Source organism: Hyperolius riggenbachi, chromosome 10 (assembly GCF_040937935.1).
Source record: "Hyperolius riggenbachi isolate aHypRig1 chromosome 10, aHypRig1.pri, whole genome shotgun sequence".
In the NCBI taxonomy this organism is placed as follows: domain Eukaryota; kingdom Metazoa; phylum Chordata; class Amphibia; order Anura; family Hyperoliidae; genus Hyperolius; species Hyperolius riggenbachi.
The window spans coordinates 196,368,529-196,490,424 of record NC_090655.1 but is presented as its reverse complement, the minus strand read 5'-3'; the positions used below and the strand labels follow the sequence as shown (position 1 = coordinate 196,490,424).

Below are 121,896 nucleotides of genomic sequence, written 5' to 3'. Positions count from 1 at the left end.
GCCTACATAAGAATCCATCATCTCTAAGCCGGTGTTTACATAATGACCCTGTGGACCATAATGAGCTGGAAAACTGCACGAAAACAAAGGCTTTGTCAGGGGTCAGTACATGGGTGCAAAAGTGCATCATCATTCACACACAAATCAAACAATAAAGTCTTATGGCCTCACCGCTAGATAACCTGTCTATATATCCACGAGGCTATGACACTTAATTGTTTTATTTGTTGAATGATGATGCACAAAATTGTATAGCACAAAGTACTTTTGCACCTATGTACTTACCCCCGACGAAGCCCCTATTTGTTATGAGGTTAAATGTGTTGGGTCATGTTGGGGTGATGTTGTAGCACATGTAAACATTATGCCTGTCTAGGTTACAAGGTCCAATCTTAGTATAAGAAAAAATAAATTATACTGGCTAATATCATCCCTAGACCTTGTTCCCAGTATACTATTTACCGTAAGCAAATATTTAAACAGGCCAATCAAGTTTAACTACGATTGATATATATTGAAAGGTACGTTTTACTCTCCTTGTTGGACAGCATAGTAGAGGTGTGACATGCAGACCAGGGGTAGTGTGTCAGTGCTGGAGAGGGGAAGAGCAGGGCCGGCGCTACCATAGAGGCAAAGGAGGCAGCTGCCCCAGGGCCCCAGAGCTTGTAGGGGCCCCCAGTGGCTACAAGAGGAAAAAAAATTTCAAATCGGCCTTATATAGTTTTTGAGAAAATCGATTTTAAAGTTTTGAAGGAAGAAAGTATACTTTTAAATGCGGTAAATGTAACTTTCAGTAGCAAACCTAACGGTAGTGTAATTTTACATGCATCAAACGAAAGCGCAATAAATTTCCTGACTGGGTTTCCAGGGGGTCCATACGCAGCTGCAGCGCTTTGGCCAGGCATCGCTATACAGCCGCAATATGGCTGTATGAAGATCCCTGGCATTTTTTCCTATTTTCCCAAAAAAAAATTTATGTTTAGAGTGTGGGAATTAAAAAAAAAATTATGTGGGGTCCCCCCTCCTGAAACTTTTTAACCCCTTGTCCCCCATGCAGGCTGGGATAGCCAGAATGTGGAGCTCCGACCGATGGGGACTTCACACCCTGACTATACCAGCTGCAAAAAAGGTCCCCTAATGCCGATTTTTGTTCCGGGGTATATGTTGGGGGGCCCCCCAGGTTTATTTTGCCCTGGGGCCCCATTGTTGCTTAAACCGGCCCTGGGGAAGAGTACTCCGGAGGGAAGAGAAGCAGGACACTTGGCACCCCATCTTCCGACAGAGTTACAGGGGATCCTATTACTCTCCTGATTGCAAACAAACTAAGTAAAGTTGCCTTAATTATTTTACATTTCCAAAGGTAAAAATGAATCATTGCAAAAATATAGCAATCCTTATCTAACATATGCATAGCTGCTTAACTTTACAGTAAAAAAAAAAGAAAGGTGCTGCTATCCCTGCCAGGGCATAGCTTTCAATCAGCCACGCCGCGCTGCTGTTCTGTCACTGCAACTTGCTTGTTCTGCTATCACAGTGACAGCAGAGCTTCCACATCATGGTCAGAATTTCATTGGTTCCTGACCTCATGATTCCTGTGAGCCAATCACAGTAACCAGGTTTAAACAGGGATAAGACGGCCCTGATCCTTAAAGGGGCACCGTGGCGAAAAATTGTAAAATGTAAAATATGTGCAAACATAAACAAATAAGAAGTAAGTTTTTCCAGAGTAAAATGAGACATAAAATTACTTTTCTCCTATATTGCTGTCACTTACAGTAGGTAGTAGAAATCTGACAGAAGCGACAGGTTTTGGACTAGTCCATCTCCATGGGGGGGGGGGGGGGTATTCTCAGGGATTTATTTATTTTCAAAAGCACTAGTGAATGGCAGTTGCTCTGTCCATTTGCCAAAAAACTGTGTAGTGAGCAGGGAAGCTGGCTAGCGTCATTGTTTAAATCCTTTCTAGGGAAAATCTTTATAAATAATGAAAACCTTGCTGAGAATCCCCTATGAAGAAATGGACTAGTCCAAAACCTGTCGCTTCTGTCAGATTTCTACTACCTACTATAAGTGACAGCAACATAGGATAAAGGTAATTTATGGCTCATTTTACTCTGGAAAAAAACATACTTCTTATTTGTCTATGTTTGCACATGTTTTAAATTTTACAGTTTTTTTTGCCATAGTGCCTCTTTAAGGGGCAAGAATCCTCTGGTTAAACAAAGCATAACCTTTTATGTCAAACCGAAAACATTTCCACAAGCTGATTTAAATTCATTACAAAGGAAAACACACAAAATAACTGCCTACCTAAGAATCCAGCCTCTCCAAGCTGGTGTTTACTAGATGGCCATTTGGCAGCAACTACAGCATTGAGTCTAGATAATGATCAGCTTTTCATATCTGAACATTCCAGTATTTCCCCCTTCCCTTTACAAAACTGCTCAAGTGCTTTCAGTTTGTGTGGAGATTGTAAGTGAACTAGAGCCACAAATTCTCCAATTTCTTAAGCTATGTACACACGTCAAATTCCTGTCGCCTGCTGGAACATCTGTTGCCAGTTCAGGATTGAATTCTGTACAGAGGCGGCATGCATCTGTTACTTTGGGATGGGAGGAGCTACAATGCACAGTGCAGGATGGTGTGACTTCCGGTGGGGGGGGGGCGAGTGGGAAAATAATGCGTTTAAGCATTGGGAGTGACTAAAGATCTGGCACGCCGCACTTCTAGGCAACATCACAGGGAGTCTCCCATACACATGCTAGATTCTCACTCAAGGCGGTCTTTACAGGTCACCCCGACCAAATTTAACCCAATGTGTGTATGTAGCTTACCCGGAATCTGACTTGGCAATTGCTGAATACAGACAATACAACAGTCAGAGAGACAGTACAGTGATGGTTATGTAACATGTAAAGCAGTCATTGTACAGATGCACAGCTCTGTCGTGTAGGCTTCATATGTCTTCATCTCTGGCATGTTCTACATCCTTAATAGCAGTTTATTTTACTACAGCTCAGATTCCTTATACGTTATTACATTGTGATACTGGCCTACATAGTGCTTTCCCCTCCTACAATACAATAGCGGCAAACTAAGTGATTGTTTTGAACCGCGTATCCATTTTTTGACAGTGTTTCAGAAAATTCAATAGCATCCAATCAAATTCAGCTTTTTCACCTGTAGCACTGCTTCGGCAAAAAGGGGGTGCTGATTGGTTGTTAATGACAATGTAGACTATTTACCATATGTCTGTGTTGCTATTCATTTAGGTTCTTCTAGAAAACAAATGCTGGTATTAAACTGCAAAGGCCTTGATTGTTATTCAAAAATACATAGAGGAATATGATCGGCTAATGTGGGCAACATGGATTTTTCCTCTGTTAAAAGTGTGTTTGATAATATTTTTCCTTTCACATATGCTGATAAGTGAGGCCAGCCTGCATCATTATTCCTCCTCTACCACTTGTTCGTAGCATCCCTCTTCCCTCCTGTGGTTCCTCCTTAGACGGGCTGGCTGCTCCTGTTCATTATCTTCCAGGTCATTGTCAGCTGCCTCATTCTCATCTCTCTCACTCCCTTCCTCAGATCCGGATTCATCCGAGTTTTCCTCTTCCAAGTAGCGGTATCCCTTAACCTTGTGGCGAGGGGCAGGGATCTTGGGGACACGGAATGGCACTTTACTGCTAATCTTCCGTTCCATCCACAGATAGGAGAGGACAGATATCAAAGCTGAGGCCAACATAATTCCCAGTTTTGCCTGTGATGAAAGAAATGTTTTATTTTACGTGTCCTGTAAAGGGCTAAAGTGATTCTGTTGTTTTGGGGAACACAGTATGTCAGAGTTAAAGAGGGAAAAGAACAAGATTTGTGGAGAGTAATAGGCGGAGCAAAGACCTATCCGGCACATCACTGGCAAACAGTCCCACCAGAGCGGGTTGAATCAATGGGCACAGGGGGCAAGGGTAGCCTGACGGTCATAGTCTCGGAAGGGCACACAACGGCTGTCGGGATACCCTTTACTCAGACTCCCACAAGTGGGTAGGACTTTGCATGTTTACTAATGATGTAACTTGTCTTTTTACTTATGGATGACTACAATAAAGAAAGCTGAGTACTGTCGTGCCGGATATGTCTGCATTCTCCCTATTGCCCTGCACAAATCTTGCCACCTAAATCCCGACCACGCAGTACTGGCCTGTAATCCAGAGTGGTAAATATACAGTCATCGGTTCACCCTCCATCTTGGAGTGCCGTTTCTGTCACCTTCTTTTCATAGATGGAAAGGAACAAGAAGGAAGTCTGCATTTTACATTGGGGTGGCCCTGGGTCAAATTACAGATAGTTTTCCTGCTGAAATGTGTATGGGCAGGCAACAGATCTCGCTCTGATTAGATTCGGTCATAGAGAGAGCTGTCTCATGGTCGATCTGCCCATACATCACCCAGCTCACTGACAGCCCCAGTGATTCTCATTAGTCCGCAGAGAGCTCCAGTCTGCAATAATTAAAACTCTAACTCACTAGGGGCCACTGGGCCTGATGCACTAACCAGCGGTAATATTGCTGTGCACAGACAGCACGCGGCAATATTACTGTTATTACTGGCAGCGTGTACAGTGATTATGCTTGTAGCATTACTGGAATAACATGAACATTGTTACAGTAACGAGCATTACTAAAGTTTATGTGTTACTTTAGCAACGCTTCCGCTACACGAGGCTGCTCTGAGCAGCTGGAGGAAGCTTCCTCTTTGGTCGGTCGCATCCCCAGTTCCCCTGTAGACGCGAGTCAGCATGTTCGCATCCCCGGCTCCCCTGTAGATGTGGGTCAGCGTGTTGTTTCTGGCAGTCTCCCTAGGAGGACGCACACAGCTCAGAGCTGCCTTTACAGGTTAAGGAGGCGGGTCTGAAGTGTGTCAGCTGATTCCTGCGGTCAGGTGACACTTGCTGCAGGGATGTTGCTGATTGGTCTAATTTTCCTGGGGGCTTGGTCTGTGCTCTATTCCTGCTATATAGACCCTGGGCATTCAGTTACTCGCTGTCCGTTATAGCAATCAGGTCACTGAGCACTGGACCTTGCTCTGCTTCTGAGTCTAGTTAAAGTTCTGCTGAGATAGATATATATGCAGTGTTCACGATATATATCTATCCTTAGTTAGTATTGTATATTGTATTATTGTGATTGTTTTTCTGTGTATGACCCGGCAAGCCCTCCACTTTGATTAAAGTCTCATACCTCTGTACTACAGTCATCTGATCCTTGATATTGACCTCGGCTAGCCTAACGACCTTGTCTCTATCTCATCCTTAAACTGTACCTCAGCCATCTGACCTATGTGTATGACTTCGGCCTGTTTAACGTTTTCGCACCCGTCTCAGTCCACTGTACTTTAACCATCGGATTACCAGTGTATGATTCTAGCCTGTATTTGACCTTGCTCCGTCTTAGTCCCTTTGTACCGCATATCTCTGACTTCACGTGTATGACCTCAGCTGACGATCTGACCTAGATATCGTATTATCTGTGTACACTTTATACCAGCGTTACATACACACTGCCGGTAGTAGCAGTTACGGTAATATTGCCGTACGCGGTCTGTGCACAGCAATATCACCACACTTTTGTGCATCAAGCCCATAGAATTATAACATTACTTTAGTTAAAGGGACTCCGAGCAGTGCAGAAACTATGGAAAGATGCATATCATTTTAAAGCTCTCTTTCTCCTCTTTCCAATGATATATAAACCGCCACCCTACGCCTTTTAGTTTTCGCCATTTTCGCGTTTGAAATTGCCGCAGCCGCGACTTCGATCGCGAACATAGAGAAAACTAAAAGGCGTAGGGTGACGATTTATATATCATTGGAAAGAGGAGAAAGAGAGATTTAAAATGATATCCATCTTTCCATAGTTACATTGTATTACACAGGGCGACTTTTTCTCAAAGTCAGCAGCTCCATTCAGCAGAAAAAGTCGCCCTGTGTAATACAATGTAACTGTGGAAAGATGGATATCATTTTAAATCTCTCTTTCTGACGACACCTAAATCGTCGTCCTGCGCCTTTTAGTTTTCTCTATTTTCACGATCGAAATCGCGGCCACGGCAATTTCAATCGCGAAAACAGCGAAAACTAAAATGCGTAGGGCGGCGGTTTATATATCATTGGAAAGAGGAGAAAGAGAGCTTTAAAATGATATGCATCTTTCCATAGTTTCTGCACTGCTCAGAGCCCCTTTAACAACATATACCAATATCATATACAATGTATTATGAATCAATAATCCATATAAAAATAAACACGCAGGACATGGACATGATTATAAACCTTGTAGACTGATTAAACAAAAACAACTGTAACAATTATGGTAACCTAGATTCCTCAGATAATATAGAAAGGAATCCATGATCGGGCACCATTCCTGATTCATTGATTCCTGGGCTAATGATCCGTGGCCAGGAGTGCGCGTGCACGCGCGCGATTGGCCGCGGGAGCGCACATGGCCTTCTGGATGTAGCCTCTACACCCAGAAGGCTTAAATGGTTATTTTTGGACAATTGGACACAGGTATTTTATAGGCTTACAGCAAAGACCCAGAGCAATCCTCTCAACGACCGCCTAACGCAGGATGGCGGCCGCAGAGTGGCTTCCTTGGTCCTCGTTCACCCACTGGCGCGTGAACTTGCGATGCATAAGATTTGGTGGTAGCTCGTATGAGCGCCCGTAAATAAACAGAGCTGGGCTTGGTGATCTTGAATAGAATAAAACACTTCAGCGCTGTATCATATACGTCCACCACCGGAAACACCAGGAAAAACAAATGCGCTTACCGGACACCGGACTTAATTACAGGGTCTGAAATAAAGCCTTATGAGGTCAGCAGCAGGTGTCTTCACAACTGGCCTCCTCTCCAGGTATAACAGTATCAAATATGGTATTTCACCGTTTTTGGGCATGTAGAAATAACAAACAATCCACATCTAAGCGTATCTATTGCGACTTTAATAAAGATCCATAAAACCAACATGTAAAACTTTTAAAAGGTCACTTACATCTGGGCCCTTATTACAGGGACCCACGATGAACAACAGCAATGAAAATCATAGGACGCCGTCCAGCCACACGTCCGCCTCACCCGACCGGTTTCACTACCAAAGTTTCATCAGGGGCTAAAGCTTTAGCCCCTGATGAAACTTTGGTAGTGAAACCGGTCGGGATTGTTTTTTGTTATTTCTACATGCCCAAAAACTGTGAAATACCATATTTGATACTGTTATACCTGGAGAGGAGGCCAGTTGTGAAGACACCTGCTGCTGACCTCATAAGGCTTTATTTCAGACCCTGTAATTAAGGTCTGAATTGTCCGGTAAACGCATTTGTTTTTCCTGGTGTTTCCGGTGGTGGATGTATATGACACAGCGCTGAAGTGTTTTATTCTATTCAAGATTTAGATGCTTTACAGAAGTGTTGGACTTTGGCTGCTTTGCTTATATACCATGTTTTAATTCAATTTATGTTTTTGTGGTTGCGCTGATATACATATGGGCTTGGTGATCTGCCTGCCAGCTGCAATCGCAGCTGGCAGGCTGTTAAAAATAAAAAAAAAACAACAACAGTATTTTGATTTGTACAGCGCTGAAATCTAGTGCAGCAATGTACAGGGGACAGCTCTTTCACTTAGCTGTCCCCAGGAGAGGCTCACAATCTTATTCCTCTCATAGGCTGATGCCTATGAGAGGTGATGCTAGTGGTGGATCAAGGGGAGAGGGAGGGAAAATAAAAAAATACATATTTATTAAAAAAAACAACTATAAAATTGATTAAAATAAGACATTGCAGCAGCAATCAGATCCCACCAACAGAAAGCTCTGTTAATGAAGAAAAGTAGGGTAAGATTCATTTGGGTGGTAAGTTGAATGGCTGAGCAATAAACCGTTAAAGCTGTGCAGTGCTGAATTGTAAAAAACTGCCTGGTCACTAGAGGGGTGTAAGTCTGGGGTCCTCAAGAGGTTAATTATATACAGGTATATGGAATTTTTGACTGAAGCCTGTTTCACGTTGGCAGCCAGTGTTTTCATCGCAGTGCGATTGATTGATCACATCGCACCACACCGCTAAAAACAAGCTTTGTGGATACCTGCGGTAATGCGTGTTAATGTAATTCATTTCGGCAAAACATACTTTAATTGAGGCTCTCTACCGCTCACTTCCTTTGGCTGAAATACGTACTGCAAGCAAGTGTCTTGAAAAATGTTGCTACTTCACATGCGCACCACTAACGCCAAACAGTTTACCATTGACTCACATGACTTCTGGGCAACATGCATTACATCAGATGCTGGCCCATAATGTGCTGTTGCCCTAGCGCTAAATTGGATACTTCTGCCACATCGCATCACATCCAGTATGAAATGTTCCATAGACTTTCATTGCTTTAGCGTCACCCTGCGGTAAAAATGCCGCAAGGCAATGAAATCGCACCAGTATGAAAGGGGCCTGAAGCTCCATATTAAAACCTTTGGCAACATTTTTTTCTTTCTGAGAAAATGCTCTTACCATCATTGGAAGCCCCGCCCACAAGTACACAACGAATATAGCGAGTGCTTGCAACCAGTGGTAAAGCGTAAACACAAAGTCCTGACGTTCCTTGTCTTCATAGAACATTCCTATTATAACTAGAGAAAATATATCATACAGTGTCAATGCAAAATTAAGAACATAAACATAAAAAAACATACTTATACAAAGAGCTATACTCAGGAACAAATAGTGCATGTAATCATATATATATATAGAACCAAAGTAAAAATATCCTATCTGTACAAACAGGTTTACAATACTAGTTTAAAAGCAAAAAAGATAATTACTTGACTCAAAAATGCAGTGCTCTGTTTAGTCATGTGGGATTGCTCAGATAACAGTTGGAGAATAGTGGTCACAATAAAGGGAGCTAAGCTGTGGGAGGTCAAACTTAAGCCATCAATATGAATGAAGCAGCTGGTGTTTCGTATATACTCATCTATAAGTCGAGAAATGTAGGACTGACTCAAAATATAAAAGTAGGAGGGTCACCTTATACTTGAGTAATCCTAAATTTCACAACATATAGCCAGGAATTGTGGGGGAGCCTCTTTCTCTCCCCTTACCCAGTGCTAATGCAGGCAGCTTTCCACAAAGCCCCCATCTAATGCAGCATCAGCGCTGAAGCGGAAGCCGTAACGTGATTTATTACACAGCGTGACATCCTCTCTTGTTCCTCTGCTCGTTCTGGTCTGTTTGTTTACAGTACTACAGCTAAGGCTTCGATGTCACATGAAGTCACATGACATCAGAGCCGCAGCGGTGCTGGGGAGAGAGGGAGTGAGGGGGGGGGGCCTTTCCATGGTGGTGGGAGGGAGGGGGGCATTTCAGCAAGCTGCGTGCTGTAGCACTGTGGGGGACGGGGAGACAGATGCTGGCTGCTGCAGCTCCTACATCCAGTGTAAAAGAGGGGACACACAGCTAGGGGACACAGGGGCCACACAGCCAGGGGGACATGGGCCACATAGCTAGAGAGGCCACAAAGCCAGGGGGACACTGGGGCCACAAAGCTAGAGGGGCCACACAGCCTGGCGGACACAGGGGCCACACAAAGGGGTCACAGTGACCACACTGAAACATCCTGGTGACAACTTAGTCCTCAAGTGCAGTCTTTAACTTTCCTGGGTAGACTTATACTTGAGTAAATAAACAATTCCAGCTTAAGAGGGTCAAATATTGGGGTCGACTTACACACGAGGTTGACTTGTATCCGAGTATATACGTTATTCAAACGCCCAGAAAAAAATGCCAAAAATGTATCAAATGTCAGGTAGCAGCAGCTAAAGCAAATACAATGATGTGATGATTATACTAATAATAATAATAATAATAATGTGTGGAACTGATGTCCCTCTTGAGAAGTTAAAGTGAAGTCTCCTATGAAGTCGAAGCAGAACAAATAGGCGCCGGCAAATTTGGGCACACCATGCACCACCATAGGCCGCAATGTGAATTACAGCTATAGCAGTGCTCAGAAGCGAATTTGGGTGCCCGGCAAAAGACGGACCCAACTCACTTAAAAACAGTGTAATTCATCTGCCAGCAATAGTTGGCAGCCGAATTACGTCTTTTCCCAGTGTCCATGGAGGCCTGGAGGGGGAATAATAATTAACGCCACCTGGACTTTTGTAGCAGCAGGGTGAGCTGTTTATCGGCTTCATCCTGCGCCCAAATTTGCCGGCACCATTTTTACATGTATGCTGTAAAGATGTAGTGAGAGGCTAATTGGTTCTTAGGACCTGGTCTAGCTGTCGTGAGCACAGTGTGTGCCTTAATAAAGGCTGAGTAGCCCTTTGAAAACAGTGTGAATCAGTTGCGGCTTAGTCTAAGTATGCCGCCATTTATTTCTTCACATGCAAATTATCTTTATAGACCTGGGTGTGTACCATCTGTAAGGGTAAAGATCTGGGGCTGGAGCTCCGGATCTATGCTGGGATGCCCTGGATGTTGGGTGCCTACCCCCCCCCCCCCCCCCCCCCATCATCCCCCATGGCAAAGTCACACATCAATTACCTGCTATGGTCGCTTGGTCTCTGGAGACATGTTCTGTTCTAGTTACCTTATATACTCGCGTTTAAGCCTAATTTTTCAGCACCAAAAAATGTGCTGAAAAGTAACCCCCCTTGGCTTATACGCGAGTCAGTGGAGCAGAATGGCTGGTGGAACAGGTTGTGTTACTGGCAGAGGAGCGTAAGGGTTGTGCACCACTGATCCTCCTCTTGCCAACTGGATCCGTGTCCCCCTCATCCCCTGCAACATAGTGTGCAGAGTGCACTGCACAAGACTACTTGTGTCCCCTGGTTTGTGGAGCGGAGCATTCCAGCAATGTGTCAGCGGTGCAATGCTTGGGGATTCTTCCTGTGTGGCAATTGCTGTTTCTCATGTCTATGATGCCATATAGTGGCATCTTGAGACACAGCTGTATCATCCTTAGGGCAAATCTGGCTATGGGGAGGGGGGCTGACTTGTACTAGGGGCACATCTGGCTACTGTGAAGGGGGCTATACTGGGGAGGAGGCCAGTTTTACTGGTCTCTGGGGGTACAGTGGGTACCTCGGCTTATATGCGGGTCAGCTTATATACCAGTATATACGGTATGTTTAGGGGACACTTCCTATTTATGTGATATGTTGCCTAATTATGTATTTTTTTTTTTTTTTTGGTAGACATTATATTCTGTATTAAAGTAGAGGGAACTTCAGTTAGCATTTCGCTGGGCGGGGCTCCTTACAACTCAGCTTAGTTACCCCCTATTAAGAAAGGGATTCTTCTCAGTAAGATGTGGAATAAATATCTTACAACAGGAAGTAGTTAAGGCAATTTCTATACTTGCATTTAAAATCATTTTGGATGCCTTCCTTACTGTAAAGGGTACCTACTGTTAGGATTGCTAGGAACCTCGATCCAGTCAGGGATTGATGGGGACTGAGGAACAAACAAGAGGTTGAACTTGGTGGACTCATCTTTTTTTTCAACCAAGAAACTTTTGTAACTACATGAAACCGTGTAACTATCACTGGAGCAAACAAGGCAGAGCCAGTACAAAAAAATAAATGACCATCGTCACTTGCAGTTTCCCATAATATCTGACTTATAGCCTACTGTAGTGTGTATACCACTGATATCCATCCCTGCCATACATGAAACCCCAACCATATTACTTACTGCTGAGACCAGTCTTGTTGAGTGCACTGCCGAGACCCCACAGTGCTGCCACCAAATATAACAGAGGACTCTGTGATTGCACCCTGGGATGTGGACTCCAGAAAAACAGAGCAATCAGGATGCTGGCATGCACCAAAGCACCTCCTGCCAGGGGGATTTGTCTTGGAACACGAAGGAAGCTCAGTGCAAGGCTGGAGAAAACAGAGGCTGATAATCCATAAGCTGTAATCAAATATGGAAGCTTCTCCAAACCAAGTGAGCACACTCCATAGCACTAAAAGGAAATAAATCAAAGTGCAGGGTGACAAGGAAAAAGAAAACACACATACATTATTAAGTAAAAGAAAAGTTTGCATTCTTAAAACAGGTAGGTATTTGCGATTATTTAGGTTGGAGTGCACACAGGGCCGGATTTAGGCCAAGGCCGTCTAGGCCATGGCCTAGGGCACCACAGCAGGAAGGGAACCAAAGCAGCAGGCTAAACTGGTGCAGCATTTGCAAGCTTGCAAATGCTGCAATACAGGGAGATCAGGCGAGTGCCTAACCACGGAACTCTGCTGCTAGATGCCTGTGCAGCAGCCACTTTGCTCTCTGTGCACATTTGCATTGTGGCCAGCGGCTATGGACTTGAGCAGCATTGGAGATGGAAAGGAAGAGGAAGCTTCTGCAGTGGAGACGAGGTGTGAAGGCGACCTGGCTATGTATAATGAAAGGGGGGGGGAGGAGGGATTAAGGGAGTCATCTGGCTACCTATCCTGGAGGATAAGGGGGAGGAGTCATCTGGCTACATATACTAGAGGGAAGGGGGAGGGGCCATCTGGCTACCTATACTGGAGGGAAAGAAGGGAGGAGTCATCTGGCTACCTATACTGGGGGGTCATCAGGCTACCTTTACTAGAGGGAAGGGGTACTGAAGGGGAGCGGCTGGTGGCAGTGGCCTAGGGTGGTAAAGAGTACAAATCCGGCCCTGAGTGAACATATGATGTCTCCCATGATGCTGAAGATGTTGCTGAATATGCAAATCATCTTTGCTGTCCCTGTAAGCTAACCACACCTCCAGAACCGCAGGAATGCAATTGATAATTGTACAGCCACAATAATCCAAAATGCATACAGACTGTTTCGGATTGCTTGATCCTCAGTAGTGCATGGCATGAATTAATGTGGCTCTATGGTAAGTAAGTAAGTGTCATAATGCAGAACACATTTTATGAGCAGGCCCTGGAAAATCAATATATTGGGGCTCCAATGATACCAAAATATGAGGAATAAGATTGTATTTAATATTTCCACATTAAGGTCATGTACTATTTTTGTCTGTCCTTTTAGAATTGAAATTTTGCAAAATCTGATTTTGCACTAAAGCCTGCTTGACACTTTCTCCTTAAAATATACCTGTGATAAAAAAAAAAAAAGTGCCCGGGGGTTCGGGGGGGTACTTACCTTGGGAGGGGGAAGCCTCTGGATCCTAGAGGCTTCCATCTGGATCCAGAGCTGGCTCCCCCAAACACAGAGCAGCAATAATATTTACAATGGACGCTGCACACATGCGCAGTAGCGTCTCTCTGCTCAGGCTCTGGCGGAAATAGCTGAGCCCGATCAGATCCGCTCTACTGCACAGGCGCATATGGCTTATGCCTGCACAGTAGAGTGGACTCGATCAGGCTCGGCTACTTCTTCTGGAGCCCAAGTGGAAAAACACTACTGCACATGTGCACACAAATACTGTAGATCCTCAGGGGGGTCCCGGTGCTAAATTCCCTCTGCTGAGGAAGAAGGAAATAGCCTCTTTAGGATCCAGAGACTTCCCCCTCCTGAGGTAAGAGCCTCCCAGGGGCTTTTTTTTTGTTACAGATTTTCTTTAAAAGCAACCTTACTTTATATCTTTTTTTGCAAACTGTTTGTACCCAGAAATCTATAGTTATGGATGGCAATGCCTGGTTTGCAATATTAGGAGCTCTGGGCGACTCCAAGGTGTGCAGAGTTCAGAGGAAGAACACAGGCATGGGCAAAGGTCATGAAAGCAGACACTGCAGCAATGAACAGGCAAAGGGGGCAACCAGGAAAAAGCAGAACAGGTCGCAAATTGTAGACAGTCCAGAAGCAGGCCAAGGTCAAAACAATAATTAACCAAGTTCAGAGGCTGAACTCAGTAGGCTGGAAGAGGAGATAGGACTTGGGTCTCAGGTGCAGGACAAGGTACAAAATATGGATGTAGCAACTGCGATTTTAAGTTCAGGATTCAGTACATGGAATAGAGGTCTTTAGCTATCAGGCACCAGAACACCACCAGTTCATTTTAGGTAACCAGAAAGATAAATACATCCATTAATTTACAAGCCACAGGATAAATGTGCATGTAGACAGAAGGAGAGAGACACAGACATGCATGCAAGTAATAGAAGACAACCATGAATAGACACAGAACAGAATAAGGTGAAAGGGAAACTGCTGAGGGAGGGATGTAGTACTAAACCAAGGTCAAAAGCTGTGTCTCACATTCAAAGGCCCATATGCAATTATTTTTTTCTCCTGAGTTTTCTCCTATGATATCATTTTTCCTAGTCGCTTTAAAATAACTTTTGAGCACTTTGCTATTTAAAAAAAAGAAACAAAGTATCAAAAAGTAGTTTAATCACTTTGCATCCAGACCTTGATTCCCACTTATGGACCAGAGTAGTTTTGACAGTTTAGCTATGTCCTTATTTAATCAGAAATAACTTTAACCCTACTTAGAGACAAACTAGGCTTTCATTGTATGCCATTTTTTCCATCAAATAATTTTGTTTTCTATGAATTTTAATGGAAAAACAAGGAAAAAACATTATTTCTCAGTTTTACCAATTCCATTTTAAAAATAAAAAGTGCTACTGTAGATAAAAAAACACGCATTTTGTTATTATGTTCCTGTCACAATTTATGGTGAAGATATTGGATTCTGAAATAATGCTACAGAGTGTATTTTTTCACTATGAGCTGAGAAAATAAAAGTATATTTAATGGTAAAAATCAGTCTCATTAGTTCAGGAAACATATATTCCCTTTCACCAATTAGTGCTGCATCAGAGAGTGCCAGAAATGCGCACAGAAGCAAGCCCAATCCTGCACAGCACTGCTTCTGCTACAAGACGTATATCTACTGACTCGTGGCTTAGATGAAGTCAAAGAGGACGTAGATATACTGTAGTGGTTAAAAAGTACTAAAAAAATTATTTTGAGTATTTTCTTGTTTTGTGGTGGTCTAAAAGGCATCGTATTGACAAGATATGAAAATGATCACCCATGAGAAAAAAAATCTGTTTTCTGACTTTTCTGACTACATCCACGTTAAAGGAGAATTCCACCCAGCTTTCTCTATGTACATTTCACAGCACTGTCACTCTTATGTTCCTGTCACAATTTATGGTGAAGATATTGGATTCTGAAATAATGCTACAGAGTGTATTTTTTCACTATGAGCTGAGAAAATAAAAGTATATTTAATGGTAAAAATCAGTCTCATTAGTTCAGGAAACATATATTCCCTTTCACCAATTAGTGCTGCATCAGAGAGTGCCAGAAATGCGCACAGAAGCAAGCCCAATCCTGCACAGCACTGCTTCTGCTACAAGACGTATATCTACTGACTCGTGGCTTAGATGAAGTCACAGAGGAAGTCGATATACTGTAGTGGTTAAAAAGTACTAAAAAAATTATTTTGAGTATTTTCTTGCTTTGTGGTGGTCTAAAAGGCATTGTATTGACAAGATATGAAAATGATCACCCATGAGAAAAAAAATCTGTTTTCTGACTTTTCTGACTACATCCACGTTAACCAGCCGGGCGGTATGGACGAGCTCAGCTCGTCCATCACCGCCGGAGGCTGCCGCTCAGGCCCTGCTGGGCCGATTTTCATCAAATAAAGAGCAGCACACGCAGCCGGCACTTTGCCAGCCTCGTGTGCTGCCTGATCGCCGCCGCTCTGCGGCGATCCGCCGCGAGCAGCGGCGAAAGAGGGTCCCCCCAGCCGCCTGAGCCCAGCGTAGCCGGAACAAAAAGTTCCGGCCAGCGCTAAGGGCTGGATCGGAGGCGGCTGACGTCTATGACGTCACTCCACTCGTCGCTATGGCGACGATGTAAGCAAAACAAGGAAGGCCGCTCATTGCGGCCTTCCTTGTTTATTCTGGGCGCCGGAGGCGATCGGAAGAACGCCTCCGGAGCGCCCTCTAGTGGGCTTTCATGCAGCCAACTTTCAGTTGGCTGCATGAAATAGTTTTTTTTTTAATTTAAACAAAACCCTCCCGCAGCCGCCCTGGCAATCTTAATAGAACGCCAGGGTGGTTAAAGGAGAATTCCACCCAGCTTTCTCTATGTACATTTCACAGCACTGTCACTCTTGCTTTTTCCATCTCTCTCTCTCTCTGACCCTTATGCAATTAACTTTTTCTACAAGTTTTCTACTAAGTGATGTTTTCAAACTTGTTAATTAAATGCCTTTTAATCCACCGGCAAGCAAAAAAAAATAAATACACAAAATAATTTTGATAGTACTTTTTCACCTACTTTTTGGTACGTTTTTCCATTGCAAAATGCTGAAAAGTTATTCTAAATCGAAGATGAAAAACTATCATTCTGGAGAAAACACAAGAGAAAAGGGCCCCTCTATTATATCTCACTTTCTCTTTACACCTACTTTCTGTACCACCTAGGCCTCTTCATTCCCCCAGTCCTATCTCTTCCTACTATAACTAAGAAAGAACTGTTAATAACTAATTACACTAAAACTTTTGGTGGATGGTTGTGCAAATTTTAATAATCATACTCTATTATTCCTTTCACATTTTGGAATATTTTCCACTCACAGCATTAATTAAATTATTTAGACAATTGAATACATTGTTCACCACTTTTACTTGAGGTAATACTAGACTTAAATAAAAGCTAGCTACTCTACAGCACCTCAAAGCAGAGGATGGTTTAACCATTTTTGACTTATTTTGATACCACCTACCTAGTCAATTGAAATACCTCTAAAAATGGATTTCCATAGGCCATATGCAAGATGAAGGACAACAAAGAAGAAATAAATTACAGAACAAAGAAATCACAGAGGAAAGAAAGAAGGTTTTTTTTCTTTTGCATTGATAAAGATCTTTTATTTTTTACTCTAGGTAGGAAGCAAAAATCCCTATATTTATTTAAAAGAGGGGCATCTGAAATATCCTTAGTAAATGAAGCTCCCAGATGCTGACTTAAGCTGGGGGCAGAAGGGAGATGGGGACTTTTTACCTGCTGTGAGCAGTAGAAAGATTCTCACCCATTTGTCTTCACATTTGATAGGAAAGTTGGCTTCCTAGAAGCATGAAAGGGATCACTGAATAGGGAAAATAACTTGCTGGGTGATTAAATCATCTAAGTGTGTTTTTTCCCAACTGGTTGGGTGCTCCTCTAAATACAGTTGAATTAAGTGATGGTCTTTTGGCAAATTTTATAGCTAACCAGCGCTTATCACTGGCAAGTTAAATAATTGCATAGGGCTGTAATGAATAGCGGAGATGCCGCCGCGTGGGCAAGCGGCATGGCGGCTATCTCCGCGTCTCAGCCGGCGGCTTCTGCCGCGCGGCAACATGCTGCTGGTTCGCCTGGTCCTTCTAGTTCACACAGATTGAGAGCTACGCGTGCGCACGCGCCAGGCGACAGGACCTTTATGCTAGCAGAAGGGGAGTCAGCTGATCATGCCGATCAGCTGACCCCAGCTAGGTTCCGGATTGGCTGAGAGACTGGGGCGGCGCTGTGGAGCGCTCTGGGTATATATAGGACTTGCCTGTCAGTTGTAAGTTGTCTCCTGTTGCGAAAACTTACGTGTGAGCACTCAGACCCCAGTCAGATCTCACAGTGTGTTAGAACCAGCCGGAGCTGGGAATTCACACTTAGTCAGATTCCGGTGATAGCCTTTATAGTATTATTGTATTGTTACATTGCTACTGATCATCTGTTAGACTAGTTCCCAGGTGTTGAGACCAAGGACCTCACACCTAAGACTAGGATATTGTTACATTGTTACTGATCATCTGTTAAACTAGTTCCCAGGTGTTGAGACCAAGGACCTCACACCTAAGACTAGGAGATTGCTACATTGCTATTGATATATGTTAGACTAGTTCCCAGGTGTCGAGACCAAGGACCTCACACCTAAGACTAGGATTGATATATTCTGTTACCTGTTATGATCTCTGGCTTTCCTGACCACTCTCCTGCTTACTGATTCGGTACCTCCGCCTATCTGATTACCTGTTGCCGACATTGCCTGTACTCGGATACTGAATCAGTCTTTCTGTCTCTGTACCTTATCTGTCCGTGTGTTGCCGACTTCGCTTGTCTGACCTTTCTGGCTGTCACCCAACCCTTGGGTGATCAGCCTTACTGCACTATCTGTGACACTTGCTCGTCAGGTGTTCACCAGCTGCAAGCACAGGCTGAGGGCCACCTGCTCCTCAGAAGACCATCTTGCAGCTCAGCCAGTGGTCTCTATACCTTAGGAGTCCACTGGCTGCAGTACAGTCTGATTCCCTGCTCCACAGGAAGTCTCTGGCTGCAGTCCGATCATATCTCTCATTCTATCAGTTATCTCTCCAGCAGTCCAGTCAGTGGTCCCTGCTCCTCAGGGGTCCACTGGCTGCAGTACCATCTGATTCCCTGCTTCTCAGGGAATCCTCGGCTGCAGTTCAATCATAATCACTCACTTCACCAAATATCCCCTTTGCAGCCAGTCAGTGGTTCATACTCCTCAGGTGTCCACTGGCTGCAATACAATCTGAATTCCCTGCCCCTCAGGTAATTCTTGGCTGCAGTACAATCTGTATTTCCTGCTCTTCAGGAGATCATCTGGCAAGCCCAGACAGTGGGACTCTGCCCCTTCAGGGAATTGTTGGCTGCAGTAGTGTCTGTGTCTCCTGCCTCACGGGAGATAACATCTCTGATTACTGTTGCACCAAACACTATATCACATTGGGTGTCCTGTGTCTAGCTATACTAGCATTATTGGTGATCCTGCAGATCACACATAATCGGGTATAGCATCTGTATTATTGGTGATACTGCAGATCACCAATAATCAGAAAAAATCTGTGTTGCTGACACCAATCGTTACAAGGGCCCTATGTCAGATCTTCCTAACTTGGAGCATCATCTACTGTATGAACAATCTCATATGCCATATACTGTAATTCTCAACTGAGGAGATCAACTTTTTATATTACATTCAATTATGTGCAGGGCATGTTAATTGAACAGATTTGGTTTAGTGAAGAGGTTCAAACATACATTTATGCATATAAATATTTTTGAACAGTTGTTTTGAGCAAATACCACCTACCAGTGTAAACCCTGTGCAGGCAAATAGCACTTCAAATCCACTGTACACAAAGTAAGGGGCCAAGCAACGTAAGCGGTAATCCCGGAGATGTTTAAAGGGTAGTTGGAAGATGTTCCCCCATCCTATACTGCGAAGGTCAATCTCTTCAGTTGGACGATATGCTGAGCCACAGAGGACCAGGAACTGAAAGACAAATAGAAAATAATTCTATGTGAGGAAAAAGGGTTTCAGCACTCCAGGATTTCTTGTGCAGGAGACTGGACTATCCTTATGATCCCTTGGCTTTCTGTTGTGCTGTGTAGTGTACACAGGGGGCATACTGGCACTGCTATTCAAAATGTATTAGAAATTGTAGTCAGGGCTGGCACTACCATAGAGGCAAAGGAGGCAATTGCCCCAGGGCCCCAGAGCATGTAGGGGCCCCCAGTGGCTACAAGAGGAAAAACATTTTTTTCAAAAAGACCTTATAGTTTTTGAGAAAATCGATTTTAAAAATTTCAAAGGAAAAAAAAATACACATTTAAAAACCCGCCGACTTTAATGATTAATAGCAAATCCACCTTAAATGCTAGAAACCCCGAATTTGCAGGATATGTTAAGGAGATCATTGGGAATAAGAAGAATTTTTTTTTTCAAAAACACCTTATAGTTTTTGAGAAAATCAATTTTAAAGTTTTGAAGGAAAAAAGGTTACTTTTAAATGCGGTAAATGACACCTTTAGTAGCAAACCTAACAGTAGTGTAATTTTACATGTATCAAAAGAAAGAGCAATACATTTTCTGACGGGGTTTCCAGGCGGTGGAAACTCCTCCGCAGCCGGAGTGCTTTGGCCAGGGATCGCTATACAGCTGCAATATGGCTGTATGAAGATCCCTGGCATTTTTTCAAATTTTCACAATTTTTTTTTGGGGGGGGGGGGGGGGGAGGGGGAGAAAGTGTGGGAATTAAAAAAAAATTATGTGGGGTCCCCCCTCCCGAAACTTTTTAACCCCTTGTCCCCTATGCAGGCTGGGATAGCCAAAATGTGGAGCTCCGACTGATTGGGGCTTCACACCCTGACTATACCAGCTGCAAAAAGGTCCCTTAATGCAGATTTTTGTTCCGGGGTATCTGTTGGGGGGCCCCCCAGGTTTATTTTGCCCTGGGGCCCCATTGTTGCTGAAACCGGCCCTGATTGTAGTAATCAGAGTAAGCTACATGCGGCTATGTGGGCACCAGGTCAAAGGATCCCCACAAAGGTCTGTCACACTACAAACACATCACCCGGCACTTCAAAGGATACCAGGTAAATTAAGAGCGCACGCTACATTGACACAACCACGCATAGCTGACGAGCGTGTTACATTTTAGTGAATCTGCCTCATTGACTCGCTTTTCCTATTGGTATGAACTGAAAATCTTCCTTTTTGAAATTTAAGCAGCAATCAGAACCAAACAGTTATTCTAATCTTACCCAATCTTCCCAGAACTTAAACTTAGAATTTTGGCTGATGTTATACTCAAAAAGTAATTAAGAACGGTCAAGCAAATCTCTCAAATTATGAGCTCACCAGCAGCATAGACAGGAGTGCTGCCCCCATGAGGACACTCTCTACATAGATAAGACTGATGCTGGGTGGCAGGGATTTCAGTACAGTGGTATTGAACCCTTTTGGGAGGACTCCACTATCCATTGAGGCACCTATAGGATCAAAAAGAGTTTGACATGTTATACAAATATAAGTCAAATGAAAAGTAACATACAATCGTACATGCTTACATGTTCTTTGGCTGGGACATTTTAACGGACAAGCCAAAATACATGGATAATTCATGCTGACACGGGTACCTTATCATTAAATATCTTATTTACCTCTTGAGGACTGCAGGGCTGGTACCTTCTATGATTTACAAAATAATACAAAATTTTTTTACAGAGATGCCCAGTCTGCATCCCACTGCTCCTGAGTCCTACACTATGCTTTGTGATAACCTGTGTTGTGTAACTCCAATATAGTCCTCCTCAACAGCTACTTATTGCTGTGCAGGCTTAACAGAAAGGGTGACCAGAAAATGCAGCTAAAAAAGCAAGGTTTCCTTTTAAATGTGTTTTAGGCATGTACAGCCTCTGAGACACTGGATATGATTTATACATTATATAGCTATTTAAGTGTATATACTATTTTCTAATTAGTTTCCTTTAAAGATACACCACAATGACATATAGAAAAATGTAGGAATTTATTCAGGATTTCAATTTGATGTTTATTTTTCTGGTTTCAGTATCAGAAACCATTCCAGTATTCATATATTGTTGTATAATGGTATGTACCACTGTCCTCTAAGTGATATTTAGCCTAGGCTATTTAGTTATGCATCCTTCTGCCCCAGAGCACTCTGAGAGGGCAGGTGTTGTTTCTGCTCACTTCCGAACAAACACAATAAATAAACAGTGGAAACAGCAGTGGCGCTCCTTGCCAACAGTACAGATGTCGCCACCAGGGAAAAATGTGAGAATGTAAATGAGGGAGAGGAAATATAGTTTATAATGGACAAACATTGACTAAATCATTTATAATTGATCATTAAGGTACATTCAGCAAATCACTCCTTTTTAAGTATGCAATTACTTATTTGCAATTTTCCAAACTGACCAAGGATATACAGTATATTTTTGGGAGGCCTAACATAACTAATTAGAGAATGTATACTTACCGCATTTCTTCACTTCAGAAAGCGTGTGGTTATATGGAGAGAGGAACTTGCTGAGGAAGAAGTACACAGGAAACTGAGATAGGATAAAACTCAGCTGTGGGGAAAAAGAACAGCATTAAGGCAGAGTAGAGTAAACAGTATGTTTTATACAAAAATAAGCAGAGTTTTTAAGCCGTCAAGACCCGAAAATCAGTAAAGTTCAATGGCAGGTGCAGTGATGTCTGCAAGTGGTGTCCTCTCTCCTTTTCACACTTCCCCTGCATCCGACTCCCCCCAGCCCCCTCCCCCCTCTGTGTCTTCTCATTCTGATGGGGAAATAGATGAGGAAGCCCTTCCAGCAGCATTTCCATAGGGTGAATACTGGCAATACATGGAATAACCAGCTGGAGTGGCCACACACACAGGGTGCCCTGTTTATTTCCCCATCAGAGTGAGAGAACACGGATAGTGGAAGTCGGGACTGAGGGGCAGCGTGGAGAGATGAGAGGACATCGGGGAGGGTTGAGGAGCCTGGGGACTTGCAGACACCACCGCAGCCACTGCTGAACCTTACTGATTTTCTGGACTTGCAATTATCACCGTAGCTGCTGTTGAACATTACTAATTTTTGGGACTTGGCTGGCCAGCTCTCAAATCATGTTCTGGCCGGCCACAGTCTGACATGTACAAATTTTTCTCGTATGGGCTGCACTTGACGCCCACTTGGGGTCCTGCCTGGCCAGATTCCCAAGAGGCCAACTTCAGAATCTGGCCGTAACATACCGGTATACATTGGCAAGTCCAAAACCTATACTCAAAATGTTAAAATGCATTTAGAAAAAAATAATTCTTAGCAAAATGTACCACCCAAAGAAAGCCTAATTGGTGGCGGGAAAAACAAGATATAGATCAATTCGTTGTGATAAGTAGTGATAAAGTTATTGGCGAATGAATGTGAGGTTGCTCGGATGCATAAGGTGAAACAACACTGAAGGCTGAAGTGGTTATAGGACCGCTATTGTAAAATGTAAAATAAGTTAAATGCACTATACATTTTTTTTTCTATGTTGCTGTTACTTTCAGTAGGAATTCAAAAGCTGATAGATCTGACATATTTTGGACTATGTAGTCCATTTTCTTATAGGGGATTCTCAGTATTACTTTTATTCTTTACAACAGCACTCCCTGGAAAAGATCATTAATTTGCCCACTATTTTGGAAGTTGGACTGAGCAACAGTGGTTCAAATGGACCAGTTATGGTCAGGCATTCCCTGAGTCTGACCATCTTTGATGGATGTACAATCCACTGGGCAGGCTGTGTACTGTAGTGATACTGGAGGAGTCTGCAGAGCGAGTTCTGCCCCCAACCTCTCTAACCCTCCCCAAGTGCTGTGCACTGTAGTGATGCTGGAGAAGTCTGCAGAGCCCCGCCCCTAGCCTCTCCACCCCTCCCCAAGTGCTGTGTACTGTAGTGATGCTGGAGAAGTCTGCAGAGCCCCGCCCCCAGCCTCTCCACCCCTCCCCAAGTGCTTGTTACTGTAGTGATGCTGGAGGAGTCTGCAGAGCCAGTTATGCCCCCAGCCTCTCTACCCCTCCCCAAGTGCTGAGTACTGTAGTGATAGTGGAGGAGTCTGCAGAGCCAGTTCTGCTGCATCAGAGATGGACAGAGTGAGTGTAATAAGCTGAGGCTGGGAGCACACTCATCTGTCAGTTTTCTTTATGCATTTTCAGCACACCATGTGTGTCCGTATGTATAAAAAAACATACACGTTTTATCACAGAAGCTAATGTAATTGATAGAGAAAATGTGTGCAGTGCTTCACTGATGTCTGTTTTTATCTGCATGGGGAAAACACATTCACGTGTGCACTAGCCAATTGAATAACATTGGTTCTCAGTTTACCTGTGCAGAAAGCGAGGGGGAGTTTCACAGGGGGGCCCAGTGATTTCTAGTTATGCCCCTGCTCAACCTCATAGGGTTCCATTGTTCTAGCACTTTGCTAATTGCCAGCGATCAGCAAGCTAGTGGGTCCTGACCCTAAGGCCCCTTTTACATTGGCACGCTGCGTTGGCCTATTTGGCAGCAGGCCAACGCTACGCCAGTGCAAGTCTATGGGGCATTTCATACTTCATACAGTGCGGTGCGTTCTGCCAGAAGTGTCTAATACACCGCTAGAGCAACAACGCATTGCTAGGCAACATGTGCAGCAAACCGGAAGTCATGTAAGTCTAAGGTGGCATTCGCGTTGCGGGGTGCATGCGCGGAGGCGTATTTTTTTTCAATACACTTCTGCGCAATTTGAATTCTGGTCACAGGAAGTGATCGCTAAAGAGCCTCACTTCCTGTTTGGCCTGCAGTCAGAAAGTAACCTGAGAGGTCAAGCAGGGCTAGAACGATCAGGGCATGACTGGGCGGGCCCTGGGACGGACTGACCAGGCACATTCAGCTACCAGGTGTGAATAAAAGGTGGAGTGCCTGAGGGGTATCTTCCCCCAAGCAATATAAGGCATGGCAGGAAAATGTTCTCTCTCTTTGCCTGAATAGGATACAGCTAACTCTCTCTTCTAGGATACAGGACACTCTCGCAGGCATGGTAAGTGTGACCAGTGACCTTTCAAAAATTAATGCAACGGAGCCATGATGGCCCATCTTATTTAGAATTCTTAATATTCAAAACAAAACTGATCACTGTGCTCACGGTAATGTCTTAGTACACTATAAATGTATTATACGCTACAAAAATGACCGTCGCATCAACGGGCACAATTACAACAACCCCTCTATGTAAAATTACTTTACGCATATGAAGTATTTACCAACTCAGGGTCATTTAAACGTTACACAAAGGGCCGGTATAGTTGGTTATATGCATCGAACCATATATCTGTAAGAAATCCAAACTTACGTCCATCCACACCAGGCAGAGCGCTAGCTGCAGGTCGGGGGGTTAGGGCCACATCAGGTTACAAAGTTGGAATTTGATTCTTTTTTATATGCACCCAAACCCTCCGGAGCACTAGCCGCAGGGGGAAGGGAAAAAAGCGATGACACGGTTTAAAAAAAAATAAAAATCGGGAGATGGGAGTCATGCAGGTTTCAGTCATGTGTCTGCCCACACCCCTGGTGCCCATTATACATACATATACCCACACTTGGCAGAGCGGTAGCTGCAGGTAGAGGAGTACGAAGATGGAAATCTGAGCCGCGCTCTGTTTGAGGGCGGGCATTCGTACTTGTAGCGGCAAGCACGAATGCTGGTGGCGGGTCCCTGACTATGCCAGCCTGGACGAAATCGAAATGAGAAGTACACACCATGCTTGGTGAATGGAATAAGGCATTTTATGCTAGGAGTGCATAGTGCTGGTTATGATATATGGGTGCCGTGGAGGAACGTAATGGCACAATGGTTTCTGGGTCATTAAACTAGATGGCTTAAGGGTGGGTCATTGACTGGTTAATGGCACCATTCTCGTCACTGGCGAGGTTTCAGTGGCATAAAGTTTAATGGGCGTCACTGGCGAGGTTCAGTGGCACAAGGTTTTAGCGCAAGCCGGTGGTTGGTACGGTGACATTCACGAAGAGGAAAGGCATTGTCAGGGGACCTGTCAGAGCGCGGTTACACAAGTTATTCTTAATGTTTAATGCATGTTAATTTAATTTTGTTCTAGATTGTATTATTCTGTATTAAAGCTGTGGCCTTTAAACTCTAATTGGGTGTCACAGCTTTATTTCAGGTAAATGGTAAGGTCCGCCCCGTATGGGCCCTGCCTGGTCACAGAGATTACCACGCACTGCCGCAGCAATCTTCATCTGCTCTTTTGGCATTGCGGTGTGGTCAGCCTATCGCACCACACCGCTACTACCCCAGGTTGGCAGAGTGAAGCCGGCCTAAGGCTTTGTATTACACAGCATTCAAAGCATTTACTTCATTTTCATTACTCCTTTATCCTTGTTTTCAATCTCTGACTATCCTATATCACTTTGAATGGAGCAAGGATATTCCTGATAAAGTCAGAAGACAAAAACCCTTTATGCTGTATATACATTTTGCTGTGCTAAATATTTCTGAAAGTGGTATTGTCATCCACTGTATTTTTCCACTAAAATACTAAACACAGTAAAAAATGAATATGAATCACTATGAGACTGCTTTGATGTCTTTTGAATGCATATTTGCACATCACTGAAGCTTACTGATATTAATGTGGGCTGCAGGACAACTTATCTAATGTACTCTTAAGAAAAGCAATTAATTAGCAAATAGAGGACATAAAGTTGCTTTCCCCCCCCCCCCCCCCCCCCCACACACACACACACACACACACACACACACTGCCGGATACTTTTCTGCCTTGTTTATACAGTGTATAGACAGACAGCTCTGAGTTTTATCCCACTTTAAAGAGACACTGAAGCGAAAAAAATAATGATCATTGATTTGTGTGTGTTGTACAACTAAGAAATAAAACATTAGGAGCAGAGACATAAGTAGGATGTTGTTTCCAGTACACAAAGAGCTAAGAAATTCCAGTTGTTATGTATGCAAAAAAGCCATTGAGCTCCACGACTTTCAAAGTCGCAGAGAGCTCTGTGTTTTGAAGCTTATTTACTCAAGTGTAAGTAATTGTATCTTCTTTTTCTCTGCTGAGTAGGAGTTCAAAAGTTCACTGCTGCTCTGCAAAATCATTTAGAATGCTGAGTAGTGTATAAACTGCAAATATCAGAGAATGATGCAATGTTATAAAAAAAAAAAAAAAAGACCTATTTAACTGAAAATAAAAATATAAGAATATTTTCTTTTCTACTAATGTTGTAGTAATTATCCGTACTACACATACAATTCATAAGATCATTTTTTTTTTTTTTTTTACTTCAGTGTCTCTTTAAGAAGAAATTTTTGTTTACAGAGCCTCCAGGTAGCACAGAACAATCTTATTTGGAACTCACATGAAAGATGGCGTAAAAGATGGTTTGAAATATGATGATGTATTTATGGCTGGCTCCTCGCGGTAGCCGTTGTCGTTCTCTGACGTTCTCCTCTTTATAGTTCACAAATTCACAATACTTTTGAGCCATCCTGTAATCACAATGTTTATTGTTAAATGATTCTGCTTTGAACATACCAGATGGAGGAATTTTCACATTAGCAGCTTTTTAATATTTGATGCTAAGCTCCAGAGGAAAATAAATGTCAGTTTTAGGCATTGTGGTAAGGGATTATAACCTCTTTTGAATTTTATTGCTGCTCTGTGTCCCATCTTTTTATCACTTCCTGTCTAAACAGGAAGAGGGGAAATCTCTCTCTGGGGTTGGAAAGAAAGCAACAAATAATTTTTATACGGAATCTTGACTAGCACCATTTCCTTTTCCCTGGACTACCAGTTTTATATCAAAAGTTTTAGTGACAAGAAGTGAGAAAAGTCCTCTCTATTGAGGAAACTTTCTACGATCAGTATATACAGTGGCTTGCAAAAGTATTCGGCCCCCCTGAAATTTTTTCCCATTTTGTCACATTACTGCCACAAACATGAATCAATTTTATTGGAATTACACGTGACAGACCAATACAAAGTGGTGTACACGTGAGAAGTGGAACAAAAATTATACATGATTCCAAACATTTTTTACCAATAAAAACTGCAAAGTGGGGTGTGCGTAATTATTCAGCCCCCTGAGTCAATACTTTGTAGAACCACCTTTTGCTGCAATTACAGCTGCCAGTCTTTTACGGTATGTCTCTACCAGCTTTGCACATCTAGAGACTGAAATCCTTGCCCATTCTTCTTTGCAAAACAGCTCCAGCTCAGTCAGATTAGCTAGACAGCGTTTGTGAACAGCAGTTTTCAGATCTTGCCACAGATTCTCGATTGGATTTAGATCTGGACTTTGACTGGGCCATTCTAACACATGGATATGTTTTGTTTTAGACCATTCCATTGTTGCCCTGGCTTTATGTTTAGGGTCGTGGTCCTGCTGGAAAGTGAACCTACGCCCCAGTCTCAAGTCTTTTGCAGACTCCAAGAGGTTTTCTTCCAAGATTGCACTGTATTTGGCTCCATCCATCTTCCCATCAACTCTGACCAGCTTCTCTGTCCCTGCTGAAGAGAAGCACCCCAGAACATGATGCTGCCACCACCATATTTGACAGTGGTAGAAAATTCACACCTCCACACCCGTGTGTCAGTCCAGGGCTCCTGGAACTGAATGCCGGTGCTGGTCTCTCACAGGTACACCACTCCTGTGTAGAGCAATGGCAGAGAAACACAAACAGAGACCGCACTCAGAAGGCTAGTTCAATCACTGTATTGAAAAATCAGAGCAACAGAGGCACACAACATTTCGGGCGTAGCCCTTCCTCAGGTGTGATATTTGACAGTGGGGATGGTGTGTTCAGAGTGATGTGCAGTGTTAGTTTTCCGCCACACATAGTGTTTTGCATTTTGGCCAAAAAGTTAAATTTTGGTCTCATCTGACCAGAGCACCTTCTTCGACATGTCTACTGTGTCCCCCACATGGCTTGTGACAAACTGCAAACGGGACTTCTTATGCTTTTCTGTTAACAATGGCTTTCTTCTTGCTACTCTTCCATAAAGGCCAACTTTGTGCAGTGCAATAGTTGTCCTATTGACAGATTCCCCCACCTGAGCTGCAGATCTCTGCAGCTCGTCCAGAGTCACCATGGGCCTCTTGATTGCATTTCTGATCAGCGTTTTCCTTGTTCGGCCTGTGAGCTTAGGTGGACAGCCTTGTCTTGGTAGGTTTACAGTTGTGCCATACTCCTTCCATTTCTGAATGATCGCTTGAACAGTGCTCCGTGGGATGTCCAAGGCTTTGGAAATCTTTTTGTAGCCTAAACCTGCTTTAAAATTTTCAATAACTTTATCCCTGACCTGTCTGGTGTGTTCTTTTGACTTCATGGTGTTGTTGCTCCCAATATTCTTTTAGACAACCTCTGAGGCCATCACAGAGCAGCTGTATTTGTACTGACATCAGATTACACACAGGTGCACTCTATTTAGTCATTAGCACTCATCAGGCAATGTCTATGGGCAACTGACTGCACTCAGACCAAAGGGGGCTGAATAATTACGCACACCCCCCTTTGCAGTTATTGATTTGTAAAAAATGTTTGGAATCATGTATGATTTTCGTTCCACTTCTCACATGTACAACACTTTGTATTAGTCTATCACGTGGAATTCCAATAAAATTGATTCATGTTTGTGGCAGTAATAACAAAATGTAGAAAACGTCAAGGGGGCCGAATACTTTTGCAAGCCAATGTATATACATATATACATATATACATATATATATATATACATATATATATATATATATACATATATATATATATATATATATATATATATATATATATATATATATATATATACACATATATATACACATATATATACATATATATATATATATATATATATATATATATATATATATATATATATATACATATATACACATATACAGTGGTTTGCAAAAGTATTCGGCCCCCCCTTGAAGTTTTCCACATTTTGTCATATCACTGTCTGCCACAAACATGAATCAAATTTATTGGAATTCCACGTGAAAGACCAATAGAAAGTAGTGTACATGTGAGAAGCGGAAAGAAAATCATACATGATTCTAAATATTAAAAAAAAAAAAAAAAAACTGCAAAGTGCGGTGTGCATAATTATTCAGCCCCCTGAGTCAATACTTTGTAGAATCACCTTTTGCTGCAATTACAGCTGCCAGTCTTTTAGGGTATGTCTATACCAGCTTTGCACATCTAGAGACTGAAATCCTTGCCTATTCTTCTTTGCAAAACAGTTCCAGCTCAGTCAGATTAGATGGACAGCATTTGTGAACAGCAGTTTTCAGATCTTGCCACAGATTCTCGATTGGATTTAGATCTGGACTTTGACTGGGCCATTCTAACACATGGATATGTTTTGTTTTAAACCATTCCATTATTGCCCTGGCTTTATGTTTAGAGTCATTGTCCTGCTGGAAGGTGAACCTACGCCCCAGTCTCAAGTGTTTTGCAGACTCCAAGAGGTTTTCTTCCAAGTTTGCCCTGTATTTGGCTCCATCCATCTTCCCATCAACTCTGACCAGCTTCTCTGTCCCTACTGAAGAGATGCACCCCTTGAGCATGATGCTGCCACCACCATATTTGACAGTGGGGATGGTGTGTTCAGAGTGATGTGCAGTGTTAGTTTTCTGCCACACCTAGCGTTTTGCATTTTGGCCAAAAAGTTCCATTTTGGTCTCATCTGATCAGAGCACCTTCTTCCACGTTTGTTGTGTCCCCCACATGGCTTGTGGCAAACTGCAAACAGGACTTCTTATGCTTTTCTGTTAACAATGGCTTTCTTTTTGCCACTCTTCCGTAAAGGCCAACTTTGTGCAGTGCACGACAAATAGTTGTCCTATTGACAGATTCCACCACCTGAGCTGTAGATCTCTGCAGCTCGTCCAGAGTCACCATGGGCCTCTTGACTGCATTTCTGATCAGCGCTCTCCTTGTTCGGCCTGTGAGTTTAGGTGGACGGCCTTGTCTTGGTAGGTTTACACTTGTGCCATACTCCTTCCATTTCTGAATTTCCATTTCTAGGCTACTAAAAATACATACTTTTACTTGCAAAAACAATCACCTCCATGCAGAGCCAGATCATCCACAAGGCAAACCTAGGCAGTTGCCTAGGGCCCGGAGAGAGTCTAGGGACCTAGGGTCTAGGGTTTATGCTAGCCCCCACCAAATCTTACTAAAAAGCCATGAGGGAGGAGAGCGGGTGCTCAAGTAAGACTCAAGAGGAAGGGTCTGAGGTCACCCATCCCAGCCATCCTGCTAGCAAACGTTCGCTCCCTCCCGAACAAGCTAGACGAGCTACTACTACTACTTGGCAGCAAACCCTCCCTCGAAGGCAACTCACCAGTACTCTGCTTCACAGAGACATGGCTAAATGACAACATTCCGGACAACTCCCTCAACCTACCAGGCTTCAACCTTTTCCGTGCAGACCGTGACCACTCTCTCTCAGGGAAAAGAAAGGGTGGAGGAATCTGCTTTTACATCAACGCCACCTGGTGCTCCAACACATCCATCCTGCACAAATGCTGCTCCCCAGATGTTGAGTTCCTACTCATCAACTGCAGGCCTCTGTACTCGCCCAGGAAATTCACCTCCTATGTCCTTGCAGGCGTCTATATCCCCCCGGATGCGGACATCAAGAAAGCCCTAGGTACACTCAGCGACTCCATATCCCTGTGGGAAACATCCCTTCCGGACTCCCTCTTCATTATCCTAGGTGATTTCAACAGTGCAAACCTTTGCCAGGAGCTCCCCCGATATAAGCAACACATTACCTGCGCCACCAGGAATACCTACCCTGGAACATTGCTACACGGTTCTCAAGGATGCGTACAAGGCCACTCGCCGGGCTGCCCTAGGTAACTCTGGCCACTGCCTAATTCACTTGATCCCCACCTACAGAAGGCTCCTCGAAACCTCCAAGCCAACTGTCAGGACTGTTAAGAAGTGGACAGAGGAGGCTAAGGGTCAACTACAAGCCTGCTTTGACAGCACAGACTGGTCAGCCCTGGAGGCTCCCTGCCTAGACGAATGGACGGAGAACGTCACCTCCTACAATCAGCTTTTGCGAGGAGTCATGCATCCCGACGACGACCATCAGAGTTTTCCCAAACAACAAACCCTGGTTTAACGGCAGGCTACGCCGACTTCGGAGGATCAAAGAGGAGGCACACAAATCCGGAAACCCAGGGGAGTTCAGGGAGGCCAGGAACACCTTGAATCGCGAGCTGAAGGCGGCCAAGAGAGACTACTCAAACAAACTGAGACTGAATCTTCAGTCTAAAAACTCGCGGGAGGTGTGGAGAGGTCTCAGGGCAGCCACTAACTTCAAGCCACCTCGCCAGCACACACTTCCAAGCATCGCACTAGCCGAGGAGCTCAACAAGTTCTATTGCAGGTTTGAGCATCAACCCACCCACACCGTGGACCCAGCACTCACTCCTCCATCCGGGGATATTCTTCCCACCTTATCTCCCCATGCTGTCATCCCCCTCATGGCACCGGTAATAGTACGGGAGGCTGATGTATTATGGCACCTCCAGAAGCTCAACACCAGGAAGGCTTCTGGCCCGGACGGCATATCCCCATCCTGCCTGAAAACCTGTGCAAGCCAGCTAGCCCCAATCCTCACCGCCATCTTCAGCAAATCCCTATCGATGGGCAAAGTTCCTTCCTGCTTCAAACAAGCCGACATCATCCCAGTCCCCAAGAAGCTAGGAGTCACAGACCTAAACAATTACAGACCTGTTGCCCTAACCCCAGTCATTATGAAGACCTTCGAAAGACTGGTTCTCTCACATCTGAAGGGCCACACCGCCACCATGATGGATCCCCTGCAGTTTGCATACAGGGCCAATCGGTCGGTGGAGGATGCCATAAATATCAGTCTTGCGCTCATCACAGAACATCTAGATAATCCCAACACCTACGCCAGGATCCTGCTTCTAGACTTCAGCTCCGCATTCAACACCATATGCCCATACATTCTGCATGACAACCTGGCACGACTAGGTGTTGACCCCACGCTGTGTACCTGGATCAGGGATTTCCTCACCAACAGGTCGCAGCTAGTGAGGATGGGCGGATGCTCCTCCAGCGTAAGAATCACCAACACAGGTGCCCTGCAAGGGTGTGTGCTGTCCCCAATTCTCTTTTCCCTGTACACAAACAGCTGTACTTCATCCGCCGACTCTGTCAGGGTCATTAAGTTTGCGGATGACACCACCAACCTGGGGCTCATTGGTGAGGACGGGGAGCATGAATATCGCATGGAGGTTGAGCGGATCCACAGGTGGTGCAAGGATTACAATCTCGTACTAAATACAGCAAAAACTGTGGAACTGATTTTTGACTTCAGAAGGAGCGCTCCGTCTCCTAGTCCGGTCTACATCGATGGTACTGAGGTCTCAAGGTTCGGTTTCTGGGTACCACCATCACTGACAACTTGAAGTGGGATGAAAATACCACCGTAACGCAAAAGAAAGCCCAGCAAAGGCTGTTCTTCCTCAGGCAGCTGAGAAGTTTGGAATGCCGCGGGAGCTAATGACTAGTTTCTACTCTGCCACCATTGAGTCGGTCCTCTGCTCCTCTATCATTGTCTGGTACTCTGGGGAAAATGCAAAGGACAGACGAAAACTACAGAGGGTAATCAGTACTGCTGAGAGGATCATTGGGTCACCCCTGCCCCCCCCCCCCCCCTGGACCTCCTCCACTCATCTAGAATGAGGTCCAGGGCCAACAGAATTACTCAGGACCCTTCCCACCCTGGCTGCTGCTTCTTCGACAACCTCCTGCTAGGCCGCCGCTATAGGACCATTCTCACCAAAACCGCCAGGCACAGAAATGCCTTCTTCCCTCAGGCGGTCCTCCTACTCAACTCAAGCTCTCTCCCAAAAGACACTGTCTAATCTTCCATAGCTGCCCAGCGGATGAAAACATGCCTATAGGCGGGCCCCTGCCAGTTTATTTTACAGAATGTGTATGTCTATTTTACAGCAGCTCGTCTATCTGCACTATGAACCGAGTTGTAGTTAAATTGTTGTTATTGCTGTTTTTGTATCTAGTATCTATACCATGTTATTGTTATCATATTGGCACTACATTCCAGTTAAATGTGGTCGTTGTTGTTTCTTAGCTACTATCTGTACCTGTTGATGCTACTAATTTGCACTACCATGCACTTTGCCAATTGCCATGTGTCCAAAAATAATTCCAGGTGCGGCATCTGTCGTACTTGGCGAATAAAGCTGATTCTGATTCTGATGTCACCATCAGCGGTGGGCAAAATATGCTATCTTGACTAGGGCCCCACTTCACCTTACTCCATTTCTGCCTCCGTGGGAGTTATACAAACGTTAGGAATTTAGAAAACTTTATTTATTCCCCGCCTACTCCTGTAAATGCAGAGACAGGACTCTTTCAGTGAGTGCCCTAGTTTAGGCTAAATGAAGGGGTCTGCCTTTACTATTATCACAACCATTCAACTAAGTATAAACTGAGAAAGGCACCTACAATATGATAATGATAAAAAAAATTAACACAATTGGGAAAAAAGCCACTTACCTTGCCAAGAAAGACCACATACCATGAATGAACAAAAATGAAACATAAATAAAGAAGCAAAGTTACACATCCACAAAACACATTGTTTAAATTGTTTTGAATAAACTCTTTGGCAACAGTTTTGGGCAGCGGCGTCGCTAGGGCCTTTGATCCGGGGCACCGGCCTGGAACCTGTTGCCATGGTGCCCCGGATCGATTGAGTGGCAGGAGAGGGCACTGGGCGGAGCAGTTAAAAACTCACCTTCCTTCAGATCGACGCAGGCACAGCTTCCATGTGCTTCCGACTTCCTCCCCCCTGCGTCCTTCGCCTTGGTTACAGCGCACCCTGTGATGACATGACACAGGGGGCGCTGTTACCAATGCGAGGGACGTCTAAGGAGGAAGTCGGAAGCACATGGAAGCTGTGCCTGCGTCCTTCTGAAGGAAGGTGAGTTTGTATCTGCCCGCTCCCCCCCCCCCCCGCCCAGTGCCCCCTCCTACACTAGGGGAAGCTGCCTATATAATCTATACTGGGGACAGCTGCCTATCTAATCTATACTGGGGAGAGCTGCCTATCTAAACTATACTGGAGGAAGCTGCCTATCTAATCTATACTGGAGGAAGCTGCCTATCTAATCTACACTGGGGGAAGCTGCCTATCTAATTTATACTGGGGGAAGCTGCCTATCTAATCTATACTGGGGGAAGCTGCCTATCTAATCTACACTGGGGGAAGCTGCCTATCTAATTTATACTGGGGGAAGCTGCCTATCTAATCTATACTAGGGGAAGCTGCATATCTAATCTATACTGGGGGAGGCTGCCTATCTAATTTATACTGGGGGATGCTGCCTATCTAATCTATACTGGGGGAAGCTGCCTATCTAATCTATACTGGGGGAGGCTGCCTATGTAATTTATACTGGGGAAGCTGCCTATCTAATCTATACTGGGGGAAGCTGCCTATCTAATCTATACTGGGGGAGGCTGCCTATCTAATCTATACGGGGGGAAGCTGCCTATCTAATCTATACTGGAGGAAGTTGCCTATCTAATCTATACTGGAGGAAGCTGCCTATCTAATCTACACTGGGGGAAGCTGCCTATCTAATTTATACTGGGGGAAGCTGCCTATCTAATCTATACTGGGGGAAGCTGCCTATCTAATCTATACTGGGGGAAGCTGCCTATCTAATCTATACTGGAGGAAGTTGCCTATCTAATCTATACTGGAGGAAGCTGCCTATCTAATCTACACTGGGGGAAGCTGCCTATCTAATTTATACTGGGGGAAGCTGCCTATCTAATCTATACTGGGGGAAGCTGCCTATCTAATCTATACTGGGGGAAGCTACCTATCTAACCTATACTGGGGGCACCTACGTATCTACAGCCAAGCAAAGCCCCAGGGCCCCAGCAAAGCAGAGCCCTCAGCAATGCAAACCCCCATCCTAGCTGAGCCTCCTGGTCCCAGCTCAGCAAAGCATACAGCCAAGCAAAGCCTAGAAAAGTCCCCAGCCCAGCAAAGCCCCCAGCGAATTGCCCAGCAAAGCCCCAGCAAGTCACCTAGCAAAGCTAGGCCGGCTCAACATCACCATCAGCCAGGCCGGCACAGCATCACCACCAGCCAGGCCGGCACAGCATCACCACCAGCCAGGCCGGCACAGCACAGCATCACCACCAGCCAGGCCAGCACAGCATAACCGCCAGCCTCGTACAGCACACAGGCCAGCCAGACGAAGGCAAGACAGAATCCAGGTGAGGGGCTTATATATATGAAATACTGCCTATTGAATATATAAGTTACGCCGCACACTCGTTCCCTCTTGGTGCCCAAGGGTGCCCCGGATCTCGCAGGAACCTAGAAACGCCCCTGGTTGTGGTATATGGCCTCTTTCGTAAGTGTCTCCTACAATCCCAATTGTACTTGGAGTGCCTCTCTCAGTTTATCCTATCTTACCTGTTCAGTTGTTGGTTTTTATATTCACGTAACTTCCTTTGCTGTGTGATGAGGGTTTGATATCTATCTCTCTCTCTCTCTCTCTCTCTCCCCCCCTCACACATCTGCTCCTCCCTTTGCTCTAGTGTGACATATACCTGCTTTGATAAATGATGAACACACACACACACACACACCTCCATTAGCTATAGTTAGATACATAGCATGATTCATACAGACAGTGCAGGTTTGTAGTGGAGTTGTGATTTTCTTAAAACATATCTTAATTCTTAATGACAGGGATACAAAACCTTGAGGGCCCATTTCCATTAGCCTTGATGCGTTTTCCCGCATGCAAAATTGGACAGGGAAACACAGCCTATTGAAATCAAGAGGCTGCGATCTGATTTGCATGGACAGGAAAAAAATCGGACTACATGCTGCATAAAAACACATATCACATATCAGGCACCCTCTAGCAGTGCATTTTACAGGTCCTAACACCATTATCATTTTTACATTTTCTGGTCTTGCTTTCTTAATTGCAGATCGGCACAAACTATCCTTGCCTGCCACAATACTGACCAGGAGCCCTGTTGGCAGGTATTTGAATTTACCACCAGTGCAGTGCTTTCTATTGGTCCATGTAACTACATTGGAGGACATCTACCCTAAAGCTAGGTTTTCGCTCAAACCAATCAAGGATTATAGTCTCAGATAAAATCTGTATGAAGCTCTGTTCCTCTGAGATCAGGGGCGGATCTAGGGAGGGGGGGGGGGGCAAGCAGTTTGTTGAATTCTTAAAAAGGCGGCAAAATTTGGATGGGGAATGGCAGTTTAGGCGCCAAAACCTGACCTTTAGGAGCCAAAACCTGACCTTGCCCCAGGCGCAACTTGGTCTAGATCCGTCCCTGTCTGAGATAAATATGTCTACATTAAAAGGTGACATAAGGGAGGGGGTAAGGTTCAGATTATCGACTTTGCCACTTCATGTGACAAGCAGGAAAAGGGAATATCTCAGGAATGGGACTTCACAAGTACAGCTTATTATGCTTCAGAGAAGAACATACAAATAATTTTATATAAAATGGCATTCAGAGTTTAGGTACACCTAAATAGGATATTTTCAGCACTTACCTGGTAATATAATTGCCTATGGATGCCCAGAAGGGGACAATCATGATTCCGATGACAGTCGCTGATGGGACAAGTGTGTAGTATCTCTCCCAGTAATTGGTGGAGACAAATAAGGCATAGATCCCAGAGGAGAGGAACAGCATCCATTTAGTACCAAAAAATCTGAAATAGAAAAGCCAGTGTCTTCAATGTAAAGAAGTATTCACATCACCATGAATGCTAAGCATATTTTATCAGTGTCAGCGCCAAGGTAGAAGGCGACCGCAGCCGAGAAGGACAATGTCCATAAGTCCACACAAGCAATAAATTGTATATTTATATTTTATCCACCCTCATGGTCAGTGTCATATTAATCCTGTATACTGTACATTTTTATTGTTAAAAAAAATCCTGTTTATACTATATGTTTGTTAAAATGACAATGTGTATGCAATGAAAAGACCTACAGGTGATTGAATGTGCCTATGATAAAATTTGGAGAATTGTATTATTTAGTATAGGATAACCGCCAACAGGGCCCTGTAATATGCATCTTCACTTTAGTTTCTGAAACTGTGCTTCACGGCTAAAACATCTCACTACAAGCTCATCAATGTGATTGGTGCTTCGATAACCAAAACAAATGAAATTCTTTGTAAATATTAACCTTTTCCCACACTCGCCCCAGTTTTTTCATAAAAAGATTAACTTAAAAAAAACATGACATGTGGTTTCTTATTGTAGGCAGGGTAGTGTGATGTGCTTATGGATTTTTTTAAACACACTAGAGTGTGTATGGGAGGGTATAAGTGCCTCACTACATAGTAAGCAGGGAGGAACTATAGCTGCAGTGCTAGCTGCAAAGAGTTAATCTCTCTCATTCATACACAAGCGACTGACTTACTGTGCATGAAAGGCAATACTCACGAGGGCACATCACGGCTGCACTCGTGCATGAAGAGGAGCACAGTTGCAATTACAAGTCAGACAATCTTTTGTTAGATTTGTTTTCGGAAGTCCTCGTGCGGCAATGGTTGGGGTCAAGAGGACGTAGGAAGCCTCTGTAGAATCCAGAGTCTTCCCTCTTCTTAGATAATACAATTTTCAGAGGCTTCCCTCTACTTTTTTGTTTTTTTTGTCGCCTTGCCTCGGGTACACTTTAACCACTTCCCCTCCCCCGGGACAAGTATCTACATCACTGCAAAATCCCTCAACAGCTCTCAGGAATGTAGATACTCGACACTTCTGCTCGCTCCTGCACTCGCTCCCACGCGTGTTCTAGCAGCCAATCGTTAGAGGGGAGATGAATGAATGGGAAGGCAGTTCTCATTCATTAATCTAAGCCCCCATGTCAATGATCACCAGTATCAATGATAGTATGCTAACAGGAAATAATGTGCTAGGACATCTTGTGGCCAAATGGTAAAACTACACCTAAAAACATTTTTTTTTAATAAAAAAGACCTACATATAATTTTAAATTAACTCCTTACCTCCCACACTCTCCCATAAATACTCAAATAAAACTTTTGTATAAAAAAAAAAAAAAAATTACATAAATACTTGGGAACTGAACTTTTTTGATATGTAATGGTATGTCAAGCGGCTATATTACTGTTTTTTTAAATGATGGGCTTGTAAATAGTGATGGACACAAAACTAAAAAACACACCTTTATTTCCAAATAAAATACTGGTGCCATGCATTGTACTAGGGAAATATTTTAAACATTGCAATAACTGGGACAAATGGGAAAATATAATGTGTGGGTTTTATCCACAGTAGAACGTTTTATTTTAAAACTATAATGGCCAAGAACTGAAAAAATAATGATTTTTTTTTCATTTTTTTTCTTATTATTCACATTAAAGTACAAATAGAATAAAGTAATTCTTAGCAAAAAGTACCACCCAAAGAAAGTCTAATTAGTGGTGAAAAAAACAAGCTATAAATAACTTCAGTGTGATAAGTACTGATAAACTTATTGGCAGATGAATGGATAAATTAAGCAAATCCATAGTGGAGAAAGTGTTTAGACAACCATTGACAGAGAAATAATTCACAGACTAATTAAAACAGTGGCAAACTATCCAAGCGCTGCCACAGTATAAAGAGGAATTTAATGTTTTAATGAATTAGGTCAATAACCAATGAATCCATAATCATATAATGAAATATGTTCTCCTGCTAGCTCTGCTCCTCAGTGCATTACTGTATTCTTCTCAGACAGCTATCCCTGTCTGTACAGCTCATTCAGAGAGACAAGCAGCTGCAGTTTAAGTTATTGAGACCTGTCATCTGCAAAAGATAAAAACTACACACAGGGTTAACAGATATAGGGAGAGGGATTCCCCCCTCCCCTCATGATTCACTGGTCCAACACCCTCCATCAGTGAATTGTGAAAGGAATTTGATAACATGACAGGAAGATATAAGCAGGTGGTGATATATAGCAATACTTAGGAACACCTAGACAAGCTATTCCCATACCAGTTTAAAAAAATATGTTAATTGATATGCTATTAGCAATCATATATTATATATCATAGATATTGATTTGTGGTGTCTCTCGATCTTTTAATTGGTTTTAACATTGTATAGTGCTTTTTGTGAAGTTGTTAATAATAAAATTGTGATACTCTTGCTATAATTAATGGTGTGGTGCTAATTATGGTCATAATCCTAGTTTTTACTTGTTTCATAGTGACTGAGCACACACTTATTTCCCACAGTGTTGCCGGAACCTATTTTGTTTGTGTGTTAATTGATCAATGCAACCATAGGAAATTAGGCCTTGTTTGAATCAGTTTGCAAATTAGTCTGTTTTGCATAACTCCCCAAACTGGGACATTTTAGTGTTGGCAATGGTGGCAAAAAACTGCTAGAAGTCACATAATTTGGCAGCTGAGAGCTACATGCAGCAAGATATCCATTTATTGATTTCAGGCCACTGATGTATATAATGCAACAACACTACATCATTAACTGACTAGATAAGCTTCCATCTTCTAACCTGATGAGGACAGGAGTGTACAGCAGAGCGGCTATTGGGGTGACATTAATGCCCATAAGCATCTTGTTATCAATGTCCTGCAGTCCCATATTACCGTATTTCACATCTCTGTAAGTCTCATCATAGTGCAAAATCAGCTGCATCTGCAGGAGCCCTAAAATTAAGACAAGGCAAAAGTCACATGACAACATCACATGGTGAAACAAAAGTGGTTCTCTGGATTGACTACAAAGCACACTTACAGATACACAGAACATTTATATTGCACTTTTCTCCTGGTAGATGAAAGCGCCACAGCTGCAGCTCCATAGGCTGTAGCAGTGTCAGCGAGTCTAGCCCAAGGTCTCCTCACGGAATAGGTGCAAGCTTACTGAACCTTCCTTTTTCTGATACTCCAGAACAGGTGTTTTTGTGGCTACACTTGTTGTGGGTGTGGAGATCCTGATGGCCACACTTGATTTATAAGCCTTGTAAGATGAGCCCCCAGGCTGTGAGGGTCACCAAGGGAAGGCAAAGGAAGGGTTGTGAACAGGGCCGGATTTACACTTTAGGAGCTTGTAGGTACAAAGATTCTAGCCTTATAAACTCAGCTCCTCAGCACAGGCCACACTCCCAATTCCAGCCCTTATTTTCTTATATCACAGAACAAGTTAAGTGTACATGGACCTAGCAGTGGTGTAATTCAAAGAGTGGGTCTGCCAAGCAAAATCTTCAATAAAGCCCCCTCTACTATATATATATATATATATATATATATATATATATATATATATATATATATATATATATATATATATATATATATATATATATATATATAGGCTATCTGTCACAGGGCTACACACAATCAAGGGCTTCGCACAATCAAGGGCTACACACAACTAAGTCTCCACTTACATTGCCTCAAGCTCCCCCCCCCCCGTCAAGATGAGAAGAGCAGGTGGTAAATGGCAGTGTGCGTGTCCAGAGTGCACAGCCTATCTGCGCTGCAGCTGGTGTGGTGCAGGAACAAGGGGAGGAGGATACAATTCCCACACTACCCACCATGCTACTCTCACTTCCACAGGAGGCACCGATTAAGACTCGGATCTCTGCCCCTAACTACGTGCCTGCGGCTGATGGACTGGAGCTCCGTGGTAAGTGACATCACCCTCTGCTGAGAGAGGGGGCATAATGGAAGAGAGGTTAGCCGCCTCAGCCACAAAGGGCGCCTGTAGGCATGCGCCTATAGTGCCTTATGGTAAATCCGGCCCTGGTTGTGAACATTATGGTGCCCCATCAAAATCTAGCGGAGGGGGCTCATGATTTGTAGTTACGCCCCTGTTGTCAGTCACATGACTTGAAGGATATCTTTACTGTAAGCAAATTGAAACCTTATGCTAGGTACACACCATACGTTTTTTCGGCAGATAGATGGTTCGATAGATAATTTCCGTCATGTTCGATATTCTGTTCGATCGCTTTTCTGCTCAATTTCTCACAGACGTTAATGGATGTTGATAAGAAAAGATAAGATTGAGCGGGAAATCAAGCGGAAAAATGAACCGATAATCGATCGAACGGAAAATTGCCCGCAAAAAACGCATCATGTGTACCTAGCATAACTTTTTAAGAAAACAATGCTGCTTGTGTGGATGGCACGCTGATTTTTTTACTTGTATACCTTTTAAGTCACCAAGCAACTGATGAATTTGGAATTGAACTGAAATCTTGTTCAGGGATTTAGAGGCTATAGGTGTGTACACACGCCGTATTTTTACAAACGATGGGTTCGTCAGACCCTCCTGCGGGGCGGTCATTCTGCCAACAGTAGCGCCTGAGTGCAGGCTGTCGGGAGACTGATAAGACTGTTTTTGACTGATCCACTGGGCGGATCAGTCAAAAACAGTCTTATCAGTCTGCCAACAGCTTGTACTCATGTGCTACTGTCGGCAGAACGACCGCCCTGCGGGAGGGTCTGACGGACCCGTCATTTGTAAACATATGCCGTGTGTACACGCCTTAAGAATAGTACGCTATCAAAAGCACTAATCACTGCCTGATATTCCAATCAGCTACTGATCGTTTGTATGATCAGCCTTCTGCTGGCCCCTGTTGGCTATTACAATCAGATTGCAAGGTGTGTGGCTACCCTCAGTTGCAATATAACAGTTATCAGAAATTATCAAAAATATCTGTTGCATACTATTATTTTTATCTTATATTTTGTTTTAGCACATTCCAATTTAGTCCCAGGAAGATCCAACATATCAAAGGGAAATAAAGTGACATGTGGCATGATGACTCAAACATGGGAAATTCTACCTACTGAGAACTTGCCTATGTTCACTTTTTACAGTTTTATATAATGTCGGTGCAGCTGGACTGCAGCAACTCTTTTGAAAACTAATCAGAGGTCATAAGACATTTGTGTGGCTGTGCAAATATTTTGCAAGGTAATGATTATGGGCCCGGGCACACTCTCATGATGCCATCAATAGCAGGCAGCCATGCATTTGACACATGAGCATGGCACGTGCTTTGCTTTTCATTGCAACGCTGAACCTTGTTCAACTATATTAGAATGCAACAGTGCAGCATTGCACACAGAAATGTACTGTATGCAGCACTACATGGTCTATGCACTGTGTGATGTCCTAGCATATCACATACTGATGTGCATAGCTAAAATCAGCTCAGCAATGCAGCAGTGAGTTCAGGCCCTAATACATTATAATTTCTCTGTGTGGGAGTGAAATGAACAGCAGTAATGTAAGTGTGATGTCAAACATGGTTTAGGCTTACAGGCTAAAATTTCCAACAAAATAAAATGTAGGACTCAAGAAAACTGTTCTTCTGATACAATGATTTATCTTATAAGTTTATTTTCACTTCATGTTTGCTTTAAAGACTCTTACTTTCTACTTTTTCTAAGGTTAGTAATCACCTTAACCTATCCTACGTTGTTTTTTAAAATGGCTGATATTTGATGTCAAAATTTTGCGCCCTTTATCTGGGTAATATCGCAAAAAAGAAAGGGACGCTAAAAAGTTATTAAATTAGCATTTGTGAATTTGCATTTCTGTGCATGCACTCACTACATGTACACTTTTTAGAAATAAAACTCAATGACAGCTTGGATTTATTAAAATATTTTCTAACTGCATGTCCACGCATGCAACTGCAATAATTTCACAAACACTAATTTGCTTCCATTTTAACAACTCTACCAATTAACAAGATCAACCATCAGCTCAGCAGAATGTTGATAAATGGAGTCTGCAGCACCTACAAGAAGTATTCTTGAGCACAATGGGATCTAAAGGTACCCATACACTTATAGATTTGCAACAGATTTGACCATCAAATAGATTCCTGTCAGATACCTGTCAGATCAAATCTGACAGGAATCTATCTGATGTGTGCCACACACTAGATTTCCAATATATTTTAGTATGAAATCTATTGAAAATCCATCAAAATGCATTGCTGTAACTATTTGATCCAATGCAATGCTATTGGGCAATCGATCAGCCACCAGCAGGCGATCGACCTAGAATTTCCACCAGGACCGGTTGACTAAATCGATCGAAATCAGTCAGAAATCAATCATGCTGCGTGCTGCATCGATTTCTAGCCAAATTGATCAGAGCAGTTGAAACGCCCATATATCGATGGCAGAAATCGACCAGTGTATGGGTACCTTTAGAGTGATGGTGGTGGGGGGTGGGGTGTTAGCAGAGTCCAAATTGTTGTAGTCATGATATCAATGGTGTATGATGATTCACAGTAATACCGATAGCAATCACGATTTTGATTCTCCATTGTTTTGTTTACTACTTTGACTTTCTCAGGGTTGCTACTTGTTGCTACTTAAAAAAAAACACGAAATAAATAAATATAGCTAAAAAAAGAATAAAAAACTGCAGACAGGTAGAGGAGAAAGTAAAGATCCTGAATATACTGCAGTCTTCAATTATATTACAGAGGAACTCTAAGATGTGAGCATTTAGCAAAAAAAAAAAATATGTATGTTCAAATAGGCTGAGGAATGCAGACTACCTATTGACAGGCTTTAGTTGTACTGTGGCATTCAGCTTGTGTAGGTGACAACCCTGCAAGGTAAACTATTATAACTGCTAGTATTTTCATTTTCTGAACGGCCTTGAATAAGAGCCTTCAAAAATGTGGGCTATGTGTTAAGGATCAGCATGCTGCAAGCTTACTGTAGCCTCATACAGACAATGGTGCCTGAAAGGAGTATGAGGCCAAAGTCCAACTCAAATGAAGCACAATGGAACAAAAATCTAACAAATCTGTTTGTTAAAGGTTGAAAAAAATAAAAAATTCTGATTCTTAAACTGGGTATATAGACTTAAAAAAAAAAGGATTATTGTTGGTCTTTGCAAGCAGTTTCTGCACATTATTCTCTGAATTAAATTAGTAATGATGCGCAACAATAATTCTGGCACACACTTTATCTCATGAGGACCTCTACCATTCTGTGTTGCAACATACCCAAATAAACCCCATAGGTTATAGCAGCGGCCAAGCTTGCAGAGATAACGCTCTTCACAGTCAAGAGTCTTTTCCGGCGATAATATCTACTCTCCTCCACCTCTTCATTATATTCTCCGTTGTCGCCCAGAAACTCGTCCATCTGTTCCACAAAGAGAATCTCAGTAAAATAATATTTAAATCTGAACTGGTTAAAAGGCTAACGCTAGGCATGGGTACGCTTGAATAAAATACAGTCAGAAAATTTTGATTGCTTTACCACCTTGGATCACTCATTTTTGATCAGATTTACTCAGAAATCTGATTAAATACCAGCACCAGCACTACCTTTGTACTGTTGCCCCCTTCCAGCATACCCCTGACTACCTCCTGTGGTTGATGAGGGAACAAGGCAAGGAGTGGCAAAGTGGCAAATTTTTGTGCCTCGCATAGACTGCAATGTTAAGTGCGGCTAAAGCATTGCCCAGTGTATAATTTGGGCACTGGAGGTGCAGCTTATAAACAACATTTCCTGGCGAGAAATCAGAAGGTGAAATTGGCGGAGGAAGACTTTAGTGGAGCAGGTTGCAGCCCAGGTGGGCAATGGTTAGAGTGAGAAGAGGGTTAGGGAAAGTAAAAGTAGAATATCGGTATTAGCCAGTGCCCAATAGTAGAACATCTGACAGCTTCACCCGAAGGCCCAATTTTCTGTACACTCTTTTTCAGCATACACATTTGGACACCTCATAGCACACACTACAAAGCTGCAAGTAGAGTGGGAGGTTTTCTGCACAGAGGTACTACTTAACTCCACCTACCTCCTCTCTGGAGCACAGGAAGGAAATGAGGTCAGTTTCATACTGAGTGGAAAACTGGCTGGTGCTCCCTTCCTAGCTCCACCTCGACCCACTCATTTGGGCTATAATGGGATGGAGGGGGGGGGGGGCGCAATTTGGACAGAATACAAACTGCCATTTAGTGTAGCCAAGCTGCATTAGACATTAGCATAGGAAGTTTACATTGCAATCCACACCAGCGCCAAGTAATAAAGACATGAATAATGCAAAAATGGTTTATGTTCAAATGTCATAACTGTGTGCATTGCAAATTATGATATACTAGTGGACCTAAGCCCGTTAGAATAACCGTCTCTAGGCCACCCTCACAACCCCCCTCCCCCCCTGCCGCCAGCTGCATGTCACTGCACATGCGCGTGCACTGTGCGCACGCCCACGCGCTGCCCTTACACCCTGCGACCCCTTGCCCGTTTCCCCTACTGCTCTAAAGGCTGCTTGCATGCCACGCATGCACAGTACCCAAAAGCACGGACACAGGGACACGCAGGAGGAGGACGCAGCGACAAAAGGGGGTTTATTATATAGGATTCCACACAAAACACATTTAATAAAAACAAATCTGAATTAGAGTATTAAGTAAAGTATTAGGCAAAGGAAATGGGTAAGTCAAGGAAAGGTCGGGAGAGAAGGTTAGTATTAAGGTAGGCAAGGAGAATAGGGTCAGAACTGGCCAGACAGAGTGTATTGTTTTGGAAGAAGAATTTGTCACCGACTAGTTTTGTGTGCCTGATGGATAATGTGGGAAATGTTGCGTGGTATAGAGGTGCGTACACACACTAAAATTCTGTCCCCCCTCCCCCGGGTCAGGACTCGATCCTTTGGTGACGGTTCAGGGCCTCATACAGGAACCGTATAGCGTGTACACGTCTTTAACCCTTTGGGGACCGGCTACCTAACCCCCTTTAAGGACCAGGCCATTTTACATGCGGCGGGCGCAATTTGGGGGGTCAGGCAGGCGGATCCCTGGTAGGGCTAGCTGGGCATGGTGTCCCCTCTGTGGCGAGGTGTCCCCTGTATTGCCAGCAGCTTTTACTCACCTCCCAGGCTCCAGTGATGAGCAGCTCTAGCCCCCTCCGCTCTGGCCGGCATCCTCGCTCACACTGCCGTTAAGTTCCAGGTTGCAGTCATCATCAAGCCGGTACCCGACACTTATGTCAGAGCAAGCCAGAGATGCCAGCCAGAGCGGAGAGCAGGGCCGGGCCAAGGCAGAGGCGAGAGAGGCTCCAGCCTCAGGGCGCAGTGTAGGAGGGGGCGCACAACTCACTCAGCTATCATTCCCCTATTGGCCTCTATTCATAAAACATTTGGGGAGAAAAAATTAGTGGAGGGAAAATTCCACATCGGTATTTTAGACTTCTGGGTGGTCATTCATAAAAATGTTTCCAGCTGCGATAGCAGTGAGGTGATTGTCACGGAACAGCCGTGAGAAACGAAAACGCAACCGCAATCGGGGTCCTGCCTCAATTGTCGTTGCGCTGCCAAATCAGAATCTCATGTCTGTGGATACCAGGCCGTCCAGCCTGGGGGGGTCTCTGCTGTCTTCATAGGAGATAGTTAGCAGAGTCTTTTCATGGAAACTGGCCCTGTGACTTGCTAATTTAGCCAGAGGTGTAAAACTCAGTTTGACCAAGCTGATCTCACTCAGATGCTAATTAAGACAGCCTTTGGGGAAGACAGGAAGAGCCCACAGCTCACACCTCAATGTGAATTGACTAGCAAATGGGGCTTCCTCCTGCTGACCAGACAAACTGTCTCCAGGAGTTAAAATGATAAAGCATGGGAATTGTGATTTCTGCCTATTTAAGGAAAACAGAGTATCACCCAGAGGTGGGAGGAGTGTATTCGGATCCATTGGAATTGGACCAACGTCTCGGTATACAAATCATAATCATACCTCCTTCGGTTAAGGAGTTATGGGCCCCTCGGTAACCATACGCCCTAACACCCGCACCCAAGGTATCATATTAATCGGTAGGTTCTGGGGATCGATAATATGTAATTATTATTTGTGTGCCGGCCGCGTAGGTCGGCCTAGGGAAAATGTCAGGGTTATGGGGCTGGTGAAAGCCCCTGCCCAGATGTGATTACCATAATCCGGCCCAGGGGCCGACTCTGGAAGTCCGCCTCTGAACTCAGCTCAGTTAAAAGAAATGAGCTGCCCGGGCAACTCAGTCCTCCACATTCCATCTATATGAGAACGGTCTGCTGCCAGCCAGAGGACACATGGTTGGCGGCCATCTTGCTGAACTCTTAACTTTGATCTGAAACAAAGGATTTTACCAAGGACATTATGATTCTTCCCACAAAAAGGACATCTTTCCAGGAACTAAGTATTTTTTCTCCCTTTCTCTTATTTTTCACACTGGCTATTACTGTTTTAATAATTGTTGATTTGAATAATTGTCTGTATATATTAATTATTTATATTGCCCGTGAATAAAATACTTTATCAAAGTCATTCACTGTTCCGCTACCATGCTTATCAGCCGCACAACTGAACAAGACTTCTGAAGAGACGCTACTATTGTTGATATATAGACAGAATAGAGTGTGTTTAACTGTTTTTATTCGCAGGACCAGTCAGTCAGTCGGGTCCACTGGCCCATACCAGTGATGGTGGCAGTTATACCCTGAATTAGTGTGTATTTTGTAATTACTGTACCTCACAGGCTCCCTTCTGGTCGGACTGCTGCCCAAATTTCTGTCTGTTTCTGCGCAAAGATCGCGACCAAAGCTTGCATGGTCTGTGTGCTGAAACCGATTAGAAGGCAATTTGCGGTCTGACCACTAGGGCTCCTGTGACAGGCTGTCGGTAGGCTTGCTGAAACACAGAAGCTGGCAGAGTCCCTCAGTGTGCTGCTCTCTCTGCTGCTGCTTGGGAGGTCTGTCCCATTCACTTGCATGTATTCCGCACGCTTCTTGCTACATCCAAGGAAGCGGTATTTCCCGTCCGCATACCACTTCCTCTAATCTTTATGAATGGACATTTTGTTACTTTTTCTAGATAAATCTAGAAAATCACATCACAAGGCGGAATTTTATCACTCTGCTGGGGAATTGTAACTTTTCATGCGGAAACAGCTTTTATGAATGCACACTTTGCTAAATGGTCGGGAAAGTCAGCTGTTTTGAGCGGTAAACTTGCGGTAAAGTTTTATGAATAGAGGCCATTGTGTTTGAAGCATAGAGAAATAAGAAAAGGGGATAACTAGCCAGATAACTAGAGATTAAGGTGTTGGGGGGGGGGGGGGCCTCTTAGTCTAATAACAATCAGTGTGTGACGGCTGGGGTGGGAGGGATGGAGGGGCGCACTTTGGTGTCTCAGCCTTGGGTGCTGGAGGACCTTGTCCCGGCTCTGGCGGAGAGGAGCGGCGATCGGCGGGGGTATGTCAAGAAGGTGAGTGGATCCTCTTCTTCCTCTCCTACCGCCGCTGCTTTAATAGTGATCACTACGATACGCCGGCGATCGTAGTGATCACGTGATCAGGAGCCAATCGCGATGGCTCCTGATCACTGAGGGCAGATGTCAGCTGTCATATGACCGCTTAATCTCCCCTCTCAGGTGCGCACGATTGCCTTGGGAGTGAAAATGGCAGGTGGCATAAAATCTACACCGCATCAGGCTTAGATAGTCACAAGTGCGGCATAGGATTTACGCTCAGCGGCCCCCAAAAGGTTAAAAGTTAACTGCTCTTCTAGCTGCAATGAGCAGTAAAGAACATTTTTTTTTTCTAACAAATGCATTTCTACCTTTACCTAGAAGAGGAAATAATTAACAATTCTAACTAGTAACCCAAGTAAGGTAACAACTGTAGACATAAAACCTTAGTTACCTGAAATCTGAGGTTTGAGTTAGACGCATACATTGTGAAGCACAATAGTGTACTGTATTCAGCAGACAGCTTTTGGAATTTGTCCAGGGACTTTGTTATCCCTACTGCAGAGCTCCTTGTTTGTATTTTTATTAAATCTGTGCAGTACTGTTGCTATTTTAACCACTGATATTCGGTAATATTATGAAATTTGACCTTTGATTCATAGATAGAAGTAACTGTAATTACTAGGTGGCCTGACTGACCTGGACCAATTCTAAGACCGTGACTTTGTTTTTGTTGTGCTATAACCATCACACTAAAACTAAACTAAATTATTTTGTATTGTTTGTGATAATGTGTTTTAACTATTGTAACTACATTTATATATATCCGCGTATATCTTTTTTGTAGCATAATAATTATAGTGGTAGCTGCAGTGCAGCTGGGTCATAAGTGCCTTTCACTGTTCATACAGGTCAGCAGCAGCCCCATTGTGAAAACTATTGACTATTCAACAATATTGTTTATGTGTGTGCGTGGGGGGGGGGGGGGTAACTAATGTACCACATCCCAGCATTTAACCAACCATCACATTGTAAAAGAAATTTGATAAAAAAAGAGAGTGGTGGCTCTGCCAGGGGCATAGCAATAGTGGATCCAGAGGTTGTGACCGCGCCAGGACATTTGGACCAAAAGGGCCCTGCCTCAACCATAGTATTAGCTCTTCAATGGTGCTGTGCTGGTAATGATCACTTCTATACATGCTATAAATAGTGGTAACCATTAACATACAGGTCCGCTCCTCTGCTTATACCTCTCATACCGTGAATGTACTTGGCAGGTTTTGTTGTGCCATATGAAGAATGCTTCCGGGCCTAATGTAAAACGTGCACTGGGGTCCAAAGCTCCTTAGCTATGCCATTGTCTGCCGCCCTAGTAGTTTTGTGCTGTTCAACACAACCTCATAAAATAAACACAGCCCAATCAATAAAAATGCACCACTGCTCCCAATAATGTTTTGTATTGATCCATTTTCTAAAATCAACTGGTTTATCGATTGGCAAGCTGGCAGCAAATACATTTCTGGCTAATTCAGTCAATCTTATGCTGGGAATACACAGCTCGATTCTGAGCTGATAAGATGGCTCGATAGATAATTTCCGACATGTCTTCTCATTGAAGTGAATTGAAAAAAAAAGATAAGAAAAATGAGTGGAAGATAAGAGAATTGAGCGGGCAAAACGATTGGGCACAGAATCGATCGCCAGAATCGACCCGTGTATTTCCAGCATTACTCCCTATGTGGGGGCAGGCATATAATATTAGCTGTGGTAAGTGATTAACCTCAACCTGATTTGATCATTTGCACTAGATCAGATCTCAGGAGGCAACTCATCTAATACCACTCACTCCATTGCAGCCTTGTGTTTGTTTCAGTACTATACTAGGCTAGTCCATCCATGTCATACCAGTCTGAAAGCAACCTTTATCTTATTCAAGAAGAGAAAAAAATCTGAGCCAGGAAATGATAGACTTGTTAGCTTAACTCAAGGTGTGTGTAAACTGTTTGAATGTATCCTAAGGTACGCTATACAAAATTATAACGCGCAGACAAATCTCATGTTACATCATCAGCATAGGATTATTAAAGGCAAGTCAGTCTCACCAACATGCTCAGCTTTTATGAAGGGGTGAATGCACATTTACGGTAGATCTTGGGAAAGCTAGATAGATGTAGTGTACTTAAAGTGTACCACAGCTTAATAATGAAAAAGATTTTATAAATACCTGGGGCTTCCTCCAGTTCCATCTGCTCCGATCGCTCCCTTTGTTCCAAAAGCAAAGTTTCAGTGAAGTGCATTCAAACGACATTAGAGTTATTAGCTTTTGCCACTAGGGTCTTACCTATAGGGAGAGTATTTTCCAGATGTCTGGCTTTGCTAATTTTGGGAAAAGGAGTAATTGTGCCATACTCGAATTCCTCAGGAAGTCAGAGAAGAACTATTAATTTGGAAACATTTTCTGAAATCATTTATTGGGCGGTCTATGTGGCAGGATGATTTTATAGTGGATTCTGATTTTCTACTAGTTACGGATGGGGCTGGTTCGGTCGGGTTTGGGGCCTTTTGAAATGGCAAATGGTGTGCTGAAACCTGGGCAGAGTCGTGGATAGATAGTGGTGCCACCAGATCTAAAGTTTTGTTGGAACTTTTCCTGGTTTTAGTTTCCACCCCGTTAAAGGGCCAGTTTTTTAGGAACAAACGTATACTTATTCAGACAGACAACAAAGGGCTGGTATTTGCCATTAACTGCCTGTCTTCACAGTCTCCTTTGGTTACTCCCTTAGACATTTGGTGTTGTTGTGTTTAAAATTGAACATTTGGTTAAAAGCGAAACATTTGCCTGGCAAGAACAATACAGTGGCTGATGCCCTATCCCATCAAAACTACATGGTGAGGCATGTTACTTGCTTACTACATGGCGAGGCATGCCTGGCTCACCTGTGGAGCCTGATACGGTAATCATAACCGAAAACATCAAGAGGTTGGTGGATTTTGCTACTTGGTCAGCCTATTCAGATTTGTGGGAGCTTTGGAAGTCTTTTTGTCTTCATCATAATTCCTCTTTTTTGAGTTGGAGAAGTGGTCTTATGCTTTATTTTCAATAGGGTTAGCCATGGGGTGTCTTTTGGGTCCCTTTTCCTTTCCATTGTCTCGCGGGCATATCCTTCTTTCATAAACTACATGGGTCCGCTCCTAATAATGATAATTTTTGGTGAAGTAATTTCTCAAAAAAACAGTTTCAAACTGCTTTTTGTTTGGTGTACTTTGCAGCTTTGCCCATTTCTGAACTGGTTTCTCCAGCTAGGTGGAAACTTTCCCCTTTATTGGCTGATGATGTGGTTCTCTAGAGTGGGCAAGTATGGGTTTTTGTTCGCAAATCAAAAACTAATCAGGTGGGTAGGGATGTCTGGCTCTGCTTGAATGCTCGTCCTGGGTCCAAGTTGTGTCCTCTTCATGTGTTGTCCTCTTTTATTTTTGTCTGTCCTCAAGCTAATTCCTTTCTAGCTCACGCGGATGGTCTTCCACTAAAGAAAATTTCAATTCTCGTCTGTTTTCAAGTTTTGTTTGTCTCAGTGTTTCAATTCTCGTCTGTTTTCAAGTTTTGTTTGTCTCACCGTTTTTCATCTCAATCCTTTCACATAGGGGCTGGTACAGAAGCAGCCAGGATTGGTCTGGGTGAGGATGTTATAAAAAGGTTGGGGCATTGAGAATCCTCCCGTTTTATGCTCTACATTAGACCGGGTTTAATTTTGTACTCATTTTGTGTTTTGTTTTACAGATTGTAGGTGGAGAATAGTTAGGATTCGTAGGCATTTGTTTGGGGTTTTTAGGCCCATAGAGGGAAAGACATTCTGTTAACCTGGATTTGCCTGCCCATTCGCTTTTGGTAAATGGAAAGGTATTAGTGGTATGTGTTGGGGTCCGTTATCGGATTTTGGTAATGACTGTTTGCCCAGGGAGCAGCCTCCAGACATTTTGGTGCTACATTTGGTAGGGAATGATTTGGTTAAAAAGAAGACTTTGGCCCTTATGGAAGAAATTACTTTGGATCTAGCCTACTGGCATTAGCAACTTTCAGATACAATTCTGTGTTTTTTTCTGAGCTGATTCCTTGGCTAAAATGGTTTCGGTTTACGGATTTGAACTTCCTTGACAAAATTTGGAAGAGGGTGAATTGTAAGTTGTGCAAATGTATGCCTTCCTCGGGTGGTGTGTCCTGGGGTGGGGATTTGAAACTTACCTCGTTCACCGATGTCCTGCATTGCGTCTCCATGGCAACAGGGCGTCGCATGGCGTGACATCAGGAAGCAAAAGCGTGTCATGTGATGCCCTGTTGCCATGGATATGCAACGCAGGACATTGATGAAGAAGGTGAGTTTCAAATCCCCCACTGCCCGCTCACAGCTTTTCACAGAGGGAGGGGGGTTGGAAACTTCAGGCACACATAAAGTTTGCACACGCCTGAGCTAACCCCATCCCCCCACCGCTCCTCTTCCCCTGTACATGTGAGCTGAGTTCTGCTGGAGGAAGAACAGAGAATAGACTGCAGTGTCATGGTTGCAGGCGAATAACGTGAAGTGAGGAGCCATAAGCTGCAAGTGTGTGTATATGCAACGTGTGAGAAACATGTCTGTGCATGCTAGAGGTGATTGCTAAGCAGTGTCCGTACATTGTATGACTCAGTGTCCCATATAGTTTACTCCCAGTATTTTAGCAACAATCCCACATATTGCATCTATTACTTTACTGGCTCCTGGTTCAGCGGCGTTTGTCCCGCTATGTGTACGTGCGTGCTAAGCTGCAGATTTATCTATGGTGCCAATCCTTCAAGTGTCTGCTACTCCTTTTACTGACTTCATGCCTCATTACACAGATACTCCAGTGCCTTGATCTTAGCTGGTCTGCGATTCCTGCTTATTCTTTTTGTCTCTGCTGGGGTGATCCTAGTGGTCACAACCTGGTGGCCACTTGCAGCAAAGTAGTCCGTTGCACACTAGGGTTAGCGGCCTATCGTCCCTTGCGGAGAACTCTCATGAGGACCAGTGGTCACTTAGGTTTTTCCTAATGACTGTAACAGCAACTAACAACCAGATAGAGACTACGAGAGATCCACCCTCTATGGATGACCTATAGACCCAGATTGCCAAACTTTGCATCAAGTACAAGAAGCCCATCAGAGGCCTGAGAAAAGGCTTCAGAGCATCTCTATGCCATCTCCTGCTCCAGCCACTACTTCTCCTACTGCAACAGCATACGCTTTTGAACCTAAACTCCTGTTGCCTGATTGTTTTAGTGGGGATCAGAGAAAGTTCCATCAGTTCAAAAGTACCTGCCAACTTTACTTGAGGCATCTTGTGCCCAGCACCCACCGCACCACCACACTTCACCAGAAGTGTATGTGACTTTTCATGACACTTTGTATGTGTATCATGTCTGATCTTTAATGATGGAATAAAGCACCTGCAGTGCCGATTGACTCCGCCTCCTTCTCATTTATGTACAACTTTACTTGACACTGCATCATAGCAGCTATACTGAGGGGTCCAATCTTTTCTCACTATTCAAAACAGAAAAAAAAGGATTTGCCTGGTGTTCTGCTTTAAGGTCTGACATGTGCTTTATCTAACTGTAAAGAAGCATACAGAGTTTGTCTCTAATATATTTATATACAGTTTAACTGGTAGCGAGAAGAATCTGTTAATGCAGAGAATAGTCGGAAAACGTATACAATTGTAAAGTCACACCATACCTGTTCATTAGCACCATCCAGGTCTGGGTTTTCCTGCTGCATGGGTAGTGCTCCAGCTCCGTCAGCTGCTATCCCATTAATGGAAGCATCCTGATATAACTGAGCCATTGTTTGTCCCACTGACTCCCCTCCTAAAAAAGCAAGCAACACATCAATATTGTGGCACAGAAAGCATTGCATCTTTGCTGTCTGCTTAATGACCACACATGCAGCAATTGTTTCAGGCATTTTGGGGAAAATTAACCACTCTTATATAGTATGAGTGTACTCCCAGGCAACCTTTTGTTAGACGTTTTCATGGCCTAATTAAAGACACCAAGCATGTGTTATCTAGATTAGACTCTGTAGAGGGGTACTCATGTTATAGATGGGGAACACATGATGTAAAAGCTCTTTATTCCTCAATACCACACAGGCTAGCACAGCAATTGACTTCCTCAAATTATTGGCTCCAGTTCATGCATTCAATATTCAGGTGGCCATGTGTAACGATTGTGGAACTTTCTCCGTGATCAGCGCACAACGCGTGCGCTGACACGGCGGAAATCCTCCACAAGCGTATATTTGCAGGCACCCAGCAAAAGGTGCTACGCACCTGTAGAGGGAAATTCCTGTCGGCAGATGGCGCCGGGAGTGCAGAGGAACCAATCCTCTGTACCTCCACAAATGCCAGACAGGAATTGTACGAAGCGCAGAACGCAATCGCAAGAGAGGCAATTGCGAATGAGATTGAGCAAAGGGACAGGTTGTATGTGTGTGCGCCAATCCAGTCGCCACCCCGCGACCGCGCACACACAACAGCAGATATGAAATAGGAATGCAATCGCGAGAGGTGCGATCGCCAGACGTGACACAAGGCAGATCAGAATAGAATACGAGGGTAGCAAAGGCACAGCAAATAATACAATAAGGAGATACGGAAAATAACAAACGCTAGCTAACCGCGAACACCGCACTCATTCGCAACAGTGCACGCGGTTATGCGCGGTCTCCACGTGATAAGCACAATAGAGACAAGCACGCCTAACTAACCATCGACAGACAAACATGAAACAGAGGACGCGAGCGATTGCTTAACGGTTACCTCACCGAGCCTCCAGCAAGCGTAGCAGACAAGACAGACACACGAAAACAGGGACAAGCGAGAGATAGGATCCACAGCACTAGCGAAAAGTGGCTAGCGCGATCCAGGTACAGAGTAGCAGAACAGAAGGATCCCCAGCGCTAGCGAAAAGTAGCTAGCGCGATCCCAGAAGACAGAACAGAAGGATCCCCAGCGCTAGCGAAAAGTAGCTAGCGCGATCCCAGGAGACAGAACAGAAGAGATAGCTGGTATCAACCGCTGCACCAGCTATACTCCAAGAACAGAAATCAGAACCATTTCCTGTCGACCACCTTTGGGACAGGACAATGGCAACAGGCAAGACAAGACAGAACAGGCAATACAGATAATACAACCTGACTGGGCTAGAAGGGGAGCCTAAAGGAATTAACTATACTCGGTGTGCGCCGTGGTGGTGGGGGGGGGGTGGGCGGGGGGCGCCGCGGGCGCCGCCCCCGGGGGCTCCCGGGCGACCTTTTTTGCTGGGTTTGGTGTGGTTGCGCCCTCTCCGGTGATGCGTGCGGCCGGGCCCGCCCTCCTCTGCCCGAGTCGGGCTGGTGACGATCGCGTCCCCCGACCCTCCCCTTTGGGGGCGGGATTTGGGGTGGGTGGGTGCGGCGCGCCGCTATTGGCTGGGCGCTGCCACATAGTGTACGTTGGGACGACAGGATGTTGAATGCTGTAGCCACGCCCACCTGAGGAAACCGGAAGTGTCCGGTGAAACATGTCGTGGGCTAGCGTGGTTTGCCTGGCGTGTGTGTGATCGCTGCCCCGGCGCCCTGCTCCACGCCCCTTTGCTCTGGACTGCCCAGGGACTCCAATGCTTGCCCTGGTAGAGCTCTCTGCCTCTGCTTCATCGACGCACAAGGCATAACTTGGATTACTCCGAACTTAACATCATCTCGATACAACTGCAGGACACTGGGAGCTGGACATCGGCGGATTGGTACTGTATGACAAAGTACTTTTACCACATGAGCACATGCAGCTGCTACTAACCAATGCATACAGTGTCGGCTTCCCTTGTTTGCATGCTATCAAGTACTTGTGCATTTATGACTATGCTATTCTGCTATGCTGTGTCACCACTGGCTACTAATAACAACAGCATTTCTAGTCAATGATCCAATGGACTTGGAGTTTGCATTTTTAAGTTTGTTCTGAACTAGCAACAGTGTGTCCATGGCAATAACTGATGTTACATTGATTATTACATGCAGGTGAACAGATCTGGAGGACACATTTTTTCCTTGTCTTGCCTTGTCCCCTTTTTTCATAACATCTTTTGGATTTTTTCAGCATTCAAGGACCTCATCTCTTTGGAGGGACTTTATGCTTGTTTTTTTTACTGGTACCAGTGGTCGCAATAGTGACCAGTCACAGGGGCAGGTGTATGAGTCTGGAGTGAATCTGACACAAGGAGTGGGTTATGCATGAGGGTCGCAGGGTTTCTGATCCACCACGGTTTGGCATTTTTTAATATTTTGTATTTTGGATAATAAAATTAAAGTTATGATATTTTAAATTAATAATAGGTGTTTTGGTTGATTTCATTGGGATATACGCCCCCCCGACCTTTCCTCTTAACATTTTTGTATTTTTGATAATTGGAGGACGATATCCCAAGCTAAACATATAATTTCTTGTGGACTGTTCCATCTCGTCAGCAAGGGGAGAATACCCCACTGTTTGGGGCATATGTGGACGGAAGTCCTGTGACGAGACGGGGATACAGCTAACTGGGCTATTATAGGTACTTCTTCGTGAGTGGAATGCTGCATTGGGATGCTCTGGTTTCGCAGGTGGAGAGGGATTGCTCCCAGACTCGCACTAGCAGGGATGCCCACCAGCTAATCAATGGGGGGTTTCGAAAGTTGACTAAACTATATGAAAAGAAATCGCGATTACACTGGAATCTCAGGTATAACAAGATATACCTGAGTGACCAGTTGGCACCACTGTGGTTTCCAGGTATTTCCTCATAGGCATAATATTGCAGAGGAATTCAAAAAGAGGTGGGAGGCAAACTTTGAAACATGTGCTAAAGTTTGTCTGACGCTCATGAGTGAGCTGGACGGGGGGGATTTGGCCACCGTTGAGGGAGAAATTGAGAAGGTAACAGAGTCTCTGAAGAAATGTAGGGAAGACGCCCTGTACAAAAAACGCAATAGTGAGTTGGAAGATCACATTAAAAAATTTAACAAAGGTATCATTGTACACAGAGACCAAAAATTGTTGCGGGATCGCACTGCCTATAAAATAGGAGCAGCATATAGGTGGGGTAGTAGGAAAGGTACACCACGAGGAGGGAAACCAAAAGGAGGTAAAGTACCGCCCCCTCCTCCTCCTCCAAAACCAATAGATGCTGATGAATCGGACTCTTCAGTGAGTGAGGCTAGTTCCGTTACTTCTCTCGATTCAACTTCAACCAAGGGAAGTGGCAAAGAATACGACACTAGATCTAGGAAAGAAAAAAATCAATCCAAGGAACAAAGTAAGACAGCTAAGAAGGCCCAGGGATGTGGGGGACCGGGGGGAGGGGGGCGTGGGGGTGCCAGGCCAACCCAGGCTACGGTGGGAGCGGTGGGGGGTTCTGGAGCGGCCCTGGCCTCCGGGCCCTCATCATCCTCAGCCTCCTCCTCTTTTTTGGACTGAGGACTCCCACCTTGGTCAGTGACCAGTGTGGGAGTTCCAAGAGCGGTACTGCGCTCTCGATGGAGGAAAAATCATCACAGAGACAAGTAATCAATCTCACTGGTGAAGAACTCCCAGCCCAAATAACACAAGTTTTGAGTAAGGGATTAGGTTACTGCCCTACTGTGAACATTGATGTGTTCAAAACTATAGTGGATCTACATCTCTTTGGGAGACGTATTCTGTTTAAAGCCTTCTCGTCTAATTCCTCGCACGGTGGCCCACCCCCACGGACCAGCAGTCGCGGGTGGTCTGACACTGACCTGTTGACATTACAGGATCTCTTTGATCTGGGGGATAAATCCTCAGAAAGTCCAACAGATGGTTCGATCTCTGATGTAGTTGATTTCTCCTTCCCCCCTCCCATGGGATTTTTTCCACGGTTGGAGGACGTGGGTCTTTCTAACCGATCGAGAAAATTCCCTCCTTTTTCCTTATATCCTAACCTGAGGACGTTTATCACAGTGGTGGAAAGGGACTTGTTGACTTTGGAGGGGGATACTGCGCGGCAACATAATTTGAGTATTGAAGAAACAAAGGCCCTAGATGAATTGGGCAAACAACACAAGTGGACAATAAAACCTTCCGATAAGGGAGGGAATGTGGTCGTGATGACCACATCCTCCTATCGAGATATGTGTATGGACATCTTAGATGATAGAAGATGCTATGCCAGGGTCTCTGCATCGAGGGCCGCACGCTGTAAAGGTGAACTATTCACAATCATTGATGGCGCCGTTGAGCGCGATGTGATTGATACCGATATCAGTGAGTATATGAAGGTTGTGGACCCAATTACCCCTACTTTTTATGCCCTTCCAAAAGTGCACAAATGTTTAGATAGACCACCGGGACGTCCTATCGTCTCAGGAAGGGGGTCACTTACAGAAAAAATAAGCATCTATATTGATCGGCATTTACAGCCACACGTTAAGTCTCTCCCTTCATATACAAGGGACACTTCTCACCTGCTAAGTATGCTGGAAGGCATACAGGTCCCGGCAGGTACTCTGCTCGTGGCCCTCGATGTGGAGGCCCTGTATTCAAGCATCCCACACGATCTCGGCATTGAAACCGTCGGGACATTCCTGAGTGAGTTAGGAATGCAGAATGTGCCGCACAATATCCTCCTCCTCTCCTTACTGGAGTTTCTGTTGCGCAATAATATTTTTGTATTTGAAGGTTCCCACTACCTCCAGGTGCAGGGTGCAGCGATGGGGACTACGTGTGCCCCCTCCTACGCCAACCTGTACCTGGGGGGGTGGGAGCGAAAAGTTTTTTCCAGCGAGGACCTCTCTATGTACCTGTGCCACATTCTTGCGTGGCACAGGTACATAGATGACATCTTCGTTTTGTGGTCGGGCAGTCCGGCCGAACTTGGTGAGTTTGTCAAGTTACTAAATAGTAACGATCTCAATTTACGGTTCACTCTACAATGGGATTTACAAACATTGCCATTCTTAGATATAAGAATTAATTTGGACGAACAGGGGTGCATTTATACAACCCTTTATCGTAAGGAAACGTCGACGAACTCTCTCCTGCGAGCGGACAGCTTTCACCCCGGACATACTGTCCGGGGTATTCCGGTTGGTCAGTACTTGCGAGTCAAACGCAATTGTTCAAGGGATGCAGATTTTCGGGAGGAGGCCAATGACCTTCGGAGGAGGTTCCGGGCACGGGGCTACCCAGATAAGCCACTAAAACAAGCGTTTCATAGAGCTCAAGTGAGCGATCGAAACAAACTCTTAAATGCGGGTAACACCAAAAGGATTGTATCTTCATTTCCGCGATTTTGCACACAATTTTGTGCACAGAGCAACCGTGTTGAGGACATCCTCAGACGTCATTGGCATATCCTCACGAACGATCCCAGACTAAATGGGGTGATCTCCAGCTCACCACAGATAGCCTACCGTCGGGCACCTTCTATTCGGGACCGATTGGTAAGGAGTCATTTTCAGGGACAAGATGGCCCCCCTAAACACTGTAAGGTAAATGGCACGTATACCTGTGGAGGCTGTACAATGTGCCGTTATATCAGCGTTGGTAAAACAATCTTGCTGCCGGATGGCAGGACCTGGGAACTCAACCACTTCGTCAATTGTGCCACCATTTTGGTGGTATACCTTTTGATATGCCCGTGTGGAGCTTTCTACGTGGGGAAAACGAAGAATGAGCTGAGGACACGGATGTCCCAACACATTACTAGTATATTGACTAAAAGTGTTTCTGGTGTTCCCACTCCGGTAGCAAGACACTTTAGGGCCAAACAGGGATGTAGTCTTGAAAGGCTGCGTTTTGTTGGCCTAGACCGTATTCACAAAACTATTAGAGGGGGCAATTTTGACCGTCTTTTATTACAAAAAGAACAAAGATGGATTTTCGATTTGAGTGCGACAGAACTGCCGGGTCTCAATGAGTCCATTAGTTATAGTTCTTTTTTACCCCTGTGATGAGTTGGGCTTCCTGTGGGTGCTTGGAGGTTTCTGGGTTTCAGGCTCCCTCTTTTGCCTGTGGATTTACACCGGAGTGGTGCTGATGCGGCATTCCACCACCGAGAGTTCTGCTTTACTAACAAATTAACTCTGTTTAACCTACAGGGCGACCAGATTTGGTTTAGCCGGGCTGTTTATGGACGCACTGTGAAGGAGGGATGCGAATTCGCTAATCACCATCACTGCTTTTTTCTTTTTCTCCTTGAGGCGGAGAGCATGAGATGATGCAGAGATTTTATGTATAGCCCATATAAAAGTAACGTTGATGCGCTCGCATCTGCACACATTTTTGTAGTTTGAACTAGTCACATTTCATGTGCTGGTCGCGCTGGCTGCGCCCGGGGGCTGTGCCCGTGGTTTCCCCCCGCCCCCCCCCCTCCATCGCGCCTGGCGCCTCCTGGATGAAGTCTTTCTGACCTCTCTCCTCGGTGTGCGCCGTGGTGGTGGGGGGGGGGTGGGCGGGGGGCGCCGCGGGCGCCGCCCCCGGGGGCGCCGCGGGCGCCGCCCCCGGGGGCTCCCGGGCGACCTTTTTTGCTGGGTTTGGTGTGGTTGCGCCCTCTCCGGTGATGCGTGCGGCCGGGCCCGCCCTCCTCTGCCCGAGTCGGGCTGGTGACGATCGCGTCCCCCGACCCTCCCCTTTGGGGGCGGGATTTGGGGTGGGTGGGTGCGGCGCGCCGCTATTGGCTGGGCGCTGCCACATAGTGTACGTTGGGACGACAGGATGTTGAATGCTGTAGCCACGCCCACCTGAGGAAACCGGAAGTGTCCGGTGAAACATGTCGTGGGCTAGCGTGGTTTGCCTGGCGTGTGTGTGATCGCTGCCCCGGCGCCCTGCTCCACGCCCCTTTGCTCTGGACTGCCCAGGGACTCCAATGCTTGCCCTGGTAGAGCTCTCTGCCTCTGCTTCATCGACGCACAAGGCATAACTTGGATTACTCCGAACTTAACATCATCTCGATACAACTGCAGGACACTGGGAGCTGGACATCGGCGGATTGGTACTGTATGACAAAGTACTTTTACCACATGAGCACATGCAGCTGCTACTAACCAATGCATACAGTGTCGGCTTCCCTTGTTTGCATGCTATCAAGTACTTGTGCATTTATGACTATGCTATTCTGCTATGCTGTGTCACCACTGGCTACTAATAACAACAGCATTTCTAGTCAATGATCCAATGGACTTGGAGTTTGCATTTTTAAGTTTGTTCTGAACTAGCAACAGTGTGTCCATGGCAATAACTGATGTTACATTGATTATTACATGCAGGTGAACAGATCTGGAGGACACATTTTTTCCTTGTCTTGCCTTGTCCCCTTTTTTCATAACATCTTTTGGATTTTTTCAGCATTCAAGGACCTCATCTCTTTGGAGCAGGGGTGTTTCTAGCCACTTTGTCACTCCAGGCAAGAAAACCTGTGGCGCCCCCCCCCCCCTCCACACTCAAATCTCAGGGCCAGCCAGGGGAGAGTGGGGCATATAATATCAAGAGGGGGCACGCCACTCACTATGAGGCAGTGGCATACCTAGGGTATTTGGCACCCGGTGCTGATTATCCACAGTCACCCCCCCCCCCAATAATTGGGGCTTCGTTGCGCGAAAAATGTGTGTGGTCATAGACCAAAATGTGGGTGTGGTCACGGGTGGAGACAAGTTTACATGAACTTAGCAATGGTGGGACATTAGATTAGGACAGTGGTGGCGAAAAGTCACTTATCAATCGCAAAGTGCCAACAGCAATTTAAACTAAATACAAACATTTTAACTCATACATGAACATTATGGAAAATCCAAGTTGAAAATAAACTGTGAAGATAAACAATTTCATCCATCCTACTCCTGAAAAATGTATTTTTTTTAGAACCCCCCAGTTTTATTTTCTGTTTTAAAAAGCTAAAAAAAAGTAGGTTTAATGCTATTGTCTCATATGATGATGATTCTGCTTTTCCCATAGTCTCGCAGTTAGCAATCATGAGGCCCCCAACAAGACAAATTCAGCAATCTTGAGGCCCTCAACAAATCATGAGGCCCCCAACAAGACAAATTCAGCAATCATGAGGCCACCAACAAAACAAATTCAGCAATCTTGAGGCCCCCAATAAATCATGAGTCCCCCAACAAGACAAATTCAGCAATCATGAGGCCCCGAGCAAGACAAATTCAGCAATCTTAAGGCCCCCAACAAATCATGAGGCCCCCAACAAGACAAATTCAGCAATCATGAGGCCACCAACAAGACAAATCCAGTAACCATGAGGCCCCCAACAAGACAAATTCAGCAGTCATGAGGCACATAAATAGACAGCATTTCACATAAATGGGCAGAATGCCCCCTTAATATGGTAGACACCTCTCACCTGGCTTCTGAATTCTCCTCTACTGGCTGCTGTGCCTGGCTGGCAATACTATTTTTGTCTGGATTGGGGATGATGTGTGGGCTGGAAGGCCTGCTGTGGCCTGACTGGCGGTGATGCTGTGGCTGGGCTGGCTGGCGGCGAAGCTGTGGCTGGGCTGGCTGGTTGAATTAAATGCTGGCCTGACTGGTGGTGATGCTGTGGCCTTTTTGCCAGTGATTCTGGGCTGGTTGGCCTAGATAGTTTAGGTAGTGAGAGGTGCCCCCTAGTTTAGGTAGTGCCAGGAGCCCCCCAGTTTAGGTAGTGACAGGTACCCACCAGTTTAAGTAGTGACAGGAGCCCCCAGTGTATGTAGTGACAGGTGCCCCCCAGTTTAGGTAGTGACAGGAGCCCCCAGTTTAGGTAGTGACAGGTGCCCCCCAGTTCAGGTAGTGACAGGAGCTCCCAGTTCAGTTAGTGACTGGCGACCCCCAGTGTGTGTAGTGACATGAACCCCCAGTTTAGATAGTGACAGGGACCCCCAGTTTAGATAGTGACAGGGACCCCCCGGTTAGATAGTGACAGCGACCCCCCGGTTAGATAGTGACAGCGACCCCCCGGTTAGATAGTGACAGCGACCCCCAGGTTAGATAGTGACAGCGACCCCCAGGTTAGATAGTGACAGCAACCCCCCAGGTTAGATAGTGACAGGGACCCCCAGGTTAGATAGAGACAGCGACCCCCAGGTTAGATAGTGACAGCGACCCCCAGGTTAGATAGTGACAGCGACCCCCAGGTTAGAGACAGCGACCCCCAGGTTAGATAGTGACAGCGACCCCCAGGTTAGATAGTGACAGTGACCCCCAGGTTAGAGACAGCAACCCCCAGGTTAGATAGTGACAGGGACCCCCCAGGTTAGATAGTGACAGGGACCCCCAGGTTAGATAGAGACAGCGACCCCCAGGTTAGATAGTGACAGGGACCCCCCCAGGTTAGATAGTGACAGGGACCCCCCCAGGTTAGATAGTGACAGGGACCCCCCCAGGTTAGATAGAGACACGACCCCCAGGTTAGATAGTGACAGCGACCCCCAGGTTAGATAGTGACAGCGACCCCCAGGTTAGAGACAGCGACCCCCAGGTTAGATAGTGACAGCGACCCCCAGGTTAGATAGTGACAGCGACCCCCAGGTTAGATAGTGACAGCGACCCCCAGGTTAGAGACAGCGACCCCCAGGTTAGATAGTGACAGCGACCCCCAGGTTAGATAGTGACAGCGACCCCCAGGTTAGATAGTGACAGCGACCCCCAGGTTAGAGACAGCAACCCCCAGGTTAGATAGAGACAGCGACCCCCAGGTTAGATAGTGACAGGGACCCCCCCAGGTTAGATAGTGACAGGGACCCCCCCCAGGTTAGATAGTGACAGGGACCCCCAGGTTAGATAGAGACAGCGACCCCCAGGTTAGATAGTGACAGCGACCCCCAGGTTAGATAGTGACAGCGACCCCCAGGTTAGAGACAGCGACCCCCAGGTTAGATAGTGACAGCGACCCCCAGGTTAGATAGTGACAGCGACCCCCAGGTTAGAGACAGCAACCCCCAGGTTAGAGACAGCAACCCCCAGGTTAGATAGTGACAGGGACCCCCAGGTTAGATAGAGACAGCGACCCCCAGGTTAGATAGTGACAGGGACCCCCCCAGGTTAGATAGTGACAGGGACCCCCCCAGGTTAGATAGTGACAGGGACCCCCAGGTTAGATAGAGACAGCGACCCCCAGGTTAGATAGTGACAGCGACCCCCAGGTTAGATAGTGACAGCGACCCCCAGGTTAGAGACAGCGACCCCCAGGTTAGATAGTGACAGCGACCCCCAGGTTAGAGACAGCAACCCCCAGGTTAGATAGTGACAGGGACCCCCCAGGTTAGATAGTGACAGGGACCCCCAGGTTAGATAGAGACAGTGACCCCCCAGGTTAGAGACAGCGACCCCCAGGTTAGATAGTGACAGGGACCCCCCCAGGTTAGATAGTGACAGGGACCCCCCCAGGTTAGATAGTGACAGGGACCCCCCCAGGTTAGATAGCGACAGGTGCCCCTCGGAATCAGGGCTAGCCAGGAATCCGGATGCATATAAAAAAATCATCATGAGCAGCAGATCTGCAGATCTTCGCACTCACTGTGAGGTGTGTTGCCTCTGATAGTTTGTGCGCACACTGCGCAGTCAGGTGTAGCCAGCCGGCGGTAGCACTGGTGACTGGTCCCTGCGTCACAACACGTGTGACAGGCGGGGGGCGGAGTTAGGGGCGGCGCCGACGTGTAAACGAACTAGCGTGCGGAGGCCGCACGCTAGTCTGCACAGAGAGGGAGAGGGGGCGGGGAGAGGGGGCGGACCAGTAGGCGGCGGCACCGCACATATGAACTAATGTGCGTGCTGCTTGCTCAGAGACTCAGGAGAGGAAGGGGGCGGACCAGTAGGCGGCGCCGGGCACAGGCTGAGCTGCCTGTCACAGCCGGCGCCGACCTGGCTGGCTGAAAGAAGAAAAAAAAAATTAAACAAACGGACAGAGCGGCGACTTGGCGAGAAGGCGCCCACTTAGACCCACGGCGCCATAGGCAAAAATTTATAGTTGCCTAGTGACTCAGACGCCCCTGCTTTGGAGGGACTTTATGCTTGTTTTTTTACTGGTACCAGTGGTCGCAATAGTGACCAGTCACAGGGGCAGGTGTATGAGTCTGGAGTGAATCTGACACAAGGAGTGGGTTATGCATGAGGGTCGCAGGGTTTCTGATCCACCACGGTTTGGCATTTTTTAATATTTTGTATTTTGGATAATAAAATTAAAGTTATGATATTTTAAATTAATAATAGGTGTTTTGGTTGATTTCATTGGGATATACGCCCCCCTGACCTTTCCTCTTAACAATTAACTATACTAGATAGCAATGGCTGACACTCCAGCAGTGTCCATCAGGAACAGACCATGGAAAGGAAATGACCAGCAAAGCCTTCTGGGAAACATAAAGCTCTTATAGTGCCAGTCATCAAAGAAGGCAGGTAGGGGATTTGCGTAACGAATGTATGCAAATTCCCCAGCAAGAGAACAGGCCAGAAACTTGCAATGGAAAGACAGGTCTCTGTTCCAGAGACCTGCAGCCCACAGACTAGAGGAATGGACAAACAGCTGTCTGCCTGTGCAGCCAGCTGAGCGGATCATCACACCATGGAATTCCTGCTTTCTCATAATTCCTTTTTTTTCCCGATGGAGTGGTTCTTTCTCCAAACATGCGGAGCTGCCCTATCTTAAATCTCCAACTTTATCCTTACCAAAACCTACAGGAAGCCCTGTGCTTAGAATGTGATCCTGTAGGCCTTCAGCTGCCATCCCTAAAACACTGTTAGGGGAATCCCATTGGGGAATTAGAGCTCAGAGGAACTGCTCAAACAGATCGGTTCACAGCACAGGAATTCTCAGATTTGTAAACCCAACTTGCACAAGGTGGTTATCCTGGTTGGATGCTGCAAAAGGCCCAGGAGGTGGCGCTGCCAAAATGCACTCTGTGACATGGCACCACTCACAGGAATAGAAGAGGAAAGGCTCTGAATTCTGTAGATGCATTCCTGTCCCCTCTCGGTTCTCTCGTTCTAGCGATCTCACACCCGTAAATGCTACTCAAAAACAGGAGCATTGGTGTTCCTGAGTATTCCTGAAGACGGGCCACTCTGTACTGCATATGCATAAGTGCCCATAAGTGTGCATTTGCACATGCGCAGGTACGGAGCTACCTATCTTTCTGAGCGCCCAGGGACAAGAAGTCACTGCGCCACTATTCCCTCTATTCACATTGCCACTGATCTGAGGTCTGGGTGTCAGTGACAGCCATGAGAGGCAGTGGTGGCCATACAGACATGACAGCCCTAGCAGCATGTGAGGCCCCTGCTGTGGGTGAGGCCCCAAGCAGCTGCTTGGTTCGCCTGGGCCAACCGGTGACCCTGTAGCAATGCTATGTATAACATGTCCAATGCAATGGAAACAACAGAGACTCTGTGAACAAGGGGGTCATAATATGGGTGGTGTCAGCACATCTGCTGTTGCCATGCAATGGATTGAGTCTTACACAAGCAAACATGAATCAAACCACTCATTTTCAAAAGCAGAACTTTAAAAAACAGCCCTGAAGCTTTGCTTGAGTACAGAGTAGACTCTGCGTAGTATGCAGGGGAAATCAGTAAACTAATTTTAATTCTCTATTAAGATAAGCTGGTGTTTCAATAAAACTTTCTCAACTACTAGGTTGCATACTGAGTCACATAATAATTTGGCTGTAGCAAATCAGATTTTTTTCAAGTATGGTACTCTACCCAAGAAATCACAATGTTCCCTGTTCAACAAAAAACAAGCAGACTTGAAACAAGATTGCGGTAGCTGTATTCACACAATGTGCTGCAGATAACTTGTAACCAGAGCTTCGTGAGGACAAACACTCCCCCCAGCCCCCAGCATGTGCTGTAGAGGAGTCCTTATTGTAACTGCACTAAATCACAATCGTGTTATGTATTGCAATCAGACATTTATCAAAGAAATATACCTGTTATAATTCAGAATAAGATCTCTTGTTCTGTTGCTTCTTCCTCCTAGAGAAAGAGGAAGCTAAAAAGGAGGAGGAGATGACTGTCAGCTGCTGGGGGAGGCGTGCACACAGCAAGTGGGAAAACCCGAGATCAGAGCAGCTGTATCATTCAGACTGATTCTAAACACGTTAATCATAGACCATCCGGCCTTATTGTTTTTTTAGCATAGCATCTAATAGCTTGCCCAACAATCAAAAAAATACTAAAAATAAAGTACGGGTTATATCAAAGTTAAGGTAGTCTCAATGATATTTATTGCTTAAAAGACTGCTAAAAAGTTAAGACAAGGAAATATACTGTAACATACTACTCCAAGTTTTCTCCTAGGTGAAATTTTCACCCTTTATCAATAAAACACCTTTTAATGTCAACAGCAGGCAAGGAAATACTCAGACTACTTTTGTCAGTACTGTACTTCTTTGCCTGCTTTTTAGTACTTGTTCAATTGCAGAGTGCTGAAAAGTTATTTTAAAATTATCTCCTTGGAGAAAACTTGAATTGAGAGAAAGTGAATTGAATAAGGGCCCTAATGTCTTCTACCTTCTATACTAGACACTGAGCTCAACAAAGACCTAATCAAGTTTCACATCCTGTACTTTGTTCCCCTTTTGCTATTTATAGCTGGTGAACTGATGCATATTAAAATGTCCTTTGGATTAAAAGATATTACTTTTACAAAACTTTGTTGTTTTTTTCTACCACACACACTTTTTTTTAATCTAATGTTATTAAAAATTGCCCTTTTTTTTTTTTTTTTTTTTTGCAAGGTACAAGTTTATCGCAAGATTTTTAAAGGGACACTTAAGTCAAACCAAAAAAATGAGTTTTACTCACATAGGGCTTCCAATAGCCCCCTGCAGCTGTCTGGTGCCCTCGCCGTCTCCCTCCGATCCTCCTAGCCCCGCCGGCAGCCACTTCCTGTTTCGGTGACAGGAGCTGACAGGCTGGGGACGCGAGTGATTCTTCGCGTTCCCAGACACATTAGCACCCTCTATGCTGCTATATGGTATATGATATAGGCTATAGCAGCATAGATGGCGCTATTGTGGCCAGGAACGCGAAGAATCACTCGCGTCCCCAGCCTGTCAGCTCCTGTCACCGAAACAGGAAGTGGCTGCCGGCGGGGGCAGGAGGATCGGAGGGAGACGACGAGGGCACCGGACAGCTGCATGGGGGCTACTGGAAGTCCCAGGTGAGTAAAACTCATTTTTTTTTTTACTTAAGTGTCCCTTTAACACACCATTAAGCTATCTGGGAAATTCTCAACTCACATTGGCATATCCTGGCAGCAGACCCATATCTGAGAGAAACCTTTGATAATGGCATGCATTGTATATACAGTATAGGGGGACTAAAACCATATAAAATGATGTGGCACTGAGCAAAGCAAGAAACAGGACCTACGACTAATAAAGGACAAGCAAGCAGGTATTTATAACTACAAATAGTGCAAATGCTGTAGTTTCACACAATAAGAAATCATTCTTCTCTGTGGTTACACAAAATAATCTTTTACAATTGAGACCTCCATTATTCATCTCATACAGTGCTCCTCCGAGGGCCATCTTCTGTTCCGCATGGACTGAAATAAGACTTTCTGCCTGGCTCAGGGTAGCTTAAGAGCTGGCTAGACAGCTTCTGGCTAGCTCCGGCTGACTGCCTAGATGGATTCTGGGTGGCTGGTCATTGGCTGACTGGTTGGCTTCTGGCTGACTCAGCTTGGCTGGACAGCTTCTGGATGCGTGGAGAGCTATTGGCTGGTTGGACCGGCTACAGAGGGCTTCTGGATGTCTGGACTGTCTGGAGGGCTTCTGTCTGGCTTAAAGGCTCTTGGCTGGCTGGATGTCTTGTAGTGTTTGCACCGAGTGCATGTGGTGTGTCTTGCAACCCCAGGCAGCATGCAAGGAGGTGGAGCTTGCATCAGTGCTCTGTTTCTCCACTTTGTAGAAGCAAAGCTTCGCAGCGTAGTAGCGTTAGCAGCGTTGGCACACTCAAAATGATCAGGAAGCTTTTGCAATCCCTGCAGCTGGTTGATTTTTGGGGATTTTCTAACCCATCTCGATAGATTTATTCAGACAAATTGACTCTGAAATTGGAATTACATCTATATCCGATCATGCCCCAGTGCATGCACTGCCAAAGTGGTCACAAGAGACCACACTATGCATGGAGCATTCTCCACCTCCTTTTATTACTCTTATTTGTGCCTGCCATGACGTCCCTACTGATGGTCCACCCAGGTATGTGATTTATATTGTTCCTCTAATTTTTTCACTCCTCATTACTATTTACGCAGCTCTAAGCTTAGATCACTTAATATATGGCAATTATTGTTATAGTATTATTATTAATTTATAAAGCGTCAGCATATTCTGTGGCACTGTACAAAGTAAATACAGACCCAACATTCAAATAAAATGCACCTGTCTACCATTGGAGGATGTTGGTTTCCGTAATAGCTTGCATGCAACTTATTAAGTATTCGTCCCTCCCACTGCGAAGAAGTCATCCCCCATGGGAGGGGCCCTAACACTAACTAATCCTAAATTATGCATATGCCTAGCCTGGATGCGCTACCAAGTAAAAATTTAAAATTTTTTAAGCGCATCACCAGGCCGCCTCCGAATGGCCACCAGAGGCGCGCTGAGCCCCCCCAAGAAACTACAAACGCACCTTTGTAGCGCACCAAGTAAAAATTCAAAATTGCGCAAAGGTGGATCAGCGCATCACCAGGCCGCCTCCGAATGGCAACCAGAGGTGCGCTGAGCCCCTCCAAGAAACTACAAATGCACCTTTGTAGCGCACCCAGGCTATGCATAATTTAGGATTAGTTAGTGTTAGGGCCCCTCCCATGGGGGATGACTTCTCCGCAGTGGGAGGGACGAGTACTTAATAAGTTGCATGCAAGCTATTACGGTTTTTAAGTAGCGCTGTTCCTTTCCTTCGCTATGTACAAATGTAAGTAACTTTGGTCATTGCTTATTGATGTTTATGCAGAGCTTCTGTTTGGTTTCAAGGTGCGTTTGTAGTTTCTTGGGGGGGCTCAGCGCACCTCTGATTGGTGGCCATTCGGAGGCGGCCTGGTGATGCACTGATCCACCTTTGCACAATACTGTACAAAGTAAGAAACAAGCATGGGGTACATAATACTACATTTTCTTTAGACCAACAGGGAAGAAATGGCAGAGCATCTGAAAATCAGGCCGCATCTGGGTGACTACTAACAGAGGTGTGCAGAGCCCCCTAGAGGCAACATACACACATTGTATTCAAATAGATGCTAACAACTATGCACTCGAGCCCTAATCTCTGGAAAAAAACCAAAACAGAATGCAAACATAAAATATAAAAATGGGAGCAGCTAGACATAAGGTAAACTTACACTTTTAGACAGCAGGGAGAGCTGGCAGCACTTCCCAAAACAAGCTGCATCTAAATGACTAACAGCATAGGTATGCATAGCCTAATTATAGGCAGGATACACATACATCTTGCATTTAAAACAGATGCACCAAATTAACATTAATAGAGGATTTTAGCTTCCAGGACAGTAATAACACAAACAATGGTAAACACCAAATATAAACATTGGTACAAAATACAGGATTGGTAGACATAGTAATTACAGTGACAGATGTTACATGATGAATAAAATGTACACGTTACAAGACACAAAATGAATAACAAATTCCAAGACAAAGAAAGGGTGAGAGACCTCCCCGAATATAAGCCCTAGCACATATTTTTAAAGGATACATCCAAGGATAAATCAAAATCCACTTACCTGGGGCTTCCTCCAGCCCCTGGCAGCTGTCCGGTGCCCTCGCCGCAACTCTTCTCACTGCCGGTGTCCTCCGCTGAAGAAGCCGACCTCGCCAGGTCGGCTTCATGTGCGCTCCACGGTGCGGGTCACGTGGTGTAGCCGACGTCATCAGGTCTCTACTGCGTCGGCGAACTACTAAGACCTGATGACGTCAGCTACACCACGTGACCCGCGCCGTGGAGCGCACATGAAGCTGACCCGAAAGCCGACCTGGCGAGATCGGCTTCTTCAGCTGAGGCCACCGGCAGTGAGCAGAGCTGCGGGGAGGGCACAGGACAGCTGCCAGGGGCTGGAGGAAGCCCCAGGTAAGTGGATTTTTATTTTACCTTGGACCTCTCCTTTAAGAAAAAATTAATATAAGACAGTGTCTTATTTTCCGGGAAACACGGTATGTAACTCTTGCTGAGTTCCTTCCATGATAAAGACCAGGTGAGCTGGTAATGTTCAGGTGGCGGAGCCAATGTCTGTCTCACCCAGTGTGGCAATATTAGCATAGATGAGGGACAAGGGGTATATGTTTTAACTTTTACTACAAATATATAAGCACTGATATAAATGATATGTAGCACTAGGCAAATTTTAAATTACACATGCATCAAGAGTGTTACATTAATAACTAAATTGGTCGTTAACCTTTGTGTAGGGCAGGGTGATAAGCCTGGCCTTTTTCTGCCAGAAACCACTGCACAGGTGATGTTAACGTACCATAGTAATGTAACTGCATCGCATTGCGATATCGGCTTAACTCAATGGATGCAGTGAAAGAAGCTTAAAGGAAATCTTAAGTGACAGTAAGAAGTTTGGTTTAACTTCTTCCAGCCCCCAAGTCCCTCGCTGCCCTCCTGGTCTGCTCCGTTGTGCCGCTGTCAGCCTCAGTACAGTCCGCAACTGAGCCAGACCTCCTAGATCATGTTCGGAGACATTCTACAGATGCTCAGTTGTAGGCTTTAAGAACTACACATGCGCAGAGCGCTCCCAGCCACGGCTCTGCAGTTGAGGATCCGCACGCGAACTAGGAGGAGAGCAAGGGACCAAACTTGACAAAAGACAGCTCCAACCCTGGACCTGTTTAAAACAAAACTGAAAAGTCACCTGTTTATGAGCTCATAACTTTTTCTCCTGTACACATCACTATGTACTTATCTGAGACAAACTTATAGGAGTTCTTGGAGGGCTTGTTCACACCTCGGGCGTTTTGCGTTTTTTTTCAGCGCTAGTGATTTTAAAAAAAAAAAAAAAAACGCCATAAAATTGCTTGTGCAAATAATTTTATGGTATAGTTTATATCTGAGCATTTCGTCTGCTTTCCACTCAGCAAAGCATCGCATGAACCATTTTTAGGGCATTTTTGCTACAATTGAAGGTATAGGAAAAGCGCAAAACGCTCACAAAATTGCTTTATGCGGCGATCGCGTTTGTGCTTTAACCATTTCAGCTCGCGGGGATTTTTCACCTCATGCATCAGAGCAATTTTCACCTCCCATTCATTCGCTAATAACTTTATCACTACTTATCACAATTTATTGATCTATATCTGTTTTTTTCCGCCACTAATTAGGCTTTCTTTGGGTGGTACATTTTGCTAAGAATTATTTTTTTATAAATGCATTTTAACAAGATTAATAAGAAGAAAATGGAAAAAAATCATTATTTCTCGTCCATTATAGCTTTAAAATAATCCACGCTACCATAATTAAAACCTATGTATTTTATTTGCCCATTTGTCTCGGTTATGACACCATTTAAATTTTGTCCCTATCACAATGTATGGCGCCAATATTTTATTTGTAAATAAAGGTGCATTGTTTCCGTTTTGCGTCCATCACTATTTACAAGCTTATAATTTAAAAAATGTTTGTAGTATACCCCCTTCAAATGCATATTTAAAAAGTTCAGACCCTTAGGTAACTATTTATGTCTTTTTTTTTTTTTTTAATTATATATATATATATTTTTTTCCATTAAAAATTTTATTTGGGTAATATTTTGGTGTGGGAAATAAACTGTTAATTTTTAATGTTGTTATATGTGTAAATTGTAATGTAAAAAATATGTAGATGTAGTTTTACTATTTGGCCACAAGATGGCCACCTTCATTTTTTTTCCCCTCCTTGTGCTTCTCGCTAAGCGGAAGTACAAGGGGGATGCGGAAATTTTTCCGGGCAGAAAAACTGCTTCGTTTTTTCTGCGGGGACACGGATCGGTGATCGGGAACCATGTTCCCATTCACTGATCCCAGGGCTACCGGGGGACACCACGGGAGCATGGGGGCACGCCCGCGATCGCATGCGGTAGCGTGCCGAAGCGCGGCACCGCAGCAGAGCAGCCGCCCGGACGTGAGCTGCACGTCTGGGCGGCAGAAATAGTTAAAGAATAAATACATTGTATTTATTATTTTTTGGGTCAAAGAGTTCACTTCCTGACTTGCGTCAGGAAGTGAAAAAACAAAGCGCTCTGCTAAAGTACTTTGAAAAGCGCTTTACAAAAAAGAAGCACGCAGGTAAGGGAGGGAAAAACAAAAATCATTTACAAAATCGAAAATCGCTAGCGATTTCGATTTTAGATGTGAACAAAGCCTAATGCTGGGAATACATGAGTCGACCCGGCGGTCGGATATTATCAATCGAGCCATCAGCGGCTCGATTGATAAGGGGGAAACGTACAGTGTATCCCCAGTATAAGGGTTTTGTTTTTTTACCTGGAGCTTCTACTGGCCCCTTGCAGAAGTCCTGTGTCTGTACGCAAGAGTTCTCCAGTCCCCCGCCGCGGCTCATTTTCAGTTCAGTCGATGGCCACTACACCTGACGGCGCTGGCCGCGCGTGTCCTCGCTCCCAGGGGCTATGCAGAACGCTCCCAGCAGGAGCAAGGACATGTGTGGCATGAGGTCGGCAAAACAGAAAGTGAGCTGCAGCAGGTGACCAGAGGATCCTTGAGTACCAACGCAGCCACAGGACTTCTGCAGGGGTGCAGTAGAAGCCCCAAGTAAAAACCTTAACAAATGCCCTAAGGTCCTATAGGAGAAAAAAGCTCTTTACAAATGAATCGTTGTTGACTACAGGGTGCTAGAAGAAGCCCCAGTAAATTTAAACTGAACTTCTTTCATTTCAGTGTGCGAATAGCTCAAGCGCATATTTGCTTCAAACACTAGTAAAGAGTAAGAAATCTGGGTTTAGAAAAGGGGAAAGAGTGCATCACAAAGCTTCGGAAACATTTCAGGAGCTCCTGCCTCAGTGCAGTCTAAAATCAGCTACACAAGTACACATTATGGAGGACGATCATTAACAAAGCGAGAAGGTTTTAATAAAATGATTGCAAGTTTATGTTTTGGAAACTTTTAATTATTTTCTATGAAACTACAGTCACGTGATTGCGCGCATTCCCACGTGATGGTTCACTACCAAATCACAGAACCGCCGCTTGTTTCTGCCAACCAATCACTTGCTTAGCGAACCTCGTCCTATCATCCTCAAGGCATGCTTCGGTCATTTCCTATGAGCAGGAACCAGTATTAAGGCATAGTTACGAACAACCAATGAGGATCTCGGAATGCGTCTGTGAACACGCCTCCACGCCGGAATGATGTGGCTGTTGACCAATCGCTGTTCTTCCTGCGTCTGCGGTCGCTTGCAAGCAGCAAGGTCAGCGGCAGCTGTCAGGTGAGCGGAGTGGATCACCTAGGGAGAGTGTGGATTGGGATTCGGTGGGCTACACAAGGAGGCAGGGAGGTGTATGCTGCATGGAGTACTCGGCTGTCTTATGTGTGGGACAGCTTTGATTGGCAACCATACTACATAGACTATGCTGCAGCCTTGCAGTACTAACCTCTTCCAAGGCCTGATTCTTTTATCCTCAGGCCAACTACCTTATGGCTATCTTTCCATTTCTACGTATGCTCCCTCTGTTCCGTATTTACCAACTAAATTGTGCATTTGTAGCATCCCCTCATCCAAATGTAACATCTACACTAGTAGCTCTGGTTAAAGTAAGCCTGAGATGAAAGGATGTAAAAGTTTTATACATACCTGGGGCTTCCCCCTTCACTGCCATCCTCTGCCACCTGGATACTCCAGTAAATGTCATGTTTTCTTCAGCCAATTGGGGCGTAATGCACATGCATGGTTTGGCCACGTTTCTATCGCCAGGAGCGTTCTGCCCCTGTGTAGAGTGGCTGAAGATAACTGGAGCACCCAGGAGGCCGTGGACGGGCGCGAGGTAGCGGTAGGTCTGCGTGGAGGGGGTGGGAGGAAGCCCCAAGTATGTATAAAACATTTGGTACTATTCTGTCAGCCGGGCGCAACCACCAGGTGGCGTTAATTACTATTCCCCCTCCAGGCCGCCATGGATAGTAGGGAAAGATGTAACTCTGGTGGAGTTTTATCGCCACCTAGCGGATGCGCCCGGCTAACGGAAAAGAACCAAACATTTACATCCTTTCGCCCCAGGTACACTTTTATGTGTTGCTTTCCATTTGCAGCTGGCGATAGTCTAGTTGGGATAACCTCATAGACCAATGTCCTTTTCCTACTCGTGGCTATCTGGTCAGAAGACGGAGCAGAAGTTGCTTAAAAACACAATAATTCTGCCTCCAGCAATCGCTGGAAGCCGAATTATATAATTCCCCCACTATCCATGGCGGACTGGAGGGTGAATAGTAATTAACACGGTCCAGACCTGTGCAGCAGCAGGATCAGCCATATACCGGCTGAATCCTGCGCCCAAGTCTACCGACGCCGATTTCAAATGTACCGTACACTTCAGGCACTGCTCTCGCCTCGGTTTGTACTACCTTGGTTTGTACAATTTTACAAAACCTATTCGGTTGGTGGTGTGAATAGTGTTTCCTGCTGGTTTCCCTATTTTTTACAAACTAGCAGTCACGACCAGATTGTTGCGAGCAGGAAGTGGCCATGGGTACCTAAACTAGACTAGCGCCCTGTGTGAAGCAAGCACTTAACTTTACCTTCCCTGTTAGTGTAAACCAAAATATTAAACATCTCATTCTCCTAAGTTAATTCATTGCTGTCTTAAAGAGAACCTGACCTGAAAATAAAAAGTCTAAATAACCATACACAGGTCATACTTACCTCCTGTGCAGTCTACTCCTCAATCTCTTTCTCCTCTCCTGCGTCCCATTTGTCCACTGTGATCAATGGGATTCTCCGACCTCCATTTTAAAATGGCCATTTCCCCATAACAGCCTTCTGGTCAGCACACTGTTAAGCTGTAATATCACCCACTTGAGCCATAGGGAAACCTGGACATTACCATGCACATTCAGTTATAACTGACAGAAACTGGTATATTTCAATTCTGACGAAATATTGTCAGAACTGGAAGGGATCACTTTAAGAAGAAAATGGTGAGCTTCTGAGAGGAACTGATGGTGAGATAAGTATGTAATATTCATTTGCAGGTACATCATTTGTTTATTTTAAATAATTTTACTCGCCTCAGGTTCCCTTTAAGCACTCACCCCCCCTTCCCTTTCCCAAAATTAACGCTTTTCTGATATCTAACACTAGCAAGTAATTATTGTCTCTACTTTAACTCGCCCAATCCTACAATAATCAAAACTCTTCTGTTTTTCTCTATCTCTATCATCAGTCTATGCAATTCTCCATGCTGTTAATAGTAGGGCCCATATGCAATTAATATTTTCACCTGAGTTATCTCCTAGGAGATAATCTTCTTCTTCCCTGTAAACTAAATTTTCAGCATTTTACAATTGAAAAAGTACCCAAAAGTTGGTGAAAAAGCACTATCAAATTTATTTTGAGTATTTTCTTGCTTGCTAGCGACTTAAAGGGCATTTTATGACAAGTTGTAAAAATATCACCTAGTAGAAAAGTCAGGAGAAAAAGTGAATTTCATATGGCCCTAGGTATTTGGACTATTCCCATTGCAGAACTCTACAAAGTGTGGAGAACACACTACAGGTTTCTTAGAAAATGTAGGGCACATTGGCCTCTATTCATAAAGCATTGCCGCATGCGGTAATGATCAAAACAGCTGACTTTACCGACCATTTTGCAAAGTGTCAATTCATAAAAGCTGTTTCCGCATGAAAAGCTGACATTCCTGAGCAGTGCAAGAAATTACCGCCTTATGTGGTGATTATCTCAACACATGTCAATTCATAAAAATTAGAGCAAGCGGAATTGGGAAGGAGAATACCGGCTGTTTAGAAAAGGAGATAAGCATGCGGATAACAGCCAAGCTAATGGGGACAGACCTCCCAGGCAGCAGCAGTGAGAACAGAACAAAAAAGGCTTTCCAGAATACCCAGGCTGTGTTTTTTAACCTCTTGGGTACCTGTTTTCAGATAAATTGTACACCAGAAAGCCTGCATGTGTAACATTTCTTGAAGTTCTTCTAGGCTGCAGCAATTACCATAAATAGATTGTTTAGAAAGACTATTAGACAGATTCAGAGAAGATTCAGTGCAAGGAGAGGCAGTTTAAAAAAAAAAAATGCACATCTAAAGGGAAGTTGGGGCTGCCTCCTTTATAGTAACTTTGTCTCTGTACAGAGAAAATGTATCAACTCAGCCAGCACCGCTAGTTTAGTGCGGGAATTCCCCGACCTTTTATCGCAAGTGTAAACATTTTTATGAATTAGTACACAAAAGTCTAAAATACAGGGAAAACACATTCCTTTCCAAGATTTTTTTTTTTTACCGCAAATGTTTTATGAATAGAACCCACAGTGGGGATATTTTATGGACATTGTAAAGCCGAAACACAATTGAAAGAAGGGTCTATTCCACACAGTTGACTTTAAGCTTGGAGTCTCAGTCCTCCCCACTCTCATGAATCATCATGAATATAAACTAACAGGGGGTCCTCCAGTTTATGACACCACCAACTCCGGGTACCCAAAATGTCTCCATCTCAGACTCCTTAGTCTAATACTTACCAGGGCTATGGATTTTGTACAAAAATCACCCGATTCCAACTCCTTAGTTTATAAAATCACTGACTCCAACTCCGGGTGCCCAGAATTACTTCAACTCCACAGCCCTGACAAATACTGTATTAAAACTGCCCTAATTGCCTTCAGTCTGTGAACTAGTGATTCCCTGTTCCCAGTGAAACTGTTTCGGTGTGCCATGAGCACCTCTAGAAGCTAAGCCTTCTTTGTGGGGAAGAGCTAGGGTGGAAACTGGATTGAAAAGACATCGAGTTTAACCAGCGAATATATACAACACTAGCCTGCAACCTCACATATCTAGTTGATCCAGAGGAAGGCAAAAAAAACAAAAAAACAAACCTTACAAGGCTTAGACCAATTAGCCATAAAAGGGAAAAAAAAATATTCCTTACTCTAGACACCAATGAAACAATGTGTGGATGAACACCACTGAGCAAGCTTTTATATTAAAGAGAATCTGTACTGTCCGATTTGTACAATAAAAAACATACCTATCGAGTCACTGTGATCACCTGGGTCCCTCTTTGCCATTTCCACCGCTCCCTGACGCAATCCTGGCTTTTAATCGCCAGTTTTAGGCAGTGTTTACAAACAAAAAACATGGCCACTAACCAAGAAGTGATGTTTGGGTATATATCTATATCATGTTACAGTATACTACAAGTTTTAATTACATTGTGAATTATCTGCATTCCAGTCTGGGATTAGCATGTGACAGGCAGCAGCTTCTTCCCCTCTCAGCCTCACAAACTTAGAAAACTGTGAGCAGAGACCTGTCTGTGAGGGATAAACAAAGCACACACACAGATCCTGCAGGGGGCGTGGAGGAGGTGTGCATAACTTCTCCCTATCACAGCAGAGGCTGCACATTCCTCTCTGGGCTGACAAAGCTTGCCAAAGAAAAAATATTAGATATATTACAGAGACAGTGCAACTAGAAAAGGCTGCAGTAAGCCAGAGCACATTAAAACAGGTATAGGAACTTATAGGATAGAAGAATTAAGGCTGAACATTTTGTTACAGAGTCTCTTTAACTACTTAAAGACCGCTCCACGCCAATGGGCGTAGCCGCGGCGGCAGCCCCAGGACCGCCTAACGCCAATTGGCGTCAAGTCCTGGGGCTCTGTTTTGCAGGAGATCACGCGCAGGCTGCAATCGCCGCTCGGGAGACTGTTAGACGGCGTCTTTACACATTGTACAGCGCTACGATCAGCAGCAGCGCTGTACTGGGGACAGCCGTGTGGCACGGCTGTCCCCTCCTGACTGTCGGCGGTGATCGGCTGTCATAGGCTGAAGCCTATGACAGCTGATCACATGGATTGGCCAGCGGGAGGAGGGAGGGAGATGGGGAATATAAACACAAAAAAACAGAATTTATTACAAAACAAACATTAAGGGAAAAATAAACAAACAAATAAACATCCGGGGGGTGATCTGACCCCACCAACAGAGAGCCCTGTTGGTGGGGAGAAAAGGAGGGGGTAAAAGCTGCAGTGGCCATTTTCACAAAAATTAACTTGGTCTTTAGCAGGGTTTTCCACTGTGGTCCTCAAGTGGTTAAGGAATAGCGGCAAGGAGGTGCCCAAAACATAAGCAGTGTAGAGTAGTATGGAAGAGTAATAAGGAGACCACTAAAGACAACTCGTTTCACGGCTTAGAGTCGCTTCTTCTGGTCATTAGCATGCTTTATCTGGTAGTACTAGAGCCTGGGGTGCCTATCGCCATAAGTAAATTGGGTACATGTGATAATAACAACGGCTTCAACCAACTAATAAGTAACTCCTAGAGTTAGAAAAATATCCTTAAAGCATATACGCAGCCTTCCCCCCCCCCCCCCCACCTTTCCATATACTATATGCGACCACTGTCAGAGACGACACATCAGGCTTGTCTCCAAAGTACCTACTCACTTAACCACTCTAGGACTGCAGTGCTACACCCCCCTAACGACCAGGCCATTTTTTTTACAATACAGGGCTGTGCAGCTTGGTCAGGGGGCTGCACAGTCCTGCAACTCGGCACACAAATAATTTTTTCCTCCTTTTAGTGTCCTTAATAGGACACTATGCACAATGTATTTTTTTTTACGGAGGAAAGGGAGGATTTTTCCTCCCTCCCAGTGCCCCCCCCCCCGTGCCATCCTAATCGCCATTGGATGGTGATTGCCACTGATTCCTCCGCCTCTCATAGGCATCAGCCTATGAGAGGCCACACAGTTCGAGCCGCTCTGAGGGACAGCCCAGTGTCCCTCGTATAGCGCTGCATGAGATAGCAGGGCTGTACAACTGTAAACAAAGGGGAATTCTTTCCCCTGTCGGCTCATAAGTCTGCTAGCCATGATTGCGGCTAGCAGGCTAATCGCGGAGCTTCGTGAAATGGCGGGGAACGATCGCGCATGCACACACACACGTTCCCTGCCAAACTGCAGCTCCAGGACTTGACGCCAATTGCTGTTAGGCGGTCCTGGGGCTGCCGCTGCGGTCACGCCCATTGGCGTGAGGCGGTCGTAAGGTAGTTTAAGGACACCCAAACTGAGAGGTATGTGGAGGCTGCCATATTTATTTCCTTTTAAGCAGTACCAGTTGCCTGGCTATCCTGCTGGTTCTCTGATGGCTTTAGCCACAGACCCTGAACAAGTATGCAGCAGATCAGGTGTTGCTACATTATCATCAGATCTGACTAGATTAGCTGCATACTTGTTTCTGGTGTTATTCAGACACTGCTGTAGCCAAATAGACCAGCAGGGCTGCCAGGCAACATGTATTGTTTAGAAGGAAATAAATATGGCAGCCTCTATATATTTCTTACTTAAAGGACAACCGAGGTGATATGATATGAGATAGACATGTGTATGTACCATACCAAGCCCACAAGTAACTAGTCTGTGTACCCTTTTTTTTTTTTTTTTTTCTTCTTTCTCTGCCTGAAAAAGTTAAACTTTAGGTATGGAAGTGACAGTTTCTGTCCGGGTCGGGACTGGGTCAGACTATAGCATAGCCCTCACTGATAAGTAATTACAGCCATAAAACACTTTCCTGTCAGTAAATATCTTCTGAGACCAGGAAAGAGAAAAAAAGGACAATAATTCATAGATTTGATCTCTGGCATACTTCATGATCAGGTAAAATGTTTACTAAGTGAATCCAGTCTTTACACATAGGGACTGGCCACTGACATTTTAATGACTAAATGGTTTGTTGTTAACTGTCTTATTAAATGTTGTTTGCATGTATTCCTGTCATTGCAGAAGACAAGACAGAAGCATGCTGGGCGCTCGTCTCCTTTATAATGCCGCCAGGCGAGCAGGTAAGCAATGCTTGTATATGGGGCCTCTCTATTTTCCCACCCACCTTAGTATATAATATAAACATTGGCCTGGTCATGGCTGTTATAAACAGGGCTGTGGAGTCTGTACAAAAATCTTCCAACTCCGACTCCTCAGTTTATGAATCCACCAACTCCGACTCCAGGTACCCAAAATGACTCAGACTCCTTAGTCTAATACTTCCCAGGGTTGTGGATTTTGTACAAAAATCATCCGACTCTGACTCCTCAATTTATGAAATCTCCAACTCCGACTCCGGGTACCCAAAATTGCTCCGACTGCACAGCCCTGGTTATAAAGCGACTTGTTTGCAGACAGAGTAGCCATTCACATTAGTGTAAGCCTACTGTTTTATTTATAAAACTGCTTTACCTTCTAAATGTGTCTAAAGTTAGACCACAGTCAGATTTGATCATTACATTCCAAAATTCAAGAGGAGGAGAGACGAGCACTCTGAGCTAGCTGAAATTTCTACCCAAGTGTCCACAGTGTGGAAGGTGAGGCAGGATCAGGGAAATTGATGTGGTATATAGACAGCTAAACTATGCATGCTAAGTATAATATGTACATGTAAAGCCTGCCTTAAAACTCCAAGGCTACGGTCTCATAACTACACCAGTCTAAACTCGACAGAGGCAGCCAGTCAAGTCCATTTCTGCTAAGAATCTAGCTTGTGTACAGCCACCTTGATGTGTCACAGGAAGACCCAGAGGCTGGATCATTTTTGATGAGCACATCATCTCCCTCCTTACCCTACCTGCAGGCAGTTGCTCCTTCATGCGCTGCACACTCTCCTCTGGAAACCCCAGTCTGATTTTATATAGAAGCTAAAAAAATAGTTTTTATTGTCTAAGCTGAATGATGACAGTTTTAGTTGTTTTGCAAACTCCCATCTTGAACTATTAACCATATTCTATCTGTTCCCTTCACTCAGAAGTCTCTTGGCCAGGCAAGTGTTTTATATCCCATAATTAGCTATCAGGGAGAGTTACGCTATAGTATCTGATAGTTTAACTCTAATGCTGGGAATACACGGCTCGATTCTGAGCCATTTAGATCGCTCGGATAATTTCCGACATGTCCGATCTCCCGCCCAATCGTCTACACGCTCGATTCTGCATTGAGGACAATGGAAAAGATAAGAAAAACGAGCGGAAGATAAGAGAATCGCCTGCGGAATCGATCAGGCGGGAGAATCGAGTGGCAAAATCGAGACTTGTATGCCCAGCATTAGAGTGAGAGGTAAAAAGGAACACAGCCTAGTTCAGGGTTCTCCCCAGAATATTTTTCCAGCTGGGTGGCATGATATAGTAGCCGGGTGGTGCAACATGAGAAAATGCAGGGCCTGTGCTTCTGGGTGCAACCCTGCTTATAGTATAGGAGGAGGTTAACCGATGATAGCTGGGTGCTCATCAAAATTAGCCGGGTGGAGCACCCAGCTAAAAGAGCCTGGGGAGAACACTGTAGTAATATGTAAACTTTGCATTGTACATGCACATGTGTAATGGAGTACATACTTTTGATACTAATTGGCATGCTGTGTCCTCCCCCCCCCGACCAGCTCCTATTTGTTCGTCTCGTCAGTAGGCTCTGACTAGTACTAATAAGGACCTTTGAACAAGAAGTAATGGCCCTCATGCATGCACAGTAGTTTCTACATAGTCATGAGTGCGTTGGGTGGGGCTCATTTGCATAGATAACTAGTTTTTTTTTTTTTTTAACACTTGCTGTCCATGAAGACAGAAAGGGACTTCAGACAATTTCTTAGTAGGACTAGTACTTTATGCACCTGTGTTTATCTCATCGCATCAGATCAAAAAGCCGACTTGTACTCCTCTCATATTCTGGTGGCCAGACTAATCAGATTACATTGGTCACTCTGAACAACCATTCTACAGTATTATTGCACCCATTTTGTTTGCACTGCTTTTTAATTCATTTTCCCCGGAGTGTTTATTTCTTATTACATGAGTAATGTTTTTTCTTGTCTGTCTGTAGGTCCACCATGCTCTCAAACGCTGATCCGACCTTTCAGTGTGGCTACTCAGATGCATTCGTTTAGTAAGTTGATGATTTAATAACAGCAGTTAGGAAATCTAAAGTCAATAAAAAAAATGATTTGAACTTTCCTGGGCTTCTTGCAGCCTCCTTGTGTCCTCCTGTGCCCACGATGCTGGTCCCGGCGCGTGGCTAACCAGCGTAGCGGGGGTCGCCACTGCTGGCTGGCCACGTGCCTCCTCATCACGTTCTGTGCATGCGCAGTACGTGAAAATCGCTACTGTGCATGTGCAGAGAGCTCCCGACTTACTGTGCTGCAAATGGTAATTCTTAAAAATAGGCAGACCCACCATCTGCTTTTGCCTTCCTTAGGTTAGTCACATTTATCCTCAATTCTTCTTCCCCCAAACAAATGCGTTAACCTGCTTGTGTAGTTCCTTAAAAAATGTAGCCGTAAAGCCTGACTGACATGTAAAAATTTCGGAAGGATAGACATGTTTGTGGCTGCCACCCTTCCAAACCATGACAGAGACTTAATATTCCCCCACTCTTCAAGCAGTTTATCAACATTTTGGGATAAATGAGCAAAACATTTTTTAAAAAGGTCCCCAGCTTCCCTGGCAATGTAATACCCAGGTGCACAGTTGGTCCCACTGGAAGGGAAAGGAGTGTTGACATGCCTCTAATGTGTGTCTAGGTAATGTGACGTTACGTGCCCATGATTTAGTATAGTTAATCTTCACGTTCGAGAAACTGGCTTAAGTCTGAGATCAGGTTGGGTAGGGTATACCAGAGGGTGGGTAATGAATATAACAAATCGTTGTTGAATGCCGGTACTATGTACTTCTTTTTCCCAACCTACACCCCATGTATGGCTGAGTCTATGCGAATCATGTGGAAGAATGGCTCAAGTGTTAGAATAGTGATGAAGGGAGAAAGGCGGCACCCCTGGCAGATACAATTCCTCAATACAAAAGGATCAGAGAGAGGCCTGGTGCACACCAGAGGAGTTTTTCTGAGCGTTTTGAGTTTTTAAATCTGCTGCTAATGTTATCCTATGTGTCTGTGCACACTGGAGCAATGAGGTTTTGTGAAAAACCCCATAGCATTACATTGGGAAGAGCTTTTAGAGGTTTCAAAAGCTCTTCCCAATGTAATGCTATGGGGTTTTTTTTACAAAACCTCATTGCTCCAGTGTGCACAGACACATACGATAACATTAGCAGCAGATTTAAAAACTCAAAACGCTCAGAAAAACTCCTCTGGTGTGCACCAGGCCAGAGTGTTGTTCGCTCAGAATTTGGCGGACGGATTTGAATACAGGAGACTCACCCAAGATCTTATGTTCTCTCCCAGCTATCAATCTTTTTCATTGATTTCTGGTCGGATCGATTAAAAACAAGGGATCTGGCACCCGAAAGGGCTCGGTCAGGCAGTGAATGTTTTCGATATTTTCATGGACCCCACGACCAGTCTCCCTCCCCCCCTATCTACTGAGATCTGATGGGAAAACATTTTTGAAATCATTTTTTTATTGACTTTTCTCTTTTCTATAAATGGAGAAAAACAACAACAATAAAACAATACAGTACAATCTTTTTATAGTAAACTCCAAAGGACCAGGAGAAGTAGTTTACCATATTAGAAGTTTACTATATTAGAATTGGTCACACATTGTATATTTATACAGACACATTTGATGGGACCTGAGTTTACTATGTCCAGAGGTTTACTATATCAGTTTACTATAATGAGATTCTACTGTAATAACGACAATAACAGATCTGATTAAAATGTGTGTACTGTGTGGGCAAGTAATAGATCACTCTGTGATCAGAGAGGCATTTAACAGATGGTTGATCTGGAGCGTAGGTATGAAATCGCAGCCGGAAGACTCGCAGCCGCTGCACAAGTCCTGGCAGCGTTAATTAATTGTGGGGAATGATGTCATTCGACTGCCATCTATTGCTGGAGGCCGAATTACAGTGTTTTAAATGTAACTTCAGCTCCGTCTTCTGACGGCACCAAAGTTACCCACTGTGTGGCGCTATAGCCGTAATTCCTATGGTGGCGTCGGCTGCGCCCAAATCTCCTGCGCTGTTATTACCTGTGTAGATCATGCTATGAATACCTTGCAATATGTGGAGGAAAGTTAGTGGTTTATGCTACTCTATGACCAGCTTATGGGTTCCAGGTGCTCAATTAAAGAAATTGCATTGTCAGAAGTTTAAACCAAACTCAGAAACATTTTGTCTGGTAGGTACAAAAGGTTCAGACGTGCTGACTGCAGGCATGTAGCAGCCACACGATGAGACCTTTTTTTCCTCTGCAGTACACCATAAAGCTTTAGGAGCAAAATTATGGTATTCATTGCCTTTCTTTGAAATAATTTGCCATTCACTGTAATGTACTTTTTATTTCCCCCTTTAGAGTATGTAAATGCCAGAGAGGAGGTGACAGATTTGAGGGTTGCGACTGACAAAGCATCAGAGACATTACTTTGGACCGAGTTGATCAGAGGTCAGACATTGATAAGCTTGAACCTTTTGCTATCTTGCCATTACTATACAGTCTCCTATAAATATCCTTATAATAAACTCCAAGAGGCCTAGCCAAGTGTTTTACTATATCAGAAGTTTACTATTTCAGAATTGGTCATGTGTATTCTTACAGGCGCATGGTTGGGGCCAGAGGACTGAGTTTACTATATCAAGAGTTTACCATAATGGAATTCTTCTGTAACAGATACAATTCAAATTCATACTTGCTTGATGGGGACACATCCAAGACTATATAGCAGATCAAGGAAGCCATATAGATTTCTAGTTATAAAACATTCTGTGTCACCATGTAAAGTAATATATTTTAGCCATATTAGGCAACAGTTTGATGCCATGGCTGACACCCTACCGCTGTCCAGAGGGAATCACATGGTTAGGATAAAGTAGGATTATACTCTCAAAGTTACCATTTCAGTAACTGCTCTTAGTTGTATAAAAGAACATTTGAAAGCATTCCCACACATTGCCTTTGTGTAAGAACCTTTATTTTCACTGCAGAGAGGAAAGGCAAATTAAACCATTGCCAGCTGAAGCTCTCTGAGGAATGTCTTCTGGCAATAGCTGAGTCGCTTCAGCAAAAAAGATGAGGGGCGGAGTGTAGACAAACACTTCACAGAGCTTCAGCCGGCAATGATTACATTTACCGATGACTAGAGGTAAGCAAGCTTCTCTGCGCTCTACAGTGAAAATAAAGCATTTTTACACACAGACAATGTTTGGGAATGCTTTCAAATGTTCTTTTATGTAACTAAAAGTAGTAACTGAAATCTTAGTTTTGGGAGTATACCTTTAAGAAAAACTCCTTTATTAGCGGTTTGGCCAATAAACTGAGGATGGCTGAGTCATGCTGGTGTGTGAAGAGCTACCTACACACACATCATACTTGCAAAGAAGGATCATTTGTGGAAATGTGTTGTGACTACAGCTTTCCCACAACCCCCTGCTGAAGATGCCATTAGTGATCTGTAATGTGCTTTCACTGTCATAATATTTGAGGATTATCTGGACATTTTAATTTAATCAGTTAAGGAAACCTTTTATTTTAGTAGACACCATATCTTCTGACTGTTTGTTCACATAATCATCAAACCTGTAACTAAAAAAAAGTTCCCCTGGGGAGTACTCACCTCGGGTGGGGGAGGCTGAGCGGATTGTTCAGAAACAGCCTTATCAGTCTGCCGACTGACTGTACACACGCTTTACTGTCAGCAGAACGCCCGCCCAGCGGGAGGGTCTGACAGACCCGTCGTTCATTACAGTAGTGCGTGTGTACGCACCTTAAATTGATTTTTACTGGATGGTTCCTAGCATGATCTTTCAAGGCAACTGTCATTGAAAGTGTGTACGTACATAGCTTAACACTTAGACTGCCAGCTATTTTTTTTTTTTTTACAAATGCTACACACCAGTGCCAGCTATGTTTGAATTGTGTTTATTAAATTTATTTCCCAGATCTGCATGTACCAAAGTCCAAATTAGTCAGTAGTATTATTACTGAGGTGCATATACATTTGAGATGAGACGTCCGTGGCAAAGGAATATGGCCTATAGATGTCCGCTGCAGATGGAAGTAGTTTTGTATTTAAAAAGCTCATAGACACCTGTGGCATATGAATGTGAAAACCCCTATGGATGTCGGCAGCAGTCTAAGGGTTAACCAACATTTCAGGCCTATGGACATCTTATGAATTGGCACAAGCCTACTGCTGTATTTTCATGTACACTGAATCCTCCCCTTGAACTTCCAGCGCCTGAAAATAAGTTAGACTGCCAGCACTGTGCATGTGTGTATGTAGACCAGATAGCATATGGAAGGTTATACACTCAGAGCTTATGTTTGTTTCATTAGGTTTGGGAATGACCTTCAGCTATTTGTTCCGAGAGCCTGCTACTATCAATTATCCATTTGAGAAAGGCCCACTGAGCCCACGGTTCCGTGGTGAGCATGCTCTGCGCAGGTATCCATCTGGAGAAGAACGATGTATTGCCTGCAAGCTATGTGAAGCCATTTGTCCAGCTCAGGTATGAGGAATACAATACTATACAATAACATTTGTAAAGCTCTTTTCTCCCATAGGACTCAAAGCTCATAGTTGTGTCTCAGATTAATACAGGGTTGCAGGCTGGGTTGTGTTACAAAGGAGATAGTCAGATGTTCATGAATGCCAGACTAAAGAGGTAGGTTTTCAGTTTAGACTTAAATGCTTCCAGGGATGGAGCTGTCCTGATTGGGTGTGGCAGGGAGTTCCAAAGTGTAGGGGCAGCATGACAAAAGTCTCTGTCTCCAAAGGTTTTGAGGTGGACTCTGGGGGTGACCATGGTGTTGCGTCCTTTTGATCTAAGATTGTGGGGGATGTGATGCAGTTGCAACAAGTCCTTCAGGTATCCAGGGCCCAGATTGTGCAAGGATTTGAATGTCCGTAAGCCAATCTTAAACAGAATTCTCCATTTTATCGGTAGCCAGTGGAATGAGCTCAGGGTTGGTGTTATGTGGCAATGGCGGGGTTGGCTCGTTACCAGCCGTGCGGCGGCATTCTGTACTAATTTCAGGCGGCGTAAGTCTTTCTTATGCAGGCCTGTGTAGAGGGCGTTGCAGTAGTCTAACCTTGATGTGACGAAGGCATGGACTACGGTTGGAAGATCCTCTGAAGGAATTAGGTGTTTAATCTTTGCAATATTCCTTAGATGAAAGAAGGAATGTTTCACAACAGCTGAGATTTGATTTCTGAAGCTTAATTTCCTATCAATCAGTACTCCCAGGCTGCGCACACAGTCTGAGTTTTTCAGGTCTGAGCTCCCTATTCTTAGCGGTGTTGGTTGAGACTGGGGCTGCTTTGCTGTTGAGCCCTGGCCCTCAATAACAAGAACCTCAGTTTTGTCAGCATTAAGTTTTAGCCAATTCATATTCATCCACTCCTGAAGCTCAGCTAAGCATGAGTTTATTTGTGGAGTAGGGTCTGTGACGTCAGGTTTGAATGACAAATATAGCTGGGTGTCATCAGCATAGCAATGATATGTCAGGCCATGTTTTTGTATGATTTCTCCAAGTGGCAGCATGTATATGGTGAAAAGTAAAGGGGATAATATTGCGCCCTGAGGTACACCGTATTTTAGTGGTACAGGGTTGGAGAGGAAGGGCCCTAAGGCTACCCTTTGTGTTCTGCCAGCCAGGAAGGAATTGAACCACTGGAGAACAATGCCATCTATGCCACAGTACTCTTGTAGCCTGTTGAGCAAGATTATAAATAAACTGATTCCACCCCCTCCCCCCGCCTATAATTTTCCTCCAATGATGATGACAACCTTCTGGGGCTTCCAGTTTAGACTCAGCTTCTGTAAAAGGGCTCCCAACCTCATGCAAACACATCTCCGAATGGGCTTGGCCTGTGTTCCAATTGCCCCTCTATTGCTTGCCAGCTCAAAGTGATGTAAGGCCGCTGCAACAACTAACCTTCTCCCAATCTTATGGGTGTTGGTAGGGGAAGTGTTGCATTTCCATTGCCAAAGCTACAAGGGGTTACATTGTGGGATCAGTGTGGGGGTTTATGGGCTTTAGCTCCGATAATGTATATCTATGGGAAGGAGTTGTGGCCTAAGGACTCGGCAACATTGGGGCAGAATGATCTCAGCACTCCGACAAAGAAGAATACTCAGAGGGTTGACTCGTATAACTTTTAAAAATTATGATGATTATTATTATTTTTTTTTGGGGGGGGGGGGGGGGGGGGGGGTAATTTATAGGTCAGGTGGGGAAGAGTTAAACAGATTAGTTAAGCAAAATAACACTGGAATTGGGCAGTGTGTATGATAGTTTATTCACCCCATTGCAGATTGCTTTGTAGATAAGTTGATCTTTAAGCTTGTTGATCTGGCCCTGTAGCCTAAGGTAGGGTAGTCAGTGCTCTTTTGAACGGTCTTTGTAAAGTAATTCTTCTCCCTATTGTTGAGGTAAAATTCCTCAGGCCCACTGTCACCATCTTCAGTTTTGTGCTGTTGCAGCCTCCCTGTCCTGTGCCCCCAATTATGCACACCAGCAGCGCTTCTCTCAATAATTCTCCAGGATGTATTACAACAATGAGAGACTTCCTTTCAGCCTCACTGCTCCCCCTAGTGCCGGTTTCTTCTGTACGTCGTGTAATACACGATCAGCAGAAGCCGGTATTGGGGGTTAGTGTTCAGGGTGAGAAGAGTCACTCATCACTGCAGGTGCCTGGAGTAGGTGAGGGATCCGCTGTTGCTTCCAATGAGCATACTCTGCATTGCACTGGGCTGGGGGAGGTGGGAGAAGGAGGTACAGGGAGTTAGTTGGAAGTACAAAGGGGTACAGAAAACAAGCTGGCTATACACTGGCCAATGTGTCCAACAGATAGGTCCCTCTGTAGGTGCCCATACACGGTACAATCACATAGTTTGATTTTCCCATTTATTTTACCAAAACAATCAAATAAAGAAAAAATTTTAAAGGGGGGGGGGGGGGGGGCGCTAGGGATTGATTGAAAAAAAAAATTGATTGTTCAGTTCTTCCAATAAAAAAAAATCAGGTTGATTGCTTTGAAAGTTTATATGGTAGGTTTTGATCAAATAATCTAATAGATCAAAATCTTATTTAAAATGATAAATTGAATCGTGTACGGCCGCCTCTAGATCGTTATCTGATTAGACAGGGATCTATCTGATCGAATCTGTTAGGTCGTCATCTTTGTTTTTTTTACTGCAGTGGTATAATATGCTAAGCAGCAAGGAAAAATTGCTTTTTCCGATTCCTTTTTAATTGCTTTTCTGACATGCAGTTATTTTGCCCATTACACTGAGAGCTGTCAAATGTTTTCTTGAGACTTCTAAATTGCCTAAGCAGTTTATATGTTTGTTTTCAGAATTATGTTAAAAATGAAACAAAAAAATATATGGTTGTAGGTGCCGACTTTTGTTGCATAACTGATAAATAAGATTTTTCATTTTGCAGGCCATCACAATTGAAGCTGAACCTCGTGCAGATGGGAGTCGCAGGACCACAAGATACGACATTGACATGACTAAGTGTATTTACTGTGGCTTCTGCCAGGAAGCTTGTCCTGTGGATGCCATTGTGGAGGTAACTGTTATTAAATGCAGAGTTTATGCAAAAACTAGGTGCCATGTTCTTGGTTGGCAATTTGCCAAGCAGTCACTTGCTGTCTTGTACATGCACGATTGGTAGGAGTGGTTTGTACTCATGGTTGTTCTGCTATGATGGCTAGAGAGCTAAGTATTTGGTCATGGAGGACTGTGTTATTGTCCCAGCATTCTTTATGCATATCTGTGAGTTCTCACAACATTTATTGTATATACTCAAGTATAAGTTTAGAAATTTAGGTCTGATTCACTTCATAAAAGTAAAGGGGTCGACTTATACACGAGTCACAGGCAACACTGAGCACACTGAGTAATGTGTATACTAATAGTGACTTTTCCATTTGCAGCAATTTACCCTGTGGTAGATGACACTTTGAGGAAAGGAAATGCCAAGAAACCACAGGTCTGAAAGTCCTCACCACAACAATTAACAAGGAAAGGGGCAGGTTGGAAATACTGGGTTGCATACAAGGGAGTGAATAATTGCAGCACTTGGGGGCCTGGAGGAGCTATTGGCTGCACTTAAGAGACAGGAGGGGTTAATGGCTGCAGTACTGTATGCAGTACAGTCATTAACCCCTCCTGAGCCCCAAGTGCAGCCATTAACTTTGCTGTGTAGACTTATACTTGAGTCAATAAAAAATTCCAGCTTAGGAGGGTTGAATATTGGAGTTGACTTTTATTCAAGTATATTCAGTACTTTACCAGAAAACCATTGAAAAAAAAATATCCATCCAGTTTCCTAACGCCACTGCGCTGACCAAAAACAACCAGGCTGCTTTTGCAGTTGGAGGGTGTGGCCAAATGGAAAAACACTGATTTCTCCATATATGGTACGTGCCATTTCACAATAATTACCTTCTTTAACCTATTACAACTTCCATTTTCTTTAGTTAATTGAACTTGTGAATCACCATGCAGGTCCACTGTAAATGAGAAATGCATAACTTGGCTAGTACTGATTAGATCTGTAGTACCTTATATTGCTGACAGATCTCCACCACACATTTCTGTAGGTTGTAATTACAGGACAGAGCCAAACTAGACAGCTCTACTCTGTTATGTATTTTTAAATTTTGTGTTAAGATTAGCTTTACATTTTAGGATTTTACCATGACTTACCGTAATATCTGTCTGTAATGACCCTTTCACAGTCCCAGACCCTGCTGTAAAATTTTGAAAGTTACTTTGCAACATAGAAATTACTGCACATTCCGGTGTTTGGCCAGTAGAGGGAACCTCCCGACTTTTTAGAAAGCTTACGTTGACATTAGCCTTTCTTAAAGAGCCAACGTAATAAAACAAATGAGGATGGCAGATTACAAGCAGTCACGAAGAAAACACAAGGAAAGGGTTATCCTTCCAATCAAAATAAGATAGAGATGCTAAATAAATGAAGATGTTTGTGGAATACAACTTGCTAAATTAAAATGCTTGTAAGTGTTTCGCCAGACCTAAACTAAAACCCCTCAGCAATATTTAGGTAAGCAATGTAAAACATACATATGCTGGTCTTAGCTTAGAAATCAAGGATCAAAAGAGTTTTTTGTTTAGGAAATGTGGTCTTAGTTGAAGTATTCGGAGCTCATTTTATCTTCGGTGTGTCAGCGAAATTCCCAGCAGTTGCTGGACACAGCCTCCAACCATAGCCACACATTTTATTAGTCTGGTAGCTTGCGGTTTATATTATTCTCTGACTAAGGCTCCGATAAAAGAAACAAAAGAGGAATTTAGTACACTGGAGAATGATTCAGAATTCCTAAACTGCATGTTTAATTTAGTTCAGAGGATCGTGAAGCCATGTGATCATTAGACAAACCATTAAAAGTGTCAGTATCCATGTGTCTGTCATCACAGTTTATTACAATAAGTAACCAGTGAAACTCTGGCTTAGTCATTTTTGTATTTTTCTTACAGGGACCCAACTTTGAGTTCAGCACTGAGACGCATGAGGAACTCCTGTACAACAAGGAAAAGCTCTTAAACAATGGAGATAAATGGGAAGTGGAGATAGGTGCAAATATCCAGGCAGACTATCTCTACCGTTGAGTCTTTGACTCCTTCAAACATTGATAGCCAATTTTATGAACTACGCACAGACTATCATGCAACAAAAATCCGCCCTTCAGTTTGGTCGCCTTGCAGAGCACTTGTCCCTACAGCCACCCTGGGCAGAAGGAGTAAAGGCAATTAGCTTTGGTCCTGCAGTGTAACTCTAGCTTAACCATAGTTTTGACATATATAGAGTGCTGTGTCCTTTCCAGATATCTTACTGAAAGCTGAGAAACTACAAAACCTAACATAACTAGAAGAATTCATGTCCGTGAAATGAGTGTGTTCAACCTTTGCAGGGATCAGTACTACTGTAAAAGTCTGTTTATTTAAAGACGATCTGGAATTTTAAAAACAGATATGATTTAAGGTCTAGTATACTTGTGTATCTAGTTTCATAAATGGTGAATCTCCGAGAGATTTGATTTTGATGTCATCCGAGAATCCATCCAGTAGCTCATTCTTGGACAGCCTACCAGATTACCTGAGTTCTGCTTCACTTGGACTTACTTCCCTTTTCCCTTTTTGTTATATTTTTCTCTAACCTAGTGTCACCTGATATGAGGGCTGAAAAGGATGAGCAAAAGCTTAATGCAAACTAACAGATAACACAAGGGTGCATACAAGTACTATGCTATTATCTAGATCAGGCCCCCTGAGGCTTTTTTACCGGGCCCCACACACAAAATGTATTATAGATGCGGTGAGCTACATCTTTAAATATTGGTGGTCCACATATAGAATGAAGACAGAAAGCAGTAAATCGCTGGTTTCCAATCAAATTCCACATCAGGTGACACTGCTGTCCAATTGGACTGTAGGTTGTCACCTGGGAATGCTTCACTGTCTGGCCCGCAAAGACTTCTACGTCATTTTATGTATACTCCGGCCCCCCCAGCAGTCTGAAGTATGTTGACCCGGCCCTCGACCCAAAACGCTTGGGGACTCCTGATCTAGATACTTTCCTGTATACTCTATGAACCCCCATAGTCAGCAGAGGCCTTCGTTTCTCCAAGGTAGGAATTTGTCCCTTCTCTTTCTGCTGTACAACATCACATATGGTAATGGCTGTATGTAGCGACAGAAAGAGGATTGACAGAGCTCATATCACAGAAGTGAAGCCTTTAGACAAGTACAGAGGCTGCTGTGCTTCTTCTGACTGTATGAACAGCAACAGCAGTCGCTATACTTGTTTCATTGCAGGATTACTTACAGGAGTTTGTAATAGAGGAAACAGCATTGCTTGGATTAATGAGGGAGGCATTTTGGAAGACCATTGTTGAGGGATGTCTTAAAATGCACACTGTAGATCTTTTTTGTTTCTATGGAGTTTGCTCTGGAACTAGCTATTGTTGCCTTTTTAAAGTTTTTTTTCATTTATTCACATTATAGCTTCCATCAGAGTAATTAATGGAGAAAAGTTAACAGGTCATGGGAAAGTTTTATAAAAGTGGTGTCCAACCTGTTGAAGTATTTATGAAGCAACATCCATTTCCAGAAATAAAATACAAACTTGTATAGACCAGACATTCTCTACTCTGTAGCTCTGTTTTCTTGAAGTACCGGTATGTTTTGTTTTTGTTTGAAATTATATATTATTTATAATGTTCAGCTGTAATCTATTTACTGTTTTATAAGGTAAATGGTTAGCTAAACTGCTTCTTTTGGAGTAAAGGGCAGAAATGGTTTGTGCCCAAATTGGTACTGAGGGTAAGGGCTTCAACTAAAAATATATTTCTGAAAGCATATAGCTGATGGAAATACTGGAAGTCTCTGTGTCAAAGAATTGTAGAGAGTTGTTTGACGGACACAATATTTGGTGTGCATATGCTCCTGTCTTGCAGTCTGCAAACCTTGATTTACCTTTGGGCATGAAAGATACTTCAAGAGTCTGTACACAGGCACGGAAATAGTGATTCATATAATTATCAAAGGTTCATCGTCATATTCCGTTTGACTGGCATTCTGTATGTTTGGGCATTCTGGGAGAAAAGCTTTGGTTGGCTTCAGTGTTAGTGCTGCATATCTGTGCCTCTGCCATAAAATAATATATTTCATAATAAAAACTGATTTTGTTCAAATATAATCGGATTATTTTGTGTATTTCCAGCTTCTACCTGCACATATTATTCCAGTAACAAATAATCACAACAAATTTGGGATGTTGTTGTTCTTACCATAAAAATAAAGCATGCAACAAGTACATCCTGGTGAAAAACAATAAAACCGTGTAAAATGAGGGGGGTAGAAAAGAGGAAGGTGGAAAAACGGAAGGGAGGAAATTGAGGGGGGGGGGGGGGATTCGTAGAGGGGGAATCATGGGATATAATACTCTATTGCACTAATATAACAATTTGGGTTTTAACGCCTTTCATAGCATCTATATCCAGTAGATCACCACATACCTTAATACCTCTTAAAATTGAGTTCATCTTTTTTATGAAAAATAAATAGTTGATTCATCTTCTCTTCTTGGTATATTTAGTTCTAAGTCTGGCAGTGACTTTTCTTAACCATTTCTGGAAAAAATAGTAATAAGTAATAAGCTGTAAATATGTTTCCTGGGTTATTAGTTACAAAAACTGTTTAGAACTTTATGTGAACATATAGCTGTGCATACCTTTCCTCCATCTGCTTGTTCAAACAAGTCTGTTTAGAAAACCTGAACTTGGTCACTTTTGTTCCTCTGCACACTCTCACAATTTACCTGAAAAATTGACCATATTTATAAAGCATGATCATACCAAATGAATGAACAGCTTTGTGCACGATGGAACAAAAGAATTCCCAATACCTTCACCATTGATACCTGCGTACTATGCTGGAGACTCGTGCACGATCGGGCACTGGGCAGATACAGCCATTTTGACACGGTTGCAGCACGGCCGTGCTCGTGTCAGAAGAGGAACTCGGCCCAATGTGCAGGAGGGTCCCATGGAGCAGAGGACAGTGTGGGAAGCCTTTGGAGGATCCAGATGCTTCTCTCTACTTAGTTAGGTATTTACGTTTTGACATTTTTTACACCTCCGGTTATCTTAAAACCCAGGACTTAAAACCTGTACACTCCTGTGCACCCAGACCCTTTTTAAGTAGCATCCTGGTAGCAGCCTTTGTCTAATGCTGGCACATCATACATGTTCACAAATCTAAGTACATTATTAAATCAAGAAACACACCCACAAAGGGGAGGACATGCACTTAATGAGAGAGCTTGACCAAACCATTTAAAGGGCAAGCAATAATTAGAGGACACTTAAGATGAAATCTTTTAGTCCGTTTAGAACTAAAGTACTTATCTTTTCTATCCAGCGGCTTTCCCTTCTCAAAGGGGTAGTATGGAAGTCCATTCCTCGGAGAAGGTTACACCCCCGACCCGAAACAGACTTTTCCTTATCTTGTAGCTTTGCAGTACTGGTATCTACAGCCTTGAAATGGGTGTGTATCAAATTCATAGCTGACTGTGCCATTTACATATTGCACTGAGCTGAGATAAGCTAATGAACTTATTGGTACAGTACCCATTGGACTTCTGGAACCGTCCTTGATTATTACATTCATATTCCTGGCCTCCCGCCAAACTTGGGTGTACATGTTGTACGTGGTTACAGGTCTGCACAAAGATGACTATCAATACACTAACTGGAGCTTGGCCACATCCCACCGCCCATCCTGAAGGCACCACTACTTTCACACCAAGAACCAGGAACTTCACTGATGGTTGCCTTTGCATGGGACTTGACACCAGGAAATACTCCACTATACTGAGGCAGAACAGAATATGGATAACACTTTAGAGGAATGGTGCTGAATGGGGATGGGTTTCCATTAGTCACTGTAACCTTACTACAGGGTGACATTAAAGTGGTTTAAAACCCTGACATAATATTCAATTAAAACATGTTTTCCTTCTTTTTATATGCCATATGGTTATCATATTTGCATTTGTTCATAAGTATTATTATTCATTTAGATTTTATAGGTTCCCAAAAGTACAGTTTTTTTGCTTTGTGAGCTGACTTTGCAGTTTATTAATTGGTTTTATTCATTCATTCATTCATTCAGGCAGACATGCTTTGACTCTCTGTCTGTGTTGAGCAGATTCTCCACAGAGAATGTGTCACATTCCTCACTTGATACATTTAAGTAAACACAAGATAACACTATCTAAAGTTCGGATGCGTCTGCATTTCACTGCACTGAACGTTCAAGCTCTGTGTGTAACCCTTCCAATGCTGGTCAAGTAAAAAAAATAAAAAAAATTGCTGGTTGCATATACTATGCTGTAAATAATGTTTTAGAGCAAAGATGAAATGCAGGGTTATATTCCACTTTAAGGCAGTGGTCTATCTCTCAATGTTAAGTGGGACTCCAACCTCCAGTACAATTATTTAAAGGAGTTCTTTCGTAAATGAGGAAAAAAATAAAAAGTGGTTTATGCATAAACTATTAAACATCCTTCTAAAATAGTGTAAATTTTTTTTAAAAAAATTAATGGTTTCATCAATAAAACATGTAATGTAAACAGTGACGAGTGACGGACTGGGAGGCTAATCCATTTGTTAGTGGTATTTTTTTTTTTTACTTTCATTTCACACTCATAACTCCATAACCTAGTTTTCAGTGGTATAATCCACTGTCAGCAGGAATCACCTTATAAAGGCTGAGCTCCTCAGTATGTGTTTATATTGTTGCTATATATTGGTAGGTGAACAGAGGCGCCAGAAGGATAAAAGTACATAAAATTTTTAAAAAATTGCTGGGAGTGGTGGACTCGCCTCCGTTAAAGCAGACACCAAGGACTGTAAATATATAGATATACACATTTATTGACAATACCCCAAAGATGCAACGCGTTTCGCGGGCACAGCCCACTTCTTCAGGCAATAAGCAGGGCATAAACAACAGCAATTCAGTTATAGCAAGCAGAGCACCTCTGTATTGTTGCTAAGCAACCAGACAGCAGGAGCAGGGAGTCCTTTGTACAAAGAGTCATAAGCTGCTGGGAGAATCAGACAGAATCAGTCCCATCTACACCACATGATTCTTTGTCAGTTTTGATTCAATTTGATTCAATCTGACATGTCTGATTCATGATTCAAATTGAATCGAATCATGAATAGGACATGTCAGATTCAATCAAATCTAATCAATGAATCAAATCAAATTGAATCAAAACTGACAAAGAATCATATGGTGTAGATGGGACTGATTCTGTCTGATTCTCCCAGCAGCTTATGACTCTTTGTACAAATGACTCCCTGCTCCTGCTGTCTGGTTGCTTAGTAACTATGTAAACACATTGAGGAGCTCAGCAGAGCTCAGCCTTTATAGCTATAATAGTGACTCCTGCTGGCAGCAGATTATACCACTGAAAACTAGGTAGGCAGGAGTTATGGTTGTGAAATGAAAGTTGAAAAAAACACCCCTAACAAATGGATTAGCTTCCCAGTCTGTCATCCGTCACTGTTTACATTACATGTTGTATTGAAACCATTCATTTAAAAAAAAAAAAATACACTATTTTAGAAGGATGTTTAATAGTTTATGCATAAACCACTTTTTATTTTTTTCCTCATTCGCAAAAGAACTCCTTTAAGCTCACTGGGTTTCCACAGGCTGCCTGCAATCTGCCTGCCCACATAATGCAAGCTTCCCTGCACTTCCAGTATAGCATGCACAGTTTAGGCCCCGTTCACACTTGCGGTTTTGCGAAAACCGCACCGGATGTCCGGACCGCACCGGAGCCGGATCGGACCTGAACCGTACGGTTCCTGTCCGGATCCGGTCCGGATCCGGTCCGGTTGCATACGGTTTCCGTGCGGTATGAACACGGTTGCGGTCCGGATCCGGATTCTTAAAGAGATAACAACCTGTATAAATACCTGGGGTTCTGGGAGGTCAGCAGAAGCTCTGGGGTCATTGTTGGAGACAGCTGGACGTGTGGAGACCATCCTTGGATACAGAGACAGCAGTTGGGACCATGGATCCAGTCATTTTTTACGCTTATTACCTGGGAATTCTCTCCTTCCTGTTGTTTACCTACTACTATGTGGGGAGAAGGCGTGCTCCTCGCAGGAGATGGTGGGTGCACCCTCTACTAGCCAGGAGGCAGAGGAAGGGAGAGTTCCAGGCCCTCTACCAGGACCTCAGACGACACCCACAGAAGTTCTACAGCTACACTCGGATGTCTATTCCCCTGTAAGTATATAGGCCTAAATACACCAACCCCCACCATTCCTAAACACCCCACCCTCACCCCCACAACACCTCATCCCTGTATACCTAGCTAAACACACCACCCTGACCCCCACACCCCTGTATACCTAGCTATACACTACACCCCCACCCTCCACAACACTCCCAAACCTCTGTAAACACACCTCCCCCATCCTCCACCCAACACCTTGTCCCACAACATACTTTACAGCTTCTTCCTTTACATCTCCTGACAGGTTTGATACCCTTTTGGAGATGGTGAAGGATGACCTTAGGAAGAAGGATACCACGTTCAGGAGAGCAGTCACACCACAAGAACAACTACTCATCACACTGAGGTATGTAAAAACAAATTTTTTTATTGCAAAAACAACCACTTTCCAACATGGAAACATTCTTCCAACATGGAAGACAAAAAAATAACATATCTATGGTATAGCCCGGTCAGTTTTAAGGAACACCAACCACCAACTTTGTGCTGGAAGAGTTGCAGGGCATAGCTGCCCAAGTGTCTTTCGGGGACACCAGGCCCTAATAAATTGAAGTGCTTCAAAAACCTAACCACTGGCACAGGACCCTCTGAGCCATGGATGAAGGACACAGGTCAGTGAAAAGGCTAGGCCTCTCACCGACCAGTCAAGGTGTTCTTCATCCATGGCTCCAAGGGTCTTGTGCAAGTGATTAGGAACAAGAACAAAGTGAGGAGCAAGAGGAACCGATGGCAGAGGTGCATGACTACAGGTGCAGTGCAACAGGCACAAGGTTGTGACCCAGGTAGTGTCTTTCGGGGACACCAGGCCCTAATAAATTGAAGTGCTTTAAAAACCTAACCACTGGCACATGACCCTCTGAGCCATGGATGAAGGACACAGGTCAGTGAAAAGGCTAGGCCTCTCACCGACCAGTGTAGGTGTCCTTCATCCATGGTTTCAAGGGTCTTGTGCAAGTGATTAGGAACAAGAACAAAGTGAGGAGCAAGAGGAACCGATGGCAGAGGTGCATGACTACAGGTGCAGTGCAACAGGCACAAGGTTGTGACCCAGGTAGTGTCTTTCGGGGACACCAGGCCCTAATAAATTGAAGTGCTTCAAAAACCTAACCACTGGCACATGACCCTCTGAGCCATGGATGAAGGACACAGGTCAGTGAAAAGGCTAGGCCTCTCACCGACCAGTGAAGGTGTCCTTCACCCATGGCTCCAAGGGTCTTGTGCAAGTGATTAGGAACAACAAAGTAAGGAACAAGAGGAATCAAAGGCACAGGTGCAGGACTACAGGTGCAGTGCAACAGGCACAAGGTTGTGACCCAGGTAGTGTCTTTCGGGGACACCAGGCCCTAATAAATTGAAGTGCTTCAAAAACCTAACCACTGGCACATGACCCTCTGAGCCATGGATGAAGGACACAGGTCAGTGAAAAGGCTAGGCCTCTCACCGACCAGTGAAGGTGTCCTTCACCCATGGCTCCAAGGGTCTTGTGCAAGTGATTAGGAACAACAAAGTAAGGAACAAGAGGAATCAAAGGCACAGGTGCAGGACTACAGGTGCAGTGCAACAGGCACAAGGTTGTGACCCAGGTAGTGTCTTTCGGGGACACCAGGCCCTAAAATTGAAGTGCTTTAAAAACCTAACCACTGGCACAGGACCCTCTGAGCCATGGATGAAGGACACAGGTCAGTGAAAAGGCTAGGCCTCTCACCGACCAGTGAAGGTGTCCTTCACCCATGGCTCCAAGGGTCTTGTGCAAGTGATTAGGAACAACAAAGTAAGGAACAAGAGGAATCAAAGGCACAGGTGCAGGACTACAGGTGCAGTGCAACAGGCACAAGGTTGTGACCCAGGTAGTGTCTTTCGGGGACACCAGGCCCTAAAATTGAAGTGCTTTAAAAACCTAACCACTGGCACAGGACCCTCTGAGCCATGGATGAAGGACACAGGTCAGTGAAAAGGCTAGGCCTCTCACCGACCAGTGAAGGTGTCCTTCACCCATGGCTCCAAGGGTCTTGTGCAAGTGATTAGGAACAACAAAGTAAGGAACAAGAGGAATCAAAGGCACAGGTGCAGGACTACAGGTGCAGTGCAACAGGCACAAGGTTGTGACCCAGGTAGTGTCTTTCGGGGACACCAGGCCCTAAAGTTCAAGTCCAGCAAAACCAAAAGTTCCCTGACATGGTCATCTGAACACCTCTGAACCTTGGTTGAAGGAGATGGGGCAGGGAAAAGGTTGGGCTAAAAAGCCCTGTGATGGTATCCTTCCTCCGAGGATCGGAGGTATTCAGAGGAGCATGTCCAGGAACAATTTGACTTTTTTTTTCAAATTGTATCGGCACCACTACTAGAAAAGGTGGGAGTTGCTGCCTGGAAATCTGGACTCTCTTGGGTGCTGGTCGTGGATGAGCTGGACCCTGACAGCGGTGGCCCATATTGACTGCCTCTGTAGCCGGTGTACATCTGTGATGATTGCCAGGTGGGCACCGCTGTTGGTTGTGGGGGTCTAAAAATTGGTGGTTGCAATAATGGCGTGTCCATGTGTTGTTTGATCACCTCCAGCAAAGTGGAATGGCACGCCATCATGTTTTGGGAAGGCACCTTTTCCAAATATGGTATTAGAGACATCACAGTGTTAAAACACGGGTGTGCCTGCAATTTCAGTAGTTCCTTGCTTTGTTGATGCATTTGCTGCATCATGTTCTGCAGCTGGCCCACCGACTGATGATGCTGCGCACGCAGTTGGTCGATTTCTCCTCTGTGCATCTCATGCATCATTTTAAGCTCGTCCCTGTAGTGCCCATGTACAGCGTCGAGCTCACATTGCAGTGAAGTGATGTGGGACTTGTACTGCTCCATGATATGGCCCCTGTCCTCATCTTGCAACTGCCGGGTTATGAGAGTTTGGTGGCTCTGAAGAATCCCGAGAAGTCCGGAGACAGCCCCGGACATCTCGGACTCTGTCTCTCTCCTTGTTGGGGGGAGGGTACCTCGACGCCTCACTGGTGTGGTGGTCCTCACTGGTGGTGTGGCAGCATCTTCCCGTCCTCTGGCCTGTGTCGGGATTGCCCTGCGCGCTGGTTGTGCTGCAGTCTCTCGGTGCTCCTCACTTTGTTCTTGTTCCCCTGGAGCTTCCATAGCGGTCGATTTGTGGAGGTGCAGCTTCTTCCACACTCGGTCCTGCAACCTCAACATCCAAGCTCTCTTCTCCCAAGTCATCATCAAAGGAGAGAGCTGGGATAGCTAAGGACTCCCTCCTCCTACTCCTCTCCTCGGGGAAATAGGTTACATCGGCGACGTCATCATCCACCAAGCTCTCCTCACTGCTGAACCGTGCCTCCTGGGTCGGTTCCTCTTGCTCCAAATTGTCTTCAGTCCTGTAGATAAAAACAATATTTATTGGTGTGCCAAACAGCATGTGGCGTCAATTCACAGAGCTAGCAAACACTAGCAAACACTTTATCAACCGTTTCTACCAAACATTTGATAAAGCTTGTGAGAAAAGTTCGCTAGCCATGGGAATTGAGGCCAGTTTATAGCAATACATGGCCGAAGTCATGGTAGTTGTCTGCTAAAATGAGCTCTCAGTTCCTGCCCACAGTAGTGGTACTTACAGTCTAGGTTCCAGGCTTGCATTGATGAAAGACAATTGCTTGGCAAATTGGTAGTCTTTTTGTCGCTTTCCCCCGCCACTGCCACTTCGTTCGGCAAGTTTTTTCTTCCGTAGCCATTTCACGTATGCATCACGTATATTGCGCCACCTTGTCTTGAACCTTTCTCCTGTAACGACATGAAAAATTGATTTCGATTATTTCTCTTGTAGGTACATCGCAACTGGACAAACATATACATCGCTACATGTCACATTTCGTATTGGGAAGAGCACGGTGGCAGGCATCGTCGTGAGGACTTCGAGGATCCTTTGGACGCGACTGAGGGCCAGATACATGCCTGTGCCGGACACCACGAAATGGGAGGAGATCGCCCAGGGCTTCTGGACCGAGTGCAAGTTTCCTAATTGTGTTGGCGCACTGGATGGGAAACACATCCGGATTCAGAAACCCGTGGGGAGTGGCAGCCATTATTTCAACTATAAAAAATACTTCAGCATTGTTCTAATGGCAGTGGCAGATGCGGACTACAAGTTTGTGTACGTGGACGTGGGGTCATACGGTAGTTCCAATGACTCTGGAATTTTCCAGCGTACGACCCTTTGCCGGCTGATGGAGGAAGGCAGACTGCGTCTCCCCCGTGACAGACCCTGGCCTGGGACAAGGGCACCAGCCTACCCCTATGTGTTTGTGGGGGACGAGGCCTTCGCCCTGTCCGACCATGTAATGCGTCCGTACCCAGACAGGGGACTTGATGCCAGCCAGCTACACTTCAATGCTCGGTTGAGCCGTGCAAGGAGAATGGTGGAGTGCACATTTGGGATCCTGGTGTCAAAGTGAAGGGTGTTCCACACGCCCATGCTGCTGAAACCGGGCAACGCAGTTGTCGTGGTGAAGGCAGCATGCATCCTCCACAACTTTGTGCGGCAGGAGGAAAGAGAGACTCCGGAACCCCCAAATGTGCTTCCACTAATGCCCCTGCGGAGGTATGCAACCAGGCCAAGGGTAGTGTCACTGCGGAACAGGGACCAACTGAGACTTTATTTTACCACACCACCAGGACGAGGGTGAATGTTTGGTTTTTAATATGTTTTGTTGAAATGTGTTTATTTTGGAGTTTCAAGTTTTTAAGTGATTTTAAATGTCTTAATTTTTTACAATAAATTGATGTTTAATAATTGGTCATTGTGTATGTTTTATGTGCACAGGTGGGGTACATCGCAGGTGGGTGGGATACATCACAGGTGGGTGGGATACATCACAGGTGGGGTACAGGTGGGTGGGATACATCACAGGTGGGTGGGATACATCACAGGTGGGTGGGATACATCACAGGTGGGGTACAGGTGGGTGGGATACATCACAGGTGGGTGGGATACATCACAGGTGGGGTACAGGTGGGTGGGATACATCACAGGTGGGTGGGATACATCACAGGTGGGGTACAGGTGGGTGGGATACATCACAGGTGGGGTACAGGTGGGTGGGATACATCACAGGTGGGTGGGATACATCACAGGTGGGGTACAGGTGGGTGGGATACATCACAGGTGGGGTACAGGTGGGTGGGATACATCACAGGTGGGTGGGATACATCACAGGTGGGGTACAGGTGGGTGGGATACATCACAGGTGGGGTACAGGTGGGTGGGATACATCACAGGTGGGTGGGATACATCACAGGTGGGTGGGATACATCACAGGTGGGGTACAGGTGGGTGGGATACATCACAGGTGGGTGGGATACATCACAGGTGGGTGGGATACATCACAGGTGGGGTACAGGTGGGTGGGATACATCACAGGTGGGTGGGATACATCACAGGTGGGTGGGATACATCACAGGTGGGGTACAGGTGGGTGGGATACATCACAGGTGGGGTACAGGTGGGTGGGATACATCACAGGTGGGTGGGATACATCACAGGTGGGTGGGATACATCACAGGTGGGGTACAGGTGGGTGGGATACATCACAGGTGGGTGGGATACATCACAGGTGGGTGGGATACATCATAGGTGGGGTACAGGTGGGTGGGATACATCACAGGTGGGGTACAGGTGGGTGGGATACATCACAGGTGGGTGGGATACATCACAGGTGGGGTACAGGTGGGTGGGATACATCACAGGTGGGTGGGATACATCACAGGTGGGTGGGATACATCACAGGTGGGGTACAGGTGGGTGGGATACATCACAGGTGGGTGGGATACATCACAGGTGGGGTACAGGTGGGTGGGATACATCACAGGTGGGTGGGATACATCACAGGTGGGGTACAGGTGGGTGGGATACATCACAGGTGGGGTACAGGTGGGTGGGATACATCACAGGTGGGTGGGATACATCACAGGTGGGGTACAGGTGGGTGGGATACATCACAGGTGGGGTACAGGTGGGTGGGATACATCACAGGTGGGTGGGATACATCACAGGTGGGGTACAGGTGGGTGGGATACATCACAGGTGGGGTACAGGTGGGTGGGATACATCACAGGTGGGTGGGATACATCACAGGTGGGGTACAGGTGGGTGGGATACATCACAGGTGGGTGGGATACATCACAGGTGGGTGGGATACATCACAGGTGGGGTACAGGTGGGTGGGATACATCACAGGTGGGTGGGATACATCACAGGTGGGTGGGATACATCACAGGTGGGGTACAGGTGGGTGGGATACATCACAGGTGGGGTACAGGTGGGTGGGATACATCACAGGTGGGTGGGATACATCACAGGTGGGTGGGATACATCACAGGTGGGGTACAGGTGGGTGGGATACATCACAGGTGGGTGGGATACATCACAGGTGGGTGGGATACATCATAGGTGGGGTACAGGTGGGTGGGATACATCACAGGTGGGGTACAGGTGGGTGGGATACATCACAGGTGGGTGGGATACATCACAGGTGGGGTACAGGTGGGTGGGATACATCACAGGTGGGTGGGATACATCACAGGTGGGTGGGATACATCACAGGTGGGGTACAGGTGGGTGGGATACATCACAGGTGGGGTACAGGTGGGTGGGATACATCACAGGTGGGTGGGATACATCACAGGTGGGGTACAGGTGGGTGGGATACATCACAGGTGGGGTACAGGTGGGTGGGATACATCACAGGTGGGTGGGATACATCACAGGTGGGGTACAGGTGGGTGGGATACATCACAGGTGGGTGGGATACATCACAGGTGGGGTACAGGTGGGTGGGATACATCACAGGTGGGTGGGATACATCACAGGTGGGGTACAGGTGGGTGGGATACATCGCAGGTGGGTGGGATACATCACAGGTGGGGTACAGGTGGGTGGGATACATAACAGGTGGGGTACAGGTGGGTGGGATACATCACAGGTGGGTGGGATACATCACAGGTGGGGTACAGGTGGGTGGGGAACAGGTGGGTGGGCCACGGGTGGGTGGGCAACACGTGGGTGACACAAATCCATAGCAAAAGTGGAATACATCACAAGCTAACCACAAGCCCCCCCAAAAACTTCTAGTCAACATACCCTCTGTGCCTTGCTGTCTCTTGCTCAAGTGCTCAAAGTCCTCCACATACAGCTTGGCAATTTTTTTCCACAGGCCTCTGCATTTTTTTATGTTGCTGTGGTCCGCATCCCCCTTGTCCCACAGGGCTGGTACCTGCTGCACCTGTAGGATGAGGTCTTCTGATGTGTAGGGCCTCACCCCCTCGTTATCAGACATATCGTCAGACATGTTGCTGCCAAACAGCTCCAGCATGAAGTCACTGCTGCTCCACTCTGTGAACGCTGGTGCCATGTGGTCCCCATCCAAAATGGCCACCATACCATAGAGTCAGCATAGGAAGTGTGGTATAACATCCAGTTTTTATTGCCAGTGTGTTGTGCGCTCTCCGGTTCTCATTGGTTTCCATTGGCCGGATGCAACATTCCGGCTCCGGTCCGGATACGTCAGCCGGACCAAAAAATAGCGCATGTTGGAACGGACGCCGGAGTCCGGATCCGGTCCGGCTCCGGTCCGGACGAAACGGACGCATGTGAACGGTCCTATAGACTTTCATTGCTATGCCGTGCGTCCGTTTCGTCCGGTCCGCATGCGGTCCGGCTCCGGCACGGCGATTCCGGATAGCAACCGCTAATGTGAACCGGGCCTTATCCATTGCTATGCATTAACTGCCAGCCAATTATATGCTGCTCTGAATGAGCTGGACACTGCAGAGAGGGAGCAAGAGAGGTTATCTCTCGCTTTTCACACACACCTGCTGCTGTGGTTACATTGATTTCGCACAGCTGTGAAGGGGAAAACCAATAGACTCTGTCACACTGAATCATCCCAGAATGGCTTCCACCTCATAGAGATGGTGTGCACTGCATTTCATCACCGGCACCACTTTTCTGAGATGCTATGGACAACTAACAGCAAATTGACAGATTTTTTTTTAATTTTTTTTTCCCTTGATACTACTACGGTATGTATCAGTACTAAGTCCTTTTTTCGTGCACTGTGGCTCCGTATGTTCCCTTCCCCAGCCTAAGCCTAATGCAGAGCTGCGCCGGAAGCCATTAATATAATTACCTAATATGGACGTAGCATCGGCTCTCCTCTCCCACCCCGAGTGGTGCTGTAACGCTGACAATCCTCCTCCAGGTCCCGATCACATGTCCTATCATGTGATCGAGACCCGTAGGAGATGTCAGTATTACAGCGCCACTCGGTTGAAGAGGAGAGCCGATCCATACGTCCATATCAGGTAAATATCAAACGCTTAACAAAATTTTCCCTCACAAGGGGATAAAACTTAACATTTATTTGTTTCCATTAAAATTCACTGAGGTAGGCTGTCACCATCGTTACTTTAAATACAAGTTGATACAGTGGATTTTATAAGGGGTGTACTTCCCCCTCCTACTTCAACTTGAAATAGTCAATATTACTACTTAAACAAAACCCCCCACCATATATAAGCCACCCAACGTGTTTCACTTCCTACTTGGAAGCTTTTTCAAGGGAACAAAGTGCCGTGCTAACAGTGCATATAGTGTTAGGATGCATTACAAAGCAGTAGATTAAAATAAAAGCATATTTAGTAACAAAGCGTATAGGCCTATGACAGCAGCCTAAATAAGATGGCTGTCAGAGACCCCTCCTTTTATAGTAGCTAGAGGTCACATGGGGTGGGAGTAGGACACTCCCCCATTATCCATGAACTGTAATTGGTGAACACCCCTGTCAATCAATTGTTATCCAATCATCGGAGGGCCCTATAGATCCCCATGATGTTGCAAAAGAACATTTAGATATTAATATGCGACAAGAGAAGAACATATCCATGTATAATACTGTCTCACCTAGCCAGGGCTTTAAAGTAGTCAGAAACCGAGATGTAGAACATAGAGAAAAGTCAAGATTAAGAGAACGCAGAGAATCCGCTGTTCCCATTGGTCCCCCGAGGTCACATGGCGTGCATAGGTTTAACCAACCAGAGGGCAGCCAAAACAAACGCCTCTCCGTGTGGGGCTGATGATTCGTCCATACATATGCGGCCAATCGTACGCATAGTAACTCCGTCCGCCATCGCACCATTGGTTAGTGAGATGGCGGCGGGCGGAGTAGGAGGCGCGTCATATGGCGTCATTGTCTTACATTGCTACAGGCAGAGAGGCGGTGGACAGGCTTGCTAAGGTATACGCCCTGCCTTCCGCTATAGGTCCACACAGCGGGAGGGGGGCGTGCGAGCCATGTGTAAACAAACCCTGCCCATTCCTCGTAAGTTAACCAACACGCTAGTAAAGAGATGAATACGAGTATATATATTATTGAGGAATGATGCACAAGCTAAATCCATAATTCAAGTGTCCTTTCTGAGAACAGGAAATAAAGAATACGCATAAATGCTTGATATATATAGACATTACATACCCTCAATATACATGCCCAAATATCCATATGTGAGTCATACCTCGAGCCTGCTAGACAATAACTCCGATTCTGAATCTACTGATAACATATTTAATTAATCCAATTATAAAAAACGCTCCCTGTGCATCTCTGCATTAGGCTTAGGGGCGCAGCCTGAGACTAGCCAGCTGCAGCAGCCCTGCTTTGCGTTATCTAAAACAAGATAACTTGGGCAGGACGTTAAAGGACACCTGAACTGAGAGGTATATTGAGGCTGCAATATTTATTTCCTTTTAACCCTTTCCCTGCCAGTACTAGGTACGTTTTGACAGGAAAGGCTCCAACTGCCAGCAACGTACCTAGTAAGTTACTTGGCATTTGGGAGGGAGGGAGGATGTCGGCCCACCTCCCCACAGTCGTACCTATATCTGCTAGCTATACTGGGGGCACCTATACCTACTACCTATGCTGGGGCAACTATACCTGCTACCTATACTAGGGGTACGTAATCCTGGCAGCACCTATAACTGGCTACCTATAATTGCAGCACCTATACCTGGCTACCTATACTGGCTGCACCCAGTGGCGTAACTAGAAATTACTGGGCCCCCCTGCAAAACTTTGTATGAGGCCCCTCCCCCCACCTCAATTTCTGCACAGGTAAACTGAGAAGCAATGTTATTCTATTGGCTAGTGCACACTTGAATGTGTTTTCCCCATTCAGATATAAACAGGCAGCAGTGAAGCACTGCTGGCATTTTCTCTATCAATTACATTAGCTTCTGTGATAAATGTGCATGTTTTCACACAGACACACGTGGTGTGCAGAAAACACACAGAGAAAACCGAAAGACCAGCCTCAGTTTATTACACTCACTCTGTCCATCTCTGATGGAACAGAACTGGCTTTGTAGACTTCTCCAGCATCACTACAGTACACAGCACTTGGACAGGGGTAGAGAGGTTGAGGGCTGGGCGCTGTACACAAGACCCTGCTGCACACTGAATAGGGACTGTCTTAAAAGTTTGTCTGCAAAACTTTGTATAAATCATTATCAGTGGCTGAGCAGATGCAGTCATTATAATAATTGTGCAGAGAGGAGAAAGCTTTTTCTCTCTCTGCCCTTAGTGTCAGTCTAAAGGGAAAATAAACTTCTTCCCCACAGGGCCCCCTGTGGCTTCTGGGCCCCCCTGCGGCTGCATCCTTTGCAGGGTCTATTGTTACGCCCCTGGCTGCACCTATATCTGGCTACCTGTACTGGCGCACCTATTCTAGGACAGGAAAAGTGGGATACCAATACACATCTGGTATCATTGGATTCAGCAGAATCAGGGGTTGTATTAACATTTTTGTCGGTAAATGTAAATATTTGGTAAAAAAAAAAAAGGAAAAAAAAAATTTTTATTTCACTTTTTTTTTCTTTTTTTATATATTTTACGAACATTTTGTTTTATTTCCAGAAAAAGTACATTTTGTTTGTGTTCAAGCCCAATTCATTACAGAAAACACAATATATAATATGTGTTATTTCATGTAGGTTTTCTTGTCAAAATCCTAAGTAAACCTAATGAGTGCAAAATGTCTAAAAACTGCTTGGCAGTATTTGGTCGCGTTTAGGGCAATCAGCTGGCAGGGAAACAGTTAAATTAAAACAGCTGCCTGGTAGTCTTGCTCATTCTCTGCCTCTTACATGTTTAGCCATAGACCCCGAAGAAGCATGCAGATCAGAGGTTTCTGACTGGATTAGCTGCATGCTTGTTTCAGGTGTGATTAAGACACTACTGCACCCAAAGAGATCGGCAAGACTGCCAGGCAACTGGTATTGTTTAAAAGGAAAATAAAAGTCATCCTCCACATCCCTCTCAGTTCATATGGCCTTCAAGCAATATTTCCCGCTTGGCATAGTGACACAGGAGTATAATCGGGCTCTTTTCACTTTTGGATCGGTAGACTGGTTTCATAATTCCCAGAAAGGCCATTTTAGCAGAAAGCATGATTGGGATGGGAGTTAAGTCTGCTATTGTTCTTGAAATGCCAGACCAAAGTGGGGCTAGGTCGGACCAATTACAGAACATATGTTTAATTGGTTTTTCCTCTATGCCTCATCAAGATTCAGCACTGGAGTTTATTCTGTGCAGTCTGACCAGGGTAAATAAGTCCTATAAATTATATTTCTGTGAGTCAATCAATCTCTTTACAATACAATACAGTAACATTTGTAAAGCATTTTTCTCCCACAGGACTCAAAGCGTATAGTTATTATCTCTAGCTGAAACCAAGACTTTAACCTCCTTGGCGGTATGAGCTCGTCCATGAACGCCGGAGGGCGCCGCTCAGGCCCCGCTGGGCCGATTTCATTTTTTTTTAAAAACACGCAGCAAGCCCTTATGTTTGGGGACGATCGCCGCCGCTCGCCGCTAATGCGCCGCTACCCGCCGTGCGCAGCCTGGCCAATCAGTACCAGGCAGCGCTGAGGGGTGGATCGGGACTCCCTGTGATGTCATGACGTCATCGCGATCGTCGCCATGGCGACGGGGGAAGCCCTAAAGGAAATCCCGTTCAGAGCGGGATTTCCTTACGGGCATACGCGACGGCGGCGATCGGAGGGGTGGGAGGGACGCCGCAGGGAGGGGGGAATCATGTAGCTAGCGCTAGGCTAGCTACATGATTTAAAATAAAAAATCAAAAAATATTGCTGCACAGCCACCCTGGCGAAATAAATAGAACGCCAGGGTGGTTAAGATGCTTTAATATCTTCTCCCACCATTCTGTCTTGTCCATCTCACCCAAATCTCTCTGCCATCTTAAAGGAACACTCGATTAACATGGTTTATAACCTAAGATTGAGAGAGTTCCTGAAGCGCTGGTAAATAATAATGTATACAATTCAATTGCTTATCTCTCTTGTTTACCGTATCAAATTCATTTCACTCTAAACTGATGGAAGTCTGCTCTAATCTGACGCCAGAGTAAGGCATGAGGGGAGGGGGAATTCCCTCACAGTGCATCTGTTAACCCTGTGTGTGTGTGAGAAAGTCCTGTGTCCGGTGTCTCTGACTGAAGTGTCTGAAGAGAGCAGAGAAAATGTAACTTGTTATAAACATTTGTAATTGTCTGTGACACCAAAGCTTTTCATACTTTGTTTTGCTTTCATAGAAAAAAACAACACTGGCTGTGCAATGAAGCAGACACCCCTTTTGAGAAAGATTTGTCCCAATAGAGCTAAATCCTACGCACAATGAATTAAAGCTTTTGCTCTGATATTTAAAGGATAACTGAAGTGAGAGGGATATGGAAGCTGCCATTTTTTTTACGCAATACCAGTTACCTGGCTGTCCTGCTGATCCTCTGCCTCTAATACTTTAGCCATAAACCCTGAATAAGCATGCAGCAGATCGAGTGTTTCTGACATTATTTTCAGATCTGACAAGGTTAGCTGCATGCTTGTTTCAGGTGTGTGATTCAAACACTAGTGTAGCCAAATAAACCAGCAGGACTGCCAGGCAACTGGTATGGTTTAAAAGGAAATCAATATGGCAGCCTCCATATTCTTCTCATTGCAGTTATCCTTTAACATGAAAAGTAGGAAAATGTTTGCACAGCTACTTGGACATTATTTGTACATTGTCATTTTAGAACATTTGTTTTAATATTGTTCCTGTAAGGCTGCTTTCACAGTGGGACGTTACAGGCGCACGTTAGTTAGCGCATAGCCGCTCGGAGACTGAAGGTGGGGCGGAACTCCGCCCCCCAAGCAGGAAATGCGCGCGCAGCCTGTGCGCGATCTCCTGCAAAACAGAGCCCCAGGACTTTACGCCAATCGGCGTTAGGCGGTCCTGGGGCTGCCGCCGCGGCCACGCCCATTGGCGTGACGCGGGCGGCAAGAGGTTAAACTTCCCACAGTTTTATTTTATACAGTATTTAAATCTTTTTTTTTTTTTTAATTTTTACTTTTTCTTTGTCTCTGCTCGAATACACATTAATTGAAGTATGCCAGAAATAAAATCAATTAACTATTTACCCTTCTAACTCTTTCCTGCTCTCAAACGCCATTTAGTGACAGAAAAGTGGTTTATGGCTGTAATTCCTTTTCAGAGGGTTAAAGGGGCACTACAGCGAAAAATTGTAAAATTTAAAATATGTGCAAACATAGACAAATATGTACGTTTTTTCCAGAGTAAAGTGAGACATAAATTACTTTTCTCCTATGTTGCAGTCACTTACAGTAGGTAGTAGAAATCTGACAGAAGTGACAGGTTTTGGGCTATTCCATCTCTTCATAGAGAGTTCTCAGCAAGGCTTTTATTCTTTATGAAGACATTCCCTAAAAAGGATTTAAACAATGATGCTGGCCAGCTTCCCTGCTTCCTACACAGTTTTTTGGCAGTTGGACAGAGCAACTGCCATTCACTACGTGCTTTTGAAAATAAACAAATCCCTGAGAATCCCCCATGAAGAAATGAACTAGTCCAAAACCTGTCGTTTCTGTCAGATTTCTACTATCTACTGTAAGTGACAGCAACATAGGAGAAAAGTAATTTATGACTCATTTTACTCTGGAAAAAAACACACATCTTATTTGTATATGTTTGCACATATTTAAAATTGTACAATTTTTCGCCATAGTGCCCCTTTAAGCAGCTTGCGCTATAGTCCAACCAGGTCCTAACCAGGACAAAAACCGTCACTTGCATTCCTGATGCTTTGCGCCTTCAGGAAGAGAAAGAAAAGAAGGAACCCTGCATAGTTGTTGTGTGCTTAGCACTATACAATTATAACTACTTTGGCCTCCTGGACGTACTGGGTACGCCCAGGAGGCCATGTGCGCGGCCGCGTGCTCCCTGCCGCGGATCGTTAGCCCACGAATCAGTGAATCGGGCTATGGTGCCCGATCACTGATCCCTCTCCACCGCAGAAAAAGCGATAGCTTCTCTGAGAAGCTCCGCTTTTTCTGGCTGTTGCGTCCCCCATGCGTCCCTCTAAGCGTATGTTACGCTTAGAGTGACGTCATGTACAAACTCATGGCCGCCATCTTGTGGCCAAAAAGTAAAACTACAACTAAAAGTAAAAAAAATAAAACTCAACACACATTTACATTATAAAAGTACTGTTTACATCCCACCCTCCCAAAAAATACCCAAATAAAATGTTTAATATAAAAAAAAACATGTAAATAATAAAAAAAACATGTAAATATTTACCTAAGGGTCTAAACTTTTTAAAAAACAATGTAAAGATGAAATATTTCTATATTTTTTTTTTATTCTAAACTTGTAAATAGTGATAGATGCACAATGGAAAAAATGCACCTTTATTTCCAAATAAAATATTGTCGCCATACATTGTTATAGGGACATAATTTTAACGGTGTAATAACCGGGACATATGGGCAAATACAATACGTGAGTTTTAATTATGGAGGCATGTATTATTTTAAAACTATAATGGCTGAAAACTAAGAAATAATGCATTTTTTCCGTTTTTTTCTTATTCTTCCTGTTTAAATGCATTTACAGTAAAGTGGCTCTTAGCAAAATGTACCCCCCAAAGAAAGCCTAATTGGTGGCGGAAAAAACAAGATATAGATCAGTTCATTGTGATAAGTAGTGATAAAGTTATAGGCTAATGAATGGGAGGTGAACATTGCTCGGATGCATAAAGTGAAAACGACTGAAGGCTGAAGTGGTTAAGTAGCCTTATTCCCTGCTGGGCGCAGACAGAGAGACGTAACTGCTGTAGATGGAACTTACCGCACAACAAAGTATGAGGAGACTGTGTCCCATGTTTATCATTTATACAGATAGCCACATCCCATTCTCTTACTATAGCCTTCATACCAGCTGTAACTGTCAGTTGATTAGCGCACCCCAATAAGGCAAGCAAGTTAGAGCCTCATAAGACCCCAGAATTGCAGCCTTTAGTGCTACAGCTAGATTAGTGTTGACCTTAACAAGCCTGTGCACTAAGACAAGAATTACCACTAGATAGTAATAATAACAGTTCGGCAAAGCGAGCACCCCAAAATCCCTCAACTTCAAATTCTCCATAGCAATCCTTGTTTGTATGGCAGCAACTAGATGGGGAGTACAAAGACAAGTGTGTCTTGTCTACACTCAAGCATGTTGGTAGGAGTGCATGATGATTTGGGGCTGTATGAGTGCTTTCAGTACTGGGGAGCTACAGTTCATTGAGAGAAGCATGAATGGCAACATGTACTGTGACATACTGGAGCACGATCACTTCCCTCCAGAAACTGGGCCGCAGGGCTGTATTCCAACATAACGACCCCAAACACACCTCCACAACAACCGCTTCCTTTGTAGAGAAACTTAGGGTAAAGGTGCTGGACTGGCCAAGCATGTCTCAGACTGATTGACCATCTGTGGGGCATCCTCAAATGGAAGGTGGAAGAGTGCAAGGTCTCCAACATCCACCAGCTCCAGCTTTGTGATTTCATGGAGACGTGGAAGAGGATTACAGCAGCAACCTGTGAAGCTCTAGTGAAATCCATAGCCAAGAGATTTAAGGCAGTGTTGGAAAATAATGGTGGGCACACAAAATATTGGCACTTTGGGCAGAATCTTGACATACTTTACTTAGGGATGTGCTCACTTTTGCTGCTAGTGATTTATACATTAATAGCTGTGTGTTGAGTTATTTTGATGGGACAGCAAATGTACACTGTTATTACAAGCTGCACAGTGACTACTTTACATTCTATAACAGTGTCACATCTTCAGTGTTATCCCATGCAAAGATATAATACAATATTTACAAAAATGTGAGAGGTGTACTCACTTTTATATACTGTACGTTTTGGGAGGAAAACCATTTTAATTATATTAATACACCTAATCAGGGATAGCGGCAGGGTCTGCCAGGCCCTACATAGCTCAAAACATTTTTAGGAGAGGCTTAAAGAGAACCTGAACTGCAAATCAAAAATCAAAATAACCATGCACAGGTCATACTTAACTCTTGTGTAGTCTACTCCTCAATGTCTTTCTCCTCTCCTGCGTCCCATTTGTCCACTGTGATTAAAGGAATTCTCTGTCCTCCATTTTAAAAATGGCCATTACCCCATAACAGCTTCCTGGTCAGCACACTGTTAAACTGTATGATTGCCTATTTGAGCCATAGGGAAACATGGACATTCAGTTGTAACTGACAGCAACTGGTATATTTCAGTTCTGACAAAATATTACCAGAACTGGAAGGGATCACCTTAAGAAGAAAATGGTGAGCTTCTGAGAGGAACTGACAGTGAGGTTAGTGTGTAATATTAATTTGCAGCTGTGTCATGTGTTTAAGGTTGTGCTCAACAAATTTCCCGAGGTCCTTATATACTGTTATTCCTAAATATTTGAATGTATCCACCCATATCAGAAGACACAAGTAGGTGGAACCTGGAGAGACCTGGTCCATAGGAAAAAAAATAGAGATTTATCCAAGTTGATCACCAGCCTGGAACAGTTACTAAACCCCCTAATAACCTCAAGAGCTGATTTCAATGACATGCCAGTGTCCACCATATACAGCAGAGCATCATCCACATAGAGGGATTTTTCTTTGCTTTATATTACCAATTTTCGGTCACTTAATTTGTGGAGACTGACATATCAGAATTGCAAGCAAGAACAGTAAGGGGTACAGGGGACAGCTCTGCCTTTTTTTCTGACGTGGTATTGATGAGGTCGAAATAATGTTGTTGGTACAGACTTTTGCTTGTGGCTCCTTGTCCAGTAATTGAACCAACTTGAGAATTCGGGTCCCATTCCAAACCTAATATGTACCCTCCTGAGATAATCCCAGTCGACCAAATCGAAGATCTTTTCAGCATCAGTTGAGACCATCACCCTATTACCAACGTTGTCATGGGTGGCTGTTAGATTTGCTAACAGTCTTTGTGTATCTGTGCTCTTATGGGGCATAAACCCACTCTGATCCGGGTGTATGATGCACCTAATCAACTGACATCTCATAGTATCCCACTATGTAGCTCATTTACAGCGTCAGCCATCTTTATGTCTTCCTCCAACCCAAAACGTTTGCTGGGGAGAGAAAAAAAATTGTTACAATTATTTTGCTGCTACAAGATGAACCCTATGCATGGGCCCTCTAAATCTGGAATAAGGTCATAAACTTATTTCTGATGGCATTTTTTTTTACATTTTTGTAGAAAACATGCAATTTTAGTTGTAAAAAAATATGTGCAGTCCTGGAAAGGGCATCACCCTTGGTTAAAAATCAGGTCAAATAATTAATCAGCTTTATAAGCTCTTCTGTCTGTTTATACACAAATTTTACGCCATCATTTCTACTCTTATGCATACCCTTCAAATGGTCCTCTGGAACTTTATTAACTTTTGTAATACAGCGCGTCAGACTCAATACCAACATGGCTCACTGTTTCAGTGTTGTCATGTGTGTTCTCGGACACAGTCTTATGGCTGAAGTAGATGGATGCTCACTGTTCGTCTTAGGCCCCTGTGTAGTGGCACTTCAGTCCCCGGGAATTTTTTAAACAGACTTTTGGTGGGCACCCCATGGTGTGCATTCATCAGTGTATAACCTATTACCTTGCTCTAATTTCTATTATTCCTAACAGTCTATTGACTACTCTTGATTAGTTCCTCCTGTACTGACCTTCACTTGTGTATAGTGTTCAGATGGCCCTATATCTATATATATAATAAAGTAAGTGCATCAACCTTCAAGCAAGAAGAAGAAGTAGCGCCCTGCCCCCAGGGCCGGTCCAAGCAAGAAGAAGGGGCTGGTCCAAGCAAGAAGACGAAGTAGTGTCATATCAAACCAAGGGCAAAGAGGGATAATTTGCATATTCAGTAGCAGTGCATTGTGGGTAACCACAAATGTTCACTTATAGCTGAATTATTGCAGATTTGCTTCTGTTTTAAGAAGGAAAATTACACCAAGCTTTGCTTTTTTTTAGTAGGAGGGCTTTTTGGTCTCTTTTATCCTCCTATACATTCTTAGTAGTTTGGGTCACCCTGAGCTGCTTGGTTAGTCTGTTGTACTGGTCCAAGCCTCTTCTCATACAGCCATATCAAATCCTGCTATGCACTGATGAGGACCAAACGTCTGAAATAGGCTGTCACAAGTGGGTTTGATATGACTGTGTTAAATTTAAAGCTATAGGCTTGCTTGACTTACCAAGGGTGAAAAGGAATAATTTGCATATTTAGTAGTGGTGCATTGTGGGTAATCACGAATGTTCACTTATAGCTGAATTATTGCAGATTTCCTTCTGTTTTAAGAAGGCAAATTATACCAAGCTTTGTTTTTTTTAGTAGGAGGTCTTTTTGGTCCCTTTTATCCACCTATACATTCTGAGTGGTTTGGGGCACCCTGAGCTGCTTGGTTACTCTGTTTTACTGGTCCAAGCCCTATCTCATACAGCCATATCAATTCTTGCCATGTACAGATGAGGACCAAAAGTCTGAAACAGGCTATCACATGTGGGTTTGATATGGCTGTGTAAAATGTAAAGCTATAGGCTTGCTATACACCAGTGGTTCTGGATGCTTGCTTGGTTTACTAAGGGTGAAAAGGAATTATTTGCAAATTTAGTAGCAGTGCTTTGTGGGTAACCACAAATGTTCACTTATAGCTGAATTATTGCCTATTTCCTTCTGTTTTAGGAAGGCAAATTACACCAAACTTTGCTTTTTTTTAGTAGGAGGTGTTTTTGGTCCCTTTTATCCCCCTATACATTCCGAGTGGTTTGGGTCACCCTGAGCTGCTTTGGTACTCTGTTGTACTGGTCCAAGCCCTATCTCATACAGCCGTATCAATCCTTGCCATGTACAGATGAGGACCAAAAGTCTGAAATAGGCGTCTACATGTGGGTTTGATATGACTGTGTGAAATTTAAAGCTATATGCTTGCTATACACCAGCGGCTCTGGATGCTTGCTTGGGTTACCAAGGGGGAAAAGGGGTAATTTGCATATTTAGTAGCAGTGCATTGTGGGAACCACAAGTGTTCACTTATAGCTGAATTATTGCAGTTTTCCTTCTGTTTTAAAAAGGCAAATTACATCAATACAGTGTGCGGCATTGCAGGAAGTGACGACAGTGGAACGCACGATGGAACACGGAAGAGGTGAGTCATCCCCGCCCGCTGCCTCTTACTAATAGTGGCGGCTGCTACTGTGCTTAAGCAGGAGGGGGAGGGCACATGGGGGACCCAGGTGAGGGGGGGGGGTTCCTACTGAGCTTAAGCAGGAGGGGGAGTGCACATGGGGGACCCAGGTGAGGGGGGGTTTCCTGCTGAGCTTAAGCTGGAGGTAGAGCACACATGGGGACCCAGTTGAGGGAAGGGTCCAACCCCCCTCCCCGCCGCTGTGCCCAATACCCCCTTCCTGCCCTCTACCCTCTTATGCGGCGTATGCTACGCCGCGGGTCAGCTAGTTTGTCTTATTTGGCATAATGTGTAGGACAGAGCTAGAGGCAGGTATGGCCTGCTGCCAAGAGGAGGAGCTAAAGGGAGTAGTCACGAATGTAATGGAATAGAGATGGGAAGTTCGGATCTTTTCAATGATCCGGATGATTCGAATCGGATCATTGAAAAGATCCGGATCTTTGATCCGAATCTCGGATCATTTTACTACGAAGCATTTCGGGGGTGAAATGACTAGCAGGACAGGAGAAGGGGAGGGGGGTGGACACACAGAGAAGGGGAGAAGATGGACAGAGGGCAGGGAGTGGACAGAGAAGGGAGGAGGGACAAGCAGAGAGCAGAAATGTTTGCTTGCACACAATACCCACATGCAGCAATCATATGCTTTACATGTATTTCACCTATATGTGCATCTGTGTACTTTGAATGCAAACGTCGCACAGTGAGACAGTGAGCATTCCCCAAAGCATTCCCAGAAGATAAGTGCAGCTGTTTAGTGCCGAGTGCAGGAGGATCATATTACGCTGCAATCACAGTGCCTGCAAAGTTACTGAGCTGTGCTGAGCCAAAAGCTTCCAATGTGTTCACTGTGCACAACTACTGAACAGACAGCCTATAATGAGCAGCACATTGCAGTGGCACCATGTCCCCTCTCTCTCATTTACCTGTCCCTGGCTGCAAGGAGGGGAGGGGAGCCACCCCTCCAACAGAGCGATCCATCTCTGCTCTGCTTCCAGGACCCCGCTGCCCGCTGAGAGGGGGCGTGTCGCGCCTGGCCCCGCCCCTTTTGCGATCCGAATCACTCATTTTAATGATTCGGATGATTCGACTCACAAAATAGATTCGGATCAAAGATCCGAATCGTTCATGATCCGGACAACACTATAATGGAAGATGGGAGGAGAGTGGAGAGGATAAACAGGATGCTGCAAGATCAGTATTCACTGCTCACGTGCTGGACACTGATGGTGATATGCTGTGAATAACCGAGGGAAGATATAAGAGTTTTACACTGTGAAATGTTTTATTTTATGAGTTGGGAGGAAGAGAATATAAAGAGAGATTTCAAATGACTTTAACCTGGCCATACAGATATATCACAGCATAGTGGTCTACTATCCAATGAAGTGCTGAGTGCACAGGGGAAGATTTATCTCCTTATCAGTGTAAGGAGAAAGCATGCAAACATGGTGCAAAAGTCAAGCAGCTTCTTAGAACGACGAACCAGAATCTTTGATCTGGACATTTGCTCCAGTTTTGATAAATAAATATGCCTGGTGGGGATAGGAGGAAGTACTGCGGTCAACCAGTTTTCAGTTTGTACTGTGTGAAAACATCATTGGTCTGCTTGGAGTCTTCCACATGATCTCTTTGATTCTTGATGGCTAGTCGTGGATCAGATCTGCAAATCTGGAGCAACAAAGAGCCTCTTGACCATACGTACAGGCCTGTCATCCCTTGTGGCGTTCTCCGGTGATTGTTAAAGTGGACCTGACCTCTTGCACAGGACAGAAGGAAAACATAGAGGAATACACCCTGTATGTATTTACAGAGTTGAGCCTGTCTAATTTCCCCCCATCTGTGATTGTAATTTGATGTCTCAGCTGTGTCAGCACTGGAATCTCCTCTGCCACATCACAGCAGCTGATTTGTAAACACAGGATGTTAACAATATGTCTGCTTCCATGAAAGTCGGAAGTAGACACACTGCAGATTTATTGCAGGATTTGTGTCAGCTGTAAAAAAGAAATGTTTTTTGTTTAAAGGCTATTGTGCTGTTGTGTATCTTTTAGAGCAGGGAGGAAGTTCTGAGTTCAGGTCTTCTTTATGTGGGAGGATCTTCTTGCTAAGTACAATCTCTAAGAAATGCACTTCCCAAGCATTACTTTATATGTGCAGCACTGTACATTGTTATTTAACAAAGATGGAATTTCTACTACAGGAATTCCAGTAAATCAGCGTCAATGTTTTTTTCTGACTTCTAAAATAAACAGTGAGTGAATTAAAGGATCAGGGAAAGGGAGGCCTGGAAAATATTATCTATAAGTGAACACTGTTAGTTTTATGATTTCTTTTATAAAGCATCAGCATGTTACACAGTGCTGTACAATACATTCTATGTAGAGCTAATTAAAAACTTGCATGTATAATAACAGTGACAAGTTCTGATGAAGGGGCAGAAGATGGCCTTGCCCAGTTATGTGTGCAAATGGATGCAAGGTAATTCTGGGTAAAAATGGTGAAGTGTACAATAAAATGTAA

The 121,896-nt window shown here is 44.5% G+C and overlaps 2 protein-coding genes across 3 annotated transcripts; one reads left to right on the top strand and one right to left on the bottom strand.

Annotated features, from left to right (window-relative positions):
• Window positions 1-2,151: 2,151 nt before the first annotated feature.
• LOC137536146 (protein unc-93 homolog B1-like) lies at window positions 2,152-67,747 on the bottom strand. The gene is made up of 12 exons (XM_068258223.1): window positions 67,662-67,747; window positions 54,444-54,574; window positions 44,480-44,621; window positions 39,983-40,136; window positions 36,991-37,152; window positions 26,723-26,852; window positions 21,795-21,888; window positions 20,651-20,781; window positions 19,100-19,282; window positions 11,746-12,019; window positions 8,557-8,675; window positions 2,152-3,760 (listed from the first exon to the last, which is right to left on the bottom strand). Exons 2-12 carry the CDS (start codon window positions 54,549-54,551, stop codon window positions 3,449-3,451), a joined length of 1,809 nt encoding a protein of 602 aa, XP_068114324.1. The 5' UTR covers window positions 54,552-54,574; window positions 67,662-67,747; the 3' UTR covers window positions 2,152-3,448.
• Window positions 67,748-75,089: 7,342 nt separating this feature from the next.
• Window positions 75,090-95,592, top strand: LOC137534171 (NADH-ubiquinone oxidoreductase subunit 8-like). 2 transcript variants are annotated; one of them, XM_068255558.1, is made up of 7 exons: window positions 75,090-75,184; window positions 81,706-81,764; window positions 83,782-83,844; window positions 86,212-86,301; window positions 88,192-88,364; window positions 91,306-91,434; window positions 93,372-95,592. In XM_068255558.1, exons 1-7 carry the CDS (start codon window positions 75,105-75,107, stop codon window positions 93,501-93,503), a joined length of 726 nt encoding a protein of 241 aa, XP_068111659.1. In that variant the 5' UTR covers window positions 75,090-75,104; the 3' UTR covers window positions 93,504-95,592. The 2 variants fall into 2 exon arrangements, with proteins under 2 accessions (XP_068111659.1, XP_068111660.1); XM_068255559.1 differs by lacking the exon at window positions 75,090-75,184 and adding an exon at window positions 81,557-81,579.
• The last annotated feature ends 26,304 nt before the right edge of the window (window positions 95,593-121,896 follow it).

Bases quoted from the DNA above. Each gene is read 5' to 3' on its own strand.
- LOC137536146 (XM_068258223.1), bottom strand. From the start codon at position 54,551: ATGGCTCAGTTATATCAGGATGCTTCCATTAATGGGATAGCAGCTGAC. The intron at 44,622-54,443 runs GTATGGTGTGAC...TTTGTGGAACAG, and splicing joins TGGATGGTGCTAATGAACAG to ATGGACGAGTTTCTGGGCGA. The intron at 12,020-19,099 runs GTAGGTGGTATT...ATTTCCTTTTAG, and splicing joins CCTGCACAGGGTTTACACTG to TGCTATGGAGTGTGCTCACT.
- LOC137534171 (XM_068255558.1), top strand. From the start codon at position 75,105: ATGATGTGGCTGTTGACCAATCGCTGTTCTTCCTGCGTCTGCGGTCGC. The intron at 81,765-83,781 runs GTAAGCAATGCT...GTCTGTCTGTAG, and splicing joins TAATGCCGCCAGGCGAGCAG to GTCCACCATGCTCTCAAACG. The intron at 91,435-93,371 runs GTAACTGTTATT...TTTTTCTTACAG, and splicing joins CTGTGGATGCCATTGTGGAG to GGACCCAACTTTGAGTTCAG.